Source organism: Amblyomma mixtum, chromosome 1 (genome assembly GCF_055824585.1).
Source record: "Amblyomma mixtum isolate Tamu chromosome 1, ASM5582458v1, whole genome shotgun sequence".
NCBI classification, from domain to species: domain Eukaryota; kingdom Metazoa; phylum Arthropoda; class Arachnida; order Ixodida; family Ixodidae; genus Amblyomma; species Amblyomma mixtum.
The window spans coordinates 216,071,072-216,215,250 of record NC_143012.1 but is presented as its reverse complement, the minus strand read 5'-3'; the positions used below and the strand labels follow the sequence as shown (position 1 = coordinate 216,215,250).

Genomic DNA, 144,179 nt, shown 5'->3' with positions numbered 1-144,179 from the left:
GCACTGACATAGCACAGTATACGGGCCTCTAGAATTTCGCCTCCATCGAAATTCGACTGCAGCGGCCGGGATCGAAAGCGGAGATTCAGTGATATGTAGAAAGGACCAATGTGGCCTCTTTCGCGGGGTTGGGTGCCTGATCGTCTGGTGTCCGGGAGGAGAGTTCTCGGGCCAGCGTATGAACGCGCCCATTACCGGGGATCGAGGCATGCCCAGGAACCCACGACAGAGTAACCGTTCGGTCGAGAGAGGTGACTGTGGCAAGAATACGATGTGTTGCCGGCGTCGCCACGCCCTTTAGGTAGTGGCGGTACGCGGCCTGGGAATCTGGGCAAATTTCAGTTATGTTTTTTTCAGTGGTGGAGTGGGCCAGCGGAAGTGTCGGATAGTGGCGGCGCCCCACACTGTGCCGTCTTAATAGGCTGCGACTGCCGTGAAAAATCCTACTTTATAATTTTCTGCCGCGTCGACATAAAGGATACCGGAGCGGTTGCTGTATGTTTTGGTGTAATAGCTCGCTCGTGCCTGCCGCCTACCCTGATGGAGGCTAGCGCTCACATTGGCGCGGTAGGGGCTTCTGGTATATGTGATCCTGCGTGCTCAGAGAGAGAGAGAGAGAGAGAAAGAATTTTAATGAGAGGAAAAGGAGGAGAGGTCAGCCGGTGGTAACATGGCCCTGGTCTGCTGCACCACACGGGGACAAGGGGAAGGGGAGGAAAGGGAAAGTGCGAATCAAGGTTGATGATGGCATAATACAGTGAGTTGCATGGGTGATGTGCACACACGCACACACACTGGCTGGCAGTCGCATAGCGGTGAGTAAACGCACGTGAAATTCATGTCTTGAACGCACACACCGACGCATGTCATTAACACATACTGGAGTAGGGGCTCCATGGAAACAAAAATGTCCACTCTCACGCATGTCAGACCGTAAACCGAGTAAACTGTGTGAACTGTGTACACAGGGGGTCACAGACAGGTATACAGGCCTGTTTCACATAAAAACTTGAGCACACGCCACCAATCAGCACGTTTCGCCCTGGCGCCTAGAAAAGTGTCTTCAGAGAGAGGGCGAGAGTCCAGTTGTCTTACGGTCGCTCCCAATGTTTGCCTCTCATCAGTGTAGCTCGGGCACACGCAAGGAAGGTGTCCAATAGTCTGTGCGCAGAGAAATCATGAAAGGTGTAGGACTTGTTGGGGTGGGAATTGATGGACTGAGATGGAGCTGTTGCAGTAGGTGTTGTTCTGTTTCCGTGCGACTCAGGCGGACTAATTGGTTGGTGCGTTGAGCCTCTATTAATTCGATCACGGTATTGTGGGTACTAGCCCGTGGAACCGTCTGTGGAAGACGTAGGGCGTAGGTGACAGCCGTGCGTAATAGGATGTCTGCCTGTTGTGTTTCCCGCTGAGTGAGTATGTGGTATGGGAGGTGGTATGTAATGCGGCTAATGATTTGTGCATTTGTCATATTGAGGGTCTCGCGTTCCGACAGCCCATGATTGCGTGCTGTCACCCCCTTGATAAGTGCTGCGACCTGTTTGGTCTGTCTTTGCAAGAGCTGAAGGGTGGCGGTTGCATCGAGTGTGTTGTTAATGAGAAGTCCGAGAATCTTCACCTGAGGCACAATGGGCACTGGATTCCCGTGCATGTGAAGTTCAACCTGGGGGTTACTGGGGAGAGGCTTCAGCTGCAGGATTTCTGATTTATTTGGAGAGCAACGGAGGCCTGTGTTTGCTAAATGAGTAGTGCTGATCTCTATGGCAGATTGCAGGATATAGTGGGCTGTTCCAGGGATCCGCCCGTTGCCCAGAGGGTTATATATCGAAGGGACAATACGGCTCTCGCCAAATGTTTTAAGAAGCCGTATCCTGGCATGGACAGTCGTTTTAATTTTTTTTTGACTGAAATGAGACGTATTTCTCTCAAATTTGAAAAAAAAAAAACAAAACAAATTTGGAGGACGCTTCAGCTTCGCCTTTACCGTGCCTTAAGCGAAGCTTAGGCGTCCTCCATTTTTTTTTTTCAATTTTGAGAGCAACACGCTTCATTTCTGTCAAATAAAAAAAATGAAAAAGACTGAGCAAGCTAGGATACGGCTGTTTAAAACATTCAGCGAGAGCTCTAGCGTCCCTTCACTTTCTCCTCTTTCTCTTATTTCTCTATCCTTGCTCTGCTCGGCTGTTCACCCGAAAGACGCGGGTTCGATCCCGGCCGCGGCGGTCGCATTTCGATGGAGGCGACTGCTAGAGGCCCGTGTACTGTGCGATGTCAATGTACATGAAAGAACCCCAGGCGGTTGAAATTTCTGGAGCACTTCACTACGGCGTCCCTCATAGCCAGAGTCGCCTTGAGATCTTAAACTCTATAAACTCTAAGCCATCATCTTTCGTTTCTTCGCTTCTCTTTTATTCCGTCTGATGATGATGAAGATGTCCTCAGGCTTAATGGCACATACCGACGGCGGGGGATTGGCCAGGGTGCATAGCGGATACAAACGCACACATGTACAAGTTAACACTTCTTTTTGGGCAAGTTGGTTCATATTTGAAGACTTTAAAAGGGCGCAAACACACACGACCACAAAGTACAAGAGACGAGACACAAGCGCCGACTGTCAACTGATTTTTATTGGAGCAAGGGAACACCTTATATACACAGCAGCATACACAAGATAAGAAGTTGCAGAACGCACGTGCGAGCAAGAGACACTGCGGAAAAAAAAAAAAAGATACGAAAAACCAAGCAAGACGCTCAAGGGGTGAACAGATTAGTCGCATCTAAAAAACAGGCCTCAGCGTTTAAGAGAGATATTGAAGGCTTGCTAATGCAACTGTTGCCATATTTCATGATATGAAAGGCTTCCAAGCTGAGACGTGCCGTCTTATCAATGCTTTTGCCGAGAATCTTCGTCTCATGAAATCGGGCCACGCAACCACTGCAATTGCTAATATGCGCAACTAAATGTGCGTACTTGTCTTTAAAATTCTTAATATTTCTTGAATGGTCCCCTAATCGATCATTGATGCAACGGCCGGTTTGGCCGACATACACCTTCCCGCACGTCAAGGGAATAGCGTAGACCACTCCCGTAGAACATGTCGCAAACCGATGCTTGTGATTAATTTGGCACCCACTCTTTTTCGGGCCACAGATGCGGGGGCATAGCCCTCCCAGCTTACTGGGTGCCGAAAACACAACCGGCACACCGTGCCTGTTGGCCACTTTTTTTAGGTTGTGAGTGGTCTTGTGTAGGTACGGCACAACCAAAGGTTTTTCGGCCTTTTCCCGATTACAACCGGTCATTCCTGTTCCATGCTTCAACTTCTGGAGGAGGGTCTCACAAACAGCAATCAAGATCGAAGAGGGGAACCCTGCCGCTAAAAGTCGGCTTATCTGATTAAGGAAGCTATTTTGCATTCGATGCGGGCACGACCCCCTGAGAGCAGATTTCATGCATTGCAAAGCTATCCCTCTCTTCACAGTCTTAGAATGCGCCGAGCTATATGGCAGCAGATCTTTTTTCGCTCGAGGGTGGTAAGACCAGCAAACGTGTGTTTCACAGAATGTTAGTTCGAGATCTAAAAACTGTAAAACAGATGAGTCAGGTAGTTCATGGGTAAAATTTAGCCCAAGTCCATATTTTTTGAAAGCTATTAAAACTTCACCTACTGTAGAGGGGTAGGTGAAGGTAGTCTGTTTTCTTAAAAGCACTAAAAAGTCGTCAACATATCTAAAAATCTTTAAAATCCTTCCCCCATTAAAATACTTATCTAAAACTTTGTCGACCTTAGCTAAAAAAATGTCACAAAGGATGGGAGCCACGCAGGACCCAATACAAATGCCATCGCGCTGCAAATAAGGCAGGTTGTCAAAAACAATAAAAGTTGACCTCAAGTAAAACTGCAAAAGATCAGTAAAACTCTCCACAGTCAAACCTGTTGCATTCTGGAAACACACGTCGCCGTTGGCTTCAATACAGTCTTTTACAGCCAGCATTAGCTCGCCTTGAGGCACGGAATAGAACAAATCTTCTACATCTACAGAGAAACCAAATCCAATATCGTCTGTGTTCTCAAGGAAAAGAGCCACATCTGCAGACTTTTTAATAAGGAAGGGGTCATCTAAAACAAGCATCTTTAGGTGCCTTTGCAAAAATTGGCTAACATTTCTCTGCCACGACCCTTCTTCACTAACAATAGTGCGGAAAGGTATTTCCGGCTTATGAGTCTTTGCTGTGAAAAATACATTTAGGTTGCTACCTCTGCTCTTAGTAATGCTTTTGGCAAGGGAATCAAGATTCAAATCTTTACAGAAGTTCACGAACTTAGTCTTAATCCTGACCTCGCTTTTCTTGACAGATACAAAATTCTTGTTAATTGCAGCTAGCGCTTTCTGGCTGTACATACCCTTTGGCAAAACAACAAAACCCGTCTCTTTATCTGCCTGTACAAGCATAAGGTTATTTCTTTTAAAATGTGAAACTACGCCTTTCAACAGCCCTCTATCATTGTGCACGCCATGATACATGTACAAGGAATGGAGTATTTTGATAATTTTGGGAGGTAGAGCTAGAATTTGAAATTATTCCGTCTCTAGGCATGGCTCCTGCCGTCTTCGCTTCTTTTCTTTCTCTTGGGTTGGCTCTTGCATACAACTTCTTTACTTCTGCTTCTCCTTCTTCTCAATCTTGGCTTGCTTGTTATCTTCTTTGCTTTTTTTTCTCTTCTAGCATGACTTCTGTTTTCTTCTTCTACGCTTATTTCTTTTTATTTCTCCTCATCTTTTCTTCTTTCTTCTCTTCTCCCTCCTAGTTTGGCTCCTGTCTTTTTTTTTCTTTATTCGAGCTGTTTGCCATTAGGCATAATGAAAAGGGTAAGGAAGTTATAAAAAGGAGTGCAAACAAGCCTCGCTTAAAAAGCGGCAAAAGTTCGCGATAAAGCGATTATCTTGAGTCCACTTGCGATAGTCGTCTGCAACGTCCCATCGCAGGCCAACCTTTCTTAGGAAGCGTCGTGTCACGGAAGCTGTAGCCGGGCAAGTCCACAGCAAGTGTTTTTCGTCACACTGGTCGGGCGCAGCACCACAATCGGGACACTTGTCTGTCACTTCGTAACGTTTGTCACGCCAACCTTCGTATTTGGCGAATGCGTTCAACTGCGGTGGATGTGTTAAATTACATGCACGCCTAAGCCCTCAAAATTAATATAAAAAACAGTCTTCTCCCATCTCGATGAGTTGCATTAAGCTACTGGCATGAAGTGGCATTATACGGGCTGCAACGTCGATTAATTAGTCATCTTAAGTGCTGCCTGTTTCAGTCCTGACTTCCAAATGAAGCTTCCGACACACCATCGGAGGCCATACTACTCTTAGAAATCCAGCATTTAACTGCTTCCGCCACGAAAAAAAAAAAAAAGGTCCCGTCCTTGCTGCATGCGTGGTTTGGCAGAGGGGTTAAAGAAGTGGTTTCCTGGACACTGTTAGCTGTTGTTACGCTTATATCTTAATAACTGTCCTTCCGATGAGCGGAAGAGTTGAGGGGAAATTGATTAATTGTCATCCATATGCATACGGACGTTATGGGATACCCGAAACAATGATGGATGACGGATGTTTACTCGTTGAGGAGGATGTCCGCGAACGTCTATACCCTGACAGAAAACAACCACCGGTGTTCTCGAGCACCTTGACAACGATCGTCCCTCATTAGGAGCTGCGCACCCGAGGCTCAGTCCACGTGTGCATTTGTTGACTGCTCGTTGAGGCGTGACACCAAAACCGACTGGCTGGTGAGTGGCACCGGAAGGAAACACTGGCGACGATAAGATACGGACATGTCCAAGCAAGCTGGAAGCTGTTTTTTTTATGACCGGCGTCCTTGAATTGGCCATAGATAACGCGCTACAAAAGAACTGGGACGTACATTTAAATTAATGAAGGTGTAGAAGGGATCCTAAACGGTCCAGGGTACACGAGCTACTATTGGGCAATTTCCACTTATGGTCGAGCGACAGGGTTGCAGGAGACAGAAATATCGCATTGCCGGGAAAGGGGATGTGAAAGGCGTAGGTGCGAGTGACGTCACAACAGGCGAGTGGGAGACGACATGAGAAGTTCATGGCAGATAGGCGGAGAGCTGACAGGGGGCAGAAGCTGGGTGTACAACTGCCGCTTTTAATTTTTCAAAGCTTAAGGTTGTGCAAAGTCCAGCAGTTGTTTAGCGATAGAATATTATAGAATTAGCGGTAGGCAGCTGCCCTCTTCTTTAGTTAAAGGTACACTAGGATAAGTTTATGAAACGACTCCTATCTTACTATTCTTTACAAATCCACACTGGACAGGTCGTGAGCGACATTAAGAAGACTACTTGTCTAAATAACTACTTTCGTTCACCATATTCACCAAAACACAGCTATAGTCATGCATAATTTCTGTTCTGACTATGTATTTAAAATAGCAAACCGAAATGTGAATGGAATTAGATCTTTAGCAAAAAAAATTAACACTAAAAAGCAAATGGACCTGGCAACATTTCTCCCCGAATTTTAAAGCAGTCTGCACAGCCGATTTCTCTTCACGTAATTTTTTCCAAGTCTCTATTTTCTGGTGCCCTCCCAAACGACTGGAAAATTGCACATGTTCCCATTCATAAAGGTAGGTCAAAAAAAGAAGTAACTAACTACAGGTCCATTCCCCTTACGTCCGCATATTTTATATAAGGAGATAAGGACGCATTTATTAACAAACAACTCACTGGCTAATTCATAGCAACATGGGTTGTGTAGCTGTTTATCTTACAAAGCACTACTTATTGAACATTATCATGACCCGGTTTCTTATGTGGACGAAAGCGGGCAATCGACTGCCATTTCCTAGACTCCCACAAGGCGTTTGATACCGTAGCACATACGATGTTCTTATGCAAACCTGGAGCGCTAAATATTGACTGTACAGCTCTTGTTTGGATCGGAAACCATCTATAGTCACTCCAACAATGCGTGATAATAAGTGACATGAAGTTTAATTTCGTATATGTCACGTTTGGTGTCCCACAGGGTTCAGTTTTGGGGACTAATATGGCGGGATAATAAACGGATGAGCACAGAGGCTCATCCTTTTAAAGTCATCGGATCTCTCCAATTGTCCACCCGTCCTCTTCCTCCTCGCCTACGCTCCTTGCATGCACGTAAATGCCCTTATTATTGCTTATTTATACATACTTCAGCCCCTATGTGGAGCTATTGCAGGAGGGGGGTAAACCAATCATCTACAAGCTTAATTCACAAAAAACGAACAATGAAAACGGAATTGTCATGAAACATGGCCGAGCACAAGAAATGAACATAGTATATCAAAGTTGCAGTAGCATGAAATAAAGAAATTTTTCCTCACACTATTCGAGAATAGAATGCTTTATCTTCATTTCTTGTTGATATTTCTGACAATAAAGTGTTTGCATTTTCATTGTGACTGCCCTTGTGATTCTTTTTGCTTTGTACAGTCTGCCCCCCACTGTAAAGCCACTGTGTCACTCTGGGTAAATAAATAAATAAACAATGGAAGCAATACGCTGAAAAGCGTATTGCTTTTCCCGAAAGACGCGGGTTCGATCCCGGCAGCGGCGGTTGAATTTCTTTGGAGGAGAAATTCTAGAGGCCCGTGTACTGTGCGATGTCAGTGCACGTTAAAGAACCCCAGGTGGTCGAAATTTCCGGAGCCCTCCACTACGGCGTCTCTCATAGCCTCAGTCGCTTTGGGACGTTAAACCCCATAAACCAAACTAAACCAAACCAAATTATCAGTGCGGGTGAAGTATGGCCTAATGTTAAGGTTATGGTGACTCCGGCTTGATCGGGGAGAGGGAGAGATATCTAAAGAGGAAGAGGGAAAGCAGGGTAACCAGATGGGTGTTCCGGATGCCTACCGTGCAATCGGGAAGAGTAACGCCCCCTAGTTTAAGGGGCGTTGGGCAGAGGGATGAGCGGATTGAAAATGGAAAGGGAGAAGGGGAGAGGAGCACCGTCACAATTTGTCACTCAAGCCAGTCGCTCAAAGATATCAATTTCAGGGACAACCGGGGAAAAATAAGAGGTTATGGGACACACGATAAAGAAAAGTGACGATGCAATGCAAGAACTTCAGTGACTCGATGTTACGGCGCACAGATAGAGGGGTTAGGTTCGCAGAAGAGAAGGCACAAGGGGATGAGAAATGTTGATCATAGCCACGATGTATGAACCTGATTGATTTTCTTTGAACGTCGTCAATGCGGTTAATTTAACGACACTTATGAGGGTTTCAAACAGCAGATTAGGAGACAAATTAAAGATCTACATATTAGATCTACATATTACATATATCTACATATGTATTAGGAGACAAATTAAAGATCTACATATTAATATACTATAGCTTTATATATTACACACGACTGATTACACGCAAACCTATTTCACTATATTCTTGCAGCGAACGTTTGTCCTCCTAGTTCTGTTGATTTGTACATTACGAGAATAAATTCGCCTAGCCTGTGCTGTATCTGCTTACGTCGACCAAAACCACCTTGGTTGGGTTTTGAGTCATCAAGGCTTCAGAACACGTGTTTACGTACGATCTGCACCAGGTGTCATGGTTAGCCGCGAGTAGGGCGACCCTATATAACCTCGTGCTTTCGAGTTTGCATATGGGAGTACTCACGATTCTTTTGGTTTGGTTTATTAGGGTTTAACGTCCCAAAGCAACTCACGATATGAGGGACGCTGTAGTGAAGGGCTCCGGAAATTTCGACCAACTGGGGTTCTTTAACGTGCACTGACATCGCACAGCACACGGGCCTCAAGAATTTCGCCTTCATCGAAATTCGGCCGCCGCGGCCGGGATCGAACCCGCGTCTTTCGGGTCAGCGGCCGAGCGCCGTAACCACTGAGCCACCGCGGCGTGGCTTACGATTCTTTTAGTATTTATATCTGTTGCGGTGCACTGTTCCGTCCAGTACTTTCTCTTAATATTACAGCTATACAATCAGCAATGCAAATAACAATTCTGATGAGATTACTCCAATAAATGAAATTGCGGCGTCGAGGGAAATCTGGCCAAATTTCCTCTTGACGCGCCGCTCGATGCGGGCGCTTAGGGGTCTCGAATTTCGCGGTTTTCTCTACTGAGCAGCAAGCAACAAATGCCGTGGGAGCAATGCAGTGAGAAATGACGTCATATGAGGAACTTGTAAATGCAGACCTGTTGAACGACGGCGGAGGTATGCGAAGAAAGCATGGAACGATGTATACACAAGGCCTCGTGACCTCAAGCGTATCAGAAGCATGGTTGAATGCTAACGCAATATATAACAAAACAGAGTTGAAATCTTGATAAGGAATGCATGAATTGCTGCATTGCCTTCTCTTCTTAAGGTAGTTACTAAAGTAATTGCTGATAGAATCATGGCAGCAGCCTTTGGGTATCAGTGTGCCTAGGGAACGGGGCTGTTTTCGTTACTCATACTGCTGACAGCAGACCGTTCGTGCTATCAACCAGGCTATTCAGAGAAATGCGCAGAATATAAGGAACCCCGATACATTTAATTAATTATGAAACGCCATTTAATTTAATTGATATGTCAGTGCGCTGTCAGTGGTATGTCAGTGAGGTCCAAGGGGAGAAAAAGGAAGCTTGTTCATAGCATAAACTCAGGCGATGTGAAAAGACGCATCAACGTGCACCCCATTCCGCGGAATAAGCATACCGCATATAACATCGAAAGAAGGAAAGCAAGAGGGGAAGCCCTGCAGAAGAAATGGGACAAGCAAACTAACACCCTTTACGTGGACGCAGCAGGACCAAAGAATGGAGTTATGACTATTGTAGTCTCAACGCCTTCAGGGTCGATGGTGAACTGCGCCTCGGTGAAAACATCTAGCCCCACTCACGCAGAGGAGGCAGCTATTGCATTAGCTGTAGCATATAACCCCAACGCCGTTGTGCACACTGATTCCCAGAACGCCTGTCGCAACTTCAATAACGGATTAATTCACAGGTCAGGGTTGTCATTGCTGACTAAGCATCGACCCAACCAAGCCTCAGTCATCTGGTTTCCCGGTCACCTGGAACTACCAGGAGGAAACGAAGCCGCTCACAGGCATGCCCGAGCTCTTCCATACCGGGCGTCTCCCCCTGATGACCATGAAGGGTGCCGCGACCTGACAGGTTTAGCAGTGTATGCTGACAATCTCGCGCCATACAGAACAGCCAGAAAGGAGTACCCAACACCCCATAAATCCCTCAATAAGTTAGAAGAGAACACCCTTAGGAGACTACAAGCCAACACATACCCAACACCAGCTCAATTACACCAGTGGTACCCTACACTATACTCTCCGCAGTGCCCGCACTGTGGAGAGGTAGCTAACCTCTACCATATGGTGTGGGCATGCCAATTTAATCCCTTAGTTGACCCCATTCCCAACCCCTCGGAGGAGCAGTGGGAGGCTATTCTGCCCAGCGATGATCCTGACAGTCAGCACTAGCTGGTGGGGAGGGCCAGCGCAGCAGCAGCAGCCAATGGACTACCGGACTAGGCGGCCCACCCACATGTTCTGAGAATACTGAACAAATAAAGATGTTTTTAATTAATCAATCAGGTGGAAACATCAGATTAGAAAATTTGTTGGTATGCAGGGTGGCCGTGGCGAGCGAAGAACGGCAACGCATTGGCAGAAACATTCATCCTGCAATAAACATAGATGAGCTGCTTAAGTTGATCTGATCGGCGTTACTGGAAAGTTGTGGCCACTCAAAACCATAAATTACTCCAGAAGTTGCCTGTCTACAAGTAAAATTATCAGGAAAGAAAATAATTTGAAGGAAAAATACATTAAAGTTCTCTGCGCTGTGCTCCTTAGACAGCATGCAGATGACAAGGACAAAGTTCCCATTAAAACATCTACAAACATATCAGGTACAGACGCATTCTTGCTTGCAGCATGCACACACACACAAACAAACACACCCACAGTCAAGGGTATCCGCACGACGTAGACGAGTGCTGTCCTCTGGAGAAACCACAGAAACGCCTTCATCACGCACAACGCAAAGACGACCGCTCCCCGAAGGCCCGCGAGATCTTCGGGTGAGATTAAGACAGGTGTCACCGCACAATCCCAGCGGCCCTTGATTCATTGTCCGCCTTGAGAGCGTGAAGCGGCTGCATGTGCAAACGAGATGCTCAAGGCCCAACGCACGCACCGCTGACCGTGCCGATAGATGTCCTCCAGAGTTCAGTTTTGAGTGAAAAGTACTCGACGGGTACAGAAAGCTCTGTCACGTACACTCCGATATACCAAGGCCGCGTAGCGTACGGAAAGCAAGCGGGGAAGACGACCGTAATTGCCGCAGAACACTCTCGCACACTGTTGATTGCACGGAAGAAAAAAAAAAGGAAAGGGAGAGAAAAGCTCCTCACAGCATCTACGGTAAACAGAGTGTACACAGCTGATCAAGTCGCTTGTTCAATTTTGAAACTTTTTTTTTGCCTCTGAGATAAAGCGGCTCTTTCGTCCTGAAGAAGTGAATCCAAGAGTCAAGCGCCACAGGTTTGTCATCAAATATTATAGCATGAATACTCTACACTCTGAATATGAATACGACTATATGGAAATAAAAATGGAGTAACCTGTCCTCTATTGCACTCACTTTTGCTTCAGAGAGTAGGTTACTTCTTCTTTACTATCTGTTAAGAGTGCAATATAGCGTTTCCCTGCTGCACCTACAGTATAGGAATGGTGAGCGGAGCCATGGCCGATAGCTTGTCCAAATCTTGCCGAAGCGTCGCCGAAAACATTAGCAAAACACTGAAGAATGGTTTGATGTTTGGTTTATAGGGATTTGACGTCCCAAAGCGACTCAGGCTATGAGGGACGCCTTAGTGAAAGAACTCCGGAAATTCCGACCACCTGCGGTTCTTTATTGGTCAAATGTTCAGGGGAATCCCCCAAGGTGGAGTAGATTTTTAATAAGGGAGTAATTATTCATCGACATCCACCCGAGTGCAGCCATACGGCTACAAAGGAAAGCTAAACAGCTTAACAAGCCACGCCAGCACACCGAACGAAGAACCTAGCACCATATGCAAAAGTTTCTACTGATCTTCTTAGTAAATACTACTAGCTTCCCGTTACTAAGGGCGGGTAGCAGCCGTTACTAACACAATGGGTTAGTAACTGCTACTAACCTTACCGTTACTAAGTGCAGTTACTAAGAGGATAGTAACATATGTGGCAACCAGTTACTAACCCAAAGTTAGAAAGTACTACTACCATTTTTCTAAGGGTGTATGTTTCACTGATACCTCCCACACATACCTTAATTACTAGAAGCATGCCGCCACGCGTCCATTCCAAATTATCCATTTTGTACAGGAGTAATGATGAGCCCGAAAAGGCATCAGAAATCCAAGACGGCTGCTAACTGAAGTCTGTTTTCGTATGATTTTGCTTAGATTACAGACGTCACCGGCATTATCCGCAGGCATGACAACATCATCAAACAAAGCGGATGTCTACAATCGCTGTTCCCACATCTACCCAGAGTAGTTCATAGACGGCCAGAGAACAAGTGCGGATTTAAAAGAAAGTACGTGCTATCAATCGAAATTGAATTTTTTTTTCCCCTGTAAACACAAGGCTCACTGCGCTGCCCTACCCAGTCTCCTGTTATCGAAACACGACAGAATTTCCGATCACACAAATGCTAACTCCGACTATATAAGACCGAAATGTAGGCAATAAACTTTGTTTTTCTCTTGTTCCTCGCCGATTTAAATAATTTTAATGGGTTGGAAGTGTTGTTTATTAGATCGACGCGCCGCTCAGGCCGTAGGGAAAAAGTGAGGGTCGTGTGACGTAAGTGTGACGTAAGAGTGACGATGTCAGCTCCGAGCTGCGTCAGTTCGTGGGCGTGGCTATAAGTGCTCCGCGGCAGCCGCGGCGCCTCTTCCATGCGTCTGCACAGCCGAAACTCCTAGTGTCGTAGCGCCAATGGCGATTACATATCTCCACATCTAATAATTCATAATGGATGCACCGATGGCTGCGCTACAGTTTACTAATTACGAGCAAACTTCTATATATCTACGTAACATGATAGGTTAATTAGCAAAAGTCAGTTAATTACACAAGTTATTACCTTCTCTTGCCCGTTTTATGATCCCCATCAACTCTACCACCATGATTATGAAAGAGTGATCATTTTATCTAAAAAAAAAACTTGGTTTTGAATATCACTCAAAGACCACCCGTGAACACCCTGTATGCTATAGGCTCTTAAGATGTCTTTGGAACATGCCAAATAAGCAGTCGGTATTTTTTTTTTTTTGCTAAGCATTTACTGCTGCGTATATATCCATCAAGCTGTACTAAAGTCGCATTAAAACAACCGCTGTCTGGTCAGTACAGCAAAATAAACTGCGAACAAACTTTATGCCTTACCTACACTCGAACACTCGAACATTCCCGCACTCGGCTGCTGACCCGAAAGATGAGGGTTCGATCCCGGCCTCGGCGGTCGAATTTCGGTGGAAGCGAAAAGGCCCGTGTACTGTGCGATGCGAGTGCACATGAAAGAACTACAGATGGTCGAAATTTCCGGAGCTTTTCACTACGGAATCCCTCATAGCCTGAGTCGCTTTGGGACGTTAAATGCCCATAAAACAAACCAAACCAACATCCCCGGTCATTGAGACGCAGTTGACAATGTAGATAACACGACTCTCCAAAACTGCAGCCGGCAGAAAAATTCTAGACAGTATCAACGTAAAATGCAGGCAGAACTCACCTCAAATCATGAATCTCGATGGGGAAATGAGGGAACGTATCAACGTATCATAATAGCACCCCTCGCAAAAAACATGCACCCCTCTCACAACATCAGCAGAAGGAAAGCCCGCGCGGCAAATATGCACAGTAAAATTAAAGACGACAGGTCAGTGCTGTATGTCGACGCTGTCGAGTACAGGCACAAAGAGACATATGTTGTGGCTATAGCTGACTACAAATGAGAATGCATAGCAGCTGTGACCATACCAGCGAAAAGTCCGGAAGAAGCAGAAGCAACAATAGCATACGCCATGTGCATAAAAGTTTCGCAGGAAAAGACCATAATAAACTGCGATAAATAACTTCATAAAAGGCAGAGTACATCCCCTGGCCGCAAAACTAATTAGCAAATACCGTCCACGAACTCGAATCAAAATAATATGGACCCCCGCACACTCAGGCCTCCCAGGAAACGAAAAGGTCAACAACATAGCCCGAGAACTCCGGGCAGGACCAGACGCGTTCCCAAACCACGGGGCCAGCTCAGCGAGGGACCATCTACTCACTTTTAGTGAAATCACGACTTTCTATCAAAGGATCGGATTGGAATATCCCCCTCCCGACCCCACACTCACGCAGGAGCAAGCAACCACTCTCAGGCACCTCCAAACGCACACATTCCCATGCCCCGCAATACCAGCCAAAATTCACCCAGATATATACTCTGCAGAATGCAAAAGCTGCGGAGAGTATGCTAACCTTAACCACATCATGAGGGCCTGCAGTAAGAACCCTTTCAGCGGAATAACCACGGAGGAGCAGTGGGAGACCGCGCTGCGCAGCTCGGACCTGTGGCAGCAAAAGTTGCTCACAGAGAGAGCTAGCTGACCAGGCCGCCGAGATCCAAGAGATCAAGGCCAGCAAGCGACAGTAGCCCGCCTGCGCCAGAAGAGAGCCTTCCTCTTCAAAGACTCTATAAATAAAGTTTATTCTCTCTCTCTCTCCCGGACAAAAATGTTGACTATTTGAAAACTATAATATACTATTATGGAAATATTGAAGGTAATGGTCCATTCTTCCGGTGGTCCATTCTTCAACTACAATTTCTGTCGATCGCATCGAGCAGTAAAGACTGCCTAGAAAACCAATGGGGAACGCTTTTGACGATGGCAAACACGTTAATAGCAACAACAAAAAAGAAAATGCAAACCTGCCGACGAAAACATTGATTGTTATAGTGAAATCTTACATTAGATGAGAAAATTGCGTTCATAAACTGTTTCCCACTCAAAATGCCTTTGTCCAGAATTGTTAGACATGAACACAAGTCTCCTCGCAGCGCTTGCTGAACTGTTGGAACGCGGAAAGGCTAAAAAGTCTGCTGTGGCTGTTTACGAGCTCGTGCACGGATACAAAAAAGCCAGACAACAAGTCGAGAAAAAGCGGAAAGGGAAAGCATCCAGCCAGAAGAGGCTGCTAACGGTCAAAGCTATGCCCCAAATCTCCACTTCAGTTTTGCTCTCGTGGTGAAACTTCGTCGCAAATCCGGGGCTTCCCTCTGTTTTCGCGGTTGTTTGCGCTGTTCCTAGCGATTAGAACCAGTTATCAGATAAAGCAGTGGATTTTTCATCTAGACACGTGGAGCTTTGCGCGCCGAAGTAAAGTGGGCGGATTGGGGTGGGTCCTTCCTAGTGACCCGGTTGACCTACACTGTCAAAGGTCATCGTGTGCCAGCAGACTTCTCAGCGTGTTGACAAGGGATGTCCCTTTCGTCAGCTTGCCCGGGCGTGTGACGTTTGACGCAGTTTACAGCTCAGCGATACTTGACAGCTTACCCCTTTGCCCGTGTGGAGGCTTTGGCATGTAGGGTACAACAGATTGTCTTATCTTACACGCTTCACTTTTTTATTGTCTTCTACTGGCTAAACAAGGCATACGACATTGTACGCAGCACACTGCAGATACCACACCGACTATCCCGTTTGTGCACGACCGTAAGTGAGTAAAAAGTCGAATATGTAATCAGACAGTGCCTCGGTTTTGATCAGTCTATAGACGGAGGCTTGGGCAAGTTGGTACATCATATGTAAGTAAAACAGCGCTAGACACGGTACAAAGGAAGAACACAGCGCCTTGTGCTGTGTTGTTCTTCCTTTGTCCCGTGTCTAGCGCTGTTTTACTTACAAACAGTCTATAGACGTCGCTGTGTGCAGTTCATGCTCAGAAATTTCGGACAAAAGCATTTTCTAGCGGGAAAAAGTTTATGAGCGCCATTTTTTTCATATGTTCTAAGCTTTCGCTATAACAATCAATGACCGCAGATCTGCCGTCGGCAGGCTTTCATTTTTTTTTTTTGCTGTTAACGTTTCCTCTGTCGTCAAAAGCGGTCCCCATAGGTTTTCTATGGCAGTCTTATCTGCTCCATGGAGCGATGGAAGCACTATAAGAGAAAGATTTTACTGCATGTCGGAAGAATGGACTATTACCTTCAATATGTCTATACAAGTATCTTACAGTTTTTCAGGTTTCAAAATTTTTGCCCACGAATGTTGGACGGGGTAACGATCATCATTTTGCTTTTATTCTATTCTTTTCCGTCTCTACTCTTCCGACGGCTTATGAACTCACGCCGAATAATTTTGAGAAACATTGCCCTACTACGTGTTAACCCTTTGTTGCTGAGAATCACCCCAACCTGTAATTTATCGCCACCACAATGGACAATGTAAAATGTTTTAGGGGAAGCGCCTAAGGTGGAGTAGAATTTGTAATGAGGGAGTAATTACTTATTGAAATCCACCCGAGTGCAGCCATACGGCTACAAAGGAAAGCTATACAGCTTTCTGAGAAACTTCGCAGCTAAAGAAAGAATTCGTCCTGGTCCGGGCTTCGAACCCGCCACCACCGCTTCACCGGCGCAATCGCTCTACCAACTGAGCTTTACCAACAGTGCTAGTCAAAGGTTTTAGGGGTATCCCCCAAGGTGAGGTAGGATTATTAATGAGGCAGTAATTACTCATTGGCATCCACCCAAGAGCAGCCATACGGCTACAAAGGAAAGCTATACAGCTTTTTCAGAAACTTCACAGTTAAAGAAAGAATTCGTCCTGGACCGGGGTTCGAACCCGCGACCACCGCTTCACCAGCGCAATCGCTCTACCAGCTGAGCTCTACAAGCAGTGCTAGTCAAAGGTTTAAGGGAATCCTCCAAGGTGAAGTAGGATTTGTAATAAGAGAGTAATTACTCATTGGCATCCACCCAAGCGCAGCCATACGGCTACAAAGGAAAGCTATACAGCTTTCTCAGAAACTTTGAAGTTAAAGAAGCTTTTCTTTGTAGCTGTATGTCTGTGCTTGGGTGGACGCCAATGAGTAATTACTCCCTTATCACAATGGACAATGTGCTATTTATTGCCGCATATATGATGACGGTCGCCACTAAATGCTTCGTTACCGGTTACCGAGGTGCCAGGCGCCGGTTAGCCACCAATCTTTCGCATAAGTAGGGGTTGGACCTTTCGCTTTTGTTTTCGGAAAATTCGGCGGACTTTTTCTGGTTTTTATTTCAGAACGCGTTTCGTTTTTTTTTTTAACGAATATTATTTTCGACGAATGAAATGCTGACTTTTTTTGGTGATTTAATGTAGCAGTTCTGGTTGGTTTATGCTTTATGGGGTTTAACGTCCCGAAGCGACTAAGGCTATGAGAGACGCCGTAGTGGAGGGCTCCGGAAATTTCGACCACCTGGGGTTCTTTAACGTGCACTGACATCGCACAGTACACGGGCCTCTAGAATTTCGCCTCCAAAGAAATTCAACCGCCGCGGCCGGGATCGAACCCGCTTCTTTCGGGTCAGCAGCCGAGCACCATAACCACTGAGCCACCGCGGCGGCAATGTAGCAGTTCTGTACAGTCAAAAGCCACTTAAAGTCCATCTCGATGTTTTGGTCACACTAAACAATTTATTTGGCACTAATCAACGTGCAAATTAACGGTAGTACTTAGAGGTGTGCTTGCAGCGGAAATTGATATCGTCATTAAAAGAGTAGCACAAGGTAAATGAGATAGCCGCTAACAAAAACGGAAGCGGCAGTTTACTTCTAAGAACTAGGTTGACATGTTATCGTTGGGTTGTCGCGCTGGGTTGAGCGCGAGAGCGGGGCATCACGCGGTCCGCGTGTTGATGGCAACGATGGGACTACCGCTAAATCGTCGCGGTAGCCAGAAAGTGGCTCTTCGTGACGGCAATGTGCGATTTCGTGTCAGGAATCTACTAACTGCTCTAGGCAGGTGATGATAGTGAAAAAATAGTGCTTAACTAGAAGGCAGCGTGCAAGCCAGAGGAGCAATACCTCAAATAGCCCAACTGCGCTGCTTATCCAACAATACCATCGTCGCACCAGGGCTCTGGCTTCCCTATTTAGTTAATTTTCAACTTTTACTGAGTGTAACACACATTCGACAGCCAGTTAGCTATGCCTTGCATGCCAAGAATACTGACCTTTTTCGGTTAAAAACGAATTTCGAAAAGTGAATTTTGCATACTTTTATCGAGTTTTTTTTTTTTTTAGTTCAAACTGAACAGTTAAACCCCTGCTTATAAGCGACCGAAGGAATCCTCATTGTGAATTAATGAATTAATTTTGTTGTTTGAAATCGGTATCTTTAGTCCAGGACGCCTGTATGGGCCATTAGAACGGCCTTTGCATGGTCGGTCGGCAAGTTTGAGCTACTGCCGCAGCCTCTGTGCCGGTCTATCCATCTACACGATGACGTTTACACTATGAGTTGCGCGGTCGGGCACTCGCAATACAACATAGAGGGCTCTACGTTCTCAGCTTCAAACATGTTCCAACAGGGAATGCATTCCAGCCTTTTTTACACTAATCTCGGGGAATGAGGCGCGGGGACGCTCAGCGAGATGAGGCTACGAAAATTCGGCTCCTGATTCGTTAACGCCGGTCTATATTTTGCTCTCTTTACAATAAAGTGTGACACACGCTGCAGCCTCCGAACGCTTGTGTGTTGCCTCGCGATAAATGGTCGACTGGCACCCAAACCACGTCCTGATGCAGGCTTGAAGGAAAGGGCAAGAGCGAAAGAAAAAAAGAAAAAAAGAAGGCGACGAAAGAACGAAAGAGGGGAAAATAAAAGAATGCGATTGGGCGCGCGCTGCGCAGCCCAGCGGTCGGACTACACGTGCGCCTGACTCACGATCGCGCCGGACCCAGAGTCCGCCCGGAATCGCCTGTCAGAACAAGGGCATGAATCAATGCCACGCGGTTCTATATGTGTGTATGTGTGCGGCTGTTAAACTCGCACTTGCAGCTTCTCTGTTTTTGTACGGAAGAATTCTTGGTCACGAGGAAAAAGGAATGCGCGTACCTGGTATGGGCGGTACAAAATTGCGGGGACACTTAGGAAACTAAATTGTTGAGAGGCGAAAGCCGAGGACACTATGCAGGGACGACTTCCGATGAATGTGACGTCACACCGCTCCCGTGACTATATCGATACCCAAATTATACTTCTTTCGGGGATCTTAAGAGTTAATTGCGCTTAATTACACATTTTTCAACTAATTTGACACAAATCCGCCGTTTTTCCGACCATTCTGTGACAATTTTCACTATGACGTGACGACTTCCGTTGGATGTGACGTCACATCGTTCCCGTGGCTATATCGACGTTCGCGCTATTGTGGCACAATTTCGACATTTTTTGCCTATAATTAACTAATTACAATGCAGTCATCAAACTTGGCTTTTAGGTTCATTTTTTTCCTCCTCTATCTGAAGCAACCATTGGTTTTCTTCAATCTTTTCCCGAGTTAAACGCGTGTGACACGCTTTGTTAACGGACGGACGACAGCATGAGCCATTAAAGGGTTTCGCCTTAATGCCAACGCTCACAGCGAACAAAGCGCGCGAAGACAAGGCGTTCGCTCCGTCAAGAAATGTTGCTGTCGTGAGAAGAACGGCCCTGACGCCCTTCAGCGCAATTGTATCGTGCGCGCTGCAGTGCACGCTTGGTTGAAAGTGTACACTGTCTCACCTTGTCCCCATTCTAAGCTTTCCGCGCGCTTTTCCGGGCTGTTTTCCTCGTATACTCAAGATAACCTGTACTAACTTGCCCGCGCAACCAATCTTCCGGGTCTCTGTTAGCGTTGTGCAAAGAAAAGCGTTCTAACCTTATAGCGGCTTTAGCTGCCGCTTATTACAATAGAGAGCGATCTGTTATTTTCCGCGCTGTTTTTCCTTTTGCTCAAAAGACTGCAGGAATTGCCCCGACCATTCTCAATGCGGCTTCATGAGTGGCAGAGAGATTTAGGTAAAAAGTACAGCGCGGACGCTTAATTTCCCGCATAAATAAGGAAAGCTTGTACTTGAGGAAGGTAGCCATATAGCGCATTCCGGCTTTTACAACCAAGATAGTTGTTATTTCCTGAAAAGAAGAGAGACCTCGAGCTACAAGTCGACCCCGCCTTTCATACCACTGACAGAGAACGACATTCCTAGCTGGGCATTACTTACGACGTGACAGGAGGTAGTTGCCGATGACTGAGGGCGAAAACAATGAATGAGGAAACGAATTATTACAGAATGCGATCCTCGAAATACAACGCAAACTCGCCCTAAGCGCTGTAGTAGTCACGGCGTGCGCGTCTTGTGAGGAATTAAATATTCTGCCTCCCATAAGGGAAAGAAAGGGAAAGAGGGGGGGGGGGGGGGGGGGGATTGCAGTTTAGGACAGTGCAATGCGTTTTCTCTGCAAACCTGGGATTGCGATGATCCATTGGATGTGTTAGCGCTCTGCCCAGAACGCCGGCGCGCGTCCCGCTCGGTTGGCCCAGAACGCAACAACACGAAGCGACGGATGCTTCGAGCGAGGCCCAGCAGAGGACCGAGAGACGCCGACGAAACGAGACGCGACGGAAAAGCCCTCCCAACTCTGCAGATCCGCCGAACCTCCGGATGAGACGCACTTCAGCAGTCGGGAAGAGCGGACGTGTCTTACGTCGGCTCCGCCGAATTTTATGATCCTTTCCCGAAGCATTTGCCGAAGCGCTACGACACCATCTGGCTACACTTCCAGAACAACCAGGAGACCACCCACCCTTGTTCAGGTGGGACCGTTTTCTCAAATCCTTCGAGAATTTGAAGACCAAGCGGATCGCGCGAGTTGCTAAGCCTAACAGTTAGGCCACGACTCAGCTGCCCGCCGCGGCTCCGCGGGCAAATTCTGCCGCAAACCATGACGACCCTGATGGGATACGACCCGGAGGGGATGCAGATTGTCACCATGCCGCAGGCGAAAACCCCAGTTTTCGACAAGGTTACGGAGGCGATTATCCAACGCAAGATAGAAGAGTGGGAACGCGCATCAGCCCGTGACAACCACTCGGCACGGCAAAAAGGTCGAACGCCAGATGGACGCGCCACCGCGGCAGGGGATACGCCGCTGCAGCAGACGCCCCGCACGCAAGTCAAGCGTTGGAAGCCTCCTCCGCAGCCGCGTCTGGACAAGCAAGATGCAGTGATCATAATCAAACCTAAAGGAACGCTGGATCTCAGCAAATTCAGGGGAAGAAACGTGGTCGGAAACGCCTTGCACATTGCTGCTGGCGTCGACAAGGGCTCAGCCGAGCTCAGCGTTTGGCCCATATGGGAACAGAACATCATCGTCGTCGGGGTGCGAGACGCCCAAATAATCAGAAAGATCCTGGCAATTCACGAAATTCAGCTTGGGGACAAGGCACAGGCAGTGTACTCCTACCTCCGCCCCTCCGACGACATTTGCAAAGGAGTAATACAAGTGGACCCGAGGGTTTCCAACGAAGACATCACGAACGCGCTTCGCTCCCCGGACGCACCAGTGGTGAGCGTGAGAAAATTAGGTTCCTCCAACGTGGCGGCCATCACGTTTGAAGGAAGAAAGGTTCCGTTTCACGTCTTCTACTACGGTGAAGCGGTTCCAGTACGCCTATACAAGAAAACAACGCCAGCCTGCGCACTGTGCGGGAAACTTGGACACCGGGCGGATGTTTGCCCTTGCCCTTCGAAGTCAAGATGTCCGCAGTGCGGTCAGCAAGATGTTCCAGAATCCCACGACTGCCAACCCAAGTGCACGGTCTGCGAAGGTCCACATCCCATGGGGTCGAATCAGTGCAAGTACAAGTACCGAACATCACAAAAAACCAAGCCCAAGACAGGAGAAGTCAACCACCGGTCAAGATCCACGCTTCGGAACCGGTCCGGCAGCAGAGGTCCATCGAGCAGCGGGGACCGACTGACCTACCAGGACCAGTCCAGCAACAACTCAGCACCACCCGGCTCACGCTCTTCAAGCAATGGACCTGGGACTACCGATAATGTGTCGCACAACAACGGCAGTCGTCCAGCCGAGAAGACAACAGGACCCCATAACAAGGAGCAGCGCAACGGCAGCAAGGTGAGCTGGGCAGATGTAGCTGCCTCCTCCCCCGAAGCGTTGACTTACAAACGACTTAAAGCAGAGATTGAGCAACTAAAATCAGAAAATAGCACATTGAAACAGCAGTTAGTCATCGCAGTCAATCCAAACAACACATTACCTCCATCGACGCAACAGGCATGTCCGATGGAAGAAGATAGGGCAGAGCTACACCCTCCGTCTCCACACCAGTTAGATGCTAGCACCCCCGAGAGGCAAGCAACTACACCAGACGCACCCCACCAGGCACAACTCCGCAGGCACCACCATCGCAGGCACTAAAGCAGCAATGTACAGAGCACCCCCAAACCCAGGAACGCATCACTCGCTTGGAAAAAACAATTCAAGACCTCATTGAAAATAAATTACAAATTATGATCGAGACGACAATCAAAAGTATGTTCGAATCAGTTATTAAACCCATGATGGAAAACCTCGAACCAGTTTTAATAAGGATGCAATCGCAGGAGATCAGAATTGACCGCAAACTTCAGGAATTATCAGATGTTTCTCACAACAGGGGCACAAAGCTGCAGGGTAAAATGGGAACTCGTCGTCTGCCAAGCACTCAGCCAGATCTACAACCTGAGGGCGCACCACATGATGAGGCACAAGTTTCTAGTGTTCAGCATGGCTCCACAACGTAGACATAAACTTACTATCCTACAGTGGAACTGCAGGGGACTAAAACGGAAGAGGGAAACATTACAGCAATACATAGACTCTCATCCTGATATGCCGCAAATAATAGCCCTGCAAGAAGTGAATATGGAGGCTAAGATCAGAGGATACTCAACACATCAAACAAATCCCTCGACATGCATCTTGGTCCACAGATCATGCACGGCAATCACTGTAGACCTTAATCTAGACAGCGACATTGAATATACCTTCATAAAAATACTGCCACAGCACAGAAACAGCAAGAGCACCTATATACTCAATATATATAGTCGCCCCAAACAGCACCGCGTAGCCTTCGACGTGATCTTTCTTAAAGCCGTAAGAGAAGCCCAAAAAGCTCCCCTAGCTATAGTTGGCGACTTTAATGCTTCTAGCCCCCTATGGGGATACCCCAGGGAAGACACGAAAGGCAGAAAACTAGCATCCGCCATCGCTGACATGGCCCTGACCCTAGTCATGGACCCGCAGCACCCGACGCGAGTCGGCACCAGCGTAACGCGGGATACTTCTCCCGACCTCACGCTCGTCCGCAATGCCCGCAACTATGAGTGGCTCAATACAGGAGAGACCCTAGGCAGCGATCACTACGTGCTGCAGACCATCTTCGAAAGCAACAAGCACAGCAAACCACGAGGGCAAGCCAGAATTGCAGACTGGGAGACATTCAGAAAGGACACCAAACTAACCACATCCGAACAAATAACCAGCTACGAAGATTGGGCGGCTTCCATTCTCGACCTTAAAGAAAAGCTCACAAAGTCTCTTGCCACCACGGAGGACCACCCAGCTGTTGACAACCACCTCCTACACCTTTGGGAAGCAAGACGTAGTCTTATAAAACGGTGGAAAAAACAAAGACACAATCGGAAACTAAGACTTCGAATAGCCAAGCTTACTATTCAAGCAGACCAATACGCATGGGACCTCGCTCGCACCAATTGGCTAACGAAGTGCGAATCCCTCAAAGGCCGCCTAGACACCAAGGCTACATGGAACCTTCTGCGATGCCTAATTGACCCTCCGAAAGCGAAGAGTGAACAACACAGAAATTTGCATCGAGCCCTACACAGCTTTCAAGGCACAGATCAAGAACTCGTGGATGAACTGACGCGTCGCTATATCTGCACCGCGCGAGACCCACAACCCTACAATAAGGAGTACCGTGGGGAACCGAACGAAGACCTAGACAGAGATTTCACTTCAGAGGAAATCATTGCAGCACTAGCAGATATGCGCCGAGGCACAGCCCCGGGACAAGACAAAATTACTGTCGGACTTCTGGCCAACCTCGGCACGGAGGCTCTGCAGCAACTCACGGATTACATAAACGAATGTTGGCGTACCGGCACCATTCCACAAGCATGGAAAACAGCCAATGTACACTTTATTCCCAAACCCGGCAAGAAAATCAGCATCGAAAACCTGCGCCCCATATCCCTCACGTCGTGCGCAGGCAAACTCATGGAAAAGGCAGTCCACACCCGTCTCTCCAATTATCTTGAGGACAATGAGCTACTGCCACACACAATGTTTGGATTCCGGGCACACTTGTCCACCCATGATGTGCTTCTGCAAATCAAACGTGAAGTCATTGATCCCGCACGCACAAACAGTAACCGAGCGCTTCTAACACTTGACCTCAAGGGAGCGTTTGACAATGTCAAACACTCCACAATCCTCAACAACCTCCACAGCATGAACTGCGGACAGCGAGCCTACTCGTACATCGGCGATTTCCTTACGGACAGAACCGTCAACATCAGCACCGGCTCAAAACACACAACGCAAGTGAAGATGGGCACGAGAGGCACTCCGCAAGGGGCAGTACTATCCCCACTTCTCTTCAACATTGCACTCCTAAATCTCCCACCTCTTCTCAATCAGGTACAGGGCATACGCCACGCCCTGTACGCTGATGATATAACCATCTGGAAAACCACGGGAAGTATGGGAATGATTGAAGAACAACTACAAACCGCGGCGACAACAGTTCAAAATTATGCCCGGGCGTGTGGATTAACGTGCTCACCCGAAAAATCCGAACTGATAGTCTTCCGTCAACGCAAGAATCAAGACACCATCAATATCCGCGTAGACAACTCACCCATCAAGGAAGTTCAGACCATGAAGATACTGGGTCTGTACATAAATAACAACGGCATCAACTTTCTTGCCCTCCAGAAACTACGGCTCGTGAGCGAGCAAGTCGCCAGGATGATCGCCAGGATAACGACGCGCAAATCGGAGATGCGAGAAGACGATACTCTGCGACTGGTGCAGGCTTTCGTTGTAAGCCGCGTCGTCTACGTAGCGCCCTACCTCCGCCTTAAGAAGCGTGACATCAAAACCCTCGACATCATAATCAGAACTGCCTACAAGAAGGCCCTGGGACTCCCTCTTGCGACATCCACGGATCGGCTCTTGCGACTGGGTGTGCACAACACGATCGATGAGCTGATAGAGGCACACCTTACGGCGCAGGTGGTACGGCTCTCCACAACTCGAACTGGCCGACAAGTCCTGAGTGATTTAAACATCAATTGCCCCCGACAGCTAGACACCAAAACTGACATGCCAGCCTCATGGAGAGGACAACTCAAGGCAGCTCCACTACCCAGGAATATGCACCCTGATTTTCACCAGTCAAGACGACAAGCACGAGCCGAAGCCATGAAAAGACACTACGGCGGGCGCGAGGGCGTGTTCTATGTCGATGCTGCGGGTCCCGAGCAGGGAATGACGGCCGTCGCGGTAGTGCACCAAAATACAACAGTCGACGGACTAGTACTGGCTAGCCAGGACATACTGGCTGCGGAATAAGTGGCGATTGCTCTAGCTGCAACACACACTAGCTCAATATACATTCTCACAGATTCACAGACAGCGTATCGCAATTACCTCAGGGGCAGGGTCGCACCGCTAGCAGCTAAAATCCTGCAAGATAGCTACATCCGTGGCTACCAACCCACACACAAACACTTAATATGGGTACCAGGTCACCAGGGCATCCCAGGGAACGAGAGCGCACATGCCTCAGCCCGAGCATTTCTCCTCCGGGCACCCAGTGCGGATGCCGTGGAACCTCCTACCCCACTACTAACTTACAATGACATACTTCAGCACTTAAGATTATCCCGTCGGGTCTACCCTCCGCCGGCTAAGACACTAGATAAAGGGGAGGAACAACACCTCCGAAAGCTACAGACCAACACTTACAACAACCCACGAAGACTACATGCCATAGACCCGGAGTCATTTGACTCACAATGCAAATTCTGCGGGGAGAAGGCGGACCTGTACCATATGGTATGGGCCTGCCAACGAAATCAGGCGATCACTGTTAATAACCAGCCAACGCAGGAGGGGTGGGAGGCAGCTCTGTCCAGCTCGGACGAAAAGAGTCAAAAGCAACTCATCGAAAGAGCCCGGACAGCAGCCTACGCCAATGGGGTTCCGGACTGAGAGCTCCAACCACGGCTACAACCTCCTAAACCATTTCATTAAAATATTTTCACCACCACCGCCGAACCTCCTACGTATCAACGACCGTTATCTTACTGTAGTATCCGTAACTTCTTGTTTTCTTGTATCCTTAAATAAACCAGATTGCTTTATTCGAGAAGAATCCGGCCACTTCTTGCTAACAGATGCGCTCACATGGTCTATGCAATCAGCTAGAATGAACCTGGTTTGGTTTGGTTTGTGATGGTTTTAACGTCCCAAAGTGACTCAGGCTGTGACAGTGTCGTAGTGGAGGGCTCCGGAAATTTCGACCACCTGGGGTTGTTTAACGTGCACTGACATCGCACATGCAGTAGACGGGCCTCTGGAATTTCGCCTCCATCGAAATTCGGCCGCCACGGCCGGCATCGAACCCGTGTCTTTCTGGTCAGCAGCCGAGCGCCGTAACCACTCAGCCACTGCGGTGGGTAGAATGAATTTCGTGTCTTCAGTCGCTTAGCATGGTATTCTGAGTTCGCGCCTCTCTCAACCCTACCGCACCTCAACCTGACGTCTCGTACAACGTCACTCGGGAAGTCGGGGTCGGATGTCAGGTAAACGAGTATGTTTTGGCGAAACCGAAGGCTAGAGTGTGATGTAGACGGGCAGCCGTATCAATGATACCCCCGCAGGCCTATCGCGAAAATATGTGACATTGCACGCCCAGGACACCTGTTGACGTCCAAGAGCTCACGTACGCCTGTACATTCAACTATGAAGCGATATCTCTGAAATGAGAGGTCCTCATGAACACCGACTGGATTCCTTGTCCTCACCCACGTACTTCATTTGTTGTGTAAAGGGTCATGCCCCTGGTCATCCCGGTGCAAGTCGGTGCATTCTGTGACGTAGAGGCGCTCCCGAGAGAGCTTTCATTGGAACCGAGAAAGCACTTCACTCATTCTCTATCTTCGTGGCTGTCTCTCTCTCCTTGCTTCTGCGGCTCCATCCTCGATGGTTATCACGATTAGGGCAATGACTGCGGCGACCTCATGCTTCCGCTGAAACTCTAGTGCGTTCACAGCTTTTCTGACTGATCGACTGAGACACGAATTCATTTGCTAAGCCAGCGAAGCAGTGGCGCTGCTAAAGAAAGCCCTGTCGGAAACTGCTACGGTAGTAGATACAGTGTTAACGCGGTGCGATGTCGAGCTCATGTTGCGAGTTTGAGTGCTTATTCCTCAAGCAGGGAGTTTTGAAGGCCCCATGCTGTGGCTTGAATTCCCGCATGACTTTTCACTAAATTGTCTTCTGTGGGTCAATTTTTGATTAAGATCTCGGGGACATTTCTGTTGCGCAACAATTCGCTGGGTGTAAGGAAGGTTGTCTCTTGTTTTAGAAACACTATACGAGGGCTGCCTTCAACGCCAATGTCATTTAAACAGCACCCGCTGCCTATGCCTGTTAAAAAAAGACACACCACTGGACTGAATGACTGACTCACTCACTCCCTCAACACACACACACACACGCTCACTCACTCTCACTCCCTCAACACACACACTCACGCCACGCAAACACACACTCATTCACCACACACAAACACACACTCACTCACTCACCACACACGCACACACACTCACTCACTCACTCACTCACTCACCACACACACACACACACATACTCGCTCACCACACACACACACACATACTCGCTCACCACACACAGACACACTCACTCACCACATACACACACACACTCACCACACACATACTCACTCCCCACATACGCACACCCACTCGCTCACTCACAACTCACACACACTCACTCACTCACCAAACACACTCACACACACACACGCACACACACTTACTCACTCACTCACCACACACACACACACATACTCGCTCACCACACACATACTCACTCCGCACAGACGCACACCCACTCACTCACAACTCACACACACTCACTCACTCACTCACCAAACACACTCACACACACATACTCACTCCGCACAGACGCACACCAACTCACTCACAACTCACACACACTCACTCACTCACTCACTCACCAAACACACTCATACACACACACGCACACGCACACACGTACACACACACACACACACACACACACACACACACACACACACACACACACACACACACACACACTATTCGTCCTTTACGCCCATTAGCATCTGCTACACTGCAAGAGGGATTTCCTCTCCATAAGTCTCCCTCGGTCGGCACCGTGCAGGCGTTGTTGGCGTCCCCCTTTTTTCTTCTAACCTTTGTTTTCAGCTGATTCGCATTCTCTAGTTTCGCGGAGAACCGGATCTCTTGTTTCTTGGGGCGAGTCATAAGCCGCCGCCGCGGGCTCTCTCTCCATCTCCCCTTCGAGCGGAGAGTGCTTTTCCGACTACGCCGCTCCAATCGAGGCAGCAGGCGCTTGCGTCACGCCAAGGTGTAAAGAAAATAGCAGACACCGGGGGTTTTTGAACTCCGCCGATCGCCCCGGTGTTTTCCGGTTAACGACACTCACTTCGCCCCAGGCGACATGTGCGCCCGGAACAGCCACAAACGTCCGGGTGAAGACAAGAGGGTTTCATTCGGCGCATGTACATACGCTCTACAGTGAAATGCATTCGCCAATATATTTCCGCAAATCCGCAGGATATCGTGTCAAAACAAGATTTGAAATAAATACAATGCTCAGACTTCCACGATATCGTGTTTCTTGTGTGTATACTTCAATCCGGCTTTTTAGTGTAAAGCCAAAGATTAACTCCGACAGCGCGGCGAAACTATGATCTAAACGAGCCTGACAGACGCATGGGAGAGCTGACAGCATTTGGCGGCGTTGTTGGGATATGGTTAATGATTTAATGATCGCGGAAGTGCTTCAAATTCACCGCGTCAGAAATGACGTCATTGCCTGTAGGCTGCGTGCGCGACCCAGGTGGCAGCGGCGGACAGCTGTCGCAGTGCGAACGAACAATTACGGGAAATATATGGGGGGATCTTCTTATTATTTTTGAGCAAATGCCAGGATAGGTTTTCCTGTATTTAAAGCAAGCTAGCAGTACATGCTGCTTTGGCAAGAGAGCGTTGCAGATAGTTACATTCAAGAGCAGCGCATATTATAATAAATAAAAATTTCAACGATATCTGCATGTAGCAGGTTTTGCAGTGTCAATACTAGCAGTAGTAGTAGTAGTAGCAGCAGTAGTAGCAGTAGTAGTAGTACCAGTAGTAGTAGTAGTAGTAGTAGTAGTAGTAGTAGTAGTAGTAGTAGTAGTAGTAGTAGTAGTAGTAGTAGTAGTAGTAGTAATTCTAATAGTAGTAGCAGTAGTAGTAGTAGAAGTACTGTTAGCAGGCATAGAGTCTCAAAATTACCTAGTGAAATAAAGAGGCTCTGCGGTAGTTCATTCACCCCGGAAAGCGCGGGAATGTCTGGAAACGGGCACTTCGTATTTGGCTTGGCTATAGCGCAGAAGAGGGTTCAGCCGTAATGGTAAGACTATTTATTCAGACAAACCTCCGAAATATACCATGACAGATTTCATACCGTTGTAACAGCGAACGTTCATTTGCGTCATTTCCTTTGAAGAAATGAAGAACGCTCTTTAAAGGAATTTAATCAGCGCACAGACGAGAGCTTCACAGAGCAGTCACGATTCCGAGGCAGAACTCACGTTTTCGGCTTAACACGACCCGAGCCAATCGCGAAACCACATCTTCCCTTCATTCCCGCCGTGAATAAGTGTTCCTTAAGAAACTCGCATAGACGGTGGTGCCCCCTTTCCTTCTAGCTAAGTATGGGAAATTCTGGGGTAGCAGTATGTCGTAACAAAAACATCACCGAGTCACCACGCATAGATCATGTGATCACTTATGCGAATGAGCCGGGTTGAAGTGATTCAGGTTTGTGATGTGTCGATCGGGCAATAGGTCATCGGTTTGTTGATCGAAAAGGGAGGAGAGGATCAGAACTCGGAGCACATATTGGAGATACATTCATTTTTTTAGCTAAGTGTGAGCTACAAGATTGACAAGCCCTATATGTGAATGATGACAAAAATGCATATAGAGCTAGTTTATAAAAACTGAAAATTGGTTTCGAAAAAAGGAAATGGCGTAGTAAGCGTCTTACATATCTCGGTGGTCACCCGAAGTGCGCCGTAAGGGAAGGGATGAAGGAGGTAGCGAAAGAAGACAGGAAGGAAGAGGTGCCGAAGTGGAGGTCTCTGGAATACAAATACAAATGCAGTTTATTTCACGTTTTTGTTTTACAAAACATGGGGAGGTGAGAGAAAAAAGCTGCTGAACAGCAGCTTGACAAGCTCCCGCCCCCCGTGGTTACAATGGGAACAGCAGAGCGCGCAGAATGCATATACATACAGTTCATTATGTACTACAACTTTCATGAAACGTTGTTACATACAATGTTGCATAGACAACATGACATGTTCAACATGACATGACTGTTCAACATGACATGAAATATTGATCACACAGAACATTGGCGATGAAGAAATAAACGTAGAATGGATGATTTTAAGGAAAAAAAACCTAATTAGGAAAAGTTCTTTCAGAAAATGTGTTGAACATATATTACATTAGTTATTAGAGCAATTGCTTTCATGAACTTTCGGTGGATTACTTTTGGATGCGTACTAAAGGAATAAATTTCTGAAATTTGTGCTCGAAATGCGTGTCACGTCAATGACCTTTTCGAAAAAGTAATTTAAGATAATCGGCAATGTGTGTCGCAGCATTTGGTCTCCATAATTAGTGCGGCTACGTTGCACTGCCCAGCAGTCAGGATGTCTAGTTTGATAATAATGCTTACTACTTCGCAAGTTTGCCAGAGTAATTAGCAGGTTATTGTTTTGTTTCTTTTCATCTCTTAATTTTTGCAAAGGCGATAGATATACATGTTCTCCATGCTAATTAGATTCATTCTCTTGAGTAAGATATCTGCTGAGCAGTCTGGGGGTGAATTAGTAATAATCTTGATTACTTTATTCTGCATTCCTGCCAGTTTCCTAATATTTGTTGATGTTGTGTTACCCCAAACTAAAAAACAGTAGTTTATCCGCGATAAAAACAATAAATGATAAATTAGCAGTCTTCTGCTAACTGGAAGTAAGTCTCGATTTCTATATAATATTCCTATAGTGCGAGCTAGGTTTGTTGTAAAATGATTCGTGTGAGAGTCCCATAGCATACATTCTGAAAAAATAACGCCTAACGTTTTAAATTCCTTGACAGTTTCAATAGGTCGACCATTTATATGCAGGAAATAATTAGATGCAATGTCTCTGCCTTTAGCCCGGAAAACGATTGCTTTAGTTTTTTGTGTATTAGGTACCAAACCATTGCAGGAACACCAGTCATCAAGTTTGCTTAAAGTACTGTTCGCGTGATTAACAAGCATTTCGTAATCATACCCTCAAAGAAGAGGCTGGTGTCATCTGCATAAATTATGAATTTCGTGTCATTATCAATGTTGACAATATCATTTATATAAATATTGAAAAGGTGTGGACCCAAAATACTACCCTGGGGAACTCCAAACATAGTAGCTTTTAGTGAAGAGGAATCATTATTAATTGATACAGACTGCGTGCGATTAGTAAGGTACGATTCAATTAGTTTCAAGGCAACGCCACGTATACCATAAAATTCTAATTTTTGAAGTAAAATACTACGGTTAAGAGAATTAAACGCCTTTGTAAAATCTACAAAAATACCCAGTACATATTGCTTTTGTTCGAGTTTTTCAAGAATGAACTCTTTTTGATGAAGTAGAGCAGTCTCGGTGGAACAGTTTTTTCTGAATCCATATTGACATTTAGTTATTATGTTGTGTTTATCTGTAAATGAAACTAAGCGGGAATGAATGGCGTTTTCAAAAATTTTTTCAAAAAATATTTGGTTTATGGGGTTTTTTAACGTCCCAAAGCGACTCAGGCTATGAGGGACACCGTAGTGAAGGGCTTCGGAAAGTTCGACTACCTGGGGTACTTTAACGTGCACTGACATCGCACAGTACATGGTCCTCCAGAGTCCTCCAGCCTTCCCCCCTGCCTAACCGGGGTACCCCACAAGGGGCGGTTCTGTCACCTTTACTTTTTAACATTGCCCTAGCGCCACTGTCAAAGGCCCTTGCTGCTATCCCAGGGTTCCACACAGCCATATACGCAGATGATATAACCCTCTGGACAACGGGAGGATCCCTTGGAACAGCCCATGATATCCTGCAATCTGCCATAGACATCACCACCACTCATTTAGCAAACACAGGCCTCCGTTGCTCTCCAAATAAATCGGAACTCCTGCAGCTGAAGCCCCTCCCTACTGACCCCCAGATTGAACTGCACATGTACTGGAATCCAGTGCCCATTGTGCCTCAGGTGAAGATTCTCGGCCTTCTCATTAACAACACACTCGATGCAACCGCCACCCTTCAGCCCTTGCAAAGACAGACCGAACAGGTCGCTGCACTTATCAGGCGGGTGGCAGCACGCAATCATGGGCTGTCTGAACGCGAGACCCTCAATATGACAAATGCACGAATCATTAGCCGCATTACATACCACCTCCCATACCACATACTCACTCAGCGGCAAACACAACAGACAGACATCCTAATACGCACGGCTGTCACATCCGCCCTACGTCTTCCACGGACGGTTAGCACGAAACGTCTCCTGGCCACTGGTACCCACAATACAGTGATGGAATGAATAGAGGCTCAACGCACCAATCAATTAGTCCACCTGAGTCGCACAGAAACAGGACAACGCCTACTGCGACAGCTACGTCTCAATCCACCAATTCCCACCCCAACAAGTCCTACACCTTACATGATTTCTCTGCGCACTCAGGATCACATATTTCAGAAGCCCCTACCACGCAATATGAGCGCTAGTCTCCATCAGGGTAGGCGGCAGGTACGAGCGAGCTATTACACGAAAACATACAGCAACCGCTCCGATATCCGATAATCAGTCTACAAATCATATATTACGGTGTGTCTGAGGTTGATGGTTTATTGGGGTTTAACGTCCCAAAGCGACACATGCTATGACGGACACCGTAGTGAAGGGCTCCGGAAATTTCGACCATCTCGGGTTCTTTAACGCGCACTGACATCAAAAAGTACATGGCCCTCTTGAATTTCGCCTCTATCGAAATTCCACCGCCGCGGCCGGGATCGAATCCGCGTCTTGGAGCCTTTGCCTGGAACTTTTTCTGGCCAATACTGAATTAACACTGAAGCACTGGCAGCAATTCGGGCAACATCTTTTTGTTGTGTGTTTGTAGCCTTACAGCTGTCAGTATGCTTTCAGTGCCCCATCTATTTATACCTTTCATAACTTTAGGCCATAAGCGTCCGGTCGTTCTAGCCTCTTTTTAAGCATTAGCTCTTATTAGCTCTGCTCTCAATTTCGCTCCGCCGTCGCTGTCGTCCGCAGCGCCACCTGCAAGTCCTCTATGCCCTTTAAGGGGATGTGAGGGAGAGGGAGAGAAGGAAGAAGGTGAGAGATAGGCGACAGGTGGCCTACACATTAAACACAAAGGAGTAAAAAGGGATTAAGCTCTCCTATAGGGCACTTCCCTTAATAAAAGGGAGTGCACTATAGATAGATGACAGCTTACTCCGTCTTCATTCCCATACATTCGTGTTCGTGTTTAGAGTGTACTGGCTTTGGCGTCCGCCTCGGCTGCGGGAGGTGGTTCTTTCGAAACACACACTGCAGTCCTGGGCAAGTCAGGATACGACTCCTGCTGTCTAATTTTGCGAGACAACAAAAAGAAAAAAAACAGAACATGCATGTGCGAAATAATATTTGTGGTCACATCCCAGCTAACGCTCAAACATTCGCGTTACACAGTACTCGTGACGATCTTGTGAGTTTTTGTTATTCTTCCTCCTGACTTTTCGCAACGCGCACAAAATGTATTTGCAAATGGAGCTGTTTGCGCGTGAGCAAGGAACCGCAGGTGCGAAGAGACGCCCGAGGGCAGGCAGCTGTTGAATAAGTGGGGGCGCTGGCGGGAAATGACGGTATATAAACGGCTGCCGACCGTCGCCCCACGTTGGCCAGATGAGATTTATGTCGCTGTTTTTTCTGCACTTTGGTTCGTTTAATTCTTTCCGCATTCTCTTGTCCAAAAGAGCTCTGCATGTAGTTCACCGATCCCCCCACTTAGTCTTCGTTTGAACTTCGTTGCATGCCAAAGGGGCTCAAAGAATGGTCTGTCCTCACCCAGGCCCTTCTCAATGTGGCGATGGCGAAACTGCCCCACACCTCGAACACATCCGCAGGATCCGACATGGGAAAGCATCGGACAGGGACCTAAAGGGCGGGCTTTAAGAAGCGGTCGACGCGGTTCAAGCCTATGCAACGGCCAGCGGACTGAACTTCGTGGCCGAGAAGTCCGAATTGTCAATCGTAAAAAACAGGAGATATCAGAAAGCGAAATCGCCACCTAAGCTCTGTCTGGAAGGGAGGCCCACACTGAGAGGCTAGGCGTCTTGGGCTTCCACCTCTCGTCAAACGGCCGCGCATCGCATATGGTACAACTCCACCAGAAGCAAATTACTCAGATCACGCATATGATTAGACGCGTCTCAAAGCAAAAAAAAAATGCACTAAGCATTGCCCAAGCGTTGATGATCAGCCGTATCGTGTACCACGCTTCTTACCACAAATTTAATCAAACAAAGCTAGCGACGAACGAACCTTGCAAAGCGCGGAAGTCAATACGGCGGTGGGACTCCCTTCGCACGCGTCCACGCAACGCCTACTTCACACGGGTGTCCACAACACCGTACAAGGTCTTATCGAAGCCCAATAGGCCGGTCAACTAGTCAGGCTCCGAAACACAGGCACCGGCAGGGCCCTCCTTGAAAAACTGGGGAACCCACCAACAAGCACCTCCTTGCCATCAGACCCGGCAGCCCTGGACCCTACGATCCGAGCGAAATTCCAGGAGACGCCAATACCAAGAAACATGCACTCCTAGAACATTGCGACAAGGAGGCAAGCCCGAGTGGAGGCGATTAAGCGACAGTTCGGGCAAGACCCGTATGTCCTATACATGGACGCCGCAGGCTGTACAAAGACAACCCGGAAGCCAAGAGTATAGCGATTACGAGCCGGTCCGGTAATAGACGAATCTCAGGTTCAATATACGCGTGGTGGAGCAGGACAGCAGAAGCTATTGCCCTTACACTCAGCCGCATCACTGCCGTCTAGGAAAACGAGGACACCAAAATACGAACCGAGCGGCATTTCAGGCGTACGACTCTGGCTTATTATCAAGCAGGTGCGACACATCCTCCAGCAGTGGTCAATGAACACACTTTCCCTCATTCGAATCGTCTGCACCCAAGGCCACGCTTCTCTTCCCACTCCAGGGGTAGAGGCCAAGACATCCGGCCGGGGATTTACAGACGATGAGGAAACATAACACCACCACCAACAACAGTACCTTTAACATACACACTCATCTTTGAACACTACAGACACCAGAGAAGCACGCTCCCCCCCTCCCCCACAAACATAAATACCTCAACACAGAAGCGAATTTAGCCTGGCGCCAGCTTCAGACGCACACTTTCCCGAGCCTCTATCCCAAAGCCGCCGCGGTGGTTCAGTGGTCACGGTGCTCGGCTGCTGACCCGAAAGACGAGGGTTCGATCCTGGCCGCGGCGGTCGAATTTCGATGGAGGAGAAATTCCAGAGGCCCGTGTACTGCGCGATGTCAGTGCACGCTAAAGAACCCCAGGTGGTCGAAATTTCCGGAGTCCTTCACTACGGCCTCCTTCATAGTCTGAGTCGCTTTGGGACGTTAGGCCCATAAACCAAACCACGAACGCCTCTACTTCCCCACACAATCTCCTGGATGCTGCCCAACATGCAGCAGCCCCACACCTACTCTTCCCCTCCCTATTGGTATGCCCCGACTCCTCTTGGGAGGCTGCTCTGCCAAGCACAGACCCACAAGACCAGCAACGGCTGATCGAGTGGGCACGCATGCAGGATAGCGACAGCCAACGGAGTCCGAAATAAGGGCACCGCCCGAAGGGGACGGCGACCAGTTGATAATATACCTTTGATTAAATAGGTTTTCCTTCCTTCTTCTCACAGAAAGCAATACTGCGAACTCGGAATGCTGTCACTGTAATGAATGAGGGTGGGGGATCGACGGATTATCCCCGCGCAGAATCAACGGGGGCGTAAGAAAATAAAATAAGAAAACGGGCGGGCTGTGACATAGGTTAGAAATTTGGAAGCAGCCGAAAGATAGAACCTAGGAGAAGTGGAAAGAGCATCACACAGGCTTATTAAAACATACAGAGTCTTTCGTGTTCGGTTGGAACAAGGTTTCAGCCGATTCTTGAACCCTGAGAATTTTTTTCTGAAAAAGTTTTTAGATCTGCTCTTCTTCATCACCTATGGTAACTACTCTCCTTATTGTATTTTATTTGTATAAGTATACTTACCACTCCTATCTGTAACGCCTCAACGGCCGTGATAGTAACGAAATAAATAAATAAACTGGTTTAAACCCGATTTCAGCTCGAAAATGCACCCTCAATAAAATTAGTTTAACAATAGACAAAACTGACGACACCGCACGGTAACGAGCTGATGTCTAGCGCTTATCCTAAAGCGGAGTTAATCATTGCGTTGTTGATGATTCTCAACCTCCTTTAACGCGACCTCTCTCTCTCTCCCATAGTGTGGGTTATGGGGTGTTGTTGGAGAAATAATTTTTGAAAACGATAGGCTAGGACACACATACTCATCGTACCTTAGAGAACCATCACTCTATCTGGCGCTGCACGGACCAATAGTATTAGTAAAATTTTAACATATTAAGCCGCCGCGGTGGCTCAGTGGTTATGGTGCTCGGCTGCTGACCCGAAAGGCGAGGGTTCGATCCCGGCCGCGGCGGCCGAATTTCTTTGGAGGAGAAATTCTAGAGGCCCGTGTACTGTGCGATGTCAGTGCACGTTAAAGAACCCCAGGTGGTCGAAATTTCCGGAGCCCTCCACTACGGCGTCTCTCATAGCCTTAATCGCTTTGGGACGTTAAACCCCATAAACCAACCAACCAAAATTTTAACATAGCGGAGAAGTATTAGCGTAGATGTACAGCCGGTCAAATCTTTAGCTGGCGTGCGCGACGGCCCTTTTTTCTGCGCTCCTGCGCTTTGTGACGAAGTAAACTTGTGGAAAGCTCAATATTAAGCACGGGCTAGGTGAGTCTGTGCTTAGATTTGATAATTTCGCAAGTTTGCTCCGTCATAAGCAGCAGGAGCACAGAAAACGCGGCCGTCACGCATGCCAGCGAAAGACTTGGCCGGCTGTACACCGTATTGCCGCAAGAAAGGTTTGATCTCAGGCATACTTTCACTATGCAGGCTGTAATCCAGCAAAAGATGAGCCAAAGTACAAAATCACATGTCCTGCATGAATGGAACTACCACTAATATTCAATTATCCTTGCTATAAAAAAAAAAAATGCGCGATAAAACCCGAATTCTTGAATTCTTTCTTGAAAACTCTGTTTGTGCGCGAATATAATCTAAATTAAACAGTGCTCGATTTTTACCCGCGAGTTCCGAAAATAAAACTCAAAAACGAAGAGGCCTATTTAACGCCGCAAACTCGCAAAGAAGGCAAGCGTAACATTAGCGGTGCTTTCAAGAAACAAGCTGAGAAACTGTGGGCCATTCAAAAAAGAGCACATATAACACCATCCATATAAAAGAGTTCATATATATAGTATAACCGTGTCCACTAGTATCTATGTAGCAGTACTGAGCGCACGATTAACACCAGGAACACCGACGCAGTTTCGTTACAGGAAGACGGCCCATCCGAAACTGGAGCAGACCCGCTGGCCACCTTATTTATTTGGGTAACCGGCCCCGCCACCAATTTTTTTCCGCTTTGGTCCGAAGCTCGGCGAAAGCAAATAAACACCATAACCCTCAGAGGGAACACCGCGGGCGGGGGGAGGCGATGAGCCCTGGGCGCTGCTCGAAGGCGGGAATAGGGCGCGCTCGCCAACTTGCGAGGAACCCCACCGCTGCCGCATTCAGGGAGGGGAGAGGGCGCGCCTTGCCTAGCGCACTTAGCGCACTCCAGCGGCCACTCGTTTTGCCTTGTTCTTCCTTTCATCTTTCCTGCTCGCCGCCGCCGCGCAAAGCAGAGCAGCGCCGAGAGGGCCGAAGTTCAGCTCCGGCGGCAGCGGCTCACGGCAGCTGCCGAAGCGCGCAGCAGCTCGCGCGCTCTCGGGTAACAACAAGGCCTTCCACGTGACCACCACTCCGAACCGCTTTCCTCCTCCACAGCGCTTTCTCTCTCGCCCACCACGTGGTTCTGGGAGGCCTCCTCACCCATGCCAACAGGGAGGCCCCCAGACAACGCGCGCCAGCTCTCGCAAAGCGTCCCGTGTCGAGCGGTAGAGCGCTCGGGGCAACGTGCGCGCGCGATCGAGCAGCTGGTTGGCGTCTGCTTCCTACTTCTGACTCTTCTTCGCGTCGAGGCCCTGACCACTGTCGCTACGACGCCGCCGTACTGTGTTGTGCGGCAGTGTGTTGTGTGTGTGTGTGTTGTAGAGAAAGGAGGGCGCAGGCAGGTTTCGCGTTGCTGCCGTCATGCCAGGCCCCGAGATCGAGAAGATGACGAGCCGCTGCTGTGGTCAGCGGGCGTCGCGTCCCGACATGGCCCTGGTCAAGGCGTCCATGGGCGTCCTGGCGGGCCTCTTCCTGGCCCTGTCGGGCCTCGCCACGTACGTCTTCTTCCCGACCATCCTCAAGACGCAGGTGGAGATGGTGAGTGCCCCCCACTCTTGCTCCCCTTCATTTGGTTTAGAAACGACGAGGAATGGATCTACTGATGGGAGAATACATTCATCCTGCAGCAGATGCTGTGGGAGTAGCAGACGTCCACAGCCGCAGTAAAATTATGGAATAGAACTTTGGCCGATAAATTGAGCATATCTGTATGTTACTGTCACTGGTTTATAGTTAAAGATGCACTGTGTATTTCTCTCCACTAAGAATTAGAGTACATATATCCACATCAACCTCCAGTGCAACGGTGATAAAATTTAGTTGTGTTGCCAATGCTCCGTTCCATAAACTTTTGACCGCTGGTGTAGGTAGATGCAGATGTAGTCCATTCGTTTGTCTCTAAAACGAACTTAGACCCGTGAAGAGAAGACAGGTTCCCTCGAATGAGATGCGGGTGAGGGAAGAATCGTCGTTACTGAAGTTCAGTTATTTACTTTTTCTTTTACTTCTGTATGATGATATCACCTCGGGTAGCTTGGGTCAGGAGGAAGGGAGGCTGGGAGTCGGCAAAAAATTCTTGGGCGCGTTCGCCAGAGCGCCTGCCCGTCTCGCGAGCCAGGCGAGGTTTTTGACTCTGCGGCGGTGATCGCCAAGATGAGGAGGTGAGGAGAAAGCCGCTCGCCTTGGGAAGCTCGCGCTACGTCCTTTCTTCCGGGAACCCGACCGCGCTCGTGTTGGCTCGTGGCGCGCAACAACGCACCCGGGCTGCTAGCTCGCGTGTGTGCACCCGTGTTTTGACTCACGTGGTTCCCTTCCCCGCGCCCAGGACAACTCGCCCTCTCCCCTGGTCTTGTGGGGGCTTTTCCGCGACGTCGCCGGCACGATTGGTACAGCACGGAAGCGTTGCTTCGCTCTTGGTTACTTGTTTCACTTTCGGAGACCTTGCGAAGTGTCAGCGCGCCGCCCTCGAGTTGTTCAGTCGCTCGTTGCGAAACGTATATACGAGGGCATGACGTCCGTCGCCGTCTATTCTGTCCAACTTGAGACGAGGTTGCCGCCTGCTCTGCTCGCTAGAATGTGCTTCATCTCGTTTATTTTTCATCTCCAAAAAGACCGAATATAACAGCGGTTGGCTTTTAAACAAAACGCGTGTGATTGCCGTTATGCATATGTGCGTGAACACCTAGTTGTCAAGGCATTTGAAACTGACTTAGGAAACGTTCTTAAATCATAAACACTAAGTTGGTAGTAGCGACCGAGAACCAAGCTATAACAAGTTGAAAGTTGAAGGAAGAACCAATACTGATTTACGATTAGAAAGTAACGTTGCTAATCGTAGGGGCGATGCGGTGTGGTTTGTCGCTATACGTGTTTGTCATACATTTAGCAGCAGTTAGTCTTTGTGTCGTAAGGGCAAGAACAGGAAAAAAAAAAAATACCGCCTGCAAAAGAACGGTAGGAGTGCGCTCCGTTGCATAAGCAGGAAAAAGTTGTTTCATGCCGTGGATTCATACTCTATGAAGGTTGTGAAGCAGGAGTCTCAAACGCATCTCAATACGCGGGCCGCGTTGACTAACTGTCTTCCACGGGCCAGTAGCCAGAACTGGTAGAGGTAGGAGAGTTTCAAAGGAAAAAATAAGTGACAACTAACCGAAAGGAAACAAACTAAAGGAATAACAGACCGATTAAGTTATAAGCACTGGCAAAGAGGGTCACTTCTGCACTAAAGTTCCTCGGTTTTAATTTTTTCTATGGTGTTAAAATTTAGTCCCGTGGGAAGGAATGAATAACGGGACGTCGACGAACTGCTGTTTGCAGCTACAGGTTATCGGGGCATATGAAAAGAGGGGCGAGTAATATTTTTGTGGGACAAGATATGAAAAATTTAAGGACAGCTGGCTACACAATACTTTGCTACATCCAGGTGGACACAAGTGCGTCTGTTACACTTCTAGAATATATCTTGGTGAGGCACGTAAGACATCTGTATCACAGCTATGAAGTATCTACAACCAGTTTTGTGGAACGTCTATTCCACATCTTATCAATCCTTGTCAAGTCATTTCAAGGTGTTTAGTAGCCGTCTCATAATTGGTCTATTGAACCGTCTGTTATGTCTTGAAAGGCACTTGCAAGATGTTTTGCTTACGTTGCAATTATGCCCTGTACACCTCTCAAAATATTGAACAAGATCAATTGTGGATGTACTAGATGTCTGATGCTATCTTTGGTCTCAATTAGCAATGCGTAACGTACAAAGATCGCCCCAGACACCCATGCAAGCACACGAAACTTCGAATAGAAAGCCTGTACTTGCCTCACTCTACGAGGAAACCCGTTGTTGTAACTGAAAGAGAAATGGAAAGAAAATCGCACGGGTCTGCCCACTGGCACGAGCTGAGTTACAACCGGTTCCACGTGCAGATAGGAGAGTTGAAAGAGTCGCGAGAAAAAAGATTGAAAGAAGAGACGCGCGTCGCAAGTATTAGTAGTAGTGAAAACTTTTATTATCCAGCAGAGAATGGTAACTCTCCCCACCCCGCGGCCGGCGGGACGGCCTCTTCAGCAAGTTGGACGAGCTGGAGCTCAGGGTCTGCGCTGCGCAGCAAGGTCTCCCGGTTACTCTACTACCTGTATTATGCGCTACTGCAAACACTGCAATAAGAGTTCAGTTACATGAGAAAAAAAAGTCCATAAAGTGTCTCGTTGGAAGCCGCACCGAGAGTTAGTCTATAGAGTACTTACATTTATAGAGTCTATAGAGTCCTTACATTAGAGTCCTGCAGCCTATCAGCTACAGCTGACGCTAGGAATTTGCTACTCAACGTACGCGACAAGAGCAGCAGTGCTGCTTTTTTTTTAGGTATACCTTTTGTTCGGGGAAGGGACACTTGTTACCTGGAATGCTGAAGTCGACATTTTACTATACGCTTCACAAACGTGACGTAAATGTGATACGCTTGATGCGCATGTGTAACTCTACTCCGTCACGCCCGTGAGTTAAGCGACGACGCATAACGTTGAACTCCGCCGCTGTCTCTGAGCGCTCGCTTGCGACTTCGTATCACTGAGCCTTCGGGGAGCAGCCTTGAGATATAGGCCAGCTGGGCTTCGTCGGTGGCGCGTCGTATACGTGCGTATTATTAGGCGCAGCATGTTCGAGCAACTGTTGAAAGCGAAATGTAGTTGTTGCCGTGGACGCATTTCGAAACGTGTTTGTTTGTTTGGCTCCCGTTGGTTTTCTGCCAAGGTTGCAAGAGCAGGACAGCTCGCAGAATGCGTTCTTGAAGCTGCGTCTCCTTTTAATTCTTGTGAAGGGTCCTTCATTGCTATCTATGGAATTAATTTGCGGGTTTCTTCGGAATTGTATTCCAACACCCAGGTAATGAGGACACTGTAGGGCTTGTCTCGTACAACAAGCACAAATGTTTGCCGCATGTATACCATCCTGGAACGGCGGACGGTAATTGCCATCCTTCTGAAGCGTCGTCCTGCGGTAATGACTGCTCCATACAAACTCGATTGGGAGCCCGCTTGATTATAGTCTTCGCCTCCCTAAAGCAGTGCCGCTCCATTCGTCTTTATGACTGCCAGGTTCGAGAGCGCGCCGCGACCTTCAGACATGCTTGCAAGTGGCCGCGACGATGCGCTCGACGCGCTTACGCAACCTCCGTCTAGATCAGCCTCGAAGGTGGCCAAGCTGCGCGCGATACCGAAGGGCATGCAGTGGCTTGAATGCAGTCTGACGTGCAGGGATCTTGACGCAATGATTGTCCTGTTGACCGCTCTGTCGCGCGCCTTCGTTCCGCGCCCTAGTCACAGCGACGAGTGGAACTTGCACAAGGCACCACTCCTCTTCCGATTAGAACTGCGCACAGTGCATAATAGTATCGGCGTGTGGTCGAGTGAGGCGCGCAATTCCCATATCGCTGTCTATGCGCTCTCCATTTTCCTTTTTTTTTTGTCGTCTTTTTGTCCAGGAAGATTCAGCCTTACACGTTTGCTCGTAGTGGCAATGCATCTGCTTATACAGTGCAGACCGGGGCTCCGGAGAATATGCTCCGCGCGCTGACAACGGTGCTTTTATCTTCGGTTCGATAGCAGACGCTCTTGTGCGGCGAAGCCGTGGGCTTTCGAGAGGGCAGACGTCTGTCCGCCGACAGAAGCCCTTGTAAATGCGTATTCTTGAGGACAAAATGCAGTGAAAGTCGAGGGGGAGTGCTCATGTCGGTTCTTGATCGAGTGGGCATATATCCTCGACGCGCTGCCGTGCAGTAGTAGTACGCGATGTGATGCGCTGCTCCAGTCACCGTTGCATCTCCACTCTTACTCCCCTTCCCCAACCTCCGTTTTTTTCTGTACCATAATTTCACTGTAAGCTTGTTTATTTTGTGCCGGTAAGCACTGTTTGAATTGTTTACTCTCTTGTTATCTGTTGCATTGGGAAGCGCTACCCCCTTGATGTTAACGCTCTCGGCAATGCTGGGTAAAGTGTAAATAATTATTTGATGAACATCGAGCGGCATAAATATGTTCAACCTCCCCACTACCTGTTCCAAAATACCCTCGGTTTGGTTACTCCTGTAAACTGCATTCGGCTTCACAAATCCACTGGCGCAGATTAGGCCGTCAATCGTGATGAAGCCTTCAGAGAAGCTCGTGACAATGTATACTTCTTTTTAGGTCTGTGTAACAAATGCTCGGCACAGTCAGCAACTGCGCGGCCTTCGCTTTACCGTACGCGTTGCCGCCTTTCCTTAACAGCCCGCGGGTGTCGTGTTACCAGGCGCAGTAATCGCTGTCGGCAACGCTGCAACGCCCTACATCCACGCATTGCGGCTGCCTTGACCTCCTCTTCCCTAGGCCGAAAGGATTAGGACGCACAGATCTCCGTCTGCACACTGCAAAGTCTGAACTCATACGCGTGCTCGACAGCCAGTAGTTTTGCAGGCTGGCGGTCACAGCAGTCCGCCGCTTGCACCATCGGGCGATAGCGGACAGCGGCACATGCGACTTCGGACGGCGCATGTGCGGAGGCTGCCTGTAATGGCCCGACCATTATGGACAGCAGGTGCGCGGCAATCAAAGCGTCGCAATAAAAAAAAAGCGTGGAAGATAAGAAGGAGAAAGACGAAGGGGAGAGCCGAGTTGCAAGCCGGCCTTCGTGCGACTGGTCACTGACCGTCTGCGTGAAGGAGTTCGATTCGACGTTCGGTTATATCGCCGGATCGGCTGGTAATTAAACGGGGAAAGGTGTGACGAAACTTTGGGGGGGGGGGGGGGGCAGGTGCACGTGCTGACTTTGCTGTTGCCAGCCGAAGCTGATATGCTTTGCGAAAGCGAGTGACTATTATGCGCAGGGTTATGCGGTGTACCCGAGGTGAAAGGATGCGAAGGTCTGGTCAGAATGCAAAGTATTTTGTCGCGTGTGCTGCAGTTGTGATTTTCTCTTAGTTCTCTCACGTGTTCTTGTATTACCGGCATCACATATCGCAACTGAATGGGAATAATAATAATTAAAGTAACTATAACGCTAGAGAATGTACATCTTGGAAGTAATGACATAAAATTACTGTTCTTCAAATCGAGAAGTAAGCGGGGCTACCATTTAACTTCATGGAGTAGATGAAAGGGCTCACAGACACTAGTCGTCCGATTGATGATGTTCCTTCCTATCAGTGCTTGTAAGTGAACAGCTTGACTGGCTTTATCGAAGAGCAGATGCTCTAACGCTACTTACAGCACGTTGTAGTCGGGCAGCCTTCCCATGCTACAGAGGTGCTCTATTAAAAAGCTCGCAGAGAAACTTCGACGTGCGCATCCCTAAACCACTTCTACCGCCCATACCGAGCATCTTGGATCGACCCGTTTACATAACTCCGGAGGTTCATAAAGGGATTCCGGAAGCGATTCAGCTCTACGAAGGACGAAGGGAACCAATGGTGAGCTGAAACCTGCAGCTACACCCGCTAAGCCTTAGAATTATGAGGTGTAGCTGCGGGCTGAGCTCACCATCGCTTTTGGGTCATTTATTGTGGCTCGGTGACACACAAACTGATAATACGAGGGAGGACTGGATGATGTGAAGCTTCTCCTCCTTACCAAAAACGTTTCTGTGATAGAATAGGAAAACTTCTGCTTTGAAATAAAACCTTTCGATTGCCCTCTTTCTGAATTGGAGGAGCGCACCAATTTTCGATTTGCTCTTCACCCGTGGACTTGTGCTACCGCGAAGGATTCTTTAGTCTATCCACGGCGTCGTAGAGGAATGAGGTACATCCCGAACTACCCCCTCCGCGGTGGCTCAGTGGTTACGGCGCTCGGCTGCTGACCCGAAAGACGCGGGTTCGATCCCGGCCGCGGCGGCCGAATTTCGATGGAGGCGAAACGCAAGAGGCCCGTGTACTGTGCGATGTCAGCGCACGTTAAAGAACCCCAGGAGGTCTAAATTTCCGGAGCCCTCCACTACTGCGTCCCTCATAGCCTGAGTCGCTTTGGGACGTTAAACCTCAACAAACAAACATCCCGAACTTTCATATCAGTGTAGCATTTTCAAATTCTATCTAATGAAAAGAAGTCACAAACCTTGCAGGAAACAAAGCTTGTCGCGCACATTCGACGCGAAGGCTTCAGCTCTCAGACACACGTGGTAAGAGTTTGGAAGGCATCCAAAAAGGGACAAAAAAAAAGTCCCGCTTTCATGTCACAGCCGTCGCTGACTTATGGGTGACGTAAACGTTGTAGTCGTACACCGTTGTGCCGGCGCCTGACGCAACCGCTGTACTCGTGAGGTCACTTATTTGGAGAGAAGGATTCCGTCATCCGCACAACGGGGCCACGTGCACTCTTTTTCCGCCGCAGTAAGCTCCATATGTTGCCTAGCTAGCTCTGCGAGTTCACCCTACTCCGTGCTAGAGTCGGAAAAAATTTCAGACTACCGCGATGTCCCTTTCCCCAGCAAAGCCGAGATGAAGCGGATTATACAGGGTGTTTCACCTAATACAGCACACAATTAAAAAAAAAAAGGCTTTTTAGTTTGGTTTAGTTGGTCTATTGGGGTTTAACGTCCCAAAGCAACTCAGGCTATGAGTGACGACGTAGTGAAGGGTTCCGGAAATTTCGACCACCTGGGGTTCTTTAACGCGCACTGACATCGGACAGCACACGGGCCTCTAGAATTTAGCCTCCATCGAAATTCGGCCGCCGCGGCCGGGATCGAACCCGCGTCTTTCGGGCCAGCAGCCGAGCGCCATAACCACTGAGCCACCGTGGCGGGGCCATAAAAACAGCCTTTTTGAGTAAGAAGAACGCCTTTTTTCGGCATAGCGTTGTCAGTGGCGAAGTACATCAGAAATGGAAGCAAGAAGTGTGAACCAGTAGGCTGGTTAACTAATACTGAATTGATACCTTCTAAACTGTTACTGTTAATTAGTCTCCTCAATTATTGACAGGCGTGCAGCGCACCGTAAGTAATATCCATATCAGCTTTTAGAATTTCGAAACTGTGGCTATCCTTGTGGCCCAACAAATTTTGGCTATTTTCTGCGAGTTACGACCCCTGGAGAGGTTGCTTTGCCCGCAAGCTTCTAGAAAGCGCGCGTATTTTGGCGCGATGTAGCCAAAATTTGTTGTGCCGCAGCGCCGGAGGTAACCGCATTTTCGAAATTCTATGAACTAATATGGATATTACTTACAGTGAGCTAAACACCTGACAACTATTGTGGAGCCAAATGTAATAGTTAAAAAGTTGACTACTGAATATTAGTTCACCAGCCTGCTAGTTAGCATATCCTAGCTGTATTCCGACGTACTACACGGCTGGCATTGCTATGCCGAAAAAAGCGCTCTTCTAAGTCAACAAGCCTATTTTAACAATTGTGTAAAGTGTTGTTAGGTGAAACACCCTGTACGCGTAAAGTGGACAGCTTGATAGGTTCAACGGAACCAAATGCGTCGTGAACGGGAATTTCTTTTTTTTTTTTTTTGCTCGCGGTGAGTCATTTCTTTCTTTTTGCTCTTCACCCAGAACGCGCTTCACTTTCGCTTGTCAAGAACAGCTGTATAAGTTTACTTTACTCTCTCCTTTACTGCTCAGCGCTTCACATTCAGTTCTTGTATTTCGTGTAGTCTTCCTGCATTTTATCGCCCGCGCCAGCGCTGAACCGTCCCTCCGGAATCGTTTTACGTTCTCAATACGTCGTTTGCCACGACGTCAGTTGTGATTTAGTTTAGATAAAACTAAAGGTATGTTAATAGAGGCGTAGCTCTTGCAGAATTGCTTCCCATTAGCTTTTGCTTTAGCCTGCGTCTTCCACATAAAAATAAAAAAAACAATAACATAAAAGCAGAGTACGTTCTGTTGCGCCACGAACACGCTTAAAAAATCCCCGCCGACATCACATATACCTTAAAACAAAGAACAAAGCGCGTACAAACTGTCCACGTGTATTATGCATCGAGGAAGCTGAATGCGAGAACGCGCCCAAGGTTGGAATATTTGAGCGGGAAAGTCCCTCTGAACTAGCAACCATGCTTTTTGCAGAAGGCACCGCCGCTGGGTCTGCTGTCGTGGTGCAGAACAGGGGACGTGCGCGGGTTCTCTTTGGTTTGGTTTTATGGGGTTTAACGTCCCAAAGCGACTAAGGCTATGAGAGACGCCGTAGTGAACGGCTCCGGAAATTTCGACCACCTGGGGTTCTTTAGCGTGCGCTGACATCGCACAGTACACGGGCCTCTAGAATTTCTCCTCCATCGAAATTCGGCCGCCGCGGCCGGGATCGAACCCGCGTCTTTCGGGTCAGCAGCCGAGCACCATAACCACTTAGCCACCGCGGCGGCGGTTCTCTTTGGAGCGACACGAGAGCCGGAGACGTGGTCGGGAGGTTTCAAGTGAGGGCTGACGCGACCCGCCTTGTCAGCGGCGGCGGGACTCGGTTTAGCAGATGATGACAAATGTCTGCGGGCTGTCGAGGCAGAGGAAATGGTCAGATCCGCTCCGGAGCACCCTTTTCGGCTGGGAAAATTTTCGGGGCCGGCCCGCTCGAATCTGGCACGCGGGCTTTAAGCGGCTTAGTCAGAAGTGTCGGGTTTGTGGAGTTCGGGAGAGCTGTATTTGCGAGATGGGTGAGGAAACTGGGAGGCTTTGACATGCTTCCGGTATTAGAATTTGCGGAGGATTCAGGAAACGAGGACTTAATCGAGAAATATGGGGTCAGTTGGCAGAAATCGACGCCTCTCCGCAAAGGTACTTAATGTAGAAAACCAAGCCTGTTGCGACCGAACGGGGATCGAAGGCAGCAGTTTGAAATTTGAGGCGCTTTCCCGTCGCGGCAAGGTGCGAAATATTTAAGGAGCACCAAACGAAAGCTTTCTGTCAAGATACCGAGCTTGATGTTCAAGAAAGACATGATAACAACCGTAAGATTGAACATTTGTCATAGCGCCATGTATAATATGCTGAAATTTTAGGGCATACACTGCAAACAAAAAATTGCTGAGGCTTAACTCTTCCAACCCTAATTACACAAAGCGAGAGCTATGGTTACTGGTTGTCAGTAAAGTCCCTACGAAATCGGCTCGTCGCTGATCCACACTGGGCTAACCGAATGGTGTGGTTGGTATACCGTTTATCTGACGGTGGCTCCACTTCCACGTGTAATGTGGTTGACATTACCGCGGGTACAGCCACAGCCCTCTTCTGTCGCCGTTCCTGTTCTTAGTGTCGTTTTGCGAGCCGTTCGGTCCGCTCTTCTTCGGACTCGGACGCTAGTTTGGCGCGATCAGCATCCCGCTTCTTCTCTAATTACTCCCACACGAGTAACTTTCTACGAAAGTGCACGCCGTCTGGCAACGGCGGCGAGCACGCGGCCAACTGTGTCAGTGAGGCACGCAGCGGCGGCTGAACTACCGCGGCGAAGTCACGCGGTTAGTGGCGCGCTGAAGAGCACGGCGCAGCTGCGGAGCGGCTCAAGGTCGTTGCCGCGCGGTCGGCGAAAATCGAGGAGACATGCCGTAGTAAAGCTCTCTCTTTAAACGGAGTCATGCAGGAGTAAGCTGTCCTTTAGTGCACTCCCTTTTATAAAATAGATTACGCTAGAGGAGAGCTTACTTCTTATGAACACCGTTTTGTTGACAGTGTATTCGTATTCGAGGTGTACATCAGTGAATGGTCGATCTGCCACACTAGCTGTTCTGATTCATACCAAGTTTGAAAACAGGAGGAGGCACTGATTAGTAATAACTGGAATTCCTCAACCGCAGACAGTGGAAAACAATATAGAATACAAAAACGACTACACATGTTCTGCCGGTTCTTTCCGGTTCCGTCTTAGCGAGCAACTTATCCGTTAGCGCCCAAATTGCGACATAGCACAGTCGATGCGTTCCGAGAACCCGCTATCGGCAGTGAGGACCCAAGCTCTTCTGAGAAGCGTGGTAAAGGAAAAGGGAAAAAAGATGCATATGTAAAGCACTCAGCCACTTCACACATCCGTGCTGTGCAAGGTTCGATCCCAATCCGATAGCTTCGACAATTGCCCGGTAGCTGATAGCGAGATTTCGGCGTTCGCTCAAGTTCCGACGTTATCAACGACGGCAGCAAGGGAAAGCGGGTCCTCTTTTGAAGGAGGACGTTGGGGCGCCCAAAGTCGTCCTCTCATCTTCCGATCGGAGTCGAAGCCATGGTTTTGCTTGCCCAGCATCTTGAAGAGAGTCGTCGAGACGCAGCTGCGTCGCATGCGGGCGTTATCGGCCAACAGCCTGCCCGAGCTGGTGACTGCGTATCGATCCGGCTCAAAGGGTGGAGGTGAAGGGTCGCCGCCTAGCAGCTGGTCATACGGGGCTACAAGACGCCTAACCGTTGGCTGAGCCGAAGTCACGACCACTGTTTTCTTGGACGCAGTCCGCATTGAAGCTTTGTGCACGAAGCAGAAATTTACTCACGTGATGAACGAAGTGGTTTAAAAAACATGGTAGACCCTGTACTCGCCGCAGTGGTTCCTCAGGGGCTATGTATCTCGGCTACTGAGCCCCAATGAAAGGTCGCAGATCGATGAAACACTAAGCGGGGCAAGTTGGTGCATAGCTTCCACAATTCAAAAGCAAAAAAGACAGCACACAGAAAGGAGAACGACGGGACATGCGCATGTCCCGTCCTCGTCCTTTATGTGTGCTGTCTTTGTCGCGCTTGAATTGTGGAAGGTCACAGGATCGAATCCTGGTCATGGCGGTTCCATTTCGTGTGGAGGAAAAAAGAAGCTCGTGTCCTCTGAGATGTCGGTCTATCTTATAGAATCGCAGGTTGAACAGCGCTCCTCATAGCCCACGTGTGGCTTCAGTGCGTTAAACCCAACGTACCCAACCATACCATACCATATACCATGCTGTACTGTACCGTACCATACCGTGCAATACCATGGTAGGCCTTGTGCACTGGAAGATCAGAGAGCAATGGGGTAGCCTTGTGTTGATTACTTTGGTACCCCACTGGATAGGTTGACGAAACCCAGGTTCCGATCATTGTAGTGCATTTACAAATTAAGAAAAAAGAGACGACAGGAGTGATGCGAGACCGATATCCTACCAGGCTGGCTTTCTTTCTTTCTTTCTTTCTTTCTTTCTTTCTTTCTTTCTTTCTTTCTTTCTTTCTTTCTTTCTTTCTTTCTTTCTTTCTTTCTTTCTTTCTTTCTTTCTTTCTTTCTTTCTTTTTTCTTTCTTTCTTTCTTTCTTTCTTTCTTTCTTTCTTTCTTTCTTTCTCTCTTCCTTCCTTTCTTTCTTTCTTTCTTTCTTTCTTTCTTTCTCTCCTTCTTTCTTTCTTTCTTTCTTTCTTTCTTTCTTTCTTTCTTCCTTTCTTTCTTTCTTTCTTTCTTTCTTTCTTTCTGTCTAGTCCTCAGCGCTTCAACACGTGCTTATGCTGCGGCAACGCTGACATGCTTGCCAAACCTGCACAGTTTGGTTTCCACAGTGTACGTTTCGCCAGGCGCTGTCTGTCTTGGCATACTCGGAATATTGCCTGTAGCGGACATTTTGCTTTGCCGCTGTAAACTTAGAAACAACAGAGGAAAGCTCCTGTACGCAGTAGAATGCAAAGAAGTCTACGCTATGCTATAAACATCTAATTACTCCGAGTGGCTTACGCATGCACGCACGCGTATTAGTGACATATCTGATGCGCACATGTTAACCTTCAGCCAATAATTGTGCGACGGTCGATCATATGTACTTACCTGTTTGTGCAGCATGGGCCCAAAGACCTTGGGCTGTCTGTAGTTTCCAACCTGCCGCCGTCCACACGGCCTGGCCACCCACTCACTTGACGGCGATGTGCTGGCTATTTGTATTTTCTGATACAATCGGTGTTTACCCGGGCTGTTCGCTCTCAGTCACGATCTCGCATCTGACTGCGCGGTGCGTTTATCTTGTGCTGCAGTGTCTAATATGTCTAATATGTTTGCCTCGTTATTCCCCGTTGCTTTTTCTCATCACCGTGGACAAACTTCTTGACCTTGGAGCGTATCTGATCTTTTCACGGCCATCTAAAGAAGCTTGGGGCATTGAATTTGACGAGCGAGCTCCTGGGCGTGTGTTCGTGTTTGTATACAGAAAAGCTGTAGCTTTTTCAGTGCCTTGTTAGTTTATAGCAGCGTGTGCTAGGGAGAAAATAAACAAATAAAAAACCATTTTGTCACTTCGTTTCGTATGCAGAGTGGGGACTCGTAGCACAAGGTTAAATTCTGCTCTTCTACAGAAGTCGCGGTTCATCTTGTTTTCTTGAATTCACGGAGCATCGACATAGCTCACCAATCTCTCTTGTTTTCTTGTCATTTTTTTTGTGTGTGCCATTTGGCAGTCGACATTCTTACGAGCTAACGACTATGTACTCTCCCTCAAGTCGGTGAAGTCAAGTATCCTTTCGCGTGCAGTGCTTTCAAAGTATTCACTACTGAGTCCGATTCCCCTTTTGTTCGTTATTCACTTAGCTTGAAGAGATGACGTGAACGTAATGGCTCGGTATTATGCTTGTCCAGATGTGCAGCATTAATGCCTGCAGTCGCTTCTGCCGTTCCTGCTCGCAAGATCAAGCTTGTTCGTGGTGGGCTGCAGTAGTTATTCGGGTTCCCCATTTACGCTTATGAGCTGTTGCATTGCATCCAGCGTCCACACAGAGGTTAACTGCCTGCTACGTGTGCTGCGCGGAAGCAAATTGGGAAACACAGCCGCCGGCAGCCATTAACTCGCTGTGCGTTAAGAAGCGAGAAATAACACCGTTTCATTCATTCATTTATTCATCGACCGATCGATAGATCGCACCGCTTTTATGCAATGTCCCATGTTCCCTCAGATATGAAGCACCGAAACCTTGAACTGACAGTCTCATATTCGCTGGGCATATTTAACCATTGTGAACCATCGTTCGTTCATTCATCTTGAATGAATGAATGAATTAATGAATGAATTAATGAATGAATGAATGAATGAATGGTGTTATTTGTCGCTTCTTAACGCAAAGCCAGTTAATGGTTGCCGGCGGCAGTGTCTCCCAATTTGCTTCCGCGCAGTACAAGAAGCAGGCAGTTAACAGCTGTGTGGACGCTGGAAGCAATGCATCTCTGCCTGAGGGGAAAGCGCTGTTCTGTCATAACATCAGTTATGTTTTCGAATCATGTAATAGGAGACGCACGCGTCCTCTAAGCAACGGGAGTTCAGACCGTGCTGACACGTACTTGCTGCAGTGCCGACTTCTTTTTTCCCTTTTTGTTTATTAGTTAATGCGTGCCGCTGTGCGTTGCATTGTTTCCCAGGTACTCACCTGTCGCACTCTGTAGGACCGAATACACCGATTTAAACATAACGGACCTGCAACTGTTTGTAAACTTATGAAGATTTTTTTCTCATTCCACTCAACGTGATTAATAAACGTGTTAGTCACCAGTATTTGTCCGTGGAATGCGCTGTTTTGGGGTTGTTTTTTACAGGCGAAATCCTAGAGGCCCGTGTACTACGCAACGTCAGTGCACGTTAAAGAACCCCAGGTGGTCGAAATTTCCGGAGACCTTCACTACGGCGTCTCTCATAGAATGAGTCGCTTTGGGACGTTAAACCCCACAAACCAAACCAAGTCTCTCTACCACAGATACATTTCATTTTCTCGTTCACCTATCCTTCCAGCCCATCACATCTCGGCTAGGATAGATCAAGCCTACAAAGTAAAACCAATGTTCACTCACACTAACAAATACCGGAATTCACCTCTTGTACTATCCATAGCTCAATGGCATTCATTACCATCTAGCGTTGCCACTATCAACGATTTTCGGTTTGGTTTGGTTTATGGGGGTTTAAGGCCCCAAGGCGACTCCGGCTATGAGGGACGCCGTAGTGGAGGGCTCCGGAAATTTCGACCACCTGGGGTTCTTTAACGTGCACTGACATCGCACAGTACACGGGCCTCGAATTTCTCCTCCAAAGAAATTAAACTCAGCGGCACGCTCACTCAGCAAACTGGTTGACTTTTTGATTGACAGGTTCGATACTGGGGCTATAGGGCAAACGCTGCTTAAGAGTAGTGGTGGTGGTGTTTATTTGAGAAAAAAAAAAAATGTACAAGATTCCGGCCGCTGTACCAGTCTCATTCGTGGCAGGCATCTGAACTGCGGCCAGCAGAAATAAAACAAAAGGCAAAAAGAACACAATACAAATATCGACAGAAAAATAAAAGCAAAGAGATAGGATTGATGATAAGGAGACGTCAGAGTCGTTATAGCTTCCTGTCATAGCCCTATGGCTGTTCTCAGATTGTTACCGATGACAGTCATGTGCTGGAAATTCATGGGTGAAAAACATGAAATTTGCGAGCCTTTGAAATGTCTTAAAATTAAGAAATTACTGCCACTATCGCTCTTAGGTGCAATGAGCGTCGTTTTTGGCACGCTTCTTCAACGATCTGCCTGTCGTCGCGAAAACTGAGTGTGCTGTTTCGGAGTAACAAGTTATACCCGTGCCACATGGCCAGATTTAATGCCATTAAGTGCTTACTGCCTTAAGTTTCAATGGCATTCGTGCGGTGCCACACGCATAAATTTAATGGCATTAACTTTACTGTCATTCGCGACGTACTAAGTTCGCCACAACTCATTCGCCCGTGCAATGCGTACTCTCGTTCCTATTCCACACGCAGAAAAGCATGAGTAACAACTTCCTAACCAGTAGCAAATGGTTAATTCGTAACTTTGTCAGATGAAGCATCTATATACGCCACGTTTCCGATGTGGAGAGTGCCATTTTAACCAGTCTTTTTGACAGGTACTCTCGACTTGTGTGCCGACATGCGACTTTATGGCTACTTTTCCGAATTGCAAAGCAGGAACAGCCGTATTTTATGGAAAATCATTTTTACATTACATTTGAACGACATTCCCGATATATTGTGCTCATTAGCACTGTTTATATTCAGATGAAACTTTTCACTGCCTTGCAAGCGTTATCGTCATCCTCACTTTTGATAATGGCATTAAATGTGGACGTGTAGCACCAACTCCGAAAATAATGGCATTAACAAACTTAAGGCCTTCAGCATTTACTGCCATTTCTTGTGCGTGTGTGGCACGGGTATTACGCACTTTTGTTCTATAATAAATCAAACTACTGTACTAGCCGACATTTAGGCTAGCTTACGGTCATCAACGCTTCTTCGATGACCGAACAGCGTCAAGGCCTTCCTTCTCTCTCTTTACCCGCCTAGTGACGCAACCGCTCCTCACTTCGGACGACGTTAACACAAATTATATAAAGAGCTAACGCAAAAAATAAAAGAGACGTCTGTGCCAGCGCCGGCACGACTTGCTCCGCGAATCATTAAAGTTTTTTTTTTTTTTTTTTCCCCCTGCGGCGTTCCAACCTGCGCCGCGTCGGGGCAGCCAAGGCCGGAGGACGGATCGCGCCGTGCCGCTACACGACGTTCTGGGCATATGTAAACAGGCTCCTCCAGGAATGCTCCGGGCGAAACGAAGTTGCCGCGCTGTGTCCGAGCGGCCTCAATAGCCTTCCAGCGCTACTTACAGAGCAGCACCAAGCAAGCCCCATGCGCAAGTAAATTGCTGCTCTCTTGCCCGTTGCTGTTGTTGTTGGCATCTGGTGGATGGCCCACACCCATTCCATCGGAGGCGAACACCAACAAAGCAACAGCGACAAGAGACCAACCCATTCCACCAGAGGCCAACAAGTGGCGATCCTGGGAAATTTCAAGGCCATCCTTCCTTTTTTTTTTATTCTTCAGTGAAACGCAGTTCTCTTTCACCAGCTGGGCCTAATCGTTTTCGCACTCAACACTTTTTCCCGACAGACAAAAAAAAATTATAACGTTGGCCAAAATGCGCGATTGAAGCTTGCTGTGTGAAAAAAAAGGGTAGTAAAAAAGAAGAGAGGGGGTGGGGGGGGGGGGGGGGGACTAGAGATAAGTCGTATACAGGGAAAGCTTGCAGACAGGCGCTTTATGCCTCGTGCCCTTGATGTCTACGGCGTATGCATACTTAGGATTGTAGAATGTGGCACTGTATGCGCATGCAGATCACGCTTTTGATCAATGATGTTCCTTTTTATTTATTTTTTAACCCGCCTGCTTTCCTTAATCATCAGTTATCATCAGTGTCAAAGCCATCTGCGCTATGCAGATGGCTTTGACACAAGGTAATATTAAGCGTAGGGGAAAGTTGCCTTTTACGCGGTCGTCTCCAGGGAGCATTAATGCCGCCTGCGATACACTTGGCGTGAGTGCTATCCGTCACTGTGGTGTTTAACGGGACGTCTAGAAGCTGTGGCAGCCGCACCCGAGCGCTTCTGATAAATTTTGAGTCGTGGCGTTCCGTAATGCGCGCTGGCATCGCACAGAACGCTGACTTTTTCTCATTTCGCCTCCATCGAAATGTGAACAGCCGAATGCCGTAGCCGGGGGGGGGGGGGGGGGGGGGGGGGGGTCCATTTTAATGGGGTGTCCATTTTAAATGCAACACCCGCATTGCATTACATACTGTCCACCGTGTGGTGCCGGAGTCGGAGGCTGTGGGAATTAACGCACGCTCTACTAGTCCCTTTTCCCAAACTCAAAACAAAAAGGAAGTTCCAGATGTCACGTACTGATACTACCTTAGTGACTATATATGGCGTTCGCACCCGCTGTGCCCGGGTGCGATCTCGGCCGCGGCGATCGCATTCGGAGGGGACGTTGAATGCAAAAAAGGGCCCGCACAGTGGGTGTCAAAAGTCTGTGGACCACGTGTTCCTCAAACGAAGCCGATAGCTCTGCCATTAGCCGGCGGCTGGAGACCACACTTGTGGAGGTAAAATTCAAAATTTTGTTCTTTCATCTCGGACTCGGCCTGTAAATTATGGCCGAATAAAGGTCTTGTACTACTACTAACCTCAAACAGTTAGATATTAATCCTGAGCCATAAACTGTGCCGAGCTTTACACTTTGTTGCTTTGACGAGTAGGAATTCGTTAACCACAGAAGAACCGCGGTGGGACGGCCTGTCTTGAGAGTGTTACTGGTAATGGCTGCGTATCGTGGCGAAAATGTTCTGTCCGATGCTTATCGATTTCGCAGTCACTGGTGCAGACCCTGCGACCTGCGTCCGTCCGTGAACAGCCGCGCGCCTCTTGTAGAATCAATTCTGCGCCTCTCGTGTCCTTTTGAACGCGGAAACCAACCAGGCAGCCTGGCTGTGCGCAAGTTTCGTGGAAGCCGAGTGCCGCAAGCGATATGGCTGGCTCGCTTTCAAACGCTTCCTATCTCTGTCTGCGTCACTTTGGCGATTGTCGACCGGTGTTCCGAAGGCTTCTGCCGAAGGCTTTGGCTTCTGCTGCTGACTCGAGTTGAGTTCGAAGGCACAGCAAACACACACATATACCGGGTGTCCCAGCCACATGTAACCAAACTTAAAAAAAAGGCGAAGTGTACTAGTCCAGTGCAACCAACTCAGGGTTGTTCATAGTCGCGTGGCCTAGTCTTGAGTATTTTTTTCGCTCTTCGAAGTTAAGTAATTAGTTAAGTTTAATTAGCTAACTTTTTAATTATTGACATCAGGAAGAAAGTGTCAATGTAAAAGCTTTAGATCACCTCGAAAAACCGCTAGTATTGCTGTTTCCGTCAAGTTACGATATACGTAGCTTCATTTATTGGCCTTGAAAGAAAGTTGTCACGTGATCAGCTGCTCGCTCACATCTCTGTCCCAATGTGCACCCAAAGTCGCATCGAGGAGGGGACTTCAGAAAAAACGGATTTTATTCTTTAATAAGGCGCGTCTTGGGACGTTGAGGTGGCACAGTTGTCATGTGGAAGCTTTTTCTTATTGTGCGGGTTATGGTTAAAGGCCGGTAAAAAAACTACTTTACGTAAATATTACTTTGCTGCAAATGTCTCAGTAAGCTGTTTCTCAAAGCGAACTACAACTTTTCCATTGACACTTTGTTCCTCAAGTCAAGAATTAAAAAGTTAGTTAATTAAGCTTAACTAATTAGTCAGCATTGAAGAACGAAAAAAATACTGCAGACTAGGTCACGCGACTCTAAACAACCCTCATTTGGTTTCAGACGGCTAGGACACCCTGTGTTTTTTAAAAGCTTGGTTACATTTAGCTGGGACACCTGGTATATAGGTCTTGAGAAAAAACAGCGCTTGCAGACAAAGGACCAGAACAAGAAGGACACACAACTGCGCTGACTAACAACTTTTATTTCGGAAGGGGGCCGAACCGCGCCTTTTATACAGAACTGGAGGGAATGATGCGCACGCGCACAGATCAGCAAAGTGGGAGCATGGAAAGAGCCAACACATAGACCAACTATTCTTATCGTCACTGATAACGAACAACGCAGCCAAAACAAGCGAGAAAAGAAAAAAGAGATAGAAAGAACGGGGGAAACAAAGGCAGGGAGCGTAAAGAAACAATTCCAAAAAGTTCTAAAAAGATCCCGAAGAAGCCAACAACCTATATGGTATATAGGATCAGTTATAACAGAGATATTCGCAGCGGACACGAATTTCGGCGTTTCGGATTGTTCAGGAGCGACACCTGTCAGTAATTCTCGTTCATTATAGATGCGCAAGTTCTACTTTGCTGCATTCAGTCTTCGTTGCGATTTGATCTGTGGCATTTCCAAGGAAGGCCTGCTTTCGAATAATGTTTTTGCTCGATAGTGCCCGCATGTGTAAGGTCAGACACCATGTCCTATTAGGCCGCCGCGGTGGTTCAGTGGTAATGGCGCTCGGATGCTTACCCGAAATACGTGGCCTCGGTCCCGGTCACGGCTATCGCATTTCGAAGGAGGCGAAATGCTTAGAGGCTCGTATTGCTGTGCGATATCAGTGCACGTTGAAGAACCCCAGGTGGTAAAAATTTCCAGAGCCCTTCACTACGGCGTCCCTCATGGGTCGCGTTTGGACGTTAAACAACAATAAAACAAACCAAACCAAAACCTGCAAGGCCTATGAGGCTGTCCGTAAAGATTAAGGGCTGCAAATTAACCTCGATTGCATGGTTTCTTTTTTTTTTTTCGTGGTCGGAAACCTCGGAACTAGACTGCTTTTGCATTTCGCCGCCTTCGAAATACGACCGCCGGTCGGGGACCGTGACATGGTTATTTGTCATGGCCATGATAAATGAGCTGCGGAATGCCGTAGACAACGAGCATTGTGAAGAAATAAGGCGTGTGAAAGAATCTGTGTTGAGGACAGCTGAAAGATCTGCCACCGCAAGTATGGTGTGAGCATTTTACATGACTAGCTACCTTTGCGTTACTCAAGCGATAGTTATCCCAACACTCTCTCTCTTAAAAATCCCGTGAAAGACGGCGTAAATCTGTGTTTCCATATAATGTTCCATGTAATGTTCAGTTTCTGTCACCGCACGCAATTAGTCCTTGGGCCCTCCCAATAAACAAACAACGGTTAAAGGACCGTCGGAATAACACGAACGTCAAAAAAAAAAGAAAGCATGGATATCTTGACACTGCTAGCAAGATGTGCTTTTTCCTCTCCGAGAAGAGCATGGCGGTAGGCACTAGCCGAAATAAGATCATACGAACTAGCTGTTAACAGCTATACAAACAAACAAACAAACAAACAAACAAACAAACAAACAAACAAACACTACATCGGTGAAGGAAATGCTTTACACCAGCACGCTGTTTCGTACCAGCATGCACACGCTTAGCGAGCGGCGGATCCGTCGACGGACCGGGCAGCGTGTTTATTTTTCAGCGCAAGCCCAGCCAGGCCACTGCTCATTGGCTCGCTGAACTGTGCACGTCACTTCCGCTCCGATTAGTACGCAAGCATTAAAAGTAAATGGCTGTTCTAAAGAACTATCTACGGAAACGTTTCATATGCATGTAAAATATACTGAATCTTTGAGAAACTAGATTTGAACGTTTAGTTTGGTCACGTGACTAGACTGCAATCACGTGACATGACGTCACTTTTGTCAACAGTCAAAATGGCCGCTTTAAAGGTCGTCGCGGCTGGTCGCGGTGTCTTCGGGCAGTTGTAAGCAAGTGATTCCAAGACCAGTGCAAGCCGCCTAGTTGGATCCAGGATACTTGCCCCTGAATGGTTAAAGTGCGCCGATTCCAAGGTGCTATGTAAGCCGCGCGGTTGGATGCTAGATATGCGTATTGCATTGGTTTTCAAACCGACGTAAGACCTGTGCGGTGGCGATGTCACGAAGCGTTTGCGGCCGTGTTGCAAGCGTTTCTAATTCCTGTGAGGATCACCACGGACAGCGACGATCAACAGCTGCTCACCTTAGAGAAAGGAGGCTGCTCATGGTGAATTTCCTATGCGTGCATAAGCTACACAGCACAGTGACAGTGTCCGAGAAGTGAAAGTGGTTGCGGTCGGAGCTAGTGCTTCTCCGCCGAGGCAGAGAAATACGCACGTGCGAAGGCTCACTACGCACGCAGTGTTTTCCGAATGCTGAAATGAACTTGGCGTTGTGCAGCTAATCGTACTGGTTACAGTGATCGCGACCGAAGCGAGCGTTGTTATACGCATCTCTTTTGCAATGACTGTCAGCAGGGAGGAAGCCTGTTTACATATTACAGTGACAACTACTGTGCACTGCTAGGGAAACGCTCGTCCCATCCTGTCTCTTCTCTCCTGATCGTCCTTTTTGCGCCTTCCCTTCGCCAGTATTTTTTTTTTCTATCAAAAATGCAAAACCACTGCTGTGTGCTATTTTGAATCGCTCACTAATAATTTAAAATATATAACCTTGCTATTTGAAAAATGTGATTTTGTAATTATGACGGTTGTTAGCAGCTTGTACTGCAGCCTGGCTTGTTCCACTCAGTGTGTTTGGCCCGATAGAGGATTCGTGTGCACAGTGTGCAAGTTAGCCTGAATGCAACTACTGTGCGCATGTATTTATTTATTTGGAACACTGCCAGCCTCTGGCTAAAACTTTAGCAGAGGGGCATTACATGTATCATAGTAAAGGATAGCATTTCTAAAAGCGGCTGTGCAAACGACATATTTATACGCCGTGATATTGCTTGAAATAGAGGAAAGTTCTCGATGACCACATTATGCATAATAGAGCATTTTATTGGTTTGCCCAAGTGAACGAGTCAGTAGGAGCTTGATGAGTTCGCAATGTACTAATAAGGGAATAATTACTCACTAGTATCCAAGCGCAGCCATGCAGCTGCAAAGAAAAGCTTTGTAGCTCTTTTTGTAGCCGTATGGCCGTGCTTGGGTGGATGCCAATGAGTAATGACTACCTTATTAGAAATCATTTCAACTTTGAGGGAGTCGCCTAAAATATTTGACTAACACCGCTCCCATTTCGAGCTCAACCCATCATATGCTAGCCATACAGTTCGCGCACTTGGTAGGGCAACTGCCCCGGTGAGGCAGTATTCCCGGGTTCGAACCCTAGACTAGGGTAACTTTTCCTCTAACTACAAAGTTTCTGTGGAACCTGAGTAGCTTTCTTTTGTAGCCGTATGGCTACGGTTGGGTGGGTGATAATGAACAATTACTTCCTTATTGCAAACGTTCTCCACACTGGGGGATCCCTCAAAAATATTGAACTTACATTGTCATTAACTGCATGGATTTCTACAGTGACCAGTTCGAAGGACAATAGGTTAGTAAGCGTAGCCTTGCGAGATGGAAGACCATTCTAGCCTTTCGTGACAAAAACAAAATTGAATCTTGAAATGCAATGGCATAAGCTAAGGGAGGGACAGTGCTTGTGCAGCTAGTGCAGAAGGAACCATGAGCAGAAAAAGATTAGTTGGTTATGTGACAGTAAAGAGCAAAAAAAACCCCGCAGTTTCTGCATGAGACAAAGAAATTAGAAGATTCATCTTTAGTGCTGTGACGCTGGAGCTTCTACAATAGTCTGAGAGAATAAAACAAGCAGCTCAGTTCTGAATTCATCCCAGGATCTGAGAAAAATTAGATTTGTGCCATGTGGCATAACAATATTCTGCTGATGCTGCACAGGAGATTTGAATGCAAGCAACATGGAAGACGGTGACACTAAGGACATGCTATGGTGTAAATATCCTGGGCTGTGGGTAGTTGTATAAGTGTTGTGTCCCCTTATTGCTTTTGTGTGTGTGCGCCCCCGCGTCCTCCTCCTAACGACAGTTCGCATCCTCCTCCTAACGACCACTCAATCCTCCTCCTAACGACCACTCGCATCCTCCTCCTAACGACCGCTTGCCCCTCGTCGCACGCTGTCGCCGGATGCCCCCCCACGGTGCGCCCCCGCACCCTCCTCCTGTTCTGGGAAGCCACTCCCTGCCGTGGACGCTTCTCCACTCCCTCCTTTCTTCGGGCGGCCAGTTCGGCTCCTGCCTCGGTCGACGCTGGTCGCACCCTCATCGGCTTTAAATAAACGAAGTCTTAAAGTACCGTGTGCGTCTTTCGCTGCATTCAACACAGCGACCGGACACGACAGTGGCGACGAGAAAGTGGATTCGACCCGCGCTACGCAACGCTATTGACAAGCCATGGCTACGCGAGGGTTTCCCAATCAGATACCAGAATTCAACGGCTCATCGTGGTCATCGTGGGTTGGACGCCTTCAGTTCTACTTTGAAGCTAACAACATCACAGACCCAGCCTTGAAGAGGGCCAACCTGCTGACGCTGTGCGGGGAGCAGACCTACGATACTGTCTGCGCCCTTATTCAGCCAAGCACACCAGCGGCAGTGTCTTACGACGACATCGTAAAAGCGCTGCAAAAGCACTACGACCCAAGGCCATCCGAGGTCTACAGCCGGGCTCGCTTCCAACGACGAGATCAACTGGGAGGAGAAACTGTGAGCGCCTACGTAGCCGCGCTCAAGAAGCTCGCTGCCGACTGCAATTTTGGAACGCTGTCGACAACAGCTACCGGGCAGGAGGGAGACGCAGCTTCTTCTGCTAACACCACCATGCTTCCCTTGGACGTGATGTTACGCGACAGATTTGTGTGCGGACTGAGTGACGAGTCACTGCAGCAGCGCCTGTTCGCTGAGAAGGACCTCACATTCAGCAAAGCTTACGACATCGCCGTTCGAGCGGAGAGCGCCGGTCACCAGCAGAGAGGGATTCGCCGGAACACCGAGCCGGTACACCAGACAAGCAACCAGGTGCGCAAGCCTTCTGTTGTTGTAAAATCGGTCAAAAAGGCACAACGCTGCTGGCGGTGTGACGACCAACACAACCCCCAGGGATGTCGATTCCAGTCAGCCACGTGTAATTTTTGCCACAAGCGAGGGCATATCGAAAGAGCATGCATTACGAAACGGAGACTTGCCAAGATAAAGTCACCTTCCCAGCCTAATCACAGCGTCAACGCCTCAGAGAATACGCCGCTATCTGATCTCCATGGAGCAACATCAGCAACACCATCTGTGTTGTACGACCTGAACACCATGAATCTCGGCACGCGACCGAAGATTTTTACAGAAGTAAGCGTACATCACCAGCTGATTAAGTTCGAGGTGGACTCCGGCGCAGCCTGTACTCTGATCAGTGAGGACACGTTCCGAACTTCATGGCCATCTGACGCACCCGCCCTGCAACAAGACGACACGCACCTGCGAACGTGGTCAGGACAGAATCTGCCACTATTGGGCTCTGCCAACGTGCAGGTTAACTACAACGGCCAGACCCATACGCTACCTCTGCTTGTTGTGAAGGGCACAGGATCAAGCCTTCTAGGGAGAAATTGGTTTTCTCCACTAGGCGTGATGAAATGGAGTAAACATCAAAACGCCGATGCGCTAAGCCGTCTGCCACTAGACGCAACTGTTGACGAACCATTTCCACCAGGAGACGTTCTGATGTTCGAAGCACTGCCAGAACCTCCGCTTACAGCAGGCACAGTTGCAGCATCTACGCAGAAGTGCGCAGCTCTCCGGCTAGTTTACACAGCTGTTCAACAAGGCAACGTGCATAAACTCAAAGGGGACAACTTCGACGCTTACCGCAGGCGAGCTACAGAGTTGAGCACCCATCGCGGCTGCATCATATTTGGGTCCCGAGTTGTGATGCCGAGAGAACTACGCGCACAAGCTATGTCTCTCATCCACGCCGGACATCGGGGCATCGTTGCAATGAAAAAGTGTGCCAGAAGCTACATGTGGTGGCCTGGCATTGACAACGACATCGAAACAGTGGTGCGAGAATGCAAGCCTTGCCAGAGCAGCCGGAGCGCCCCGCCGAAAGCTCCTGTCCCAGAATGGGAAAAGCCAGACACACCATGGCACACACTGCACATTGATTTTGCAGGACCAATTGAGGGCTGCACTTTCCTTGTGGTCGTAGATGCCTACACAAAGTGGCTTGAGATAAGGCAAATAGGACAGACGACTTCGGCAGCAGTCATTGACAACCTCCGATCACTATTTGCAACGTTCGGCCTGCCGCGCAAGGTAGTGTCGGACAACGGAACACCGTTTGTGTCTGCGGAGATCCTCAAGTTTTATCGCGACAACGGGATCTCATCAGTTACATCGGCCCCCTACCACCCAGCGACAAACGGACAAGCCGAGCGCTACGTAGCCGAGCTAAAACGCGCCCTTGAAAGAGATCAGACAGGCTCGCTGCAGCGCCGCCTTGCGCGCTTTCTCTTCAAGCAGCACACGACGGTTCAGAGCACAACAGGCGAGACCCCCTCGAAAATGATGTTCGAGCGTGAAATGCGAACCCAGCTCACAGCCATCCTCCCCGAGCCAAAGGCAGAGACGTTCCGGGAAGAAAAAGCAATTCCGCGCTGCGGCACGCTTAATGAGGGGCAGCGCGTCCTCGCCCGACAGTTTCTGAAAAAGCCACGCTGGGAGGAAGCTACAATTGTCAGACGCATAGGCCTGCGCTCTTGGCTCGTCAACATACATGGCACAGTAGCACGCCGACATCTCAACCAGCTGCGTAGATTTACGACGCCGTCTGAGAGCTGTCCGCCAGCGGAGAGAACACGTGCACCATCTTCCCACATAGCCTGGCACCTCTTCCCGGAAGAAGAGACTTCGCCCAGGACAGACCTAGGAGACACAGCGAACAACAGCCAGCCTACAAGTGTTTCTCCCCCGAGCGCACAAAGCCAGCGCGCCTCCACGCGTGAGCGCCGACCCCCTGCACGATACCAGGCAACTTTCTAAGGGGGAAGGAAGTGTTGTGTCCCCTTATTGCTTTTGTGTGTGTGCGCCCCCGCGTCCTCCTCCTAACGACAGTTCGCATCCTCCTCCTAACGACCACTCAATCCTCCTCCTAACGACCACTCGCATCCTCCTCCTAACGACCGCTTGCCCCTCGTCGCACGCTGTCGCCGGATGCCCCCCCACGGTGCGCCCCCGCACCCTCCTCCTGTTCTGGGAAGCCACTCCCTGCCGTGGACGCTTCTCCACTCCCTCCTTTCTTCGGGCGGCCAGTTCGGCTCCTGCCTCGGTCGACGCTGGTCGCACCCTCATCGGCTTTAAATAAACGAAGTCTTAAAGTACCGTGTGCGTCTTTCGCTGCATTCAACACAGCGACCGGACACGACAATAAGGAAGGATTGTTAGGTGAGACCATGTGACATTTTCAGCGAGTTCGAGTATCCACTGAGATATGTGACATTTACTACGTCATTTCCGTTCCTCAAAAACCAATTTTTTTTTTCAGTATGCAGTGAATATGTCTTTCTCAGTAAGGCCTTATAAGTAGGCAAGATGTAGTTATCCTGAAAGTAAAAAACGTTGGTGCATTCTTAATAACATTAGCAAACAGGCTAGTCGAGATCATCCGAAATATTGTTTTGAGAATTGAAATACTGTTATTGATTGCAGAGGGCAGACTCCATTGTTGTCAATGAAGGCATGTTAGGAAACACTGAAAGGAAGGTCATATTGTATTTAATAAAACCTCGGGCCCAAGGGCAATGCCTTGGGGACGCCCGAGATTGCAGGAAAAAAGCAGGACGCGTAAGAATTAGTATGGGAATTCTGTCGACGGCTGGCTGTTAAAGCTTGGAATCAGTTTAGAGCAATTGGATCCAAGTTATAGCATGAGAAAATACACCTTATTTATATAAATGAGGGATTTTATCACACGCTCTTTCAAAGCCCAGAAAAAAAGCGTTAAGGGGGATGTTGCCGTTCAGGGAGAATGAGAGCAAGTTGGCTATCGCAGGAACGCTTTCTAAAGCCTTGCCAATTTGGATGAAACAACTTAATCGGCCAAAACATTATAGCACCACAAGAGTATAAAATATGTTTACAATTGGGTGCACATGCCAACGGCACAAATAGGGTCATAGGTGCTGAATGATGACTGGCAAGACACATACAGGGGCCAAGCTATGATGAGACATGCAGAAGATATATGTACACACTGTGTCCTGTCCTGCTGTTGCATTCTCCAGGTTTCACAGGGCTTAAGTGTGCTGTCGGGTGAACTGCTGGAAAGACAGCATGTCGACGAGCTACTAAGGGCGAGAATGACAGAACAAGAATTTCTACTGGGTGCGGCGGTGGTGGTGTTCTTTCCTGTTGTCTTTGTTCCTTGCAGTTTCACTAGCTCCACAGGCCTTGTTCTCCTATCCGCTGTTTCAAAGTGGTGTCAGGTAAAGCCAACTGTTATTCTACAACCACCAAACTGCTGTGCCATACAACATTCTTTTAATCAGCTTTCATAATTTGCAATGGCAAATTTACTTCATAAGTCGTCTAGGCAAATAACACAGCTGAATAACTTGTGTCATCATCAGGACTAAAAATAACTATAATTTTATTTATAAGGTCATGCCTCGTTAATACAGACCCCATTATTATGGATTCAAATTATGGACAGTATTTCTGGGGGTAAAACTTTTTCAATGCACTCACACCTCGATAACATGGAAACTCGCTCATAACACAGTGGACAGAGTGAAAATGAATACAGCCCTTTGTCGCATAATTGTGCAGAGTGCAAAGACTGTTAAGACTTCTTGAATTTGAGTAGATAAGTCAAGCACAGCCTGAATCATATGCTTTTGTTACACACTGTAATTGCCATCATACTGCTTGTCGCACTGTGTGCATAGAGTTTTGTGTTAACCCATGAACTGCCAGGCCCAGCAACTCCTCCTGCTCACACACTTTCTGGATGCCAAAGCACTTCTTTTTCTGGTGTCAAAAGCATTGTCAGTGCTCGGCGACTCACATCATGGCTCAGATTACTCAATGCACAAAATAAATTAAGCTGCTTAACAATAAAGAACAGAGTCGCAAGCTTACATTATAACCTTTCCGCAGCCCACAATGCTATAGCACTTTTTAAACGGAGTGCACCATGTTGTCACAACCTAAACCGAGAACTACTACTCTGGCTCAGCCCACCATCATGCAGAGAAGTTTGTGATGTCGCCAATTCTAAACGCAAATATTTTTGCAGACATAGGTCCACATAGCAGGCAGGAAATAAAAAAAAACGACGCTCCACAAGATACCACTGCACTACACACCGATGTTTTCGCACGTCGTAACCCGAGCATCCGTAATCACACAATGTACTGTATGAAGCAGCAACACGCCGAAGAATGGTGACGCTGTGGTTGTCGCGGAAGAAAACAGTTCGACGGCTGCGCAGCCAAGATCGCGTCACGTCGCACACAGCAGTTTCGAAGCACAGTATCCACAGGAAGCGCGATCAAAATCGGTGATAGATACGTAACAGAAACAACGTCGTATAACAACGCTCGCTTCGGTCGCAATCACTGCAACCAGTACGATTAGCTGCTCAACGCCAAGTTCATTTCAGCATTCGGAAAACACTGCGTGCGTAGTGAGCCTTCGCACGTGCGTATTTCTCTGCCTCGGCGGAGAAGCACTAGCTCCTACCGCAATCACTTTCACTTCTCGTCCACTGTCACTGTGCTGTGTAGCTTATGCACGCACAGGAAATTCACCATGAGCAGCCTCCTTTCTCTAAGGTGAGCAGCTGTTAATCGTCGCTGTCCGTGGTGATCCTCACAGGAATTAGAAACGCTTGCAACACGGCCGCAAACGCTTCGTGACATCGCCACCGCATAGGTCCTACGTCGGTTCGAAAACCAATGCAATACGCATATCTTGCATCCAACCGCGCGGTTTACATAGCACCTTGGAATCGGCGCACTTTAACCATTCAGAGGCAAGTATCCTGGATCCAACTAGGCGGCTTGCATTGGTCTTGGAATCACTTGCTTACAACTGCCCGAAGACACCGTGACTGCCGCGACCAGCCGCAACGACCTTTCAAGCGGCCATTTTGACTGTTGACAAAAGTGATGTCATGTCACGTGATCACACTCTTGGGCGTCGTCTGCATGCCGCCCGCCACCACTAGTCACGTGACCAAACTAAACTTTGAAATTTAGTTTCTCAAAGATTCATTATATTTTGTATGCATATGAAATGTTTGTATAGATACTTCTTTAGAACAGCCATTTACTTTTAGTGCTTGCGTACTAATTAAAGCGGAAGTGACGTGAACAGTAGAGCGAGCCAATGAGCAGTGGCCTGGCTGGGCTTGCGCTGAAAAAAAAAAACACGCGACCGGGCACGGCCGATGGGGCAGCTAGGCCGGATGCTTAACTCACGTTTCCGATACTGCCGAACACTAGCTGCGTTCATATGGAGACCGTGTTCGGTTCTGACAGCGTATCCTAGCGACTTCGCGTTCTGTCTGCCTCACGATCGGCTGGATTCTGCCGTGGGCGACTCTTCTTCTCACTATCACACAGAGTCTCGGCTCCCGAGGCCAATATGGCGAAGGAGCTGGAAGGAGCAAAAAGAGTGTACGCTGTCCTCTAGCGCACAAAGGGTGGGTGTTAGAGGATAGCTTATTCCCTTTTTACTCTCATATAGGCGTATTCATGTTTAGAGTGATGCATGCGTCCTCCGTTCTCAGCCGCAGCGAGGACGAAGTGGCCACAGACGCTTTGAAGAGCGTGCTTGCTGAATGAGGGATGACGTGTAGCCATCGCCGGTGAGCTGCCTATAAAAGGTTCTCTCTGTAAAAGTTGCACGACAACGATTAACGTTGGCGAAACAAAACTATGACTTCTTCGTACATGATAAGTTAGGCATTGTTCGATTGCGACAGTTTGATGCGCGGTTTAGTTGCCTTATTACATGGCATAACCGCTGGTCTTTAAGGGTAACGGAGTGGATTCCAAGAGAAAGGTAAACATAGCAGGGGGCGGCAGAAGCTTAGGTGGGCGGATGAGATTAAGAAGTTTGCGAGGGTACGGTGGCCGCAACTGGCACAGGACAGGGTTAATTGGAGAGACATGGGAGAGGCCTTTGCCCTGCAGTGGGCGTAGTCAGGCTGATGATGATGATGATGGTATATACGTGCGTATCGTCGGTTGCCTGTGTGATATGCGGAATTCATGAGATGCGCGTGGATTTCGGCTAAGAATTCTCTTGGAAGTTGGCGGTATGTGTGTGTCGTGTCTGGCCTTTTCGTGTCTTCTTCTGTAGGCTTCGCGACCACAACCATCAAGGTCATGACAACAGACCCAGCCAGCGAGAGCTGTGAGCATCGAGGTGCTCTTGCTTGCGGACCGAACAGTCTCATCCTGGCTAAGCAGTCACATGCATACTGATGATGCGTTGAGAGAAAAAAACTGGTTTTCAGTTGCTGTACCGGGCACGATGTGCTTTGAATACGCTGCTGTCTTGCACTCGGTTGGAATGAGGGCAGTAAATGTGCACTGAAGAGGAATCTGAACTCGTATTTTTGCCACGGGTACTCGGTCTACACGTTCGCAGCATTCTTAGAAACATCGATTTATTGCCCTGTGCGGCCGATTTCCCTCATTTAAATCGGGGTAACGTCCGGCTCCCGCCTTTCTTTTTTTTTTTTTTGAATTCCCCATATGCGGTGGGAGGAGTGGCTTTCAGGCAGTAGCGTGGCGACTTTGCTTTCGCTTTTATTTTGTTTCTTTTAGGCTTCCGTGAAGAAATAGGTCTAGTCAGAGACTACATAGCTGCAAATTAGGCCCACAGAAAAAAAAAAAAAAACGCGTGGACTCTTTGCTTTCGCCAATCACTACGTATCCCTCCGCCGATGGCAGAGCGGCAAGCCGCCATACGGGACTGGGTGAAAGGTTGGTCGACTCCTCCCACCGTTTGCGGGGAATTAAAAGAAAAAAAGGAGGGAGCCCGACGTTAATCCGATTTAAATTATGGATATCGTCACACAGGGCAATAATTCTAAGTTTCCGAATCGAGTCCCAGCGGTATATATACGAGTTCAGATTCTTCTTCAGTGCACCTTTAATTCTTGCTGCGCAGAACGCGGTACTTTCTCACGTGATATCAGCTTTCGCGACGTCAAAATATCTTTGCTGAATGCTGAAATCAAGGAATGACTGCGATATAGGAGCATCGTTTATTTAAAGTTGCGGCCTGGGTGCGTGTTCTTGTCGCAAGTCTGTCGTATTTGGTTCGCGAAGAACCTTTTTTAGATAGTATCTCAGAGGTGTAGAAAAACGCCAAAGTGCCTCTAAAGACGTTCACAACGTGGAAGGTGAGAGCGGTAGAGCGTTCGGTGAGAAGGGGCACGTAACAGGTTGGCAAGTTGAGTAACAACTTGGAGGCTAACGGAGAGATTTCAAGGAAAATGGAAAGGAATGGAAAGTAAAATGATAGGGTTCACGTTAAGAGACAGGAGGAAAGCAAATCAGATCAGGGAACGAACGCGGGTTACATTCTAATCAAGAGAAAGAAGAAGAAAGAAGAAGAAAAAGAAAGAAGAAGAAGCGTAGCAGAGGGCGGCAGGTGGGCGGAAGAGATTAGGAAGTTTGCGATGATAAGATGTTTACTGCTGGCGCAGGGCAAGGCTGCATCGGCCCTCCAGCAGAGGAAGTAGTTACGATGATGACGCTAACTAAGATGGCATAACCTTTAAATCTTTCTCGTAACCTTCGCACTCGGACGCGCACGTTTAACATCGCGCTTTTCACGTACCGACGTGCGCCGGTCGACTTTCCTGAAACATAACATAGTACTTCTATAAATTAGGTTCTGTCAGCTTACAGCAGCAGGGGCATGTTCCTGCACGTTTGCGGTCTATCGACATCACTCGACGACATGTCGAACGAATGTAAGCTGCGCCGGTAACGGCCTGTTGGCAGAGTGCCGACAGCAGTAAAAAGGTGCATCCGCGCTCGTTAAGAGTTTCCTTACACGAGGATGGCGCACTATAATTCTTGGCGCTGTCCGTATAACTAACTACTCTCACGAAGCGCCCTCATCGACTGACAGTATTCCGCATTAACTTTAGTATACACGCCTCTGCGGGCCGTTATGGAAGCACTCACGCAAAGCAGCCAGTGCCACGTGCGTCCGAGGTCTTTCGCCATTTTTCCGTGTTTTCACTATACAGTCGTACCAATTGCAGCGCCACGAGCCACTCTACCTTTTTTTATTTTTTGCTTGTTTTTTTCGCTTGTGTCAATGCAGCGGGCTTGCCTGTTTGCTGACCGATGGAGGATTCAGGAAACGATTCAGGATTCAGGAAACGACCGACCTGTGTGCGTCGAGGAAAAAAAAGCGAATCGAAAGTACCGCGCTATATAGCTTTCTCTCTTCCCCTCCTTCACGCTCTTTCCTCACTATATTTTCGTCTCTGCTCATGGTGTCCATTCGTGGCGTCATTACGGCTTCGGGCTTATGACGTAGATCTTACAAGTTCGCGTTCGTATATAATTGTTCGTGCTCCGAATGCCGAGACAGCGGGGCTCATTACATCGCTCTGCTGATTACATCAAAGTTGATGGAATAAGAGCTCTCGAGAACGCGCCCTCGTTCCCATGGGCTCCGTAAGATCGCTGCGAGATTACGGGATCAATCAGAAGGATTCGGAAGTTAAGGAAAAAAAGAAAGCAATGCATAATCATGCGTGAACAGGAAAGGGTTGTAGTAGCTGCCAAACTCGACGAAACGCGACAAGTTCATCGCCGCTGGAAGCCCGTTTCTGAGAAACAACTGAGAACGGAGTGAAAATTTGTGCCATTGCAACTTCTAAAGGGCGGCACAGAGTTGCTGCGAGGCGCGACGGGGAAGCAGGTGGGGAGAGAGAGAGAGGGGGGGGGGGGGAGATTTTCCTCTACGGCCTGCCTACGGCTGCCCTGTACAAATGGCGACCTTGGGTATGGTCAGTAGAGCGGCCGTCGTATGCTTGCGCTCAGCCGAGTCGATTTGTCTGGAGATCAGTGTCGGGCGTCAGATGCCTTTTTCTGATAAGTTCGATCTTTCTATTGATACGACCGATATATACGGCCACTCTATATTCCCTTGGACGCCGCGTGTGCAGCTGTGTGCATTAATGCGTGTACCACTTTCGCCGTTGTTTGTGCCAATCCTTTCTCCTGTTCCTCTATTCTTTTCACGAGGTCTTAGTTGTTGTTGCCTCTGAAGGGTTGACAAATACCCACGGTCGGGGATTGGCCCCAGGTGCTGTCTTCTTCCTCCTCCTTCTCTTCTCCTTCCCTTTCCTTTCCTTCTACGGGGTTGCAGGTGACAGGCATATATGTTCGTCAGGCCGACCCCTATGCCCTTTCTCAGTTAACTGTTCTCTATTTCTCTAGTAATATTGCATGCAAAAAAAATCACTCAGTCAAATAACTATGACGAGTCTGCGTTGAATATATGAGTACATCTGTATACCATTGTCAAAGATGCATATGCCAGCAAGTTTGCTTCGCGGGCGGTGGAGTTTAGCTTAATTTCGTCTTATCACCGGGCACTCGAGATCTCTTCAGGGTGACGGAACCATCATGCTTACTGTACCGGAACTTAAGCGTCCCAATGGTGATGTACAGGTCTGTTCAACAGTTCTCAAATCCACGAGGTGTTCGTTTGAACTGTGTATTGGGGCACAGCATCAAAGTCCCCAGCCATGTGGAGAACGTTACTTTTTACCCTCCAAAAGTTTTCGACCTTCGGAGGCCTCGAAAGCAGACACGGCATAGCGAGCAGGGCGGCCTGTGTACTTCTGGCGAATGGTGCACGTTACTCTAGAGATACAGGTACAGGGGTACTATTTGTTACGGGTGCTGCAACCGCAGACAATCTGATAAAAGCAACGTGGCTAGGTGACAGCCACACTGTTTCGGTTTCTTTTCGGTTTCTCGGTTCGGTTTTTCGGCTTCCCTTTCTCGGTTTCTTTTTGCTACTGTTTTTTTTGTATATATATCATAGCCACAATAATTCCACTTTGTACCTTTTTCTGTATTGCACCGTACATTGTATACTTCATTAAACACTCTACTAATCTTGTAATTGTCTTTGCTTATGTCCTGATTTTGTGCCACATCCTCCCATGTCTGATGCGTTGTGTTTGCATTCTAGTTTTGTTGCCAATGCCATGATTTTTAGGGGCCGTGAACCCCGTCAAGCCCAGCTAGAGGCTTTTTGTTCACGGTCCTCAGCATCTGTAATGTTGATGTTGGAATAAAATGATGATGATGATGATGAATGCTGCATCGCTCTATGAAATATTATCCTCAGTTTCCTCGCGAGTTGTAGCGGTATATTCTACGGCGGGTTACAGCTTGTATGTCTGCCTATAAGCTTCACAGCGACAGTTGGATACGCTTTATTGCAGAAACGGTGTCAGAAAGGGACAGGTCGCTAGGCGGGCTACGAGCGGGGTTCGTCGAAGGAGACAAGAAAATCGTATAGACCACTACTGATCTAAATATACAAAACTTTTCCCGCGCCATCATTTCAAAACGCCATCAACAAAAAAAATCCACTGGGAGAACTAATTCCGTTCCGTGTTGGGAGAGCGATAGCACCAGGCACTATTGATGCCTTTACCAGAAGTGACTTCACTCCTTCCAATGGGAATGCTGCGGTCTGGTGACGTCACTTCCTTCAGCCAATGAGAATGCTCCGACCTGATGATGTCACTTCGCTTAAGCCAATGGGAATGCTCCAACCTGGTGACGTCACTTCCCTCCAGCCAATGAGAATGCTCCGACCTGATGATGTCACTTCGCTTAAGCCAATGGGAATGCTCCAACCTGGTGATGTCACTTCCCTCCAGCCAATGAGAATGCTCCGACCTGATGATGTCACTTCGCTTAAGCCAATGGGAATGCTCCAACCTGGTGACGTCACTTCCCTCCAGCCAATGAGCGGATTTTGTCAATGGTGACGCATTTTGGCCCATGAGGCTTCTAACTCTATCGCGTTAAAAGAAATCCAGCCCCTCGTCTCCTTTGCTGTCAGTTATGTACGCCTTCTTGCTTTTAAGATGAACACTGCTTGCCGAGACGAACTCCTACACATCGGGAAAATACGAATTGACAGCCTCAAAAAGCTGTGGAAACAGTGCTCGGTCGTTCGCTAAAGCAGGCACACCTTTGTGTTCTTCGCATAAATACACATGCCACGGAACATTATGGTGACTTGGCCAGCTCGGGTTCTTTCTCATGAGAGGAAAAAATGCTCAGAAAAACCGAAATAATTACTGTTGCACTTGGATATTCTAAGTGTCAGGAACTACTCTGCCTATCCTCGGAGATCGGGCAACCTCTCAGGCAGCCAGCCAGTTCAGGATACGTGCAAGATCTGCCAAGCGCGTCGTGCTCTTCTGTGCCGTTGCGCTGCGGTGTCAGGAAAGACGTTATCTGCGTGAGCCACGGTCGCGGGCAATGTCAAGTGGAAGCACACTGTGTTCCTGACCTAATTAGATATCCTTAGATATCCATAGTGCCGCGCGCTCGTAGCGTATAGGAGTATTTTGAAAGGGGGTTAATCTTGTGCAGGCGGCCCTATGACACTGTCACAAGGAGGAAATGCGGAGGAAACTGGACTTAAAACTTTCTTTCTTTACAGCCACTAGGTTCAAACTCGCGACGCCAGTTATTAAAAGGCCTCCTTGTGATCCCCGTTGACGAAGTTAATGGCGCTGTTGTCTGAACTCGGAGGTACAATCGTGAGCAAATTGAAAGGGAACAAAGTTTGAACATCTGATTATTGATTGCTCAATAGCTACGTGTGGCAAACAGTTTTTTTTATATAACTAGTTTTCCTCTTGGCGTTTAATATCTAAAAACTACTATGAAATTCTGTGTCGAAATAACCCGAAAAATTACAATTTTGTGCAAAAAGTTTGTTCCCTCTCGATAGCTTACTACTGTACGCCTTAGAAAAAGCTGACTTAATGTCATCGCAGTTTTACTGTGAAAATGGAAAACGGAGGGGTATGATACCTGAATTACATTTTTTTTCGCATTTTATGAAAGCTTTGTTTCCAGCACAGCTGGTGCCTTTGTCCTTCGATCTTGACCAGCGATCGATACTGACGAACATGAAGTTTCCCCTGTTTCCCTTCAGGCATCTGCAGCACATTATAACGTTATTTACTACCCATTAGCGTTACGGTCAAGGTTACGCTACGCACATTGCGCCACGGACATTAGTCCGCGCACCTAGCTCGGCACGCATTCGCAACACACACGAAGACACGTTTAGCGAGCCGCCATCGCCTCTGCGAGGGAGTCAATGAAAATCTTCACAAAGAGAGAGAGAGAGAGAGAGAGAGAGGGGCTGCAGCTATCATCCCTGGGGTGTCGTCCTGTGCGGTCTTATTTCCCACCGGTGTGGCAGGATCCAGTCGCCGTGGCAAACGTAGCCCCCCTTCCTCACTTCCCCCACCTTTCTTCAGATGGCGCCGCGTATGCCCGGTCATGCGCGCCGTCGCACCCGCGCGTCGGGTGCAGGCGCACTCGCGTGCCCTTACGTCACCGAGGAGTGAGTGTGCGAGCTGAGTGCGCATGCACCGGAAGCGGACCCCGCCGCCGAGGAAGGGAAAGGGAGACGCTATTACGCGCGCCAGGCGTGCTCACGCGCAGAGAGCTACCGCGGGCAGCTGTTGCTTCTCGGAGATACTCACCTCGCCTGCCTCCACCTACCGGCTCTTCACAATGCCCTCTTAAGAACTTATCAAGTGGAGGGAAGGGCATATTGAAGGAGGAAGAATGTATTTGGCGAGTTGTAATCAGTTTCTGATACGCCTGCTATCTATCTACCCTGCTGACTTCGAGGTCGCGCCAACTGCAGGAGGAAGTAGCGGTGTGTTGGACAAGGCGGGGGGTTATTAAGTGTCTGCGAGACTTCTCACGAATGTGCAAGACCCTGTGGACATTGCGTGTTGTGCCGTGGGTTACGTAATAAGATGAACTGTCGCTACTAATGCTTACAAATCGTGCATGCCACGATCATTACAGTCGAGGAAACGAAGACACGCGCCTGCTGGTGCGAGTAAAGTAATAACTTGGGGGAAACGCAAGGTCAGACCGTCTGAAGGCACGCCGCGGATCGAGTCTGCGTGTAATGGACGAATCGGCGCGTCTGTATAGCTTGATCTAAACATCACAGACAAATTGTATCTAAAGTTTATTGACTTGCCTTCCCGCCCACCGGTTGACTCATGCTGAGAAACAGCGTCGTGCGTTGACCCAGGATTTGACAGGCGTCAAAGTTGAGTGAGAGAGGCACAGCGGAAGGAAATGGACTGAATAGATAGTAAAATAGGCTGCAGCGTAAGTAATGCTTTTTTTTTTGTCACAAGCTGTTGCGCAATATTTTCGAAAGAAGAGCGAAGTGCGTGCTACCTTCTGACCAGATTTGCTAAGATCAGTTGACGTGCATTGGCGCAAGTTCGTGTTGTTTGTTGTTCTCTCACAGAGCCTTGCCAAAACACACAAGGCAGCTGCCGCCAAACGTCCTTGCGCCTGCAAGCTGCTCTCGCCAAGTGTAAACACTCGGCTGACGCCAATGCATGAAACGTGGTATCAGGAAAGGAAATGCAAGAAATGCTCGACACAGTTCTTTTGTGTATATTTTTTATACAAAACAGGAAGCGACGCATACTGCATTTTTGATTCTTGTTTTTTTTTTTTTTTTTTACTTAGCGTCAAAGCTTTCTTTGTTTCGAGTTTTGCTTTGGTCGTTACTTTTTCCTTTACTTCTAAAAACTCTCGGCATGCCGTTTGCTCCGCGTTTGCTTTCAGGTTTCGATAGGAATGGACTCGAATATAAAGCCGGTATTATTTAAATGGGATGCGGTATTTAAGCCCGCCAGTATATAAGACCGCAGCAGTGGGCTTATAGTCGTTTGAGCCTCCGCCTCTCACGCGGGAGGTGCCGGGTTCGATCCCCAGTGCCGCCGAATACCCACCGGGGATATATTACGCACATGCTTTCCCCTGCCTGGTACTCAGTTTCTTTAATGTGAAATGCTTCGTATATGGGTCTTTGGCCCCACTTTGAGTAGAAAAAAAAAAAAAAAACCTTGCGCCATTGCGCTCTTTGGCCTCAGATGCCCTTGCTCCATAAAAAATCATCATCATCATCTCAGCGAACGTGAGGCGTCAGCGAGGCGGAGAGGCCATCGGCCCTGTAAAAGGGAAGCATTACAAATGCAAGAGAGTGAAGCATCTGCCAGCAGACGCAGAGAGATAGGTGGCGTTGGTACGCTTCGCAAAAAGAAAACAATTCAGTTTACAAACAAAAAATGACAACACCGCTGTTTTGAAAACAACGTCCTCTGAGTCGATACAGGCTGAACAGGTTTCCGCGTGCGCCTGGCAGGCTCCTGCCGCAGTGGTGATGAAGTGATTCCATGTGTATGAGAGTGGCGCAGCCGATAAGGAGGGCGCTTATCAGATGGCAACATAAACACAGGTGGGCAAATGTAGTAGGGTATACGTTCCCCAGCAGAATCGGTACTGGCTGCAGATTGCTTGCCCAGGAACGCGACTGTGTGAGACGAAGAAGTGGAAGAGGACGCAGAATGTAGTAGGTTTCCTGCAGGTAATACGATACGACAGAGACCGAGTTGTGATCTGTGGATCTTGTCTACTGCAGAAGGCACAGCAGCGTCGCCTTGAAAGCGACAAACTTAGCGGGCGAAAAACATGCCAGATGGATATAGTCGACGAATGCGCGATATGCGTGGCGTCGGAACTGGCAACATTGATTTGCGTGTTTTTCTCAGCTTTCGGATGTTTTTCATTTTGAGAGAATTGAGGAGACACTAACAGGTCCCTCCAATATGAAAGGAAAAAACCTAGTTTGCACAAAAAAGACGAATTATTTGGTTATTGCTTCCCTAATGGCGAAAGTCACTTTTGGATTTTATAAGCCAAGAGGTAATGTATTCATAAAATAAGAAAGTGTGATTGCCACACATTATTATGGCGCGACCAACAGCTGATTGCCCAAACTTCTTCCGCCGCGGTCGGGATCGATCCCAGGTCGCCCGCTCGATCCTGGGCATAGCGGCCGCATTTCGCTGGAGGCGAAATACAAAAACGCTTGCGTGCTGTGCGGTTCCAGCGCGCGTTAAAGAACACCAGGTGGTCCGAATAAATCCGGAGCCCTCCACAATGGCGTCCCTCATATCCTCAGCCGCTTCGAATGATTAAAACTCCACAATCAACAATTAAATTAAATTTAGTTCCCTTTCATAGCGGAAGGACCTGTACGTATGAGTACGTTCAATGTAGTAGTCTATGTTCCAGGACCAATAAGCATGCCTTCTAACAGTCACTGCTTAGGTCACAAGCAGGGGCCTCGAAGGTATGCGCACTCCGTCGCTTTCCGTGCCTCGCTGTGGGGAGGGATTAATTTATAAACTGAGACGTTAACTTCGGTGTAGGGCGAGATGGATTCAAAGCTTCGTCAGCGAACGGCGCCGTGAATGTGTGATTTTCTGTAGGATGCTTGGTTGGTTCCATGAGATTTAGGTAAATTTCCCTTTTCAATGCGAATTGAGCGTTGCGTGTACATTGGCATTGCTTGCATATGTACGTAATTCCAGTAACACAGTGGTGAATTCGTACGCCGGTACACTCGTAGTGCGTCCGGTCTGTAGGACTCACTCCTTTCTCGTATTCATCATAAAGGACAGACTTTAAACCCACCTTGAATGGCGGGCCATTCAAGGCGACAGCGCTACATGCCAAACTGCGTGCCCGTTTGATGCCCGGACTACAACTCGTAGAAAATACTACGCTTTGTAAATCAACGCGTACTGGAAAAAAGACGGGGAGGGGCCTGAATGTCAAACGACAATGAACAGAGGGGAAGGAGAAGGAAAAGGTTTGGTTTGGTTTATGGGGTTTAGCGTCCCGAAGCGACTCAGGCTATGAGGGACGCCGTAGTGAAGGGCTCCGGAAATTTAGACCACCTGGGGTTCTCTAACGTGAACTGACATCGCACAGGACACGGGCCTCTAGAATTTCGTCTCCATAGAAATTCGACCGCCGCGGCCGGGATAAAAGAAGTCCAGTTTAATTCCTTAATTCAGCAAGTCTAAGGTCTGGTACCAGTTCAAAACTGCTTTTCACGCCTGCATAAACAAAGGCCCATGCATGATAAAAAAAAAAGCACTTAGCACTTCGGAGGATTATCGCAACTTTCCTGTCTTCTGCTCACGGACGTTCTGTTTCGCATTTTTGTTTTCTCTAATTTCAACTATGGCGGAACGACTAGCGCCCCGCAGCGTGTCTCATTGCATCATTTGCATTCGTGCAGACAGGCACCTTTCCTAATACTGGCGATACCAAATCAAGGTAAATCGGCCGCATATTTTGACATTACTTTTTGTGACGCAAGCGCTGGTCATCTCCGGGGCCAGATAGCATCGCATACGCCGCTCTCTGCGCTGCAAGGCCATGAAGAGCGTAAGCGTAGTAAGTTCCTCAGCCCTGAGAACTAATCGTGGCGGGATGATGTAGTTTCCCGACGATTTAGTCATTAACGCGATGATTTTGTCGTTGGGGCTTGCTCACAACACCTGCGTTAAACACTTCGAGTTGTTCACCAGAAACTCGGGGAAGAATATGCTTGAATATTGTAGCAACATTTTTTTTTTCTTCCCGTTCACATTCGTTACAGCGTTGGCATTTCTACCTTAAGTCGTCAAGTCACCACTCTACCTTGGATACTAGATAAGAGTCGGCCGCGCATGTTGGCATTGCTTTCTAAGATCGTTAAGGTTGATTAGGATAGAAGGGGAGATTTCTCCGTAGAGCAACTCCAAGACTGAAACTTCGGGAATTCTGAGTGTATGTGGACACCTATTTGAGTAAGCGTTACTGCGTGGCACGAATACGTAATCTCCCATCCGAATTCTCAGAACGCGTACCACGGGTATTTCATCTGCAAGTATGGCCTCCGATAGGCGCGGGCTGTGGAAGCCAAGCGAAGCTATAGGAAAGAAAGTAAAAACCTATGCTAAAAGCATTGCGGGATCCTGTACTTAACTCGGCGTGACTTCACGCGCGTGTATACTAAACGGCTGCTGGGGGAATATGAAAGTGTAGTTGGCCGATGGCGTTCGGTCACTTCTTTGCGACGCTTCCAGGGATGAATCGATTAATCGCGTGCAGCTGGGTTCATGCCGGCGGCGCGCCTGCAACTGCGCAATCCGGGGACACGCACTACGTGCGATGAACTCTGAGGACGCATTTTCAGCGAGGGAAGCCCTGCGTATAATTTCGCTTCGAGGAGCAACGCCATGGTTTTTGTCTCTCACAGCGATAGCTTTATGGGGGACTTTCTTCGGCGCTTATCTCCTCTGTTGTTGGTTTCGTCGGAGTAGTATGTCGTAGAAGAATACTATGGCGTTATCCTCGTGGCCAGGGAGAACGCTATGCAGGTGGGGACCACGTCGGCCTGGGGTGGAGTGGGTGGTGGGTGGACATGATTTATGTGGCCATCTATGGTCATGGCTTCCAGGAGATCCTTTCTTTTTTTTTTCGGGGGGGGGGGGGGGGGGGGGGGAGGGAGGGAGGGGCTGTTGGAGGAGAAGGTAGAAGTGAGAGGCGCGTAATACAAGTACTACTGCCATTGTTTCTTCGACCCGGAGGAGGACAGTGTCTTTGTATACTTTCCGTTCCCAAGGCGACAGCATGATTTTCGCACAGCTGTGCGCTAAAGATTTGGCGTTAGATTTCGTTTTTTTAACTCATTTTTCGCCGTATTAAGCATAAACTGAAAAGCGGAAGTTGTGATATATTGCAGGTCGTCCACTGTTCATTGAAATAGCTTCATAACTAAAAAGAAAGTGTTCTGTTCTCATCTCCAAGCACTGCACCATGGGCCTTGAGAAACTCCGATCACCCAAAGTGGAGGTTTTCTTCTTTTTTTCTATTCTCACCGAAATTTCGGTTTACTGGCCTGTTTGCATCGGACAGTTGCTACGGGGCACTGGAAAAGCTCTGTGCGCTGCAACGGGATGTCGGTTGCACCAACGGCGGTCGGGCGCAGTTTAATATTATTTATAAACGGGGGAGTTGGTCATACAGTCTTTGTCAAAAGTTTAGAGCCCAGGGGGTTCACTTCTAAGCTTTATATTGGGACTCCAGGAGCATTCGTGGAAGTCCTACCTAATGCAGGAGGCAGTACCAGAAACCTTCTCATGTCCAGGAAATTTAGAGTGCTAGAGATCCATTAAGAACGACACAGTGTGGATCAAAAGAAAACCCCCTGGGCTCCAAACTTTTGACAAAGGCTGTACATCCTTGAGGGCAATAACTGAAAAGGAGGAGGAACACAGCCCAAGCGCTGAGTCGCAGCTGAGGATTATTCGCCGGAAACAAGCCGAATATATAAAGGAAGCGCGGGAAGAAAGTCAGACAAGAAAACATAACGCAGGCGTTGCTACGTGGTATCAAGGAGCACGACTTCAGTTCTGAGTCAGCGCTTATCCTGTGTTCCTCCCTCTGTCATCCTCAAGAAGGCATAGTTTGGTGAGCAGTGAAGCTTAAACTGCTGTTTTCACTATGTGACCCCGACAGCGCACAGTTCGCACCGAATCATCGCTTGTAAGCGAAACATTTTTTGCACCTCGCCTGCGTTAAAGCATGTCTGAGTCGAAGCCGAGGATTTGCGCTCAGAAGCGGAACGCCTTACGAAGCTATCCAGCCATCGGTGCAGGTACAGTTCTTCTTTTTTTTCCCCACGAAGCTGCTTGAACGTGCGATGTTGAGCAATGTCCATGCAGCGGAACGCCGTTCACCCTCGCGTGACTTCCGAAGTGTACAAGGGTCGATCGTCGTCTAGGCTGCTCTTTGCATGCAAGGGCGCGGTACCGGCGTATCTGTCTGTGTACGTGCTTGCATATATTTCCTGAACGCATTTCGTCAGCAAACAAAATCGAGAGAGGTCTCGTGCCGCGCTAGCGGCTGTAGAGTATAAAGACCACTGAAACGTGATGTCGAGGGGGGTCGGCTCCCCTGGCCTATAGGCAGTATTCATTCGTGGAGCCTAACCGAAAAACAACTCCCACGTGTCCGATTTTAAGGTGAAAGCCTTTAATCCCTTATACTGTCGTGACCAAGGAATGTTAGCAAATGTGTCCGCGTTTCGGCGTCACTACTTAAAAAAAAAAAAAAAAAACTTGTGTCGAAGCTGGGAATCGAACCAGGGCTTTAAGCCTTTGAAGTGGAGACGCTACCACTCCGCCACGAAGGCTCTTCTTTTTCTTTATTGCATGGAAGAACTTCCGTAAAAAGGGAAAACTTCAATCAAACTGGTTCACGTCTCAAGTTACCGGGCTGCTTAATACGAGCCCGCCATAGCCCTAACTCAACACTGCATCCCCGTCAAAACATCAAAATTCAGGGAGGCACACACATGCATCTAGGCACGGCAGCAGGTTTGGGCATGATAAAGGCGCATCTAGTCAATGCATGGGTTTCATAAATAAAATAGAAGAAATAAAAAAATAAAAAGGAAGAACATTTAAAAAGAAAACAAAAAAATGAAAGATGAGAAAAAACACACAGTGCGCCAGGAGACGCTTTCGCCTTGCAGCACTTTAGAGAGCCAAAGTGCCCCATGAATTATTTGTTTTTCAGCGACGGCTATATAGGGGACTTTCCCTTGAGCAAACGGCGTCATCTGTTGCAACCGGAAACTCCCGCAATGTTGTCCTGGCCTGGGCCGTTCAAGGATCACATGCGTTGTATGTGATCACGTGGATTTGTTCAGGGCTGTGCTCCACCCCCCTCCTCTCTCCTACCTCTTCCCAAGTGGAGAAGGAGAGGAGACGAAGGAGGGGGGGGGGGGGGGTGCGGGTGATGCGACTATTGCTGTCGCTCCTTTGGAAGGCAAGAAGAGTAGAATAACGATCCCGAGGTGGTCGAGCATAATCGGGTGTTTTCAGATACAGCCTCCGGCGCCACCATGCTTAAATAGAAAAATAGCCAGCCTACATTGATGTGTCTGTCTGCATTTGTCAAGCGTTGGTTTTCCTCATGAACAACCTTCGTGCTTCTTAACTACCACTCTGTGCTGCTGTCAGAATTTAAAAAAGAAAAGAAGAGCCCCCCTCCCACCTTCTATGTTTGGTTAGCAAGCGTGTCAGTTTTGTGAGTTTTGGCTCCTACTGCACATTCACGCTCCTGTCAGGAAAATACAGGACCTTGGGTCGCTTCCGTGTTGCTCTGTGCGGTACACACGTGGCTGAACACACCTTCACAGAATGGTTTGCTGTCCGCGCATCTACTGAAGAATTCTTTAAGCAGCTTTTTCAAAGGTCCGTAGTCGATAATTACGTGACACATTTTTTTCGCCATCTCCGCTGTATTTGTCGTTTACGGGAACTACGGCTGTCATGGAGTATCTTGGCAACCGAGGGTTGGTTTGTTTTAGAAGGCTTAACTAGCTCCTGTGACCTAACATGAAGCGTGCTGACTTATTTCAGATAGAAGGAGACAGCGGGAGTCATAGCGTCGAAGCCATTAATCACTTTCACCAGCACTGCTCGGTGGTGTGCTTTCGCTTTTTTTTTTATGATTCTCTGAGCAGCACAGGCCTGCAGCAAACGCAGTTAGATGTCATCTCTGAAGTCGCCTTCTCTAATTTGTGCCGAGTTGTGCTAGAGGCACTGCTTTGTTTTTGGTTTCACTTCTAAAAGGGCGTAAGTCGTTACGTTACTAGCACTAAAAATAAATTCCAGAGCAAATACGGCTTAAGTGAACGAAGAGTTGTGGTAAGTCTGCCGTCTGTTTCTTCCACACGCTGCACGCGCCGTCGGCATTAACGGAGAAGACTGCATGCTGCGCCGTTAATTTAGTCGCGCCGTATACTTTTTAGGGCGTGGCAAGGACTCGGTCTACGTCAAGGGGTGCTTGCGGCGGTAGACGGTAACAACTCTGCACGTCTGCGAGCCCCTTGATCACTTTGTACGTGATCCGAAAGCGTTGTTTTGAGCTGCTTCCGTCCTCCTGAAGCACGAGGCTCTCAGTCACGCTTGGGCGGCCGCCTCTAGGAAGAGCGCCCACTACCGGCGGGGGGCCCCCGTAGCGACAAAAGGCGTCTGCCACGGGCTGTGCGGATCAGTAGAGATAAACTTTTAGCGGAAGCGTAATTGTGCTGGCTGCTTTTGATATTTTTCTTTATTTCTTTGTGTCTGTAATCATTTCTTTTTAAACTTAGCGTCTGTTTTCTCTCTCTCTCTCTGCCTCTGTCCGACGCGAGTGTTATTGCGCGGACGCCTAAAATGTGCTTACTTCCTGGTGAAGGGCGGCGGCTTTCGGAGTACTTTATGACGCATCTTGGAGGAAATGTAGCAAAGGGGAGCTCGACGCGTGTGGACGTGGCGTGCACGTGTTTGACAGCGAATCGCGCGAAGAAAGCTTTTCGACGAAGCACGTTAGCACTTCAGTCTGACCCTGACTGGCATGAGTTGGGTCCGTAGAAACATCGTCTCGTGCGCTCGTACGTTTAGTGGATAAATTTGCTTTCGTATACGTACTAACGTCGGACCGGACTATTGCAATCGTGCTTTTAATGCTCCGAAATGACCGTACGTCGAAGGCCGCTTCTACTTGTGGGAGCTGTCATAGGAACTGATGCATTCGATTGACGCTGTCTTCCTTTCCCGCTTATTGTCTTATTCTTCCGACTTTGTCTGCCTAATATGCATGCATAGCCTCTGCTCTCACTGTTCACGCCACAAACCGCGTTTCCTTTCTGGTTTAGTTCCTGGTTAGATGATATCGTAGAAACGAAAGGAACAAGATGAGGCCTGCTGAAGAACGGTCACATAAGCCTGTTGCGTGGCTAGCAATGAAAGCATTCTCAGACCTCCATTGCTCATCGTCTGCACTTTCTGACATCTTCAAGTGCGCTTGTCTCGACACCTGAGTGAGGAAAAACACACCTGCGTTTTTTTGCACTTCGCGCGTGTAATCGGGCCACAATCCGTCTTAAAGTTGCTTCTGCAGCTTTTGCCTCGACGTGGCCGTTAACTTCCGCTGAGTCATGTTTTTCACATGCAAAGGAGCTGCTGACCTCGCGATTTAGGAACACGAGTTTAGCAGCCTAAACAATGTTGCTCATACTAAATTGCTTTCCTGTTCAAAAGACGGTTAGTCGTGACCCTGAGAAAAAAAAATAAAAGAAACTTGTGCATGTCCACATAAGGAAGTTATCGTGCAGTTGTATCTCTCCGGAAATACACGTGAATAAGATTGCAATCAAATTTTGTTCTCTCGACAACGCCCACTACTCCCACGGTTGCATACATCTCGTTTTAACCTCCCTGCCTTTCCTCTTGTTTCTCCTCCTATTCTTCCCGTGACATTGTGTCCCGAGCGACAAGCCATTTTTTCTGTTTGGCTGGCATCTCTAACCTGTAATGTACTATCGGGGACAAAAGTGGTATGCTCCACGCGGCGGGAGCCGGAGCAACCGAAAACTGCGTTGCAACGCCATCTACAGGCGGCGTCTGGGATCGAGACAGCCAATGCGTGACGTTTATTATCAGCAGGCATGTCGCTTGGCTCGTTTCAATGTTTCGTGCTTTAGCTCGCCAAAATGCCGCAGTTTTCCGTTGCTTCGGCTCCCGCCGCGCGGAGTATACCACTTTTGTCCCCGATAGTACTTATCTAATTCCCAATGTTCTCAATATTCAACGGGATAACGATGTTTATGTTTATTCGTTTTAAGCATACATGCTCTTGTAAAAACTCGCCTGGCGGCGTTGTGTCTCAGTGGCCCCCCTCCCCTTAACTCGGCTCACCTCTTCCTGTGTGCAGAACCTGGTGCTAGAGTCCGGTAACGAAGTGTACTCCAACTGGCAGCGCGCCCCCGTTCCCATCTACGTCAAGTACTACTTCTTCAACATGACCAACCCGGAGGAGATCCTGGCCGGAACGGAGAAGGCGCGCCTGCAGGAGGTCGGACCCTACACCTTTCTGTGAGTGCTGCTCCCGCCTACTACTACTACTACTACTACTACTGCTACTACTACTACTACTACTACTACTACTACTACTACTACTACTACTACTACTACCATAGCTGGTCACTGTTTTGATCAGTATACCTTGGTACAGGCGCCAACGGGTTGAGGCATTGCGGAACCGCCTAGGTTAAGGAACCTTCGGCGTTCGAAAGTCTGCGCCTGAATTGACTAACAATCCAGTGTCCCAACGCTGTGCTCTGCACCCTCTAATGGGTTATTGTATCGTTTGTAAATTAGAGTGAGCTTCTGCGTATATTGCAATTGACCCATTACGCTGTCGCGTCACACCCTTATTAAGGTGGAGATTAAGTGTATCTCCAATTTTGCGCTCGTTTTGTGCACTTTCTTGAGCAAATTTTCGCCCTCGGTGCGTAGGCTACAGGGATGAAGACTTCGCCAGGCACTGCTCCGTGCACGGCTAACCCTGTTGTTGACCCAGCCCCCTACATAGTAAACAGGAATTAGCCTTTGTATGGGAGTTAAAAGGGTGCAAGCTGTCCTTTAGCGCATTGCTTTTTAGGGGAAGGCTGTCTGTTCAAGCCCTGGGGTGGATTTCCTTCACTGAAAATACGGAATATGCATGGCTGTCAACGGAAACAAACTCCCTCTTCAAAAGATGCGAAGTTCTAGCAGTTAGGAAGATTTTAACGCAGCTTTCAGTCTGGTCTATTTGCTAACCACAAGACTTCCGGTACCGCGTTTAAAAGCATCCTCTCACTGCTAGGTGCGTCAAGTCATTATGCTTTGCAGTGGAAATAAGCCTCCGTTGCTAACAGTAAGCATTCACGGGTATATTTAGTGATTGAAATCTACTCCAGGACTTGGGCAACATACGCTGGTACTAGAAGGGATTGCGCTAGAGGACATCTTACTCCCCTTTAACTCCCGTATAGGCTTATTTAGGCTTAGACTGTACAGCTCATATAGGCGGGCGGTAATGTATGAAATGGGTGAGCGGCAACATATCCTGGCATCACATGCATGCAAGCACACTTTTTAAGCGCGGCAGCAAAGCGCGTATTTATGTTCAGAAAACCAAGTCACAAGCACCTCACTCTGAATTTCATGTAGACGCCCGTACTGAGCGAAACCATTGCAAAAAAAAAAGAAGAATAGTCCGGGCGCCTCGTCTGTCACTGTTGTAGAGTAGTGCGTGTGGATGGCGTAACTCCCTTGGCTCGGCAAACTGCATGTTTCAGCCTTAGATATGTCACGGAAAGAAAAGAGGGCAAATTTATTGTCCAGGCGGTGTGTTCGCTGTATGGTACTGGACCGTATGACGGAAACCTCTTTGTCGTGTGAGCGACGTGGCATGACAGGCCTTGTAATAGGGTGCTCGACAGCTGGGACCGGGACTTCACGTTGAGTGAGCAATGCTAGGTACCTACAAAGGCCTCCATGTCTGCCTTCACATGTCCGTTACTTTAAAGGAGCCACGTGGCTGGGAGCGGAGAGTACACATGTCCTCTCGGCAATCCAGGGAGGTTCGTACGGCTAGGTACACGCGCGGCTTTATGCGAATGCCATGTAATCTTTCACATAATGACTGTGAAGTAAGAAACGTCTGTGTCTGGGGGGGGGGGGGGGGGGGGGGCAAGAGAAACCGCTGTTAAGTGTCCGTCAACCATCACAGCTTTTAGTTAAAAAGCCTCTGGACACGCTGAGCTTAAGTCATCTGGTTGTTTCTCCTAAGAAATTAGGTATGGCAAGTAGAACTTACGTTTGAGATAGTTGGTCCGTGGTGACAGTATACTTTAGGTGTGGTAGTTTCGGTACTGGGGTGTCGTCTCTCAGATCCATTAACGCAAATAAAATCCGAAAGCAAAACGCGTTATGTAATGCCCTCTAAATGGATCTCTAGGAACATGAAGTGGTAATGATGGCTATGATGGTGGCGATGAAGCACTCGTCCCATCTCTCCCTTTCTGTATGACTTCGTTGGCTCCCTTGTCGTTTACTGCTTGTTTTTGAAAGCAACATGCGACAACTTCTAAGTTGCAGCGATGGCGTTGGCAGCCCACGTCTTTATAAGTTGCTATGAAGCCAGCAGCACAACTTGCCCTCGCAGTGTTCACACCTAGTTCCGGCAAAAAATTATGCCGAACAGCTCTTTTTTGTGTGTGTTAATATGCATGCCTACATGCGTGCGTGGGGCTCGTTCCGGTCTGTAAGTATATATATAACAATGCTTCAGAACAGTTTCGCACTCGTTTGCCATCTTTCGAACCCACAATCGTACAATGAGCGGTGACAATGACCATGCAGTGACAGTAATATGGCCGCAGTGGCAAAAAGGCTGCAATTTCGAGCCACCCTCACACCCTAGGATCAGCCTAAAGAATACACACTCGGTATAACGCCCTTCAAGCATTCCCGGGGTATTTTCTGGTGACACTAACCCCCATCTTGGTTCCCTTGAAGTTTGAAGCTCTGAATGCCTCCATTAACGCGTCAAACTAATCTATATAAGAGTTTGTGCATCGTTGCTGACGTTGTGGTCAACATATGGAATCTTGTGCCTCCCAGTTTTTAGCCGTGTCACCTTAATGTACGTGGTTTTATATGACGCTGTCGCTATGCCTGTAATTTGCTCCTTTTGTCCCCTGTTGTTTCGCTTTGTAAACGGGGTGCTGGCCTTTGTAAGTCCATTACAGGCTTTTTGCTAGCATCGTGTAGCATCTCGAGTGTTGCAATTTCACTGTCGATGCTGAAATAAAGTTATTTGATTTGACTTGATCTTTAAGGGTGTAATCGTAATTTATCAGTGCTAATAGAGAGAAAGGTGTTCCTTTGTTTTGGTTTCTGAGGGCGTAAGGGTGATTTTCTAGTGATGATATCTCAAAAAAAGGTTTATCTTCTTTACGGAGCAGTCTGTGGTTATGGGTAATCCGGCAGCCGTCATTACCGCGGTTGTCGCACTTACTGCGGTTGTCGCACTACTTCCTTGCGTTCGCCATCCTCTTGGCTGACGACTTCCGTCATCCCTTTCGGCATTTGCAGGGAAACGCGAGAGAAGGTGAACATCACGTGGAACCCGAACGGCACCGTCTCTTACCGGCAGGTGAAGCGGTACTACTTCCAGCCGGACATGACCAAGGGGACGCTGGACGACGTCATCATCACCCTCAACATGCCCATGATCGTAAGCGAATCCTTTGCTGCCTTCGTCTGATGCCACTGCTGCTCCGAATGCTTCGTCAGGATTGTCGAGAGGGGTCGAACGGCGTGCGGCGGGGACAGGAAAGCACAGTCTAACCGCAGCTGTCGCTTCGTAGGTCTAATTGGCACGTGTGTCCATGTCGCTGTGCGCGCGCTCAATTTTTATCGTTGAAACCCACAAACTCAGTTAGTTTATTCCGTCGTTAGTTAACTCTGCAGGGAGATGGAGTATCTCCCTCACCTTCTGCCTCGCATAGAAGGGCTTGCGCGCTCTGCAGGATACTTCATGCGACAAGCTTTCAACGGCAGGTTGGTAGAATTTTGGTCGTCCAAGTCCATTGAGGTCTGGTGTGTCGGGGAGCACTGTTAAATAGAACAACGTAAATAATGTCAGGTAGGTGAACATGCAGCCCTCAAATATTTCATTGGTGCTATACAGGGTGAACCAGCAGCACGCTTAATGGAGGGCTGAGAGAGAAAGATATTGTACGAGGACAGTTAATGCGCATAGAATATTTCGCGGAACAGCTTAAGACGGGAAAGTTATGACCCCTGGCTGGTAATGACAATAATGACAGGTCATTTAAGGTCTTTCATCAAGGCTCTCGGACACTTTTTTCGAACAGCAGTTGGATGTGTCCCTGATCATTGATTGGTCATTGTGATAGTTGCTATGCATATAGCTCTTTTTTGTGTATGTGTGTGCGAAAAGGTGTAAGAATGTTTTCTTCCCTCCAGCTGGTAACGGCCTTTACCCGCCAACGTAATAATAATAATAATAATAATAATAATAATAATAATAATAATAATAATAATAATTTTATTGCCACAACACATGGTGATACGTACAAACTCGGGCCTGTCAAAGCCAAGGGAGGCTTGCAGGACTAGGCCCGGCAAAATCAGCGAGCGAAAATTAAAGGCAATAAAATATCAGGGTTAGTTCACAAACACTGAAATACAAATACTAAGGAAGATACATTGTATAAAAGAGATGAAAAAAAAATCACATTGGAATTAGCATCAATTAAGAATTAAAACTTCACAGATTTAAGCAATTGCTTTACGGTTGCTTTGGATGTAGCCGTCAACACCTGATCAGGAAGCGTATTGAAGATTGTAGGGACATATACACATCGTCTTGCTTTGCCATATCTGGTTGCGTATCTGGCGGCCGTGTAGCGTTGACAATTCCGCAGTGCTCTAGCAGAAACTGCTCTCGTCTTGAAAGCAGGATTCCAAAAGTGCCGAAGAATAACAGTGTGCTTATATAAAGTTTCAAAGGACGGAAGACCAAGAAAATTAAACAAGTTTACATGAGGGGGAAAGGAATGTTCACAGGCGGTACTTTTCAACATATATTTTAGAAGAGCGTCTACCCGATCATGCCACCTTTGCGAAGAGTGTGCAAAAAGTGTGATGCCATATCTAATAACACTGTATGCAAGTGCATGCATGATTGTCTTTTTTACCGATAAAGGTAGGAAAGATTTAACTGTGAACAGTAGCCATGCCGTTCTACGCAATCTGCCACAAACGTAAGCCATGTGACTATGCCATGAGAGGTCGCTATCAAAGTAAATCCCCAGATATTTTATGCAATCAGCCTTTTCAACAGGAGTACAATGGCAGTCTTTATCATTGTGGGAGTGCAAAAAAACCGATTCACTCAGTACTGTTGTCTTCAATGGGTTTCTAAAACAAACCAGTTTTGTTTTTTGTTGGTTTACCAAAAGACCATTCATGGAAAACCAGTTCATTGCGATACAGATATTTTCTTGCAGTAAAGCAACAGCACTTTTGTAGGAAATATGCTTCGTAAGTAAAACCGTATCATCGGCGTACTGAAAGACCAAGGCATTTGTCACTGCTGAGGCGAAGTCATTGATGAATAAATTGAAAAGCAATGGTGATAAGATAGATCCTTGAGGAACCCCAGCCCCCAACATCTGACGGCTGCTAACGGCTGTGGTGTAATCAAGGGCTACGACTTGTGAGCGATCTTCTAAATAACTTCTCAATAGGTCATGAAAGGGGCCCCTAAATCCAAGCAGGTATAATTTTTGCAACAAAATTTTATGATTTACAGTGTCAAATGCCTTGGCGATATCTAGAAACAAGCCACATGCAAACAGATTATGATCAAAAGTTGCATACAATTCATCTGCAAATTCTTCGAGAAGTGAAAGCGTTCCACGACCTTCGATGAAACCAAACTGATGGTCAGACAGAATAGAAAATTTTTTCACAAAAGAAGTCATGCACTCTAGAATAAATTTTTCCATAATTTGGGATAGTACTGGCAAAACGGATATTGGTCTATAATTTTCCAGGTTCTCTCTCTTGCCACCTTTGTGTATTGGTCTCACAATCGCTGTTTTTAACATCTCGGGTAATAATAATAATAATAATAATAATAATAATAATAATAATAATAATAATAATAATAATAATAATAATTTTATTGCCACAACACATGGTAATACATACAAACTCGGGCCTGTCAAAGCCAAGGGAGGCTTGCAGGACTAGGCCCGGCAAAATCGGCGAGCGAAAAGTAAAGGCAATAAAATATCAGGGTTAGTTCACAAACACTGAAATACAAATACTAAGGAAGATACATTGTATAAAAGAGATGAAAAAAAAACCCCTTGGAATAATAATAATAATAATGCCTTTATTTTCCATCAAAAGGATGAGGGCGGCAGGGAGAAAAAGCTAGGGATGTAGCTTGACGAGCTCTCGCCTCCCCAAAAATAGATAGAAGTTGTACAGGGAAAATATGCGGACAGCATAACAGCAAAGCTTAAAAAAAAGAAAGAAAAACCCAGCAGTAATACTAAAGAAATAAAGGAAGCATGAACAGAACCTAGTTTTTGACACAACTGTAACTCTTTGTAGCGCGTAAAAATCAAACGTAAAGACAAAATTAAATAAAAATTACAAATTGCAAAATTGTAATCACATAAATTTAAACACAATTACAGGAATTACAATTCAGAAGTTACAAAATCACAACCACAAAAAAAATATACAAAATTACAGTTATACAAAATTCAGAAGAATACGCATTTGGTAACGGCATAAGGGAGGATTCGTATTACAGTATGAAGGCAGTTGACACCCAAGCCAACCGCTTTTCTTTCTTTGAGCAAAAAAAGAAAAAGATAATTTCGCGTGACGCTTGTTTCGCGACTACAGATTTGACTATCTAAGTCACGTCAGGCATAGGTGAAGTTATTGTCAAACACGGTGGTCGGCCTTTGACACCGATTTCCAACGAAGCGAGATTTTCGGCTTTTGAGTTCATGCGTACTGTCCGGATGGCATATACGCTTTAGGAAAAAAACTACTCTGTAAACAAGCAGGTATTTATCTCGGGAGTTTTGTAGATACTGCGGAAACATAAGTTAGCATAAAATATAAGCACTGCCACGAGCGACATCCATACATTGGCCTTTTGGAATTTCTCATTTTCTTTCAGGTCGACACTTGAGGCTTTTTCAGTGGCTGCCGCTCTACGTTCCTTTATTTGACTTATGCTTTCTATGCTTGTGCTGTCTCGGACGTAAATCTCGTACAACCATAGCAGTAGAAAAATGGCAGTTTGGGCGAGTTGGTTGAGCATATTGTTATAAAACAAATTCAGCGCAGTGTGTGTCTTCTCTCCGTTCTCGTCCTGTGTCCTTGCGCTGTTTTATTACAAGAAACCATAGCAGAGTTGCGTACACTATATAAAAACGATATATATATATATATATATATATATATATATATATATATATATATATATATATATATATATATATATATATATATATATATATATATATATGGTTATGGTTTATGGGGTTTAACGTCCCAAAGCGACTGAGGCTATGAGAGACGCCGTATAGTGAAGGGCTAAGGAAATTTCGACCACCTGGGGTTCTTTAACGTGCACTGACATCGCACAGTACACGGGCCTCTAGAATTTCTCCTCCAAAGAAATTCAACCGCCGCGGCCGGGATCGAACCCGCGTCTTTCGGGTCAGCAGCCGAGCACCATAACCACTGAGCCACCTCGGCGGTATATATATATATATATATATATATATATATATATATATATATATATATATATATATATATATATATATATATATATATAGGTACAGTATTACGACAAACGCGACTGTTCTTTTAACGTTTATTTTGCCAACAGTTTCGGGAATGGTATTCCCTTCGTCAGGGCAGGGCAGGCATTGTAAGCCTGCCCTGACGAAGGGAATACCATTCCCGAAACTGTTGGCAAAATAAACGTTAAAAGAACAGTCGCGTTTGTCGTAATACTGTACCTAAACTAGTAAACTGGCCCATTGGAACCCCTACTGAATACTATATATATATATATATATATATATATATATATATATATATATATATATATATATATATATATATATATATATATATATAAAGACGCTAGACGACAGCCTTCTCCCTTTATTACTCCTTCCTGTTCAGAATGCACGTACTCACAATTCACGAAGGCGAACTCGCCGCTAGCTGAATATCAGTTTTCCTGCCCCCCCCACGTGTCGGTTGTCTAGACAGTAAGTTTGTACTTTCCGGGTACCCACTCTTCGGTTTAGCAAAGTCTAGACGCCACGCCTCTGCAGAGCGATGATGCCCACAGTTGCATCCAACAACGGTACGCCGTTTCATGGGGGCCGACTGAGGATGGATGCTGCTATTTTTTTTTTTTTTGTGAAGCTGGGCTATTTATGTAAAAAAAAAAGAAAAAAAGTGCCGTCATTAGGGTCAGCGTATACACCTTTGCAAGCGTGCGCGTTCTACGGCGAGACGACGACCAAGACACCCTCTTGCGGAGTTCCGCCCTTCGGTGGCTCTGCCCTCAATCGTCCCCAGGGTCTGAGCAATCTATTCCATTAGACGCTGCGCGCGTCGCTATGTGCGAGACGACTTGGGCGTACGGCTATAGACGACTATCTTTGTCGTCTTCTTTTGCATTTCACTTTTTTTTTAATTATTATTTCTCGCGATGGTCTCGGGCGCAACGCCGTTAAACTAGCTCCAAGGCGCTCTGGAAACACGTCTTAATCCTGCTTTTGCTTCCACCGTGACCTTGGATCGAAGCAAGATAGCTGTCGGTTGGAGCTTGGGAAAAACGAAAGTGAGACTCGAGAGATACGCGAAAAAGTGCCACAAATGACAAGACATTGCATTGAAAGCACACTCACGCACTCGGGGCGAGCGAGGATACACGTGCAGACAAAAAAGGAGGACCTTTAATCTGGCGAGGAGGAAAATTGGGAGAAGGAAAGTGACCCGACCTGTTTCCCTGTTGCAATGTCGCGAGTCCAATTATCGAAAGCTTCCTCGCTTCCTTGGCTTTCGCTTTTCTTGCCATCGTTCTATCTTTCTTAAACGAAATTTCGCGCGTGCGCCCCAGCGGTCGCAGTGACGTCACACACCGGCCCTCGGCGGCACGTTTGTGTATTGTGTTTTTTTTCTTCGCTCTCTTCGCGCGCATCGCAGGCACCGCCAACCGGGATTGCGAAGGCAGCGGAAAGAGAGAGGAAATAATGAAAGTGGGGAAGAGTGTGAGGGGGGGGAGGTACAGCCGACGGCTCCGCAACAGTCAAGGGCGTCTTCGCTGTCGTCACCTCGCATGGAGGACAATTCGCGTCTGTCTGTCTGTCTGCCTGTCTGTCTGCCTGCCGAAGGGACGATACTCTATGCCCAAGGACCCTCAATCCAGGGTCGACCGAACTTCCTCTGTCGGAGAAGAAACACGAATCGTATGCGATTCGTCTAATAGCGAGATCGACGGCGCTCTTTTTAGAGAGAGGCGAGTCTCGACATGTCTCGTGTTATGTGTGTATACGTACTATGCCCATCCTTGGGAGCTAGGAAAACCTCACGGCCGCTTGAAACACGGAACTCCATTAGATCTCTCTCATTGCCGACGTTTGGTTTACGTGCTTCGTGCGTTGAGAGACGCGTCAAATTTTGCCTCTCCGTACTGCCGCGGTGGCTCAGTGGTTACAGCGTTCGGCTGCTAAACGTTAGTTCGTTAGATTGTTCGATACTGGCTACGAAGGCCGCAGTTCCTTGGAAGCGAAATGCGAAAACACACTTGTACCGAGATTTCGATGATGCTGATGATTGTGGCCGCGATGCTGATGATTATTTTAATGGCTCAGGGGAAGCTGTTGGCACAGAGCATCTACTGAGGTTACTGAGAATTTAGATCTTACTGAGAAAGAGTGCCTAGTGAGGCACTATGCACATTTAAGTGCCCCGGGAAATCAAAAATGACTCGAAGCCATCAATTGCGGCTTTCCTTTCAGGCAGCACTGTTGGTCTTTAGCGTTAAAATCTAGTAACCAATTAATCGGTGAATCGTGCCTCTGACGTTGTGTCGAGCATTCTCATAGAGACCCAATCTGTCCAAGCAAACATGACATCGAATTGATGTCTCCTTATGAATTCCTTGTTGATTTCCATTCGGACGTGGAAAGGGCTTATTTGTGATCGATGTATGCCAGGCCGGTTTTGTCGAAATTTACGATGCAGCTTGTGTGCGTAAGTTTGCGCGTCAGCTCAGCTATATACGCCTGCGCTTTTTATCCGAAAGAACGTCGAGGTCAAGAGCTGTACGTCGGTTGGCGCCTACTGGCGGTTGCGTCGGTATGCGCAGGTTGTGACGTCACCAGTCTTGTTTTGGTAGACACGTAGGCGCCATAGCGGTCAATTATGCCGCGCCGATAGCGGCCGTGTCGGTCTCATGATCGCCGGCTTCTGCAGAATTTCCGAGGAGTTCCTAGAAAGTAGATAGCGGTGTTTTGCTTGAAGCATTAGCCGACCTCCCGTAACATGTCAGTGAAACCTCTTTAACGTCTCTTTTAATTTTAACGATCGTTTTCCCGAGCGACTGGTCGCGGTTTGAACAATTCTGCCTTAGGCAAATTATACTTAGCATTTTAGTTTGGCATTTGGAGAAAAGAACGCGCGTGCAGCCTACCACTAAACTGTTAGAAAAAGTAACGTCAAACAGATATTCATTCATGCAAAAGAATCCAAAACAAAAACCTGTAGTTATGGGGGCCATGGCAATTCAGATCACAGTGCGATTCGTGGCGTATATATACCCTTGTATTTACGCAGAGTTCCTTTTTTAAGTCCCTCTTTCTCTGTCACTCAAAGCGATAGAAGGGTGCTGGTTAGTGCTTCGTGGTATATGCTGTCATGCCTCGTTGAGATGAAGTATTTCACTCTGTCATTTCAGATAGTATTAGTAATGCTTAACCAGACCTTACTATAGGGTAAGGCCGTGCCGTTTCATGTAGGCGATGTGGAGCATTTCAGGCTGTACAAGTACCCTTGAACAACGACACGCGCCCCACCCGAAAGCCAATGCATTCTGTTGTGCAACTGCTCTTACAGTAATAAAGTGGAATGTAGGTAATGCGTGCATTTTTTCCCGCCTGTTTCTTGAGAGAACGGGTCTCTTCCATAAAAGCCACAGAGAGGCCTGATCGTTGCCAGCCACATTTCTGCTGCTGCAGTATGACATATCCAGAAGGCGATTCCTCAGTCTTAAGCAACCAAAATGTGACCAGTAAATCTAACTGTAAATGTACAGGGAAGACAAGCCTGACTTAACCGAATTTCTTCCCTGTTGCTCCCTGTTCTTTTTTCATTTCGTAAAAAATAAAAACGGTGCCCCGAAGCTCTAAATGCAGTCAAGACGGAAAGCTGGGCTGGTTGGTGTGTCATCGTTAATTAAAAGGCTAGCGCATAAAAGCGCTGTCCTGTCTCCTTCTATGTCTGTGTCCTAGTTCTTTGCTGTAGTCTTTTAATTAATGATGGCTCTAAATGTAAACCACTTCTGATCAGTGTAAGCTTCGAATGAGCTTCGAAAATGCATTTTCATTTGTTTAGAAATTAGCGGCCGGTTAACTTCTAAACTAACGAAAACGCTCTTTTCTATGCACTCCAGCCACTCCTTCTGTCCGAAGTTCTTGCCGTGCGCTGTCGGCTTCCTTAACTTAGCGCCTGTATTTGCCGTTTAATGTCAACAAATATTAGTGTGCAACAAGATTCGTAGCCTATGCGTTGTACGCAACGTTTGTAAGTTGCGTAAAGCGCTTTAGAAGCGGAAAGTCAAAAGAAGGGCGGTTTTTGTTTCTTCTTTCCGCAGGCAACTATCGACTTGTAATCAGGATGCCATACACGTTAACGACGCTCTTAAAAAGAGCTCACGTTCCGTTATGTGCGCGTGGTATCTACGCAAGACTAAGCATTGCGGACAGTGCGCGAAAAGAAAGCGAAAGCATAGAGTTGGGCGGGGATTTACCGCTGAGGTTTATTTACACGTGCGCAAGGAGATAGCTTGAAGGATTCAGCTCTGCTTTTTTCATTTTTTTTTTACCATTGTCACTGTCGTGCGTGTGCGCGTGGATTTAGAAATAGCAAGTGATGGCTGTGGCGGCGTACCTTGCACAAGTTTTAAGCTGCAGCAAGAAACCTGTTGGTGTAGGTCCCTACTATAACCCACGTCCCATGCTTTTCACTCTGACATCTACGTTTCGCGATGTTACTGAAGAAGGAAATACAGAAAACAGGAGCAAACACTCAGGAGGAATAAACCTTGCGAGAGTTGGTTTCTCAGAAATGCCTTGGTGTTTTCTGATGTTATACGAATTTCGTTCACACGTGGATCTCTCTCACTTTTTCCACTTATGTCATCTGCGATAGCCCGCGTACTCAAGGACATGCTTCTTTAGCCACGCCATCTAGCGTCGGAATGCGTGCGATTGCGATACGGCCTTGTGGGGTGCCCTAAACCTTCCGCCACTACGTCACAACTTGAGCGATCTCACATGAAAAGAAATGACCATTGGAGTCAGAAAACATGTACGGCTTTTGTAAAAAAAAATATGCAGCACACCTAGCTGGCTTGCTTTTGAGCCATGGAGCATAGCACGTTTTGCGCTGCCATCATCCCAAATCTCTCAAAGGTAAGAGGAACTCTCGTCCCCATCTTTCTAGAGGTCACTACTTCCGAGTACGTTAGAGGACCTCACTACAAACCTGAAACTCTTAAACTCCCCCCCCCCCCCGGGCTGTATATTCTTTTACAAAGGCTGTACAATGTTTAAAGACAAGGCCTCTCATCAGTTGGTTGAGGCAAGTGAATCACATATGTGGCTTTGTAGGCAAGGTGTTCGGCTGCCGAGCCAAGGTCACGTGATCGAATCCCGGATGCGGCGGCCCCATTTCGATGGGGGCGTAGTGGAGAAACGCCCGCGTGCTGTGAAATGAAAGTACATGTACCCAGGTGGTAGGAGTTAATCCGGAGCCCGTAATTAACCGCCTCTCAAGGCTACGCCCAGCTTCTTCGCGCTTTAACCCGCGCTATGCCGCACCTTTTAAGCCTAATATTCTGACCCTTTCTGTACAAGTAGAAGCACTAATCGCTGTATTTTGTACTGATGCATAAACACATTTATGTGCAGCTGGCTAGTACAGTGCTACTGCGTTCGTGTCCAACATTAGCACTTATCAGTGCTACTGTTCGGAATAAATAAACTGCGCTTCATGACATCGTCTAGGTCGCGTGGCTGTCAAGTTAGATAACGGCAGCGCGTTTCCTCATGATTTCAGCACGTCTTATGGGTACGGGTGAGAAAAAGGATTAAGTGAAAACAAGGAAGAAGTGCTTCATTTTGTCCCATTTTCAGAATGAGTTCAGTATAAAGCCAGGAGAAGACAAACACAAATCTTACACGCTCGTCTGCCACATTTGCTAAACGCACGGCCATAAACGAATCATTAGTGATGCTTCTTATGTTAGCGGCCACAAAGCGATGAGTCGAACACGAATTCTATGTTACAGATGACCGAAAGAGAGTGAGGAGGGAAGAAACAGAGACACGGATATTTTGCGACCTTGCCAAGTAATGCTGATGGGGCTTCATTTAGCTTGTACGCGACGAGGTGGGTGGGCGCCAGTGGGTGATGGATGACTGCTATGGACGACGGGCATATTTATTTCTGGTATTTACAAATGTTACTTTTGCATTTATCTGATACCTTGACTAGTCACAGCGGAGCTCAACGGCAGAGCCCGGCAGCGCGGAAAGTGCAGCACTGCTGCCAACTTCCGGTCATGTGATCACTTCCGAGATCAATGGCCTTCATTGTATCACTCTTCTTTTTAGTTCACTTTTAGTTTGCTTCTGCGCACAGGTGTTCACTTGCGAACAGTCGATCTTCTTGCGCAAAAAAAAAAAATTAAGAGAAATTTCAGGTAAGCATGTGGCAGGAAGCAAAATTAATCACAGCATGGCTAAACGCGCACGGAGAGGTTGTTCACTCTCATAAATTACAGCCTCAGGGTGCGTGGCATGTCTCGGCTGGAGAGGATACTATGCAGTGTTGTTTTTGGTCTCAAAGTGAAATCGTTCATACCAGCGCCATTGGGTAGGGGAGGAATATCGGGGGCAACGAAATTATCGTCCAAGCGGAGAGCTTTGGGTATAAGAAGCCAAATTGAATTTTGTGTGAGACCAGTGATTGAAACAATCGCTCAGTCTTTTCAAACAGCTGCGTCACTCTTATTCGAAGAAGTGAGATTCTCAAATATTTGAATGATAAAAAAAAGATAAATAAATAGGGTACATGAACCCTAATTTAGAGAAAACAATACTAGTGTAAAAGTTTAGCAAAGAAGCCTCTCTGACCGCAGATGCAAGTTCGGCGCGGCGAAATACACACGATGTTTCCGTGGCGTCGCCCATATGAAGCTGTTCTAAGGCAGAGAACAAATAACATGATCGTTCGAACTCGAGCCGAGGTGCTGTAGGAAAATTTTCAGAAATCTTTTCGGCGCGGATAACAAATCACAATGCAGGGAAGTAGGAAATGATTTATAAGCTGTCGTTCAGCGCAGATCGGGAGCACAGAGATGACAGCCAGATAAGCTCTTTCCAGGATAATGTTTAATTCTGGAATGCGATAGCGGAGCCGCGTGAATGAGACTATAGGCAGTCGCGGTGGAATTTTTAATTAGTCCGAGGGGTAGGGAAGGTGCTCTTTACAGAAGGAAGTCAGTGCAGATTTGGCTTATTCTGGCATTAGCGTGAGCCTTCGATAAACAATTCAGGGGGCACTTTGGCTCTCTAAAGTGCTGCAAGGCGAAAGCGTTACCTGGCCACTGTTTGTTTTTATTTACTTTTTTATTTTTCATATTTTGTTTTCAATTTATTTTTGTTCCTTTTCTCAATTCTATTGTTTTTAATTTTTATTTCCACATCTTATTCTTATTTTGTTTTTATTTTTGTTTATTTTCTTTTTAGTTTCTTTTTTATTCTCCTTTTATTGACTTTACTCCTTTTATTTTATTTATGAAGCCCATGCATTCACTAGATGCGCCTATATTCATGCTGGAACCTTGAGCCTTTTAAGCAGTGACGCCGAAAGGCGGACGAATCTGCCGACGCGTCTGTCGACACGGCTGCCGACGCGTCTGTCGACACTCCTGCCGACGCGTCTGCTAACGACAGTGGGAGGCATTAAAGGCTTTCGCCTTAATATCCGTTGCGACATGAGCACGTGTGGGTTTGGTTTGTGGGGTTTTAACGTCCCAAAGCGACTCAGTCTATGAGGGACGCCGTAGTGAAGGGCTCCGGAAATTTCGACCACCTGGGGTTCTTTAACGTGCACTGACATCGCTCAGTACATGGGCCTCTAGAATTTCGTCTCCATCAAAATGTGACCGCCGAGGCCGGGATCGAACCCGCGTCTTTTGAGTCAGCAGCCGAGCGCCATAACCACTGAGCTAGAGAGAGAAGGACCATGACTGCTAGGTGACGTTTATCTACCAGACTCTACCAAATCGACTCATACGTCACAGCATATGCAGCACTGGTGAACTTGGGACTGCATTGTAGCTGGTGCGCCGCATATGAGGAAGGACGAACTACACAAGAACTACGCAGCCAGAGGTGTTAGGTTTCTCGCCCTCGCGCACCCCGAATCACGTGACCACAGGGGCGCATTCTAGACGCCGGCCACCGCCCAGCCTGTTGCCTGTTCTTGGTTACCAGCTGGCCTACGCGAGAGTTTTCTGTTACGACACACTGCTCCCACGTTGGGGTTTCATGCGCCCGGTAGAGTTTCATGCAGATTTGTCGTTGTAGAAACGTAATGGGAGCTTGACAGAGCAGCTGATCCATAGACGGGGCAAGAGGCTGAGAAAAGTCGTCGCTAGGTACAGAAGGAGTACAAAGGGGGTAGGAGAGGCACAGATTGCACGAGAGTACAGAAAGGAGTACAGAAAGGGTGTGAGGATGCTGGCGGGGCTTAAATGATGTTCGGCTTTAAAAGAAGGAGATTCGATGAGAAAGGTCAGGTGTTTTGATATGGTGCAGGAAAAAAGTATATTGGCGGCCGTATTCGGTTAGCAACCTCTTCAGTGGTGCTTGATCTAGCTGAGGCGTGGTGGACACGTATCGCTGTCGATAAGGACGACGATAAGACGCCAAAGTTGACGAAGGATATAAACGGGAAGAATGTGGGCGCAGCAGAGGGCCGGCGGAAACTCGGGAGGAGATGGGGAAGTTTTCGGGGATATGGCGGCACGGAACAGGGTTACCAAAAGAGGTCAGTGAGAGAGGACTTTTACCTGCAATGGGCATAGCTGGGCTGATGATGATGAACATGATAGATACGCATCTTGTCATTCATTGCCACCAGTTTCAGAAGAGAAGCACGTTATTTGCTGTGTTCCGACGATAAACGCAGGGCCGCTCCGCTTGCACGCTTGTGGTTTACTGTTCTCAGTGATAAATGCAACCTTCTGTTCCTCTCTCTCAGATACGATTGTGTTATCTCCAAAAGGTGCTTTAGATGCTCGCTGTCTAGTCGCCACGACCGCGCTTGTTCTTCGCTTCATCTTGAGTCGTACGATAAAACAACCACCAAGTTTTTTTTTTCTTTTGGTTCACATCTAGAGCTCCCGATATCGCTACGATGCCCTGTGTAAGTGCAGATTATTTCGCTTCCCTGTGTACATCTGCGCTTTATGCTTTATCCACATAGATGACTATAGGTGTTGGCACGCGTTATAAAGTGCCGCAATAAACGGGGTCCGCGAATGAGTGCAGTAAACGGGGTACGCTCGTAAAAGGCTCGAAAGTCGCTGCGCCTCTGGTTATAGTACCGTGGAGGTCTTGTTTCAAGTCGAGCGATGCTTCTGCTTCTTTTGATATTCAGGGCTCGCTCGGACGTGCCCGATCTTTGTCCTCTTCAGAATGGAGGACACACGTGCAGTATGCAAATGATGTCACTGCTTTTCAAGTGGAAAACTTTTTCTTGTTCGCACCTGTGGGTACATCCTGCGTAATCTGCTAGGGTGTTGTTTTTCAAGGTGCAGCGTGGAAAATCCGGTACTGGTCGCTCTGGATCGCGCGCGCCGTTGGTAGCATTTTCTTTGCGATGAGGTATTATCGGTTTTTGGGGCCTTGTTAATAGCGACATGGGTTACTCCCTATTTTTGTCGCCTCTACTATATTATAAAACACTTGTAAAAAAATGGAATATAACAGCAGCCTTGCATATCTTTCCTGTCAGCGTCGAATAAAATAAGAACACAACAGTTAAAGTAACTGAAGCAAAAGGAGGTTTTACTGCAGGAAGACAAATACTAGAGCATCTGATTTTCTTTTCGATGGCTGGCTGTCTACTGCGTAGAAGTGTTTGTCGGCCGTGCTTGTATTTCCTATTCAGCACCTGATATTTTTGTTTGTGTTCCCTTTGCAGTTATTCTGTTCGATTTTCATTTGAGACAGACAGTACACACTCTCCAGTAGGATAAAACTTAAAAAAAAAAAAACAGCATTGCGGCCAATAGGTAATAAATAGAGCATGGTCCACGGCATCCTATATTACTTCGCTGACCAATAACAACATTAAACTAATCCACATTTTTGATGTTTGACTATATCAAACAAGCTATAGGGATTAAAATTCTTGAGCTTATAATTTCGCCTGGTGGTTAGCTTTTGGTTTAGGAATAAAAGAAAAAGCTTTAACAGCGGGACTACTTTTTGGTGGAGTGGAATTCTATATGGCGATCACTGCAGACATCTGACTGTATAATAGTGTGTGCATTCTTATTGCCACGATACTGGTTTGCGTGGCTGCATGCATATGTTAATCTTTTGTAAGCCTGTTAATGCAAGCGTTAAAGACAAGTCTGTGATAAGTACGCATATTCTCTGTAACCCGTGGTGGCACTGCTGTCACTGCGTTTGTTAGTAACACCGCTATGGAAGCAAATTGTACTGGGTTGTATTTTTCCAGTGCATCGCAGGTGTTACGTAGGTGCTAGGTGCAGTTAGTTGCTATTATGTGCTGGGCGTCCTATACCCATGTTGAAACAAGCTTGATGCTGAGTAAGTTCTGGCTGGGTTTACAAGGATCGAACTTGATGCAGTGTTGCTGGAGTTATTGTGAAAGTAATATGGGCCATACGTTTATTTTTGGTCATTACGAATTAGTCAACTTTTAAGTATAACATTGTAGGAACATGTATTGTTAGAGAGTCCGTGCGTGCATATTTCTTACGCGATAAAGCACTCAATTTCGACGTGCGATAACATAACTACATTCGTGGTACTATAATTCGTGGCGTCGTCATTATGTTAATCATTTCGCAAAGCAGCTGGCGCGGGCCACTCGTCTTACCGTCCGGGTAAGCGGCTGTAATTTTCTTAGTAAGCAGTAGACGTAAGCTGGGAGATACACCTTGCAGCACGAGCGTCAGGAAACGCCACGTTTTGGCTTTATTGCCGTTTTGCGGTCGAGTTGGCTCGGCTGTCATGTCGCCTGTGCTCTCGGTCTTCGCGTTCTTTGCTGTGATTGGGGGAAAAAAAATATTTTGAAAATTAATGGATGCTTCCGGTCGTTGTGGAACTATATAGGCGTTTCATTTTCCGTTGTAAAACTTCAAAACCAAACTTCGTTTGAAGTTGCTTTGAACACAAGACGTTTGTTAACGTCTTGTGTTAAAACCCAAGACGTGGAGAAGATTTTAATTTGAAATTTGTACACTGACAACATTTGTGAGGTTTCGATGTGGCGATAAATACGCCTTCCTCGCGTATTCGCGGCTGCCAGTCATGACCGCCGACCCCATCCCGTGGTCGCGAGCACAACAGCGAACAAGCAGACCACGGGGGGCCGTGCTCTAGGGAAGAGAGGAACGACATTTGCGCTGACACGCACAAAAAAAGGCATTTACTGCTGCTACAACAATAACGCTGGCTAACAACAAAATACACTAAATAATCGAGGTCGTCCGACTCACCCGCACGGTAACGAGTGACTGTTCGTCTACGCTCGAGTAGGCAAGACGCTCCCCGGGATACGCTTCCTCGAGGCTTAGCGCCGCTTCATGACGAAGAGCGGAACCACGCCGAAACGTCCGGCCGCGACGAGTTCCCGAGGCCGAAGCGAAAGAGGCCTGTCTTCTGAGTGCCCGCAGCAGTCCCGCCTTCTATGGCGCTTGTGCATCTACGACGCAGGCGCCCTCGCTTGATATATAGTTGAAATAACTGGGAAGAACGAGCCCTCATGGGGAAGTTGAACATAAGAGGGCGGGGCCGTGCTGATCTTGACATATCGAACGCCTTCGCGCATTATCGTGAATTATCGTCACGCGCGTAATTTCTAAACAAAATACATTGCCACTCGTCCTAGGCTGTGTAATATTGCTTAGAAGTCGTCGATTTTCCTTTTGTTGTTTTGTTAAGATTGGTGCTGACGCGTGATCCCATATGTAAGCTATCTGCATAACCGACAGTATGCTATTTTAGCCATGGATAAAGAAGCCACAGCTAAAGTATTTCTAAACTTGTCCGATCACCTTGTGAACACGTATCCATCGCATGTAAGGGTGTGACACCATTTTCTGAAACGTGCCAAAATTTCTCTTTTTCAGTCATCTGCGTACTCCGTACGGGATGCCCCGGACGAATTCTTCAAGGAGGCAGTGACGGAGATCTTCAGCGAAACCGAAAGCAAGCTATTTGTAAGCAAGTCGATGCGGGAGCTACTGTTCGAAGGCTACGAGGAGCCAATCTTCCGGATCGCCAAGAGCATGGACTTCCCGGTGCCTAGCGTCCGGTTCGGCTGGCTGCACGGGGTGAGTGCCCTATCGTCGCTTGGCGGGCGAGCTGCTGCTCGCATACCGTTACTTATGTGATACAACTGCGGCCAGCGAGTGGTTTCACTCATCTTAAAGCTCCCACACTGTGAACATGAATTACCCTGTAGGAGAGTAAAGAGGGACTGCACAGTTCCCTTCGCACTGCCTTTTTGGGACAGGGTATGCTACCGAAGTCGTAAGGTTGATTTCGGTCACTTAATATATGGAATACTTACTATTGGCAACGGAAACATATTTCAATCTTAAAGCGCAGTAACTTGATGCAGCTAGCACATGAAGGAGGCTTTTAACGCGCCACCAAAGGCCATGCATGTAGTTAGCAATTAGATGAGATTAAAAACTCCTTTAAAATCCTATCAACTCACTATCAGCTATCAACTATCAAGAACTTATCAAGTTTTCAGAAATCTGTTTCCGTTGCCAAAGGTGCGTGTTCTGTATTTTTAGCGACGAATATCTACCCCAAGGCTTGGAAAACAAAGCGTGCCCCCGTCAGGGAGTGCTCTAGAGCATCATTTACTCCCTTTTTTAGTCGAGTAAGATGTAATTCTTGCTTAAAGCGCCTAAGGGTGGATATGTGAATCTCTGAATTTTATTTCAGAAAAACGACACTGACGACGGAGAGTACACTATCTTCACGGGTTCCAAAGGAATGGACAACTATGGAGCTATGGACAAGTACAACGGCCGAAAGTGAGCATGTTTTAATGCTGGCGGGCTTTTGAGATTGACAGAAATTTATTTATTCATTTATTTCTTGTACACCTGAAATGCCCCTGAATAAATACAAAAAATGAATCTGAAATGAATGACATGGGGTTTAAAACAGAACATTTTCAATGGCTTGTTTAAAATGGACGGGGCTGGTGTGGAGTGCGGCATCGGCAGGCAGGCCATTCCAGTCTACTGCAGTCTGGGAAAATAAGGAATGAATGTGCGCAGTGGTGCGTGCCCGGGGGGGATAAACGGCTTTTCTGTGACTGGTGCGTGATGAGCTGGTTTTAGGTCTGCAAGGGATGAATGATAAAACTTGTGGAAAAGGATTAGTCGGCAGATTTTGCGTCGCAGCTCGAGGTCAGGCAGGTTAGCTCTTGACTTCATGGCAGTCACACTAGAATGATAAGAGTAGTCTGAATGGATGAATCTAGCTGAACGGTTTTGCACTGATTCAAGTGCTTTAGTTAGATAAGAAATGTGAGGGTCCGAAACTGCGCAAATTACTTTAATACGAAGGAGAAAATGTTTTTGATGACCTTTGCTAGGCCATAAAACAGTTTTGCGAACCTTTGGAGAAACTAATCAATTTAGTTTTACTCGCCAAATTTCCACTGCTCGGCTCGTAAACCGTTTCGCAAGGAAGCGGCTGTGAACTGGTTTGTGAATGCGTTTAATTGACCTCGTTTACCTGCTCATTCCGATGAAATTAAAAAGCAAATTGTAAAAGAGCAGTCGTTCAGACTGGGTAGTCTCAATAGCCGTCTGTCTGCTGTCAGCCGTTAGCAAATACTCTCATCTACGCCTGAAGTAGGAAGCTTATTTCTTTTGCTCGTGCAGTCCAGCCTCATGCCTCTTGAATTTTGTGAACGAGCCGAAGGGTAAACTTTGGGGAAACGCGAACTGACGGCGCAAGTGTGCCGGGGCCATCACTGAAAGAAAGTGTGTTTCGTGAAGTCCTATTTTGCTGACTGCATGCATTTCTTCATTCTTTTTGTCTACCTAACAGTGAGACATCCGCCTACCATGGCCACTGCAACATGATTAACGGAACAGGTGCGTTGATTTTTGTCACATATAATTGATATCAAATATATATTGTAATTGTATATATTATGTTATATATCTCAAATACATATATTTTATACTACTGATGCGACCTCCTGAGGAATTATGCAGATATTGAGGAGTGTTACGTATCTGTATCTCCCGTGTAACTGTATCTCATCTCTTATCTTCAGTTGGCGACATGTATCCGCCTCTTGCGTTGGAGAAAAAGGAAAACTTAACCCTGTTCGTCTCCGATTTCTGCCGGTGAGTTTCGAGTTGTTTTATTATTGATGTACATGCAGTGCCACCTACGTTACAGTTCTGGCAACTTCACGGATTTTGAGCTGTCGGCTCAAAGCAAAAGAGGGCGCGCACAGGGCGGAATAAGAGGGAGAAGGCAGGAAGCGCTAATGGAGCAATTCACTGCTTTTTCTTTCTCGTATTTTTTTATTTTGTACAAATTCTAGCTTTAAGTCCCAAACTTATCCAAATAGTGCACTCCTTGAACATGAGTGCGTTTGTATCCGCTATGCACCCTGGCCAATCCCCCGTCGTCGGTATGTGCCATAAGCCTGAGTACATCATCGTCATCATCAATAACGTGCTGATACGCGTGTGTAAACTGCCAGGTCCCATTTGCCGTACGCCGAGGCGAAGTAGTAATGACATATTAAGGAGGAGACTTGGGCAAGTTTGTACATCATCCCTAAGAAAAAGAGCTTTTAAGGCGAAAGCCTTTAATGGCTTATACAGTCGTGACCAAGACGTGTTAGCAAACTTGTCCGCATTTCAGATTGGTTGAAATGGTCGTGTGGTCGAAATGGTCGTGACGTCACTGCGCGCGAATTTTGATGGGTGTCCACCGAAATACGTGAGACAGTTAATGCGCAATTTCCTTTCCTCACATACAATTTTCGACTGGTGTCCACCGAGATATGCGAGACAGTTACTGCGTAATTTCCTTTCCTCAAATACAATTTTCATTTTCTTCATTACGGCCCCTCTTTCGTTCTTCTTTCACTCCACTTCCTCCCTTCCTGTACGGCGCGGTTCAGGTGTCCACCGAGATGACACAGAATTATAGCGCCATTTCCATTCCTCAGCAAGCGTTGCGTTCAAAGGGCAACGCATCGCGCCGTACCGGTGGTGGCGTTCCGTGGACTCCCTGGCAGAGCTACAACACGCTGTCGCGTTCCACTCCTAAAGGCGAAGATTAAGCGTCATTAATTGGCAGTTAATTAATGCACCAACAGAACGTGAAATGAGCAATCGCGTAGCAGAATGCAGCACTCAGGCTTTCGCCTTTCACCACTTTAGCCGCTAAAGTTCCTCGTAATTTTTGTAACATGTCACGGAGAAGGAACACGACGCCACAACGCGCCATTCTATTCTATTCTATTCTATTCTATTCTATTCTATTCTATTCTATTCTGTTCTATTCTATTCTATTTTGTTTATAGTTCTTTGAGCTCTTTCCAGCGCGTTGTGCCGTCGTATTCCTTTTTGTCCCATGTTTCTGCATTGTTTTTCTTTCTTGATAGTGACAGCAGCATCACTTTCTCAAGTATACGGCGCCCATTACGTATACAATTAACATGACATTTATAGCACTGGTCAACTTGGATAAAGCTTTTTTATTTAATTTATTTTTCAGGTACTCCGTTGGCTGTGTTCCTTTTCAGTGTTTGTCTGGTGCAGCGCTACGTGCATGTTCAAAAAAGTGCACAAACTAGCCCCGCAAAAAATTAGTGCATGTTCAAAAAAGTGCACAAACTAGCCCCGCAAAAAATTAGTGCATGTTCAAAAAAGTGCACAAACTAGCCCCGCAGAAAATTTTATTCAATTACTTTTCCTTGTGTAGAGGGCACTTCTATGAGTGTTTAATCGCTTCATTCACAAACGACAATCCTTTATGGTGCCCTATTGCATTTGGGTGTTCGTCTTATATTACGCTAATTTTATCCCTGGGTAAGTAATACATAGACATGGATGTCGAGACGTACGGCGGCGTCGAAGGCCGGGAAGAAATCCCTATACATAACTATCGTGAAAGAAAAGTTGCAGACAAATATATTGATGCTCAGTGTGCAAAGGGGCCCCTATTTATTAGAAGCTGTTGTGTCCTATCGAGGCAGTCTTATTCTTCGTCTGCTAGTTCATCCTGCTGCTTTTTCAAGATCACTAGAAGAACTTTCATGACATATATATGCCCTCCTCCCCGCGCTACACACATGTCAAGTGCGGCCGAAACAATAAGGGGCCGGCATGCTTCGGTGTTCGTACTTTTCTCGCGTTCCGCATTAAACATAGAAAGGTTTCTATGGAGCCTAAGCGTGCTCCGTATAATTATGGCTGCGACTGTACATAGTATGTGGTGCATGCAGAGGCCGAGTACAGTGCTCGCGTTTATGCTGATGCCCTTACTGGAAAACCCTAAAATTCCATGACAACTGCGCGACGAACGGGGCATAGTTCTGAGAAGGAAGCACTCAGGAACGCTACGCAGCGCTGTGTTGTGTCCCGACATCCGGCTGTTTGGTCAACTTTCGTGTTCCAACCGCAGTATTTTGTGAGGAGTCCTTTATCAGACTCCATTAGCATAGAAGATGCTCTCTGTTCACTGAGCTTGTACCGACGGGTTGTCGTCACGACAGGTCCATCGTGCTGGACTTTCTGGGCGACGTGGAGACCCGCGGCGTGAAGCTCCGTCGTTACTACGCCGGGCCCCGGATGTTCAACTACAGCTCCAAGGAGAGCCGCTGTTTCTGCGACAAAACTTGCTTGCCAAACGGCGTGCTCAACGTGTCCGCATGCGTTCAAGGTAAGGGCGGCAGTCACTTCCTAGAATCTTGTGGGTAGCGGCACAAAAGACGGGGCCTAAAAAGGGGGCGCCGCGGTGGCTCAGTGGTTATGGTGTTCGGCTGCTGACCCGAAAGACGCGGGTTCGATCCCGGCCGCGGCGATTGAATTTCTTTGGAGGAGAAATTCTAGAGGCCCGTGTACTGTGCGATGTCAGTGCATGTTAAAGAACCCCAGGTAGTCGAAATTTCCGGAGGCCTCCACTACGGCGTCTCTCATAGCCTTAGTCTCGTTGGGACGTTAAACCCAATAAACCAAACCAAACCAAACCACTAAAAAGGGACGAACACAGGACGAGAGCTGTTTTACAACTGCTGTTTCACAACTATCCTTTGCGCTGCGACCCTCAAGAATGTATTTCCGACTGACTCGTTTAGCAATTGCATCACAGCTTTGGTTTTGTTTAGGGTGGTTTAAAGGGCCACTGACCAGGGTCCGGACATTTTTGAAAAACAAGCCCACTGCATAGATGAGGCATCGAAGATAACCTATGCAAAATACTAGAGCCATGCGCGCCCCGAAAAGCTGCGAAAATTCAAATCAAAGCCCGTTCGTTCTTTCCTTCCTTCAAAAACGGGCCCGGCCCACTACTCTGCACCCCGCTGACGTCAAGGGGGGATACTTTCGCTAAAGGCACTCCATTGGTGCATCGTTCTGACTGACGGGAGAAGGTTGGGCGTAGCCTTGGCGTCGCGTCGTCTGCACAAGGCTTTCCGCAGCGCCTTCTGTTCTGGCTCATGCCTACAAACCCGCATGAAGGAACAAAAAAAAAAAAAAAAAACTGCGGAGGGAGCGTGCGGCGACAGCCTTGAACCCTAGCCATAAAAAGTAAAAAAATAGTAAAACTGAGGGAGTTGGTTCCTACAACTCGCCCTGTTGTAGGAACCGCATTGTGTTCCTTCGTGCTTTGTTTTCACCGAGAACACAATGGATTTGTCACGCACTTGAACCTGACACTAATGTGCTAGCTGTAACTGCGCATTCGCGCGCTTCGAACGTATAGCAGCTGTGTCTTGTGCCCGCAGGATCTCCGGTCATCATCTCGTTCCCCCACTACCTGTACGCTCATCCCTATTACCAGCAAGGCCTGGAGGGCATCAGGCCGGATCCAAAGAAGCACCAAATGTACTTAGACATTGAGCCGGTGAGTGAATAGCGGTCCTTCTTCGTATTAAAGCACCACAACAGACTGCATACCGTGCCCTACTGTACGGTTGCGCTGTCCTGCACGGCACAGACCCGTCGTCAATGTATGCACTCACGCAAAGGTACTTCGGTGTCCTCAGGGGTGTCTGCACCGTCACTGAGCCCTTACCATTGGAAAGCCATAGCATAAAGCAATTTGCGATCCGCTACCGTGATCCGCTTCTGCGGGGTACCACTGCGCATGCGCAGATCACCCAGGGGGCGCCATGTGCCGGCAAGATACGCGGACGCCAATCAGCGCGTACGTATTGGCGGTGTGTGGAAACGGATCACGGGAGTGGATCGCGCGATGCTTAATCTTTCTCTAGCAGCAAAAGCGTATTTGCGGTAGCCTTCAAGAGCTCTTTATTTTGCGTGCTCCTCAGTACATCATGTTGGGATGTCAGTAGTGAATAGAAGTACTCTAGCTGGGCGAGCCTTTTGCACAGTAAGTTAGTGTTTTCATTTTATTTGTCGGAATGGTAAAAAGTGGCCAAGACTATACTGTAAGCGTCCTCCGTGCCGGTGCGGCGCACGTCTAAGTGTTAGCATAGACGGTTCAATCAATCAATTAATCAATCAATCAATCGGCCAAGATCGATCGATCGCTCAATATATCTATCTCAAAATCAAAGCAAAACACGGGCTTCAGTACAGTGCTTATGCGATCGTTTTGTTTTGGAAGTTTATGAAATCTATGGCGGGATCGAATGTCGTACCAAATGCTGATTTAACGCCTGAAGATTGTTATCAGCCAACTGTTACTCATCGTAACTTGAAATAAACATGGCTGCATATAAGAAGCACGTACTGCTTCGGACGTTCTAAGAAATACAGCTCGTGAGAATCGCAGACTTGCAAGCCGTGAAAAGTAATAAGGGAGTAATTACTCATTGACGTCCACCCGAGCGCAGCCATACGGCTACAAAGGAAAGCTATACAGCTTTCTCACAAACTTCGTAGTTAAAGAAAAATTCGTCCTGGTCCGGGTTTCGAACCCGGGACCACCGCTTCACCGGAGCAGTCGCTCTACCAATTGAGCTAACCGGGACGGCAAGCTTATGGTAGGGCGAGAGCGAATTGATCAATAACTCGAAGTGGGAGCAGTGTTGACCAAATTTTTAGGGCAATCCCCCAAGGTGGAGTAGATTTGTAATAAGGGAGTAATTACTCATTGACGTCCACCCGAGCGCAGCCATACGGCTACAAAGGAAAGCTATACAGCTTTCTCACAAACTTCGTAGTTAAAGAAAAATTCGTCCTGGTCCGGGGTTCGAACCCGGGACCACCGCTTCACCGGAGCAGTCGCTCTACCAATTGAGCTAACCGGGACGGCAAGCTTATGGTAGGGCGAGAGGGGGATTCCCCTATAAATTTGGTCAGCCGTGAAAATTAGCTTGAGAAGGATATATATCTTTGTTTTGTTAGTAGAGACAGAAAGGTTTGTATGAGATAACGGCACCTGGCGGTATTCCAGGGCAAGAGGATGAGATTTCATGCTATCACAACTTTCGCGAGCTCGTAAACAGAGCAGTTGCTCCCACGAATGAAACTTACCGACGTCTAAAACGTCGCGCACAGTTTTTGATCGTCTCAATGTCTGAAACTCTTTTTTTCTCTTGCTTTCAGAAAATGGGCATTACCGTGAACGCCAATGCGAAATTCCAAGTCAGCGTTTGGATCGAAAACATTGACAAGATTCCGTAAGAATATTTCTTCTTACCGTTGTTGGAAGCTGCTGGCTCCCGGTCACGGGCGCATGTGAAATTTGAGAATCAGAGACTTGCATTTCATCATCGCGTTAGGGAAGCCGATCAGAAAAATTTCCTCTTGTGAGGTAATAAAATACTGACGGTTTGAATTTATACAGGGCAAGTAAAGCGAAAGTATAAAAGGCGATTTTTTCAGGCGAGCGGTTAAGGTTTCGACTTTGGTTAAACCTGGTAGATTGCGTAAGCATCCATAGCGTTCCATTGGGGATCATCGCTGGTTGTAGACGATTCGGTTTCGATAGAGGCGCGGTGCGCCCGTCTAGCAGCGTCTTGAGCGCGCCGCTTAGCAAGGCGCTGTTCGCGTTCTTCATCTGTCTCCGAAGCCCGTTGTCGTTTCCTAGCTTCGTCAAGCCGACGTAGCCTCCTTTTCTGCTTATCAGGCGGCATAAAGACGGAGCTTGTTGTTGTTGTTGTTGTGACTGAGAGAAGGATGAAAAGGAAATTGCACGGGCCTGCTACTGGCTCGAGCCAAGCCACCACCGCTGCCACGTGCAGATAGAGGAGAGTTAAAAGACGAGAGGAAGGAGAGAAAGGAAAGAAAAGACGCGGGTCGCAGCAACAACTGCGTCCGCCGGAGCGGACGCTGCTCAAAAAAGAAAATGGCTGAGGCTTAACTTGGTTAAGCCTGGAGAATGCGAAGCATCATCGTGTCGCGTAATTTGGAGGCGCACAACCACAGCGACGGCGCGAGGTGGGCCCCCGTTTCTCCACTGTCGTGACGTCATCGTGTCACGTGGTGTGAGGTCATGTATCACGTGATTTGGAGGCGCACAACCACAGCGACGGCGCGAGGTGGGCCCCCGTTTCTCCACTGTCGTGACGTCATCGTGTCACGTGGTGTGACGTCATGTATCACGCGATTTGGAGGTGCACAACCACAGCGACGGCGCGAGGTGGCCACCCGTTTCTCCACTGTCGTGACGTCATCGTGTCACGTGGTGTGGCATCATCGTGTCACGTAATTTGGAGGCGCACAACCACAGCGACGGCGCGAGGTGGGCCCCCGTTTCTCTACTGTCGTGACGTCATCGTGTCACGTGGTGTGACGTCATGTATCACGTGATTTGGAGGCGCATAACCATGGTGAAGAGCTGAAGTGGTAGCTAAAGTAGTATGCTTCGCATAAAACAGATAAGCGGCCGAAGCCGCGCTCGCCGAAGCGAGAACAGCCGTTGTTGTTGTGACTGAGAGAAGAATGAAAAGAAATTGCACGGGCCTGCTACTGGCTCGAGCCAAGCCACCACCGCTGCCACGTGCAGATAGAGGAGAGTTAAAAGAGCAGAGGAAAAAGAAAAAGGAAAGAAAAGACGCGCGTCGCAGCAACAACTGCGTCCGCCGGAGCGGACGCTGCTCAAAAAACAGATAAGCGGCCGAAGCCGCGCTCGCCGAGGCGAGGACAGAAGGACAGATACCAAGCAAGCGAATGCATTTTATACCCCCCTCCCCTCCCCCGTTCTCCAGCCTCCTCTCCACACTCCGCAGCTGGCGAGAGCCCGGCGAGGGCAGCGCCTGCACTCGGCAGCGGCGCGGCTACAGCTGTAGTGCGCCGCGCCTCGCGCCGCCCTTCAAGGTCAAACGTGCCTCGGGCCGCCCCGACGCGAAAGCTGAATCTTGTCGTAATATTGCTTACGCAAAAAAAATACTAAGTAGGAAAAAGCAAAAAATCAAGAGGGCGTTCACGTGGCCTCGTGTGCAAAGCATCTGCTTCCCAAAACACACCTTTTAAATATAAATCCACTTCATCATCATCATCATCAAGCCCCAACAGAAGTAAAAACGGATTTATAAGGCCGTCGAAGACGTGCATGTGGCCTTTTAGGGCGTTAAAGCTGGCTTTAAAGTACTTGAAGGGACTATAAAGGTTAGTACGATGTCCAGCTCGGTTGTGAGATTAGCGTCCCGAGGTTGCCTACAAGCGGGTTGGGTCCGTTATGGACGGATGACCATGAATGAAAGGGCCGAGCAATGCCATAACATATTGTGTGCTGTGCCTAGGCAACTGCATTGTTTAGGCGTCTTCTGAACACGACGCTTTCAGAAATGGGGCAAAACAGCGGGGCTGGAGCCATTGTGTGCTTTCGTGCCCCATCCGCGTGATTTTACTAAAAGATGACGTACGTGAGAGGATCACGTGAGCATCACGCAGGTATGCAAGATCTTTTGAAGCGAAAAGCTTCACTAGGCTCGTCAACACCACACTTCGCGGGCCACCCCTGGGCGCCGCCGCGGCGCGCCCTTCCTCCTCCTCGCCACCCCTCCGTTCTCCTCGCCACCTGTTTAACCTTCGCCGCTACTAGCGGTTCTTATCGCGTTCTTATCGCGTTATCACAAGGCGTAACGCCCGAGCGGCGGCGGCGAACATAAAGGAGGCCGCGCGCCGCGGCGCGCACTCCGTCGCTACTTCTCCTCCTCGCCATCGGTTAACCGCCTGGGACGGTTGGGACGGCGGTCTCCGTCCCAAGAGAAGGTTCTTTCGCAAGGCGTTGCGAGAACGCACACGTGACCGGCGGCGGCGGCAGTAGAAGAGGCGCAGACATTCGCCATGGAAGGAAGAAAAGAAGACCCGGAAGTGGTAGCGAGGGAGTTGGCTCAAATTCTACACGGCTACCGTGGTGCTCCCAATGCATTGTGCGCGAACTGCGACAGCCATGACGTCAAACAAAGCATAACTGCAGCTTTTCGCTTGTATATCCAGGCTTAACCAGAGCTAAGCCACTGCCAATCTTTTTTCTAACAGGCAGCGGTGGCATATGCTCGAGAAGAATGAAAACTGCATGGATGTGTTATCAGTGCTGTTACTAGAAAAAAGAGTAATCGTACCCGCGCAATGTTCACCCAAGAACCTGGCGTCCGTGATCGAGGCCGATGTCCATATCACTTTTTCACAAGTATGTGCCTTGGTGTTTTAAGGCGAAAGCCTTTAATGCCTCAGCGTTGTCGACAGAAGGTTGTCAGCTGAGGAATCACGCTTTTTCTTGTCAGACCAGAAAAGAAATCTTTGTGCACGATGGGATTCGAACCACCATCCTTCCGCTCCGCAGCCGAGCGTGCGCTACTTCCTGCCAGTGCTCATGTAGTTCTCCTTGTCTGGGACGCTGGAGAGTGTTTGCAGAAAGGCGCGAATCAGACGGATACCTTCCAAACGCCTTCCAGTGTCTCCAGCATTTAAGATTCACAAACAATTGTGTACTTAATTAACATCTTAACCACACATCAGTGACACAAGCAGCAACATAGCGCTAAAGGATTTAGCCTTACTGCACTTTAGGTCAATACAGTGCCCCTCCTGAATTTTTTTTTCTCGCTCTTCGTCTCGCCGCTCGTCCCTAAGTGCGACTAGTCCTTCATTTCTGCGCGCTTGTTTTCACTATGTTTGTTGTCTGTGCCGCCTACCGTTGCAACGACGCTTGCACCGGCGCGTCGCTCTCGAAATAGCCACGAAACGCCGTGCCTGAAGAGAGTAAGTGCCTTTTTCCTGCTCGCATCCTTTGTGGCCGCCTCTGCCTGGACGGAAGTGGTTTAGACGCCAGCATCAGACTTCGCTGCCTCGCTGTTTGTCTGGCTTTCCGCTCTGTCTGCAGCGACCATCTGAAAGCAGCGCGACCGAGTCCCTCGTCGAATTGGTCGAGTGTTTTCGCTCGCAAGCTAATTTCTGGGTTGCGTACTGCCGCATATTTAATGGTTCCCAAAATTTATTAGCAGCTGAGGTATCCCTAGTGATTTACCGATTTTCAAGAGAAAGTTTTGGGAACTTTCCTTCCTTCATCGTCTGTGTTCGCGCACTCATATTCTGAGAGCATGCTATAAGAAGGAATGAGTTTTGCGGCAGTGATATTTGTTCATCATACTCATACTAAAAAGTTTTGTTCCCTGAACTGGCTTATGCAGGTCTCGGCTTATACAAATTATACGGCTTGTATGTTGACTGCTATTAAAAAGCTTACTGCTGAAGCAAGTAAACAGCGTTTACAGGCAATGTTTTGTGCGCCCACAGCGCGAGCGCAAGGGCTATATGTTGGACAGAACAAGAAACGGTCTTGCATGCGTCGCTTCTTTCGCTGTTGACAAGTGCTGAATCCAAGACTGCATCTTCGTGCACTCCTTACGCACAGTACTGCGGGTTGTTTTTCTGTGACTTAGCGACGCGACGCGTAGGCAATGTGCGTAGGTCGTATCCGTTATCATAACGGCGTTCGCGCGTCTCCTTATCCAAGCAGTCCTTTCTTGCAGCAACGCTGTGACATGTGTGTTTTCTTCACGCTTGTTGACGCAATGTTGCCTGTTTTCTTTTTTTCTTCTGCAGATTGTTCGAAGATATCCAAGAGCGACGTTTCTTTCCAGTGTTTTGGTTTGAAAACGTGAGTGCCACTTTTTCTTTTGTCTCTATATTCTCCCCTTAGTCGCACTTCTACGTGTCCCTTAGGGGTAAGAAAAGGGTTTACTTTTCGAAGGACATTATTCACCAAAAAGAGAAACTGGGCATTCATACCTAATCACCGGCTTAAATCCGCCGAGTCTCATATTCCTACAAACTTGGCGGCGTTCTTGCGAACACAGTGTGCATATGCACTCAGGCGTAACTTATTGGCTGTTTAGTCGTCCCGACGTTGAGATCTATATTGTCGGGAGGTATAGGCAGCAGGCGGAGCCGTGCTGAGGCAGACGCACACCTAATTGCCAGATGCCTGCTACGCATGCGCAATGGCGACCAGGTGGGGCGCGCACTTGCGCGTGCACACTAACACTGCGGCGATAAGTGGGGTTAGCCTAGCACAGCTTTCATACTGTGCTGATTTAATTGCGGCATCCGATCGTCGGCGCCCATTCATATGCGCGTCCGCGTGAAACAGCTCTATGCGGCCGCGAAATCGAGTGTTGTAAGGTTTCGGGCTACCGACGTATAACACCCAACTAAGAGGCTTGAGGTGTTTGGGGCTGTGGATGCTCGTTGCCGTGCACGGAGTGATCAGAGACTTTTGGCATAGCGCCTACTGCCACCGCTTACCGCGTACCGAGCACCGCCTGTGCGCCCGCCCTGATTGGCCTCGATGCAGAAGACGTGCGCGCAGCTGACAGACACCTGGCGCCATCTAGCGCCCATCGATTGTTGTGTGTGCATGCGAGTTTGAGTGCGCGCGTACGTTTCTAATCGGGTTCTTACCTTCATCTCTTCTGTGGACGCTTCCGGCAAACACAGCTGTTGATGCAGCTGTAGCCTTGTCCGTATCGTGCCTTGTAGTCCATTTTCCAGAGCCTCATCATTACCTTTTCTTGTTTGGAAAAAAAAAAAGAGATTTACTGCAGCGCTGTCTTTAGCGCTGCTTGATTAAAAACCGGCTGGGCAGGTGAACTGCGGATACACCGGCTTTGGGACAGGCTCGACGAGACAGATGTTTCTCACGCTGTCCAAAGCAGACTCGAACGGCCTGCATTCATGAGGTTGTTTACTCAGCTTCTGTTGATTCTGGGGCGGATTTATGCCCTTCGGCTCAGCATCTTTGATTTTGTATACCAGTAGCTTTTATTGCATTTTTTTTGTGTAACATACGCATAGAAAAAGGTAAGAGTCAATGGTTACTGATTTAGCGACGCGGCGCCAAAATTGCACATCAGGACTGAAGAGTCGCAGATTGCCAGAAATCTCAGCTTTATTTTGTAATTAAATCTGGCATCACGCACAATTTTCGGATTCTAACATATTAATGTGTCTAAAATAATTCTGGGGCACAGATAGGCACGAATGGACCTGAGACATGTTGCACAAAAACTGCCTCTTGCTTGTGCAAGATGGCATTTTACACCGCGGCTCAAATTGTCCTAGGACTTTGTTAGGTTTCACTAGGGGGAGGTAAATACGTTTCCTCCGTTTAACCGCGGCTGACGCAATTCAATACCGCCGGGACCATACCCTGTGATCGCGCGCGCTACCGAACACACGCCGACCACGGCGGGCCTTGCTTTGAGGGAACAAAGAAACTACACTCTGGCCGACACAAACAGGCATTTATTGCTACAACAATAATGCCAGCTAGCAAAAAATTATGCTAAGGAATCGAGGTCATCCGACTCACAGCACGGTTACGAGCGGACGTTCGACCACGCTTGGACAAGGGGAAACTCCGAGGCCGGACGAGATGAGCCGGCGGGAGAATGTTCCCACCACGAGGCCTCGCCCTACAGGCGGAGAGCGGAGTTCCGAACCGAAACGTTCGGATGCGGCGAAATTCCCATGCCGAAGAGAGCCGTCTCTCCCTCGCGCGCGCAGCAATCACGCTGTCCGTGTGGCTGTGACGCTGGCAGCATTCCTTGTTAGTTAAGGTAAATTAACTAGGCTAGGGAGTGTGCATCACGGGGAAGCCAACCACAGGGGACGAGTGAGGCGCGGCCCCACATCCCGCCTAACCTTAAACAGGCCCATGTGCCTGCTCAGTTTGCGAGGTAACAAAACGAGTGCGCAGCAAAGTGCGCCCCTTTTCAGCACCACAGTCCGGTGGCCATGTCCCTTCCGACGTAGTGCAGGCAGCTCCTAAAAGCCTTAGGCCGAACTACCACTCTGACAATGACTGTAAACAAAGCGAAGACCCGAGAAGGGTTGCTTGCGCGCAGCCGGGAGGAGACATCAGCTGTGTGGGGTTCTTCTACCCCGCTCACTGCGCGAAGCAGCTTCTGAGCGGCCGGCGCTCATCGTATCAGACGATGTTGGAGCGCCCGGTGCCGAGCTGCAGTACCAGCGAGCTCGTGGCGGCACCCGTGGCGCCAGACCACCAGGCTTTCGGAGCCGCGATTCCCAGAGTCGAAACAGAGACAGTAAAGAAAAAATATGTACAGAAAACTCGGATCACCCACCCGGCTTCCGTACTCACTAGCTTCGGGCTCGGCAACTCCGCAGGCGCTAGGCCTCGCGCTCCCTCGGTGCGGACCAAGGTTCTAGTGCTGAAGAAATTCCAGGGAAGAAAAATTTGAAAAGATATGCTGAGCATGTCGAAAACTTCAAACATGCAGTAGCGCAATCCACCTCGCACTCAAGAAAGCATGCCGCAGATCCTAGCAATCAAAACTCACGCTACGCCTAGCAGTTGTCAAGTCCGGACAAAGAGTGTTCCTCGAAAACAAGACAGTCGTCCAATGTTCCATGAGCAAGCCTCACATTGGGGTGCCAGAGATGGGTTTTAATAGGGGGAGAGAAATACGTTTTCCCCGTTTATCCGCGGCTGACACAATTCAAAAGCACCGGGACGCACCCCGTGATCGCGCGCGCTATCGAACGCACACCGACCACGACAGGCCTTGCTCTAAGGGAACATTGGAAACACTTTGGCTGACACAAACAGGCATTTATTGATACGACAACAATAACGCCAGCTAGCAGCAAATTATGCTAAGGAATCGAGATCGTCCGACTCACCAGCACAATTACGAGCGAACGTTCGCCCACGCCATGGTAAGGGGGAAACTCCGAGGCCGGACGGGAGGAGCTGGCGGGAGATTGTTCCCACCACGAGGCCTCGCCCCGCTGGCGGAGAGCGGAGCGCCGCGCCGACACGTTCCCGAGTTGAAGAAAGCCAAGGCCGCTTCGTTTGGGGGGATGTGGCTCTATTTTCTGCTACGCCCTGCGGGGAAAAACATGGACGTGCCGGGGAACGATCCCGGGGCCTTCGAAGACAGCCGTCTCCCCACCGCGCGCGCGCAGTAGTAGACACTTTTAGTTGCTGCGTACGTAGCGACATTGCGTACGCAACGCTCACTACGTTCCGTACGCTGTAAACATGGCTGTAAAGGACACCCCCGTCTAGTTGGCCGTACCGCCGCAGAGCAGTCGCGTAGCCGTTGTGTTGTGTCGCCATCTAGTGACAAACACTGAAAGCGCTGTAGCGCTCGGCTGAACATTTTTCAGTTTCTGACAATATGAATAGTATATTACTGTTTTTAATGAAGGAAAAAATGTATAATGTTTAATGAAGTGCAAAAGTAGGCACATGACTAAAAAACAATATTCGACAGGTGCGGTTGCTATGACGATAAACGTACACAACCTTAGTTAGGCTTAAAGGATCAAAAATCGCCTCATTATCTGAAAAACAAGGGGCATTTGTGCCTAATATTTTGGCGTGTGGGTGAGAGTAGACAAAATAAAAGCTAACAGCACAGTTTAGAGCGAGCCATCGCATTGAAGAAAGCAGCGGCGAAGAGAAATCGGTCCGAAGCGGGCGAGATGATCGCCGCCATGTTCTCTACGCAGCACGTAGCGTCCCGCGTTGCGTACGCTACGTTATGCTTTACAGCGGGCGGGCGTACGCAACGCGCGGCTAGATACGTTGCGTTCTGCGCATGCGCATTCGTTACCCGCGGTGTCGTTGCGTACGCAAGGTCACTGCGTACGTCCAACTAAAAGTGTCTAGTCACGCCGTCCGTTGCACTCGTGTCGCTGCGACGCCGGCGCCCTCCCTTGTCAGTTAAGGTAACTAGGCTAGGGAGGGTGCATCGCGGGGAAGCGAACCACAGTGGAGGAGTAGGTCGCGCCCCTACAACTTGTAGCGGAAAAACCTTCTGTTGCTTGTGCAAGATTTCATTCTGCAACGCTCGATAGACTAGTGTTGCGCATGAACTTATCTTACTGTTATATCCTCATGGCACATCACATGATTTGAAGGCCGTAATGGTGTGACATCTCTGTCGATGTCATGAGGGTAGCCTTTCACGTGTGGCTTCTAATAAAGGCAAAGCCCAAGGCAGCGCAACACACGCAAAACCATGCGCTTCACAGCGAGCTCCTAATTTCTTGTTCTGTTCTTACGGACGTCCCTCCCAGAGCAAGAAATCAGTGGCATGTTTTCTTGACAGGCTCAATAAGCACAGCTTTTCTCCATCGCAAGGAAAATAAAGTAATAGCAGCCGTATGGTTTGTTCTGCGCGAAGCCCTTCATACTCGTGCCCATAAATTACCACCCGGTTTTTTGAACGGCAACTTTGTCCAAACACAAGTTTCCGATGGCGTGCTATCATTTTCCGAATATTCAGCGTTGCTGCCACGGGCAGTGGCACCTTAGCTGCCTTCGGCGTTTCCGCTGTCGCCAGGTTCATTTCATTGTTCTTAGCTGATATGCTTTCATTTGCAGATGTAAGGAATAATCCAACTGTAGCCCTACAAACGTAGGGCCACGACGATGAGTGGTGGGAACGACGTCGAAGATATTGGTTTGGCTTTTGAGGAAGGGAAATGAAGCAGTAATTTTCTCATACGTTCGGTGGACACCCTAACCGCGCTGTAAGGGAAGGGAGGAAGGAGAGTGTGAAGGAAGAGAGATAGAGGGGTCGTAATAGAGGTCTCCGGAAAAGGGAAGGGAGGAAGGAGAGTGTGAAGGAAGAGAGATAGAGGGGCCGTAGTGGAGGTCTCCGGAATAATTTCGACCTCTTGGAGACATCGCACAGCACACGGGCACCTTTGCGTTTCGCCTCCGTAGAAACGCTGCCGCCGCGGCCGGGTTCGAACTCGTGAACTCCGGCTCAGAAGCCCAACGCGCTAACCACTGAGGTTGTTGTTGTTGTTGCTGCGATTGTAGGAAGGATGAAAGGGAAAGTACACGGGCCTGGTGGTGGTGGTGGTGAAAAACATTTATAATACAATAAATATTTACAGAGAGGTGATTGGGGTAGGCCCTATTGGCCCTTTCCCCTAACAATACTAGGTGGAGCCCCTATTCCGGGGCCCCATTGGCAAGCAACGCCGCCCGCGTCCGGTGAACCAAGGCCTTTTGGGTCTTTAGGTCCTGACAACCGAGCAGGGCCGCCTCCCAGTCCTCTCTGCTGGGGTTGGGGTTGGGGGGGATAGATGGGTTTGACTGACACGCCCAAACCATGTGAAAGGTGTCAGCCACCTCCCCACAGAACTGGCACGCGCGATCAAAGGATGTATTGAAATGTTTAAGCACCGCCGGGCACAGTACAGTGTTAGTAAGAATTTTGATGAGGAGGCGCTCGTCAGCGCGATCCAGACCCTTACAAGGGGCCGGGTAGCGCCGGTGCTCCCCCTTGTAGTAATCGGTGATTTGTTTGAATGTAATGGCCAGATTGTCTGATTGGGAGTACCCTTCCAAGGACAGGGAGATAGCCCGGGGAGAGAGTGCGCGGGCGGCCTGATCGGCCTGTTCGTTTCCCTGGAGTCCCTGGTGACCGGGGGCCCAAATCAGGTTGCGTGGAGTTGGATCTTCAGATCTACAGCTATATTCCAGTATGCGCCAGGCAAGCGGGGGAGCCCAGCCCAACTCGTAGTTCCGACAGGCCCCTCGCGAGTCGGTGATGATGTGTTTCGACTTGGGAGTAGTGAGAGCAAGAGCAATAGCAATCTCCTCCGCGTGTGTTGCGCTGTAGGCTTTGAAAGTGAGCCCGTTGACTGTGTTTGTGTTGTGTACGACTGCGGCCGTGTACCACACCCCGTGGTGTGGGCCGGCAACGTCTACGTAATACACATGTTCTTGGTTACCATAGTATCGCGCCAACGCTTGCTTCCGCGCGCGCCTGGCGACGACCGCTATGGTCTTCTCTGGACATGTTGCGGGGAAGGGGTCGGACCCGGAGGGCGCGTCTCCAGGGTTCTGGCACTCTCTCCCTTTCCTCAATATGGTAGTCATGTTTGATGTGTAACCGGTCCAAGAGGCGGCGACCGGACGTGGTCTGTGCAAGACGCGTGTATTGGTTGACTAAGTGGGCCTCTCGAAGCTCCCGAAATGTGTTCACCACGCCCAAGGCCAGAAGTCGCTGGTTGGACGTGGTGACCGGGAGGTCGAGCCTGCCCACTGGCATGGGCTGAGCCACACTTGCTGCCTTGTGCAGACAGAAGAGAGTTGAAAGGTGTGAGAAGAAAGATTGAAAGAAAAGACGCGCGTCGTAACAACCGGGTCCGCCGAAGTGACGACGCCGGCTGTAACAGATATCCCAAGCTCAAATCTCCCTCCCCACCCCACTGAGCCACCAACAACAGTGACAACGGACAACTTGAGACCTATCTCACTGACTCGTGTGTGGGAAAGCCCATGGAGACGATGGTACGGGATCGCCTCTCTCCATACATTGAGGGTAATGTTGCTGACACTATGTTCAGGTTCTGCCCGCACATGTCTGCAGAGGATGTCCTACTCCAACTACACAGGGACGTAATACGACCCACAGCCATGCAACAAAATGACGAGGCCATTCTCGCCCTCGATCTTAAGGGGGCGTTTGACAATGTTAAACATGGTACCATACTGTCTAAATTGAACACCACTAATTTCGGGCGAAGGTCTTCGCCTATGTCAGAGACTTTCTCTCTGCGCGTCAGGCACTCCTCCAGATCGAGGACGTGGAATGCGGCCCGTGCTCTATGGATACACGGGGTACACCACAGGGGGCGGTGTTATCACCGCCCCTTTTCAACATCGCCTTGAGGCACCTGCCCGACCAACTGGCTCAGGTGGAGGGCATAAAACACGCGCTCTACGCAGACGATATTACAGTCTGGACCACTGGGGGCCTTGGGGAGATGGAGGACCGCCTTCAGCAGGCCGCCTCCGTAGTCGATGCATATGCTGCCGACTGTGGTCTCCAATGTGCTCCCGCCAAATCAGAGCTTCTACACGTCAGGTCAAACCACAAAGACAACACGTCTCTACACATATCTCTGTCGGGCGGTCCCATCAGAGAAGTGGCAGAGCTCCCGATCCTGGGTCTGTTCATCAATAACAAACTTAGGCCGGACGTTACTATAGCGAAACTCAAGCGCATAGGTGAACAGGTAGGGCGCATGATCCACCGTGTTTCCAACAAGCGGGGTGGTCTGCGGGGCAGGGACGCGCTAAAGCTCGCCCATGCCTTCGTGACCAGCCGGATCCTCTACGCCGTGCCGTACCTACGCACCACTAAACAAGAAGACGAGCGCATTGACGCCATCATCAGGAAGGCAACAAGGCGAGCACTGGACCTCCCGGTGGCTACCTCAAACGCCAAACTGAAGGCGATGTAGGTGGTTAATTCCTATCAGGGGTTGCGGGAGGTCCACCTTGTGAACCAATATACGCGGCTCTCGCAGACGGCTCCTGGGCGCCGCCTGCTATAAAGCGCTTACACATCCAACACACATGCATATCAGAAGAGACGGAGCATATCCCGGTGCTGTGGCGCCATATGCTCTGGTTCGCTCCGCTCCCGCATAACAAGAACACGACTTCACATAAAGGGAGGCGACAAGCGCGGATTCGCACGCTTGAGAGTCAATATGGATCTAAAGAGGGCGTCTACTACATGGACATCACAGGGCCGTCGCCCGTGGGATTCTACAGGGCTGCCGTAGTCCACGAGGGAATGAATGTCGATGGGCTATCTTTTCGGGCCCCAAATTCAACCCGAGCGGAGGAAGTCACAATAGCTCTCGCTGCCGCCGATCCAAAATCGAGAACGGTTATCACAGACTCTCGCCGGGCATGTGAACACTATCCTGCAGGGGAAATATCACGTACCCCTTGCCTTCCTAATTCCAAGACGGGCTCTCGCCGATCCAACTCCACAAGCGTAATCTGGGTTCCTGGCCACCAGGGTCTACGAGGCAATGAGGCCGCTGATGCGGCCGCCCGAGCGCTCACACACCGGGCTCCTCATCCTAGCTCTCCTGGCTCAGAAGCTCATAAAACGCTTGTGCGGTTCCGCGAAATATTAATTCATTACGGCGACAGCCACCGCCTCTACCCGGCTCCTTCCAAAGGCAAAAGAGATGCTACTGGGGCTAATTGGAAATACATACTTGAAGGAATTGGTGAGCGCTAAAAACCACGGAAAGAGGACTAACACACAGGACGAAGCGCTTGCCAAAGGGCTGAGCAAGGCGGAGGAGCGAACTCTGCGCCTACAGACAGGAACCCTTCTTTGTCCTGCCATCGCCAAACACTTTGATACGAACATAGATGGGCGCTGCCCGCACTGTGGAGAGATCTGCGATATCTTTCACATGGTGTGGGCATGTACTCAAAATCCTCACCTTCCCCCACCCCCACCCCCACTCGAGGGCCATGGGAGACTGCCCTCCTCAAATGCTCCACACTGGAGTCCTAAAGGGCTCTAGTAAAGCGGGCGCGAGACGAGGCCTCGTCGTGCGGTGTCCCGGACTAAGGATACCGACCATGTAGCGGGATCTTCTGAGCCCCAAACTTTATTTGAGTATGAAAAAGTTTTGAAGCGAAAAGTTTCACTAGGCTCGTCAACACCGCGCTTCGCATGGGCCACCCCTGGGCGCCGCCGCGGCGCGCCCTTCCTCCTCCTCGCCACCCCCTCCGTTCTCCTCCTCGCCACCTGTTTACCCTTCGCCGCTGCTAGCGGTTCTTATCGCGTTCTTATCGCGTTATCGCAAGGCGTTGCGATAACGCCCGAGCGGCGGCGGCGGACATAAAAGAGGCCGCGCGCCGCGGCGCTCGCTCCGTCGTTACTTCTCCTCGCCATCGGTTAACCGCTTGGGACAGTTGGGACGGCGGTCTCCGTCGCAAGAGAAGGTTCTTTCGCAAGGCGTTGCGAGAACGCACGCGTGAGCGGCGGCGGCGACCGTAGAAGAGGCGCAGACATTCGCCATGGAAGGAAGAAAAGAAGACCCAGAAGTGGTAGCGAGGGAGTTGGCTCAAAATCTACACAGTTATCGTGGTGCCCCCAGTGGATTGTGCGCGAACTGCGACAGCCATGACGTCAAACAAAGCATAACTGCAGCTTTTCGCTTGTATATCCTTTTCGCTTGTATTGGCAGTGGCTTAACCAGAGCTAAGCCACTGCCAATTTTTTTTTCACCTCCACCACTACCGCGGCGGCTCGCGGATATAGCAGTACCTGGCCAAAGTACAACGCATTGTTTTTAGTGGTGTGGTGGTCATATATCGATGTTGTTGCAACCGCTAAGCCGTGAAATAGGACGGTGAAATAGGACCGCTAAGCCTTGAAATCGCGGTGAAATAGGACCGTGAACAGACAATGTCCACGAATGGTGCACTTTGAACATTTAAAAAATTACGGGCTGTTGTTAAAAAAATCACGACGCACGGACGATTGCTGACGATATGCATCGCTGGCGCTGCCACTTACTTTATATGCTAATTTTGTGGACCTTGAGCTGTATGCTTCCAAATTTCTCGCCATTTGCTTGTGTGCCGCCACCACAACCACGTGCCATTCGCTTGGAAATTTGTGCCGGCTGCAAAGGAGGGCGATCGTTTTCTGCACTCATCGATGCACAGAGCGTGCTCGAATTAACGGCGACGCTGTCGTTTTAATGTTTTTTGCAGCTCGCATCAGCCGACAAGCACATGCTGTCAAGGCTGCGCCTGGTGACGGAAGAGCTTCCACAGTACGTCACAGTGGGCTCTTTCGGCGCCGTCATCATTGGCGGCATCATCCTGCTTGCGACGCTAGTGTATGCCATACGATACACCAAGAGGCCGGTAAGCACACTCTCCAGTGTTTTTTGCTCACTCGGTTTGCCTCCATTTGTCACTGAGTCTCGTGCGGCGATGCATGGCGGTTGATTTACGCACATTAAGTGTTGCACGTGAGCGTGAAAGGGGGAACGAAAAATCAAGGCGCAGAAATATTGTGGTTTAGTGCTGGCACCTGCGACATATGCACCGGCCAAAGAAGCAACATTTAAGAACCGAGATAGCAAAAAGTTCCTACTTTACGCACTGTTGCCTGTCCCATACCCTGCAATTCTGGACAAAGCATTTTTGAGCTGGAAACCGTTTGTGAATGCAATTTTTTTTTTCATATAATGCAAGATTTCACTGTAACAATCAATATACCCGCAAAAAATGGGGCACAAATTGATACTACAGTGCAATTCAAGACTTAACAAAAATGGTATTCTAGTTCTTTTAAAAATGTCTTTGAGCTCCAAAGCAATAAGTGATAACTCGTTTCACCAATTTGAAGGAGCCATTTTTTCACGGATCACACATGTAGGGATCACAGTGCTTTTCAGAAGGGCTAAGCTACCAGAGAAACCTTTGCTCTGGAAGGTGTGGGGACACCTTCCACTAAGCGTAGAGTTTTTGTGTGCAATCTGCATTTTGAAAACAAGTCATGTTTTTATCCTTAAGCCATGTTAATGAATATTCTTTACTTACGGACTTATGTTGTTGAACGTTTATCTGGGTCAAACACTTACAGCAATGCGTACATGCACGTTTTGTACCAAGCGAATATCTGACGCTGCTAGAATGCTCAGCCCAACGTTTTGTTCACGGACAATATAAGTTGTCCCTTGACGTTACCGCACTCTCCTGTTGGTACAGTTACCTCCAACAACAGGAGAACTACAGCTACTCTCCTCTTGGTAGAATTAGGCAGTGCTAGCACTGGCAACTTTAAATTGGCCTTGAGCGTTGCTTACTGAAGTCAGTGCGGTGTTGTTTTCCTTTCCATTTGCAATTTATCGTCAAAGTTGAAGAAATACTTAATGTTCGATTTAAACAGGACAGTATTGAAGTATCACTGCCCATAATGCCTCGCAGAGACCGGGTTTTGGGCTTTCGTTAGTACGTTTTTCTTTTATAAGGTCTGGTTTTTACAGCACTTGCAGTTTGGCTTCACATTCAAACACAACGTTCGGCTGTCGCTTTCAAGCAGGCGGTGAAAATATTAGCGCCGCGGCTCTGCGCGAAAAGGATAAATTTTTTTATCTGTAGCTGGTACCTCCGCTTCTCCCGTAGCTCAAGTAGTATTGAAGAAGGGGCGACACGGTGGCTCTTGTATGAACACGACGCAGTAAGTATAACGACATATATGGAAGCCATCTCTCTGCTGGCCTTCTCGACGTTGCTCTGCATTGCAACCTACATCTGAAACGCCTCCCTGAAATCTTTCACCTCCGATGCTGCTTGTGTCCAGCCTGTTCAACGTTGTTTTCTTCTGGAGCTTCGCTTTTAGCAGTCGCCTATGTGAGGAAATCTGCGAAATGGAAGACTAAGATAAGTCTAAGCGAAGAGCATTCATTTGGTGGCTCTATACAGGAAACGAGCGCTAGTCTATTCGGCTTCATCTCTTCACGGTGTTTATCCAGATGCGATTTCAGAAGTACTATACAATAACTTTTTGAGCGCCTTGACTCTCTTTGGCTCTTAGTGATGAGCCCTGTAGTTATTTTACAGCGAGAAGCTATTTAAGGAATGTCAGTCAGGATAACGGGCAGTGTAATCAGTCGCTTCATGGCATCACCGAAGAAGGCAGCGAGAAGCAAATTCCATGTACTATAATGTACAGATTGGGCGTCTTCAAAACCCAACAACAGCCAGAGCAGATACCAAGCTCAGATTCCTATGACAGCTTTTGGCTGTGTCAATCGCGTCAAGCCAATGCTTAATCGGTCACAATATTTGTTCTTCCCCATCCGCCTGCACACCATTAGCTTCCATAAATATGATTGAAAAAGCGAGGAAGACATCTCCGGAGGTTCAATGTTAATCTCACCTCTCTGTTGTTCATTTTAGCTGGAGCGTTTGTAAAAACGCAAGACGTCCGACGTTCATTACTTGTTAGCCTTGCTTAACTCGTTTCTACAGGAGCTAATCTCACCACCTAAGTCCTACTGCTAGTCTAGACACCCCGTTATGTACTTCACGGCCAGTCGCCACGCCGGCCGAGCGTGCATATAGGGCGGCCTGTCAGCGCTGCGTGCCAAGTCTGGGCGTGCGTTACAAAAATAACAACAGACATGTTGCGAACAGAAAAAGGCTCTCGGAATTCCCCGTGTCGCGCCGTACGACTTTCTGAGGAATGCATCCTTTGTGTGTGTGATGCTGACGACGTAGACGCAACGAACGGAAGCGCCCGAGACCAAGGAGAGGCTGCTTGGACTCAAATATTCTGCGTCTTTTCGACGCACACAGCCGCTGTTGTGCTTAGCTTGCGCGGTTTCGAGCAAGGTTTCAAACCAGCGAGGACACGAAGCTCGTGGGTCAGAGGATGCAGAGTTTCATGAAGCGAGGATTAAGAAAGTGAGGGAACAACAACATTAACAACAAAGAAGGGAAAAAGAAGTAAAACCTAAGGTCGACAGGAACAAAGTCTTCAGTACTTCCGAGTTACGTTCAAAGAAAAATCTCTACAGTAATACGACAGAGTGTACACTCAATGCAGCATGCGCGAATGTCTGTTTCTAAGCTGTGAAGAAACTGTACGCACTTTTATCCCTGTCATCTGTTTCTCGCCTACGTTTATTTTGCACGGCAGCGCATGCAGTGCATGTGTGATGTCATGCTTGAGGCATGCCTGAGACAGTTGGATGAATTCTGCAGTGGCGAACCTCATTATCTCTATTTCACTCCTGTTCTTGAATGCTTATACTCCTGTTTTTCACTATTGTGTTTAAATACGCAGTCATAGCAATTCCAAGTTTCATGTTTGCCTTAAAAAAAAATGAAGATTAATGAAATAGATGATACTTAAGAAGAGAATGATAGGCAGGACAGGTAACTAAGGAGTAATACGATGGTTACTTAGTTACTGAGAGGCAGCGACTATAGAAGGCTCTTCGCCGGATCACATCCAGATATGTGACCTAAAAAGGAAACTCATTGTTGTTGACTAGCTCTTTGACTTTTTGAAAGAATTCAAAGAATTTTGAAAGAATTTTTGAAAGTTTGAAAGAATTAATGCCAGGCAAGTCAATGAAGACGTTTGGATCAAGCTTGAATGTAGCGTTACAAGCGCTTTTCATTGTCGTTTATACGCTAAAGACGAATACACCAATATGGGAGTAAGACGGGTGTAATGTTGTCCTCTATGCGCATCCTTTCAAAAGGGTGTGCGCTAGAAGACAACTTTACACCTTTTTTACTCCTTTTTGCTTAGAGTGTATAGATGCCTTGTCTGACCGGTCTTCTCTTGCATCTTTTCCGCACAGAAACCGGTGCAACCCACGTACATTCCAGTACGCGTGCTCAAGTGAGCAAGAGGAAGCCACATTGTCCCAAGAAGAAAGGACAAACAAAAGTTCCGCCGCCCATCGCATCCAGCGAACCACTGGTCCACACGGTTGCCGCTCGTGCACAAACTCTGCACGCAAGAGACGGCCTCTTTTTTTTTTTCTCGGCGTTATCCCTGTCCACAGGAGTGCTATCGATGTTAGTTCTCTGGACGACACCCCACCACAGCCTGTGATCACCACGTCAGCATTCCCATAACATTGTTTCTCGCTGGACCCCTTCCCGGATTCCACGCGGGAAGCCTACCGGACGTTTTACTCGTGTGTGCGACGCGTTCGCGGAACCCCTGTGAGGGCCGCTGACTGGTTGTCGAGTGCTCGCTGTCCTGCACTCCTCGGGATCACTTCTGTCGATCACCCCGCCTCGGCGCTGCGCGTCGCGCCGGTCGCACGCGCATCGTCGCCAAATCCGGCCGAAGACAGGAACTGAGGCCGGTAGAAAGGTTAACCACTGTGAAGACAGCGAATGCGTGTTGGAGCGAGGCGGTCTGTGAATGCTCAATATGTTGTTGTGACACCGTTCATGTCTACTTTTTATACACATTTTGAAGCTTTAGCTCATGTATATTTTTTTCTACAATTTTGTCATACTGTGTAGTGCGTAGCGCAGCGGAGATTTTGTGACACCGGGCAACGATATGTGAATGTCTAGTCGACGTCGTCGCTGAGGAAAGATGACTCGCCTCCGCGTTAAGACTACTTTTTGTTTTTTTATTAGAGGGACGCTTTTTGGCATTCCGTGCGGAGGTGAAGTGTTTGTGCAAACTGGCATCGCATTGGCAGCACGACCAAGATACAAGTAACGAGATTTTTCACATCAGTTATCATCCAGAGTGAATGACTGTTTACCCACCTTTTTGCACCCTGTTTTTATTGTTTCCCCAGTTGTTAAAGCCAAGCAATACAAACTTGCGCCATCTTTTGTTTTGTTTATAAAGAGAAATAAGAGCGAGCACGGCTAGCTCAAAAAGAAGAATCGAATATATCCAAACACACTATGCTTGTGTTGTTGCCCATGATCGCTGGTAGATGTGAATGCGGTATGAACATTATCTTATTCTTTTCTTAGTGAAACGTCTGTGCTGTTATGTTTTTATGTTCATTTTCAAGAGGAAGAAAGTAGCTCTGGAGCATAGAACAGATGTTGAGAAGTGCAGCAAAATTATTATCTCCACATATTTGGATGTGCTTATGAGCATGGCGTTTTAAATCTGTGAAAATGTTGTGATCACGAGCTATGAAAGAGTTGATCAGGATGATTGGTTCCAGTTGATATTTCGTCGGTGTTGTGTGCAGCCATGTTGTTAGAAATTGCAACTGCAGACATACGCTGATGTGAATAAGTCAAAAGAAGAAATGTTATTGGCTGTAGGTAAACATCATCATGTGCTCCCATCTTTCTTCTCCGCACGTTGGAAACCAGCGATTCCTTTTTTATTTAAATGATGAATCATGTAACACCGCAGGTGCAAACTACTTTGTAGCAGGAAATTGCGGCCATATTGGTAAAGGACACTCGGCTACATTGGCGAAAGCATAGTAGACTGAGGCCAGTAGCAGTGTTTGCCAGTAGTGGTGTTAGATGTTAACCTTACTGCCAAAGGAAGTGAGGTGAGCGTTGAACAAATTAGTTTTTGAAGCTGGTGTTACATTTCATACTCTTTACAACCCTCGTTCGCGCCCCATCTGGGCTTCTGTAAATACTGTGTTTGCATCTTTCGGCAACAACATCATGGCATTTTTGACGGGTATTACGCGGCGGTGAAAGTTAATTTACTATTTACTCCTCAAGTGCCTTTTCCAGCACTACCGGTTTAAACTCGTCTATGCAAAACGTCAATGAATATCGGAGTGTACATAAGAAATCAAAATGTACACTTTAATGTTACATGTGTAGCGTGCCAACTGTGATTGGTTCCGCTACCGCCATGCGCCGTCACTACACTGCGCCTGACAACGACGAAGTTGCGCCGCTCTATTGGTGCTGGCTACGCCTGTCTACGCTGCCAGAGCCTACACCGCGGTTCGGTCTCATGACGATGCCTAATAAACGCCGGAACAAAGGACCGTGGTTGAACTGGCCGCCGGTGTTGGGGCAGTCTCATCTGGCATGGTTGACACAGGCGGCAGCGTACGGCTCCGGAGTTCCAGGTTGGTAGGGAATGTTGCCGGCACCTGCACCAATTGTAGGGGCGCGTTTATCACGCGTCATCAAGAGACCGAACCGCTGTGTAGGATCTGGCAGCGTAGGATCTAGCCAGCACCAAGAGAGCGGAGCAACTTCGTCGTCCTCAGGAGCAGCGTAGTCTCGGCGCATGGTGGTCGCGGAACCAGTCATGGTTGGCACACTACACATGTTACGTGTAACCGTCTTACCGGAGCGATTACAGACATTTTTGGAAGAGCTGGATTGTTTGGAATAGTCTTTTTCTTCATTTAAGATTTAAAATATTTCAGGTCAAAAGATAAAAAGGCACATAGCAGCTCTTCCAAACTGCAGCGCGCTCGACCGTAAGATTTACTTTTGCTGTGCCCAGTGTTTGTTATGTGTAGCGTCGTGGGCCTCGCTGCTGCCTGTGTTGGCTGCAGGCAGGAGAGTCTTAGCAACGGCATTATTTCCAAGGTCCCTTGTGTGGGACCCTTTTTAGATATGAACGATTTAGTTTTTTTTCTTGTGTGAGACACATGCATAGTCATTTCATTCGTCTGAACCGGTCCGGGTCATTAAAAGGGTTTTATTCTTGTGGTGTTCTCTTCCATATTTAGCATATCTATGCACATATATTAAAAGCCTGAATTGCCGCTGTGCGCTCCATAAATAAAAGAAAAAGCTTGTGCGAGTTAAAAGTAAAAATCTACCCACGTTGGCACTTATATTAGCATGACGTCGCGCATGCCCAATTATGTGCGACATCTTTTCCTTAGTTGGAAGCGCATACACTGGTGGTAAAATCTTTTACTCTAGTGCTTTTAGCCTATAGCTTTCATCGTCAACATATTACTTACAGAACTGTACAAAGAAGGTAATACTAGTTTCGGAAACATGCAGAACATTAAGACAATAGTTTACGTGCCGTACCTGCTTTGCGAGGTCTCCGATAGAAAAGTATTGAAATGTGTGCCATGTGAGATTTATTGTTTCTATTTGCGGAACCAAATTTACAATTCTTTTCAACGTGGCCGTTCAACCGAATGTTAGCATTGCCAAATAAGGCTGAAGTGGCAGTACACAGAGCTCGGGAACTGCGATATCTTAATCGCTCTAATTAGCATCGCATGAGTCGTACCTTGAAATCACGCGTAAGGCATGCCGACGCAGTACACTGAACGTAGTAGGTTAGTTCTTGACACATCGATTGATGACTTGAACTCTACGATGCGCTAGCACACAAAACATAGTAATGAGAGAAATATGCCCCATCCTAGCATTACAGCTTTAGCACGTTCATAGCACACAAAAGCTTCGTTTCTAAGCAGTTTTCAGGGTATACATCGAATAGTTTCCGTAATTCTAACAACCAGGGTCGGCAGGGTACCGTTCGGTCAACGCGGCAGCAAACTCGACAGCAGCAACGAACACGAAACTTTACCTCATGTTATTGAATAACGGTCACAGTCTGGAGTAAAATGGCACGAAGTCTTTCCACGTGCGGCCGGAGTAATACATGCTTCAGTGATCAAAATCGACGCGTTATCTATTAAAAAGGGCGTTTTCTTTTCTTTGTCCCTGCACATGTAACGCGTTCTTGTTTTCAAACACGACAAAGATCCAGATTTCTGTTACGCAAAGAGTAAGAAGAGCTGAACGCCGAAGCGTGCTCTGCACAATTCTGGCCACGCGTGTATATGCTTGCTTAAAGATATCTCTATCAGAGTTTCTAAGAACGAATGTCTCGCGGAGCATGCTGCTATTGTGTCGTGCATGACAATGGCATTGGATTTTCTCTGGAAGGAAAACAGTGATGTAAATATCGATGGTGTAATATTTAGTATTGCTTTTTCGGGTGACATAGAAAGCGTAATGAACATGTCAGAATGCTGTCCTCTATGAAAATTCGTTTAATTTCGACTCTGGTGAGACAACTTGCATTTGTTGTAAAGATACTGATGAAGGTAAAGGTACTCGTAAATGTACTCGTAAGTACGATAATTTGCACGGTTATCACTGCCCAACCGTGACGGCCTTTCTCCATTTCTTTCATTTGAAACAAGCATTAGTATGGCAACCAATGCATGCTCAAGCAAGTTGAAAAACTATAAGCACCCAATAACTGTTGTGAAGTCCGCGCAAAAAACGGACGAGGGACGGAAGAAAGGGCACATAAGACGTTCACACACTTGTGTCCCTCGTTCGTTTTCTGCACATACTTCTTCGCAACAATGCTAGCCAGGCAGCTTGCGCTCCTCTACAAAATTATTTTATAGCCATGTCTCTTGGCCCTTTTACGAAGCAATCTTTAATTTTCGGCAGTTTTCTGCCAGTTTTGCAGTAGCAAGCAACCGCTGCACTCCCTTAAAGCTACAAACTTTAGCAGAAAGTCTAACCAAGTCGGGAATCGATTATATGTGCTAGTGTTAGTTTGTCTGCGTGACAGCTAAGCTGAAACTTATTCTAACAACTAACTTCTGAAGTGCATCCGCTGGTGAAAATTGCCAACTTTTGTTCTACTGAGAAAGTCTAGCCTGTAAGTTTTTAACCGTTCTCTCGATGTCACTACGTTACGAAATTTGCCCTTACATCTGTGAAACTCGTGCGTACTTTGAGCCACCATTTTAGTTGCCAACTGTTCTATGCACTATACTTTGCGGTTGCTGAATGACACATGGTGAAAGTTGCCATAAACAAAAATATATGTATAGCTGTGAACTACGACCGGCGACAGGAAGGCCGTTCGCTTTTAACATTTCTAGAACCCCAAAGTGTTAGCGCTTGAAAATGTGGTCGCCGAAGCAGTGTGTTCGGAAATGTGCAATGGCAATTTATAACGTGTTTTTTTTTTTGCAGTGTAGTATTGGTAATGCGCTGCTGCTGGATATTGTTGACCTTCTTCATACTCGTATGTCAATGTATCACTTCGCGTTGTGCGCTATGTCTATAAGGACTGCAGCATATCGCTCGCATTTCACCATCGAAAAATGTTGCAGAGCTGCTGTACTTCATATGTAAATACATCTTCGTGAGCTTGATGCCGAACATATTTTGTAGCTGAGATGGGCATTGTCTTAACTTCACCACGCGCTTGTGCATAGTAGCATGCTAGTCCCATGCGTCAAAGTGTCTAGTGACCAAGTGCCTTTTTAAACTCGTGCGTGTTGTGACAACCACGTGCTCTGTTATGTAATTAGTGCTGTTAGCTTGCCCCACACGATGGAGCTCAGAAATGGGGATTTTATCCGGTATGTTTGTGTGCGGCTTTTTTTTCATGTACTCTATTTTATGCCCTACAATACTTCGAAAAAGCGGCGTTCGAATACGCGCAGCTACTTTGCGAAAGCCGAATCGTTATTCCTGAATGCCTTGAATAGTGTGCCTTATATTGCAATAAAACAAGCAGGGGCATGCTTTGTATCTTGCTGCTCTACACAGCGTGCCTTCGCCAGAATTGTCATTTCAGCTCGACTTGTTACGCGTAATGCCGGTTTACTTATTTTGGAATTATTACAATTTCACAGCATAAAAAAGATAAATGCATAACAAAAAAATGCAGGCATGAGTGTCTTGTAATTGAATCAGTCGCGCGAGTCGGTTGTTCTGTAACTGAGCAGCCGTAACTTTACCACCTGCTAGTTTCACTTCAAGTTGACAGCCTGCTTTCTTCAAGGGCATCTGCATTAATATGTTGACTACGGGCTGTAAAAAAAAAAGAAATAATGTGCCAAGAAAAGTTTGTTCTTTTTTGTTTATAAGGCCCGATCACAAAAAGCAGATGGCACAAACTTACGGTGTATACATGAGTTTTGGAACTTCATTTAGAATGTAAGACATTTAATTTTAAAGTTCCATGCATGTTTTTTGCGTCATTCATGATTTTAGAAGGTTGTCGTGCATATAGACATTGTCCAAATGTTGAGCAGCTCGGCTGCTACAATGTGAGCGTGATTTAGACTCGGAATAAAAAAAGGGGCGAACAAATATTTCTGGTGGGTGTAGCGTGCCTTATCCGAACGTTGTGAGAGACGTGTGGCAGTGGCGCTTCTGCGCATGTGCGGACAACGCTTCTGTCCGTACCCTGTGCACGAAATCGATTACTAGCATGCTCCACCCCGTGGCCGCCGTGACCCACCCCATCAAGGAAAGCAGAGCGTGCTGAGAGCTCGGTTTTCCTTGCTACCGATCATTGATTGCGTGCTATATTTGCTATGTCTTGACATTCGATTCTATAGGCCATTATAATGGGTAAAATGTCCAGGAAGAGCTGGCGAAGTCAGACATGTGCCATTACAGCCCACTGTATCAACATAAATGGCGTACCCGGTTGACGGATCCAGAAGCCTGAGCCGCACGTGTTGGTAACAGCGTCCTCGCGCTAACGGCAGTGCAGTTTAACGGCCCATACAAGAACAGAAGACATGCAGCTCGATGTACGGTACACGTCGACCAGAGGTATAGTGCTCCAGAAGTTTAGCTGAGGTATTAAAGCCATTTGTTTCACTCATGCGTCGGTTGCAAAACTGTTTGTGTAAGCAAGCGGTGAGCTCGGTCGCCTTTATTTTCTTCTCCCGCCCTCTCTGTTCTTAATGGGTAAATTACATGTTAGTGAAACCACGGCGCATGCCGTTTTCGTTGAAGTGCGAAGGCCTGCGCACATGCGCGTTCAAGCTCACCATACCGCCCCACATCCCTAATGGAGGAACCTGTTGTAATCCGCTATCCGAGAGAATGGTGTCTACAGCTTCATGAAAGGCAGCACAGCCGCGTGTGGTAGACAGAAGCCAGCAGCGGGAATGGGAAGGGTCTGTTTCTAGATATGTTTTTGAATAAGTGGACGTTGGCTGACATGCCACGCACAAGTACGCTGACAATAAAAAAACAAACTGATTCAAATTTTGGCGTGAGCCAGTCAAATTAAATTTTGATTACTTTTTTCTGGCTGTAAGAGAAGGATCATGTAAGGTTGGCGCCATTCGATCGCCTCTTTCCATTTTAACCGGCGCCGTAATAACGACTGAAAAAGCCGCTCTACGAGCGGCGCGGCGAAAGCAACGCGGTCGTTAGTCTGGACGGCGTTAGTCTTAGTCGTTAGTCTGGACCCCTCCCATTGAGTAGCTGCGCGAGCAGCGCGCTTTCCCCTGAAAAAAAGCCAGTTCTGCACGTACTTTGCACGTGTTGGCCAGCGTGCAAATCTCTTTGTGCAGTCCCGAGCTTTTTCCCTCGTGCTTGAACGCTGGAGAGCTTCAGAGGATTAGCAAAATGTACAGGGGCGCTAGAAAAAAATGCGAACAGCACGGCGCCCACGCGCTGCGCAGTCGGAATTTATCTTCAATGCGTTTTTATCTCGGTAGTAACAAAAAGACGCTAGAGTGGTACATTATTGTATCACGGATGTCTCTAGCGTATTTGTGTTGCGAGCCAAGTATAAGCGTGACGAAAATAAATTCCAACAGCGGAGAGCCTAGGCACTCCGCTGTTCGCACTTCTTTCGGTCCCGGCAGTACGCTCTGAGATGTAGGTTAAAAGAAATAGTGGACAGTGAATTTTTTTTTTCGCTGCGAACTTGAAAAAAGAACTTCTAGTGGATCAGGCCCACTACGTGAAGCAGATTGTTGACGAAAAAGCCGGTACCGTAACGGCGAAATGTGTATCGCAAGTAAATGACGAGATCATTTAAGACGTGGAATTCGAGGTAAATACCATTTTTTTTTTTTTTGGCACGGCCATCTTCGCAAGATGCTTAATTTCGTTGGGTGACTGAGCACTTCGGTGCATGCAGGTTTGTTGGCCAAATAATAATGATTTTGTTACGTGTTTCGATGAATAATGATGGAAATAATTTTTATTTTAACTTAAAATAAAGTGGCCTTAAGGCGACACGCGAGGCTGAGGAGAAAAACGAAAACACGCACGAAATGCGCCTACCAGCTGCTTGCTATACACGGCTAAGAGAAAAAATGCTCTAGTTTGTCAATCGCTACAACGGAGATAAGCGGTTCGTATATTTATTTTAATTCCGATTACAGCGCACGCGCATTCCCAAAACAATTATTTGCAGAGCCATCGCTCATATGCAAACGCTCATTCATGTGCAAGCAAACATTTTGATTATTTTTATTTTTTGAAATTTTTTACATGTAAAGCAACTTCGAAAATTGAGCCCGGCGTCACAAGTCGGAACATTCAGGCGATCACTGACCTTGCCTCACACGCGTCTGCATAATGCCGCTAGCTGCAGTCAGTCTCCAAAATAAAAAAACGGTAAAAAAAAAATGAGTTTCGTTAGCGCGAGCTTTAGTAAACACTGCATGCTTAGTGAATTACAGCAAAAACTGCGCAGAAATAATATTACGCGTGCGACATACCAAACGTGTTTAGTAACAGGAAAAAGCTTACTTCACCCTGCCCATAGCAGTTATCGAGGCCTGCCGTTTCTCGTTCTGATCCATTTCATACGCAACAATTCCGGACAAAAACATTTTTGAATAGTAAAAAATGTATGACCGCATTTTTTTTTCATATACTGGAAGATTTGACTATAGCAATCTCCCATCGATAGGCTTGCATTTTTTTTTTCGTATTAACGTTTTTCCTATCGTCAACTGCTCGATACGAGCGATGAAAAATATTTAAGATTTTGCTGCATATAGAAAGGGACCATTACCTTCAATATTTTCGTTACTGTACGTTACAATTTTCCAATATTAAATTTTTTTTCCCAAGAATGTAGGACATCACCAGGAAATCTAGATTTACACGGGCATTCCTTGGCCGTTGATGTTCAGAGAACTATTGTGACAGCCGCACACACAACCAGTTTCTCCACTTTTAGAACGTCGCGGAATTCACAGCAAGCGGCAACACCACTTTTGTGCGCCCGCGAGCAGGACGGCACGTGCTCACAATGAAAGAGAGAGTGCCAGCTGCGCGAGCAGCACGCGCGTACCAGCCGACAGGCTGCTGGCTCAATGCGCTCCGCCGGCGACGTGCCCGGACAGCAACGCCAAAATGACCGGCAGGGGAGAAGTGGCGCTGGTGCAGTGGAAGCAAACTTCAGGTGCGCTTCCCTCCCTAACAGTCGAAGGTCGCGTTTCCGCCGGGTCCTCCGTGGCCGAGTGCGGATCGCCCACAGGTCTGTTGTGGGGAGAGGGACGGGCAGCACGCGCGCCTCGCGACTTTCTTCAAAGGGTCAGGCTCGCGGAGGGCGCGCTTGCGGTTATCGGAGGCATCCCTTCTCTGACAGGGCCGGTGCCACACGGCGTGGCGCGGTACGGACAATGCCCGGTGGCTGCGCGCCCATTTGCTAGCCTCATCTGGGAACGGTTAGCGGCATATTACCTGCCCCGAGGGGGGGGGGGGGGGGGGGTCGCGATCCCTGTTGCGGGAGGGGGTTTGTCGCCGCGTTTGCAAGCTGTGTATGGCGCCAAGGCCGGGGCTTTTAGGGAGATAGCAAAAACACATGTAGTGACGAGGCTCCTCCTGCTCGCGGCTTAAAGGGCCCCTGCCCACCCCATCGCCCCAAACACTCTCTACCTCACTTTGAGCGAGCCTCCTCTCCTTCCATTTCCTCCTCTAAATTTTTCTCTCCCGCTCCTCGTCGAGTAGGCTCGGCAAGGCAAAATCACCCCTTCCTTCTCCGGTGTAAGCCGGAGGCGTGGTGTCTGTGCAGTGCGTCACAGGGCGACGTCATGGCCCCGCCTTCAATAGAATTCTTTTCTTGGTTTTTGCATTTTCTCCGCACACTGAACGATCGAGAGGCGCGATCGGCTCGACCACCTAGACTTGTTAGCGAGCGCATCCTTTCATACATCTGTTTGTCATTCCCAGTTAACGAGCCACCTTTTCATTTTCTTTTAGGCCTCCCCACCGTTTCACGAGCGGAGGGGCGGAAGTCGGTTGTGTTCGAAACACACGGCGAAGCGCGGACCCGGCAACCGCCCGTTTGCTTTTCTCCATGCGTATTTGTGTTCTGTGTGTTTGTGTCTTTTCTCCGCTCCAAAGCATATGTCATTCATTAGAGTCAAGGCGTACGCAAGATGCACGAAAGATAAGCGGTGTGTGTGCGGAGCGGTCAAGTGGGCGAGCGAGGGAGAATCTCTGCTGCACTAGTAATTAAAACCTTGTTTTGGGGGGCTTGCATAGAAGAAAAAAATCTGATAAGGGAGCGCGTACGCAGAGCGTCTCGTGAGGTGATCACGGCGGGGGGAGGGGGGGGGGCGGGCGAACCAACTCCCTCAGTTTTACTATTTTTTACTTTTTATATCAAGGGTTCAAGGCTGTCGTCGCACGCTCCCTCCGCAGTTTTTTTTTTTGTTCCTTCATGCGGGTTTGTAGGCACGAGCCAGACCAGAAGGCGCTGCGGAAAGCGTTGTGCAGACGACGCGACGCCAAGTCTACGCCGAACCTTCTCCCGTCAGTCAGAACGATGCACCAATGGAGTGCCTTTAGCGAAAGTAGCCCCCCATGACGTCAGCGGGGTTCAGAGTAGTGGGCCGGGCCCGTTTTTGTTCAAGGAAAGAACGAGCGGGCTTTGATTTGAATTTTCGCAGCTTTTCGGGGCGCGCATGGCTCTAGTATTTTGCAGAGGTTATCTTCGATGCCTCATCTATGCAGTGGGCTTGTTTTTCAAAAATGTCCGGACCCTGGGCAGTGGCCCTTTAAAGGGCCACTACCCACCCGAGGGCAGCAGACACACTCTACCTCTCTTTGAGCGAGCCTCCTCTCCTTCCATTCCCTCCTCGAAATTCTTCTCTCCCGCTCCTCGTCGAGTAGGCTCGACAAGGCAAAATCACCCCTTCGTTCTCCGACGTAAGCCGGAGGCGTGGTGTCTGTGGAGTGCGTCACAGGGTACGTCATGGCCCCGCCTTCAATAGAATTCTTTTCTTGGTTTTTGCTGCTGGGTCTGTTCGAGGGGAGGGGGGGGGCGCTGCGGGCGCGCACACTGAACGATCGAGAGGCGCGATCGGCTCGACCACGTAGATTTGTTAGCGAGCGCATCCTTTCATACATCTGTTTGTCATTCCCAGTTAGCGAGCCACCTTTTCATTTTTTTTAGGCCTCCCCACCGCTTCACGAGCGGAGGGGCGGAAGTCGGTTCTGTTCGAAACACACGGGGAAGTGCGGGCCCGGCAGCGTGTTTATTTTTCAGCGCAAGCCCAGCCAGTCCACTGCTCATTGGCTCGCTGTACTGTGTACGTCACTTCCGCTCCGATTAGTACGCAAGCATTAAAAGTAAATGGCTGTTCTACAAAACTATTTGTACAAACGTTTCATATGCATACAAAATATAATAAATCTTTGAGAAACTAGATTTCAACGTTTAGTTATGACGTCACTTTTGTCAACAGTCAAAATGGCCGCTCGGTGTTTTCGGGCAGTTGTAAGCAAGTAGTTCCAAGGCTAGTGCAAGCCGCCTAGGATCACCATGGACAGCGACGAGTAACAGCTGCTCACCTTGGAGAAAGGAGGCTGCTCATAGTGAATTTCCTGTGCGTGCATAAGCTACACAGCACAGTGACAGTGTCCGAGAAGTGAAAGTGATTGCGGTCGGAGCTAGTGCTTCTCCGCCGAGGCAGAGAAATACGCACGCAGTGTTTTCCAAATGCTGAAATAAACTTGGCGTTCTGCAGCTAGTCGTACTGGTTGCAGTGATTGCGACCGAAGCGAGCGTTGTTATACGACGTTGTTTCTGTTACGTATCCATCACCGATTTTGATCGCGCTTCGTGTAGGTACTGTGCTTCGAAACTGCTGTGTGTGCGACGTGACACGATCTTGGCTGCGCGGCCGTCGAACTGTTTTCCGCGACAACAACAGCGTCGCCATTCTTCGGCGTGTTGCAGCTTCATACAGTACATTTTGTGATTATGGATGCTCGGGTTACGACGTGCGAAAACATCGGTGTGTAGTGCAGGGGTCTCTTGTGGAGCGTCGTTTTTTTTTTATTTCCTGCCTGCTGTGTGGACCTATGTCTGCAAAAATATTTGCATGAAGAATTGGTGACAACACAAACTTCTCTGCATGATGGTGGGCTGAGCCAGAGGAGTAGTTCTCGGTTTAGGTTGTGACATGGTGCACTCCGTTTAAAAAGTGCTATAGCATTGTGGGCTGCGGAGAGGCATCTGTGAGTCTATAATGTAAGCTTGCGACTCTGTTCTTTATTGTTAAGCAGCTTAATTTATTTTGTGCAATGAGTAATCTGAGCCAGGATGTGAGTCGCCGAGCACTGACAATGCTTTTGACACCAGAAAAAGAAGTGCTTTGGCATCCAGAAAGTGTTTGAGCAGGAGGAGTCGCTGGGCCTGGCAGTTCATGGGTTAACACAAAACTCTCTGCACACAATGCGACAAGCAGTATGATGGCAATTACAGTGTGTAAAAAAAGCATATGATTCAGGCTGTGCTTGACTTATCTACTCAAATTCAAGAAGTCTTAACAGTCTTTGCACTCTGCACAATTATGCGACAAAGAGCTGTATTTATTTTCACTCTGTCTACTGTGTTATGAGCGAGTTTCCATGTTATTGAGGTGTGAGTGCATTGAAAAAGTTTTGCCCCCAGAAATACTGTCCATAATTTGAATCCATAATGGGGTCTGTATTAACGAGGCATGACCGTATAAATGAAATTAGTTATTTTTAGTCCTGATGATGACACAAGTTATTCAGCTGTGTTATTTGCCTAGACGACTTATGAAGTAAATTTGCCATTGCAAATTATGAAAGCTGATTAAAGTATGGCACAGCAGTTTCGTGGTTGTAGAATAACAACTGGCTTTACCTGACACCACTTTGAAACAGCGGATAGGAAAACAAGGCCTGTGGAGCTAGTGAAACTACAAGGAACAAAGACGACAGGAAAGAACATCACCACCACCGCACCCAGTAGCCATTCTTGTTCTGTCATTCTCATCCTTAGTACATCGTCGACATGCCGTCTTTCCAGCAGTTCACCCGACAGCACACTTAAGCCCTGTGAAACTTGGAGAATGCAACAGCTGGACAGGACACAGTGTGCACATATATCTTGTGCATGCCATGAAGA

At 47.9% G+C, this 144,179-nt stretch overlaps 1 protein-coding gene across 2 annotated transcripts; it reads left to right on the top strand.

Moving 5' to 3' along the window:
* Positions 1-38,681: 38,681 nt before the first annotated feature.
* Positions 38,682-133,734, top strand: LOC149370809 (protein croquemort-like). Of its 2 annotated transcripts, XM_089563297.1 has the most exons (14): positions 38,682-39,277; positions 85,810-85,970; positions 89,019-89,160; positions 105,193-105,396; positions 106,022-106,113; positions 107,144-107,190; positions 107,376-107,448; positions 109,839-110,005; positions 111,069-111,187; positions 112,858-112,931; positions 117,304-117,358; positions 127,292-127,447; positions 128,714-128,768; positions 130,906-133,734. In XM_089563297.1, the coding sequence occupies exons 1-13, from the start codon at positions 39,101-39,103 to the stop codon at positions 128,720-128,722; spliced, it is 1,476 nt and encodes a 491-aa protein (XP_089419423.1). In that variant the 5' UTR covers positions 38,682-39,100; the 3' UTR covers positions 128,723-128,768; positions 130,906-133,734. The 2 variants fall into 2 exon arrangements, with proteins under 2 accessions (XP_089419423.1, XP_089419417.1); XM_089563291.1 differs by lacking the exon at positions 128,714-128,768 and having other exon boundaries at positions 38,690-39,277.
* The last annotated feature ends 10,445 nt before the right edge of the window (positions 133,735-144,179 follow it).

Bases quoted from the DNA above. Each gene is read 5' to 3' on its own strand.
- LOC149370809 (XM_089563291.1), top strand. From the start codon at position 39,101: ATGCCAGGCCCCGAGATCGAGAAGATGACGAGCCGCTGCTGTGGTCAG. The intron at 110,006-111,068 runs GTAAGGGCGGCA...TTGTGCCCGCAG, and splicing joins CGTGTCCGCATGCGTTCAAG to GATCTCCGGTCATCATCTCG. The intron at 127,448-130,905 runs GTAAGCACACTC...TTTTCCGCACAG, and splicing joins TACGATACACCAAGAGGCCG to AAACCGGTGCAACCCACGTA.